The 144,179-nt window shown below is 45.7% G+C and overlaps 1 protein-coding gene across 3 annotated transcripts; it reads left to right on the forward strand.

Moving 5' to 3' along the window:
• The first annotated feature begins 35,166 nt into the window (after nucleotides 1–35,166).
• Nucleotides 35,167–111,688, forward strand: LOC142311213 (uncharacterized). Of its 3 annotated transcripts, XM_075349419.1 has the most exons (12): nucleotides 35,201–35,239; nucleotides 38,197–38,257; nucleotides 45,359–45,592; nucleotides 53,749–53,862; nucleotides 54,899–55,087; nucleotides 66,544–66,667; nucleotides 74,177–74,325; nucleotides 74,417–74,608; nucleotides 79,362–79,485; nucleotides 79,609–79,685; nucleotides 80,446–80,545; nucleotides 110,324–111,688. In XM_075349419.1, the coding sequence occupies exons 4-12, from the start codon at nucleotides 53,755–53,757 to the stop codon at nucleotides 111,571–111,573; spliced, it is 2,313 nt and encodes a 770-aa protein (XP_075205534.1). In that variant the 5' UTR covers nucleotides 35,201–35,239; nucleotides 38,197–38,257; nucleotides 45,359–45,592; nucleotides 53,749–53,754; the 3' UTR covers nucleotides 111,574–111,688. The 3 variants fall into 3 exon arrangements, with proteins under 3 accessions (XP_075205533.1, XP_075205535.1, XP_075205534.1); XM_075349418.1 differs by lacking the exon at nucleotides 38,197–38,257 and having other exon boundaries at nucleotides 35,167–35,239; XM_075349420.1 differs by lacking the exon at nucleotides 38,197–38,257 and having other exon boundaries at nucleotides 35,187–35,252.
• Nucleotides 111,689–144,179: the final 32,491 nt, after the last annotated feature.

Raw genomic sequence — 144,179 nt, forward strand, 5'->3', positions numbered from 1 at the left:
ATCCTGTGACATTATTGGCCCTTTTTTTCTAGATCCAGGTCTTCAGTGCAGTGAATAATCAATGGATATAATGAGCGGGGGTCAGAAGCAGGAGACAGCAGAGCCGAAGAAAACAGCGCTGGATACAGGTGAATATAGAAAATCTTTTTATTTCACAGACCCGTGTTTTCTTCAATACGTGTCACAAAGATGTCTCATGGATCACATCAGTGTGCGATCTGTGTGACACCCGTGTTGCTAGAGAAAAAACGGACATGTCTCCGTGAATGCGTGCGGGGCCACGAAGGGTCACACGGTCTGTGTGAAAACTCTTGTGAAAAATCTTTTTATTTCAAAGACCTGTCTTTTCTCCTGTATGTGTTACACTGATGTCACACGTATGCAAACACAGATGTCACATGTGTGACTCATGTATGACATGCGTATGACCATAACGATGCGTGTGGCTTGTACCTGATTAAACACGGACATCTGAAAGGGGTCTAAGGGCTCGTGCGCATGTTACGTAATTACATGCATTTACGCTGCGTATAGCACTGCAGTGTAAATGCATGCGTCCTGTGTCCCCTGTACAATCTATGTAGATTGTGCATGATACGTGTGCACGATGCTTTTTTAACGCAGCGATTTGGATGCCAAAATTTTGACCCAAATCCGTGCGTACAAAAAAACAGCATGTCCATTCATTTGTGTGCTTTGGATGCAGCTCCCACTCTGTCTATGGGAGAGGCAGCATCCCGAGCGCATGAAATCGGCATTTATTCTGCTGAAACACTGCATCCATTACGCAGTGTTTCTGCAGCGATTTGAAGCGCACATGTGCTGTCAAATCACTGCAGAAATTTCAGCAGGTCCGTGCGAACATAGCCTTACTGTGTATCATTTGACATGCAATCATCTGTTGTACACTCTCCTGCCCTTTTACCGATGCATTTGTGTCCATTTCGTGCTGCCACACGTTTTGTGCCTTCACCATTGAATCAATATTATTTTTATTATTAGTTTATCATTTTTGCTTATTATTTTGATTCTTCTAATAAGGGTACATGCTGTAAGGTTTTTTTTTTTACCATTTTCAATAGGCTCTTTGATTTTTATATATATATATTGTGAGATAGTGGGTCCATTGATATGTGACGGACGGTACGTATCTCCCAGAATGCGTACAGAAACATATTAGAGCCCTACATAGTGGTCAGTCCAGTAACCTCCAGGCCGGGTTATGCAGTTGGCTCATGGCCACAGTTCTCGTTTAAAAGCTCTTTGCAAAGGCCTGGGTGGGGCAGAGTTGCTTTGTAAGCTGCAGAGCAAGAAGCTGAGAGGAGTTCAGACCCGTGTGGTGTGATAACACAGGTCTGTGGACCCCCTGAGAAGCAGTACGGGGTACAGTAAGACCGTCTTCTACGGCAGCGGGTACCTGTGTGATATGGTAACCTATGGACTGTATATAGCCTGGCTGTATCCTGGAGGACGTATATCCTGTGCAGCAGCGGTAAATAAACTTATGTTGATTGGACTTTTTGGGTCACTGCCTCTTTGTCGTCCTGGGGGACCCCCACCCCGCTACATTATGGTGGAGAATGCGGGCATTGAGACTTGAGGCATACCCCACCGCTGCATGTCAATAATCAAAAAACACAAAAACCTGAGCTGAAACAATGTTCAGTAAACATGCAACATTAAGCATGTGAATTGCAGCCTTAAGACTAGAAAAAAACAAGGAGAAAAATTGTATGAAAAATACCCTGAATATAAATAAATAAATTGCAAGTGCTTAATAACAGGGTACTTAGTGTATACATTTTTACAAAAAGGTAAAAAGCTGTCTCACCTCGTCATGGTGTACCCATCTGAGACAGTCCCTAACCTACTGAAGTTAAAAACATTATCAATACCTGACTTGTGTCATGTCAAAACTCCAATATGGATGGTGGCAAGTGGTTAGCTGTGTCCCAGATAAAATACACAGCAAAGTGAGACGCAATCAGCTGTTCAGTCTCAGTACTAGGAGGGCTGCACCCCCAACTTGCAACCAAGCAAGAAAACATACAAAAAACACAAAAACCTGAGCTGAAACAATGTTCAGTAAACATGCAACATTAAGCATGTGAATTGCAGCCTTAAGACTAGAAAAAACCAAGGAGAAAAATTGTATGAAAAATACCCTGAATATAAATAAATAAATTGCAAGTGCTTAATAACAGGGTACTTAGTGTATACATTTTTGCAAAAAGGTAAAAAGCTGTCTCACCTCGTCACGGTGTACCCATCTGAGACAGTCCCTAACCTACTGAAGTTAAAAACATTATCAATACCTGACTTGTGTCATGTCAAAACTCCAATATGGATGGTGGCAAGTGGTTAGCTGTGTCCCAGATAAAATACACAGCAAAGTGAGACGCAATCAGCTGTTCAGTCTCAGTACTAGGAGGGCTGCACCCCCAACTTGCAACCAAGCAAGAAAACATACAAAAAACACAAAAACCTGAGCTGAAACAATGTTCAGTAAACATGCAACATTAAGCATGTGAATTGCAGCCTTAAGACTAGAAAAAACCAAGGAGAAAAATTGTATGAAAAATACCCTGAATATAAATAAATAAATTGCAAGTGCTTAATAACAGGGTACTTAGTGTATACATTTTTGCAAAAAGGTAAAAAGCTGTCTCACCTCGTCACGGTGTACCCATCTGAGACAGTCCCTAACCTACTGAAGTTAAAAACATTATCAATACCTGACTTGTGTCATGTCAAAACTCCAATATGGATGGTGGCAAGTGGTTAGCTGTGTCCCAGATAAAATACACAGCAAAGTGAGACGCAATCAGCTGTTCAGTCTCAGTACTAGGAGGGCTGCACCCCCAACTTGCAACCAAGCAAGAAAACATACAAAAAACACAAAAACCTGAGCTGAAACAATGTTCAGTAAACATGCAACATTAAGCATGTGAATTGCAGCCTTAAGACTAGAAAAAACCAAGGAGAAAAATTGTATGAAAAATACCCTGAATATAAATAAATAAATTGCAAGTGCTTAATAACAGGGTACTTAGTGTATACATTTTTGCAAAAAGGTAAAAAGCTGTCTCACCTCGTCACGGTGTACCCATCTGAGACAGTCCCTAACCTACTGAAGTTAAAAACTAGCTAACCACTTGCCACCATCCATATTGGAGTTTTGACATGACACAAGTCAGGTATTGATAATGTTTTTAACTTCAGTAGGTTAGGGACTGTCTCAGATGGGTACACCGTGACGAGGTGAGACAGCTTTTTACCTTTTTGCAAAAATGTATACACTAAGTACCCTGTTATTAAGCACTTGCAATTTATTTATTTATATTCAGGGTATTTTTCATACAATTTTTCTCCTTGGTTTTTATGTCAATAATCAAGCCTGCTACGCTACGGTATAAACCCGCTGACAACATGGAGGAGCTTCTGCGGCAGCTGGTACTCACTCAGCAGAAACAACGGGAGCAACTGGGTCTGTTCCAGCAGGAACACCAGGAATCCCAGCGGCAACACCAGGAATCCCAGCGGCAACACCAGGAATCCCAGCGGCAACACCAGGAATCCCAGCGGCAGCATCAGGAGACACAGCGGCAGCACCAGGAATTCCAGCGGCAGCATCCGGAAACCCAGCGACAACAACAGTAGTCGAACACATTGCTACGGCAGCAGATTGAGGCCCTGCGTGAGACACCGCCAGCAACTGCCTCCGACCGACGGGTACCCCGGGACATGGTTCGCTCTGCCCTACGGAAGCTAAGCCCGGAGGATGATGTGGAGGTCTTCCTTACGGTATTCGAGCGCACAGCGGAGCGGGAAAAACTGCCGGCAGACCAGTGGGCGGAAGTGGTGACTCCGTTCCTGATACGGGACGCCCAGAAAGCCTGCTTTGACCTCAGCCGGGAGGATGCCCTGGACTACGAGAAACTGAAAGGTGAGATCCTTGCCCGTCTGGGGGTCAATACCTACGTGAGGGCTCAGCGGGTATTTTCCTGGACCTATGGGGAGACCTGTCCTGCCAGGTCTCAGGCATATGACCTACTTCAATTGGTGAAAAAGTGGTTGCAGCCGGAGATGTTGTCTCCAGCCCAGATGGTGGAGGGTGGTGGTCGACCGGTTGGTGCGGACTCTGCCAGTCGCTATACAACGCTGGGTGGGGCAAAGGGACCCGGGTAACCTGGATCAGGTGGTGAGTCTAGTTGAGCGATATACCGCCACCCAGGACTTTATACGAGACTCTGCCCCAGGGCGTCAGGCCCGGCGGCCACAGGACCCTGGCCGAGAGACACATACGGCGCAGGTGAACAACAAAAACCAAACCCATACTGAGGGGGTAACCCGCCCTGAGAGTGGCAAAAGACTAGCCCCCCCCAAGAATGGTAACAAAAACTGGTGGGGCCACCGCTATGAAGTGCTGGAGATGTCAAGGGCCCGGCCATATTGCCGCTTATTGCCCTTTGATTACGGAGGCCATGGATTGTGGGTACACCCGCCGAATGTCTATGTATGCTAATACGGTGTGTGCTGCACACCCTATTCTTGAACCTCCTCTTTGTCACGTGTATGTAAATGGACTTCGGGCAGAGGCCCTGTTGGACTCGGGCAGTATAGTGACTATCGTACATGGGTCGCTGGTATCGGGGTTGGAGTCCACGAAGAGGGAGGTTGGGATTGTATGTATACATGGTGAGCTCCGCAAATATCCAACGACCGAGGTATGCCTCTCCACTTCGTGCGGAGACGTGACACATGTGGTAGGAGTGGTGACAACTCTACCATACGGGGTAGTGCTGGGCAGGGATTTTCCGTTGTTCTGGTGCTTGTGGGAGAGAAATGGCATGTCTTCCCAAGCAAGAATGGGTTCGGGTGCAGAGCCCGTTGATCCCGAGGCAGGAATACCTGCTGTAGGGATCACCGACCTTGGGACAGGGGGAGAACCTGACCGGGGTCCCCTAGAAGTATTGGCGGGAGACAGCAAAGAGACCGTAGCGATCCCGGAGCTGGACACGTCCCGGGAGGTCTTCGGGACGGCACAGCTGAGGGATCCTACCCTCTCCCAGGCGTGGGGTAACGTAAAAGAGGTGAATGGGGTGGCCCAACAACCAGGGGTAGAAGTTGTCTTTCCCCGTATGGCGGTTTATAATGATTTACTCTACCGAATAGACAAAATCAGGGAAGAGATAGTAGAACAATTGGTAGTGCCCCAATCCCACCATCGGGCAGTGCTTAACATGGCTCACACACACCCCCTGGGGGGGCACTTAGGGGTTACCAAGACACAAGAGCGCATTTTACAGAGGTTCTTTTGGCCGGGAGTGTACGCAGATGTACGGAAATTCTGTGAATCCTGCCCGGTCTACCAGCTGATTTCGCCCATTGCAAGTTTCCGGAGTCCATTGGTGCCTCTCCCTATTATAGAGGAACCTTTTGAACGAATTGCAATGGATCTGGTAGGACCCCTGGTAAAATCCGCACGCGGTCACCAACACATTTTGGTGGTTGTAGATTACGCCACCCGCTATCCAGAGGCCATTCCGCTGCGCCATACCTCTGCTAAGCTTATTGCCCGGGAGTTGTTTTCCATGTTTTGTCGTCTTGGATCTCCTTTGGTAGCCCTACTGACCAGGGGACCCCGTTTATGTCCAAGGTGACAAAGGAATTATGTAAATTGTTGAAAATAAAGCACCTGCGCACATCGGTGTATCATCCGCAAACCGATGGGCTGGTCGAGCGGTGTAACAAAACCCTTAAGTCCATGCTTAAAAAGGTGGTTGCCAAAGACGGGAGGGATTGGGACATGCTGTTGCCCTATCTTATGTTTGCGCTCCGAGAAGTACCGCAGGCGTCCACGGGGTTTTCACCATTCGAGTTGCTTTATGGCAGACACCCTAGGGGCTTGCTGGACGTAGCCAAGGAAACATGGGAACAGGAGCCCACCCCATATAAAAGTGTGATTGAACATGTGGCTCTAATGCAGGACCGCATCGCAGCGGTTTTGCCTATCGTAAAAGAACATTTAACAAGGGCACAAGGGGCACAAAGGCGCAATTATAACACACGAGCCACCCTCAGATCTTTTAATATAGGGGATCGGGTCTTGGTTTTGGTGCCCACGGCCGAGAGTAAACTGTTGGCCAAATGGCAGGGGCCGTATGAGGTTCGGGAAAAGGTGGGGGAGGTGAACTACCGAATATACCAGCCGGGGAGGAGGAAGCCGGAACAATTGTATCATGTTAACTTGCTTAAAGCCTGGAAAGACCATGACTGTATGGTGACGGGAGTAACACCGGTGGGGCCCTGTGGGGATCCTGTAGTGCCTCTCATCCTGGGATCCGAAGGGGGGGTACACCTAGGCGACACCCTCACTAAACCGCAGCGTCGTGAAGTTCGGAAGTTAGTACAGCAGAACTCGGATGTGTTTTCCGAGTTACCCGGCCGTACTTCGGTTATCCAACATGACATTGTCACCGAGCCTCGGGTAAAGGTGCGTATGAAACCGTACCGGGTGCCCGAGGCCCGGAGACAAGCCATTGCAGCAGAGGTGAAACAGATGCTTACCCTAGGGGTGATCGAGGAGTCAAAGAGTGACTGGGCTAGTCCCATTGTGCTGATTCCAAAACCCGACGGGTCGCTACGGTTCTGCAATGACTTCAGGAGATTGAATGAGGTTTCCAAGTTCGACCTGTACCCTATGCCCCGGGTGGACGAACTTATTGAACGGTTGGGAAAGGCTCAATATTTCACGACGCTTGACCTTACCAAAGGCTATTGGCAGGTGCCGTTGACAGTCAGCCAAGGAAAAAACGGCCTTTATTACACCAGAGGGGCTCTACCACTATGTTGTCTTGCCTTTCGGTTTACATGGAGCCCCGGCTACTTTCCAAAGACTGATGGACATAGTGTTGGAACCCCATCAGAAGTACGCATCCGCCTATCTAGATGACATTATCATCTTAAGTACCAATTGGCAGACCCACTTGTCCCAGGTCCAAGCCTTCGTTAACTCCCTGCGGGCGGCAGGATTGACCGCAAACCCAAAAAAATGTGCAATCGGTCAGGAGGAAGCCCGCTATTTGGGGTACGTGATTGGCCGCGGGGTTATCAAACCTCAAGTAAATAAAATAGAGGCCATCCAAAAGTGGCCCAGACCAGTGTCCACTAAACAGGTGAGAGCGTTCCTCGGCATTGTCGGGTATTACCGGCGGTTTATACCGGACTTTGCCGGGAGAACAGCGGCTTTGACCGATTTGTCGAAGGGTAAGAAGGCGGCTATGGTACGCTGGACCCCTCAGGCTGAGGAAGCGTTTCAGTCCATGAAGACTGCCTTGTGCGGTCAACCGGTCCTCATTAGCCCTGATTTCGGTAACACCTTCCTGGTGCAAACAGATGCCTCCGAGGTGGGTCTGGGTGCCGTACTCTCGCAAGAGGTGAACGGAACTGAGCATCCGGTTACCTATTTGAGCCGGAAACTTACCCCGGCGGAAAAGAATTATAGCGTAGTGGAGAAGGAGTGCTTGGCTATTAAATGGGCCTTTGAGTCCCTGCGCTATTATTTGCTCGGGTGACAGTTTCGGTTGGTGACTGACCACGCGCCCCTCGTCTGGATGAGAAATGCGAAGGAACGGAATGCCCGGGTCACCCGCTGGTTCCTGTCCCTTCAGAATTTCAGTTTTACGGTGGAACATCGGGCCGGTTCGTCCCAGGGCAATGCCGATGCCCTGTCTCGGGCGGCCTGTTTGGGAGCGTCCGTTCATCCCCTCGGGTTTGAACGGAGGAGGGGGGGGGGGTGTATGTGAGATAGTGGGTCCATTGACATGTGACGGACGGTACGTATCTCCCAGAATGCGTACAGAAACATATTAGAGCCCTACATAGTGGTCAGTCCAGTAACCTCCAGGCCGGGTTATGCAGGTGGCTCATGGCCACAGTTCTCGTTTAAAGGCTCTTTGCAAAGGCCTGGGTGGGGCAGAGTTGCTTTGTAAGCTGCAGAGCAAGAAGCTGAGAGGAGTTCAGACCCGTGTGGTGTGATAACACAGGTCTGTGGACCCCCTGAGAAGCAGTACGGGAGATATATATATAAAAAGAAAAAAATGGAGTTGATAACCCCAGAAAAAGCATGTGTGTGTGTGTGTATGTGTATATATATATATATATATATATATATATATATATATATATATATATATATATATATACATACACACACACACATGCTTTTTCTGGGGTTATCAACTCCATTTTTTTCTCACAATGTAAATACAGAGCTTGTTGTGGGAAGGAGCAGCTCCTTCAGCTCCGCTGCATTGCTAAAGAGGAACTGTGATTGTGTCAAAACCGCTGCACTCATTAATCTAGGTGATACATCTTTGGATTCAGGGCCTCTTTGCCTACATTATGCTGCTCCCAGTGAGGTAGCAAAAACCTGATGACAGATTCCTTTTAGATCCGCAACACACATCCGTTTTTTTTGTACGTGTGCGGTATGTATCTGCACGTACCGGAGACACATACACACGGAGACCCATGTTATTCAATGGTAGATGGCACACACACGTAAAATCACACGGAACGTGTGACCGTGTGGTAAGTACGTGTGTGCGCTTTTCTGCACGGACGACATGTCCGTTTTTGGCCGGCAGCATGCAGGCACGGACCCGCTGAAGTCTATGGGTCCGTGCCTGCATGGACCGCACACGGAGTATGTCCGTGTTCAGCACGTTTCGTGCGTGTGCGTTTTTACACTAGCGATCTTATTTTTATTTTTTTTTAAATTAAATTCAGTATACTTACCTTTTTTTCTGCTGTTCTCAGTCATACTTACATTGGCGCTCGTTTTTTTTCTTCCCCCGACTCATACCGCTCCCCGATCACCAGCGCGGCGAGGAACAGCTGTGCAGAGAATACGCGGCAACAATTACTTTGAATATGCCGGCCGCTCATTAATCAATCTCGTATTCCCTGCTTTCCCCACCCACAGACGCCTGTGATTGGTTGCAGTCAGACACGCCCCCCACGCTGAGTGACAGCTGTCTCACTGCACCCAATCACAGCAGCCGGTGGGCATGTCTATTCTGTGCAGTAAAATAAATAAATTAAATAAATAATTAAAAAAAACGGCGTGCGGTCCCCCCTAATTTTAATACCAGCCAGATAAAGCCATACGGCTGAAGGCTGGTATTCTCAGGATGGGTAGCCCCACGTTATGGGTAGCCCCCCAGCCTAACAATATCAGCCAGCAGCCGCCCAGAATTGCCGCATACATTATATGCGACAGTTCTGGGACTGTACCCGGCTCTTACCGATTTGCCCTGGTGCATTGGCATTCGGGGTAATAAGGAGTTTTTGGCAGCCCATAGCTGCCAATAGTCCTAGATTAATCATGTCAGGCGTCTCCCCGAGATACCTTCCATGATTAATCTGTAAATTACAGTAAATAAACACACACACCCGAACAATCCTTTATTAGAAAAAAAAACACTAACAAATTGCCTTGTTCACCAATTTTATAAGCCCGAAAAAGCACTCCATGTCCGGCGTAATCCAGGATGATCCAGCGTCGCATCCAGCTGTGCTGCATGAAGGTGGAGACGCCTGACATGATTAATCTAGGACTTATTGGCAGCTATGGGCTGCCAAAAACTCCTTATTACCCCGAATGCCAATGCACCAGGGCAAATCGGGAAGAGCCGGGTACAGTCCCAGAACTATCGCATATAATGTATGCGGCAATTCTGGGCGGCTGCTGACTGATATTGTTAGGCTGGGGGGCTCCCCATAACGTGGGGCTCCCCATCCTGAGAATACCAGCCTTCAGCCGTATGGCTTTATCTGGCTGGTATTAAAATGGGGGGGGGGACCGCACGCCGTTTTTTTTAATTATTTATTTATTTTACTGCACAGTATAGACACGCCCACTGGCTGCTGTGATTGGGTGCAGTGAGACACCTGTCACTCAGCGTGGGGGGCGTGTCTGACTGCAACCAATCATAGGCGCCGGTGGGTGGGGAAAGCAGGGAATACGAGATTGATTAATGAGCGGCCGGTATATTCAAAGTAATTGTTGCCGCGTATTCTCTGCACAGCTGTTCCTCGCCGCGCTGGTGATCGGGGAGCGGTAAGTATGAGAGAGGGCTGCTCACTTCAGTCACTCGGGGGATTAGCGGTCACTGGTGAATCCTTCACAGGTGACCGCTAATCAGTACACGGCACACAGACAGAGCCGCGGCATGACAATGAAGTCGGGTGAAGTTCACCCGAGGTCATTCTCATGACGCAACTCTGTCTGCTGTCAGCCGACATGTATCAACGACATTGTGCAACACACAAACAGACATTCCACACGGACATTCCACGTACACATACATGGGCATTTTACACACAAACACGGACATTTTACACGTACACATGGCTCGCATACGCCATCACACGGATGCCATACGTACCGGAGAAACGCCCCATAAAAACGGAACACGGACCCGAAAAACGGACCGTGTCACACGGACGTTTTTTATGCGGAAGTGTGTTTTAGGCCTTAACTGCAGCAGAAAGAGAAGCAAATGTAGCAACCAAATGCAGCTTTCAGCAGGGACTACCATTGCTGCACTCTGGGATGTAGGTTCTAAAGGGATCTTATCAGCACAGAATGACTGTTCAAATCAAGTACAAACTCTTGTGCATTAGTGATGGGCATCCGGTTCTTTTTGTTTTATTCGGTACCTATGGCTCCCTTCACCAAAAAGAGCCGGATCTTTCAGCTCGTTCTCGGCTCCTTATTAAATACGTGTTCACCCTAGGTGAACACATTTAAGATTGTAGTGACGCCGCTGAAACCACGCCCACCCGCAGCTAAGCCCCGTCCACTTACAAGCGGCCACTTAGATTGCAGAGTAGGCGGAGTTTAGCCGCGTGTGGGCGGGGTTTTGACGGCGAAAAGAGCAGTTTAGAGATTTGAGTGGCTCACACTGGTGATCCGGCTCCTGTCGTTCACAGCAGGGAGCCGGATCTTTGTGTCGGATCGTTCGCGACCGACACATCACTATTGTGCATTATGGTGAGGCTAATAATTTAAAGGGAACCTGTCAGGTGCAATATGCACCCAGAACCACTAGCAGTACTGGGTGCATATCTCTAATCCCTGTCTACAAGTCTGTGGCGCGCGCCGTGGCAAATTTTGACCACGCCCCTAGCCACAGCCGTTTGGCAGTAAGAGTCATTCAGCAGATGCCCTGGACTGTTCATTCATATTCATAGCAGCCAGAATTTTCTTCTATTTCTATGTATCACTATATGACATTGCTTATTTGTGCCTATAAAGCCGTGCTCACACGTTGCATAAATTCTGTTTCTATTTGTTTCTGCTGCTGTCTGCACCAAACTACACAATAACTATCTTCTCTGTTTATTCCATTTTTGCTGCATTTTTTATGCATTTTTTCCATTATTTAATGCATTTTTGGTTCTGATGTGAATCTGCGTTTTTAAGTGTTTTTATTGTACAGAGAAGCTTTTTCCTGCATTATTTTAAGCTCCACATAGAAACCTCTAGAGAAAAAAAGCACCAAAACCGCAGAGTTCAGCGGCGTCTTCTCATGGAATCACATCCACTTTACTTTGACAATTAAACACAGCAGAATAAATGTGCAAAAAAACACCAGAAAAAAAAATGCAGCATTTACACTACATGTGAACACGGACTAATTGTCCAAGTGGATGAGACATCTTGAAATCTCCGTCCTCGGTGTGTCTAAAGACGCCGCTGAATTGTGCGGTTTTAGGGTTTACTTCTTTATAAGTTTCAGGACTCACATCTACACCAAACATGTATCAAATAAGGGAACAATGCATAAAAAATACCGCAGACACGCAGTAATCAGAGAAGAATGTTATTGTGCTCGTGGTGCGGACACCTGCAGAAAAAACGCAGCATTTACTCTACGTGTGAACACGGCCTCAACAATGCATGTTTATTACATTTTTAATGAATAAAAATAATAAATTACGCCTTTTTTTTTTTTTACACCATTTACGTATCCCCATAAATAATCTGATCGCTGTGTTGTTCAGGTCGTTACAATTACAGGGAGACAAATATGTCCATGTTATTTGCTGATTTGTGATGTTAATTATTTTATAAAAAAGTGTAATAAAATTACATTATTCTATTTTTTTTATTTTTAGTAATTTTATTAGAAGAAAAAAAACCTTTTCCTCTCCCTCTAGAACACAGAGATGCTGCTCTGTACAATGGAGCTCTATGTCCTGTGTAATCAGAGGCTGCATTGAAGGTTCATCTATAGAAAATCCTCCCTATGACATCATCATTTCTAGTCGCTCAACAGCTAGAACAGCTACAAAAGCTAGGAGGGCTGCTGGACGCATGTTTGAAAGTTGCTGGTTTGAATCCAAAGTGGTGAAAATAAAGAAAACATTTTTATATTTATTTGTATTTTTTTCCTCATTTTTTATAGTTTTGTGGAAGCAAATTAATCTGTCTCTTTCCTTCACCTACAAAGAGATGCAGTATTTATCTTTATATCTATCTATCTATCATGTATCTATTATATATCTGTCTATCATGTATCTATTATATATCTGTCTGTCATCCATCCATCGCAATACAGAGGTCATGATTTCCAAATCTTCTCATGCTTTTCCATATAGAGCTGCTGCCTATGGACAATGAGTTCCCGAGTCCCGGCCGTCCCGTAAAGCCAGCGCAGACGAGAATTTAATTTATTCACTGCACTGAGGGGAGGAGCCGGGACAACAGCTGTGAGTCGCGAGACTACGGGAGACAGCCGTCAAATCGGGACAGTCCAGCAGAATCCGGGACGGTTGGGAGTTATGCCGTTCCTCGTGTTTGCATATTACAGTACTTTGTTCTGCCCTCAGCAGGGAAGATCAAAGTGTGCTTGTGCAGGAGTGCAAGGGCGGCCTGTGTGTGAATGACGCAGGACACAACGCACATCGGGCTGGGCAGGAGGATGATGATCGCACAAGATGGAGGAGGCGTCGGATTGAGAGCAGTGACACTCATTGGACCGGACCGCCCCCCTAGGTGAGTATAATAAAGGTGTTTTTTTTACTTTCTACAGAGCGGTCTGGGCACTAATATAGATATAACAATATCGCCATGATACTTATAACTCCATGGAGGCCACAAGTGGGGACCCCCTAGGGCAAGAGCCTACTCCATATAGCATACAAGATAGGAGGACAAAGGAGATCGGGCAACGACGTGCACATAAAAAAATTCAATTTTATTAGATAAGATCATGTAAAGACAACTAGTACAAAAGACATATAAAAAAGACAAGTCATACCAGGATGAGGAACAATTGGAAAAAGTGGTAAAAATAAGTGGGCAGATCAATGCCACACAGCCTGCCCATATGTTGTACAGGGGTAGATATATAAGAGGGCGTCACACTCCACAGTTATATGGCGTGGTGATAAAGTAATAAAGTGACGGGCACATGGAGAGAAAACAATAGCAGGCAAACAGTGGCGAGCTATATGTTAGAGTCTTGATTGTAAAAGACTAATGTTGAGATATATTATCTCCATATAGGCACATCCAAACAGTAATGGCACCACGTCGCAGGGGCACTCAGGCTAGGACATGAGGGAATAAGTATCCCAGCATAAGTGTGCGTAGAAGGATATGTCCCAGCATGGGTGACCCAGCTATCAGAGCAACACAGGGAGCGTGACCAATACCTGAAGTGTAGCAGGGCAGGTTGTGGGGATGAAAAGCCTCCTTGACAGCTGTTTCGCCTATGGCTTTATCGAAAGGAGGTGTGGATACTACGTATTGCACCATTTTATTTAGGAACCACAGGTGTATGTGATCAAACTGACTGTGATGTACATACTGCGCGTGCGCCGGCGCCGGAGTACGGAGGGCGGCAGGGAACAAGAAGCCCGCTGTGTAGGGCGCATGCGCGGGACCACAGGACGCGTCGCTATGGTACCCGGGCATGCGCACCAGCCAGGCTCGCTCCCCACCGTCGCCCGCAGTCAGCGCGCCGGGGGACGCGCAACACCACAACAGGTGATCACAGAAGGCGTGCACTAGCGGTCAGACACTATGTAGATATACAATACATTAAATAGAACCAGAATTGCATATATTATATTAAGACCACCGGTGACGCAATGGAAACAATATCTAATAGCAAGGTAATCTTGTCCAAAAAGGAGAAGCATGAAAGGGACCTAAAAAAGAAAAACAGACATAATACGGAAAGATTAAATAACAGATAAAAACAACACGTTAAAATAAAGGAGCCCACATTACACCACTCATTCAATATAACTAGTGCCACACACATACTGTGAGGCATAATGACCCGAAAGTATATCCTAAGACAGTGGAGTATAAAAACTCCACTTCACAGTCAATCAATTAAGATAAACAGAGATGGAAGTAAGGAAAAGGGGAAGCTTCACAAAAATGGAGCATAGCTGACCACTTCATTTAAACCAAAGGGCACGAGGGTGTTCAGGGAGACAATCCACCTCGACTCCCGCTGGGCGAGAATCTTGCGTAGATTGCCGCCCCGAACACCCCCATGAATGACATCAATGCCCCTGATCTGTAGAGATTTCGGGCTGCAATTATGAACAGCTCTGAAGTGGCGGGGCAGTGTTTTCAGGAGAGTGATGTCCTCCACTGAGGCTGCCGCAAGGATATCTCTCACGTGCTCCCTAACCCTAATGCGGAGCTCACGGGAGGTGAGTCCGACATAGATTAGGGAGCACGAGCATGTTGCATAATAAACCACATGTGTGGTGCTACATGTAATATAATCCTTGATGGAAAACACCTTTTTACCATCCGAAGAGGAGAATGTGGGTGCCCTGATGATGTTACCACATGCGGCACAATGGCCGCATGGAAAGCAGCCACGGAGAGGACCCCTGGACCCAAAAGGATTTTGTCTAGGAGGGACATAATGGCTCCTGACGAGAAGATCCCCCAGGTTCTTCGCCCGTCTAGCTGTCATGAGGGGTCTCCTGGGAAGCACATTGGCCAAAGTAGGCTCAGTAAACAGCACCGGCCAGTGCCTCTCAAGGATTCCCCTCATCGTGTCCCATTCATGATTAAATGTCCCAATAAACCGGATCTCCCTGTCCATGGTTGGCCGACGTTGTTTGTATTGGAGAAGGTGTTCCCTGGGGGTATTTTTTGCACGCAAATAGCCTTTTTTAATACATCTATTGCTATACCCCCTCGCTCTAAACCTGCACCGGAGATCGGACGACTGGGTTTCAAAGGTGGAAGAGGTGGAGCAAATCCGCTTCATCCTCAAGAACTGTCCGGTCGGGATGGCGCGTATGGTTGACATGGTATGACCCGAGGATGCGTGCAGGAGGGCATTCACCGACGTGTCCTTACGGAAGACGTCGGTTTGAATGCCCCCCAACGCATCCACATAGATATTGATATCCAAAAAGTCCAGCTGTGTTTTGCTGGATCTATATGTCAATTTGATGTTAAGAGAATTGGAATTGAGGTCATCCATGAACTGGCTGAGCTGCTCGACAGTGCCCTGCCAAATAATAAAAATATCATCAATGTAGCGGAGCCAGCACTGCACATGGGAGCCCCCCACAGCGCCACCATCCCCAAACACCAACCTCTCCCAGAAACCCAGAAAAAGGTTGGCGAAGGCGGGCGCGCAGGAAGCCCCCATCGCAGTGCCGCGCCGCTGCAGATAAAAAAGATCTTTAAAAACAAAAAAATTATGTGTCAGGGCAAAGTCGAGCAGCTCTAGAACCAGAGCAGCCATGGCGCCATCGAGACCGGAGGTTGAGAGGTAGAAGCGGACCGCCTCCAGACCGTCCGCATGTCCGATGCAGGTATAGAGCGACTCCACGTCGGCACAAACCATGAGCATATCCGAATCCATAAAGATGCCATCAAGGCGCCTCAGGACGTCCGTGGTGTCCTTGACATAGGAGGGTAAGTTTTCAACTAAAGGTTTTAAATAAAAATCAACAAATTTACAAATTGGTTCACATAACCCTCCTATGCCGGACACAATCGGACGCCCCGGGGGGTTGAGGGCATCTTTATGGATTTTGGGTAACAGATAAAATGTAGGGACACGTGGACAGCTAGTGAGCAAACCCTGGAGCATCTTCTCGTCAATGGTGCCTTTTTGGTGAGCCTGTGTCAAAATTTTCCTTAAAAGGAGGGAAAAAGAAGTAGTGGGATTATAGCTCAAACGTTCATAAGTTGTCCTATCCCTCAATTGCCTATATGCCTCTCTTTCGTATTTATCAACTGGCCAGACCACTATGTTCCCCCCCTTGTCTGCACCCTTGATAACAATATCATCATAACTCTGCAGAGAGGTGACCGCCGCCCTCTGCCGATGAGTCAAATTATCATACCTACGTTTTGTAGAAACTTTTTTGAGGTCCGCGGTCACCAATCTGAGGAATATGTCTATGGCTGGGCAAAGAGACATGGGGGGGAAGCGCGTGGATCTGGGCCGTAAAAAATCAGGAGACCCACCTGAATTGGAGCTTTGTTCGTCGAGTAGATCCTGTAGATCCTGAAGGGCGCCCCTCTCGGTCTCGTCCAAATCATCCTGTGGTTGTCCCCGTGAATATAACTTCTTAAGAAGTAATTTCCGGGCGAATAAATTCGTGTCCTTTAACGCTAAAAAAAGGTCAAAAGAATTGGTAGGACAAAAATTAAGCCCCCTGGAGAGCACATCAAGCTCATCATGAGACAGGACATGTGTTGATAAATTAATTACCTGCAATATACCCTTGTTGTTGTTTCCCCCGAGTGGTTTGGAAGGAGCGTCAGATGTCTTTTGGCGACTTCGGGTCCTGGCACCAATGGGATTTGCAAGGTTACGTGTCCTGTCAGATGAGCCCGATGGTGCCTCCTCCAGGGATGACTCTGAAAAAAGTGAAGTTGAACGAGAACGAGAGGGGGGCCCTTGTCTTGAGAATCTTCGACCTCGGTTAAACCGATGGCTCCACCTATAAGCTGTCCCCGAGGAATAGTCCTGGGCGTCACGTTGAAACTTTTTTGATTCTAGATCACAAACTTCTTTTTCCCACCTTTGGGCATCACCAGCAATTTCTTGGTTAAATTTATCAAAGGCATCAGCTAAGCACAAACTCTGAATGGTCCTTTCCAGAGCCTCCAATTCAGATTCAAGAGCCTCCAATGCCGTGCTATTGTGTTTGGACAGGAGGTCCATGCATTTAAGGGAGCATGATTGCAAATTAGTCTCCCACTCATTCTTGAATGTATCCTCAACCATGGGGAAGGAAGGGAATACCTGCATCCGGAGTCCCCGGGGTACCCAGGAATTCTCTGTATATTTTGTTAAAAAAGCACGATTCCACCATAGGCGGATCCTCTTCCTATACAACTCCCTGTATCTCTGCATGGAAAGTTGCAAGGATTGATTTTGTGTATTAATCGGGTCACTAGTAACATTAAAACTTGTGGTCCCACATTCCTGGAAGACTTTGTCCACTTGAGTGCGCCACGCATGGTCGCGTGAGCGGAAATTCATTTTGATTGGCTTAAAGGCTGTGAAAAACACAGAGAGACAAATTAGATATAACAATATCGCCATGATACTTATAACTCCATGGAGGCCACAAGTGGGGACCCCCTAGGGCAAGAGCCTACTCCATATAGCATACAAGATAGGAGGACAAAGGAGATCGGGCAACGACGTGCACATAAAAAAATTCAATTTTATTAGATAAGATCATGTAAAGACAACTAGTACAAAAGACATATAAAAAAGACAAGTCATACCAGGATGAGGAACAATTGGAAAAAGTGGTAAAAATAAGTGGGCAGATCAATGCCACACAGCCTGCCCATATGTTGTACAGGGGTAGATATATAAGAGGGCGTCACACTCCACAGTTATATGGCGTGGTGATAAAGTAATAAAGTGACGGGCACATGGAGAGAAAACAATAGCAGGCAAACAGTGGCGAGCTATATGTTAGAGTCTTGATTGTAAAAGACTAATGTTGAGATATATTATCTCCATATAGGCACATCCAAACAGTAATGGCACCACGTCGCAGGGGCACTCAGGCTAGGACATGAGGGAATAAGTATCCCAGCATAAGTGTGCGTAGAAGGATATGTCCCAGCATGGGTGACCCAGCTATCAGAGCAACACAGGGAGCGTGACCAATACCTGAAGTGTAGCAGGGCAGGTTGTGGGGATGAAAAGCCTCCTTGACAGCTGTTTCGCCTATGGCTTTATCGAAAGGAGGTGTGGATACTACGTATTGCACCATTTTATTTAGGAACCACAGGTGTATGTGATCAAACTGACTGTGATGTACATACTGCGCGTGCGCCGGCGCCGGAGTACGGAGGGCGGCAGGGAACAAGAAGCCCGCTGTGTAGGGCGCATGCGCGGGACCACAGGACGCGTCGCTATGGTACCCGGGCATGCGCACCAGCCAGGCTCGCTCCCCACCGTCGCCCGCAGTCAGCGCGCCGGGGGACGCGCAACACCACAACAGGTGATCACAGAAGGCGTGCACTAGCGGTCAGACACTATGTAGATATACAATACATTAAATAGAACCAGAATTGCATATATTATATTAAGACCACCGGTGACGCAATGGAAACAATATCTAATAGCAAGGTAATCTTGTCCAAAAAGGAGAAGCATGAAAGGGACCTAAAAGAGAAAGAGATAATATATCTCAACATTAGTCTTTTACAATCAAGACTCTAACATATAGCTCGCCACTGTTTGCCTGCTATTGTTTTCTCTCCATGTGCCCGTCACTTTATTACTTTATCACCACGCCATATAACTGTGGAGTGTGACGCCCTCTTATATATCTACCCCTGTACAACATATGGGCAGGCTGTGTGGCATTGATCTGCCCACTTATTTTTACCACTTTTTCCAATTGTTCCTCATCCTGGTATGACTTGTCTTTTTTATATGTCTTTTGTACTAGTTGTCTTTACATGATCTTATCTAATAAAATTGAATTTTTTTATGTGCACGTCGTTGCCCGATCTCCTTTGTCCTCCTATCTTGTGGGCACTAATATAGTATTCTAGAATACTGTATATAAGGGTTCACTGGTGCAGCCGACAACTCATAAGGGAGAAGTCTAGCAACAGGTTCCCTTAAAGTTCTGTGTCCCCAGCGTCGGACTGGCTACCAGAGGAATCTCCAGTAATGCCAGGCCTGGATTCAGTTACATGCATTGCACTCCGGAGCTCTCACTTGCAGCCTGGACTGATCTCAGAGTTTGCAGGACTGAACCGCGAGCACCGACTGATTGATTCCCCGGCAATTGCGGTTCAGTTGATGACAGCTGTGGACAGGCCGAGCTGCAATTCGGAGCTCAGGTGAGAGCACCGGAGATCAGCCCGGCCTGTCTGCAGCTGTCATGAACTCAACAGCAATCGCCGGGGAATCAATCACTCGGCGCTCGCGGTTCAGTCTAGGCTGCACTCCGGAGCACAGGTGAGAGCTCCAGAGTGCAATGCAGGTAACAAGCAAAACAACCGTGTGCTCATTTTTAACGTAGATTTATTCATTATCGAGTTATTGACACATTTGTAACATGGGACAGTAACCCACTAAAGGATGTGCTTGAAGTGCTGGCCATTGTGTTGAATTGTCAACGCGATTCTCTTCTCCCACTCTTGACACACCGAGAACAATACCGCAGATCCAAGATCCATGATGTGGGGCACCTGAAACAACGGATACAGGAGGCCTGTGGTAGCATTTTTTCTGCGGTATAGCTCTTCGTGTGTCAAGAGTGGGAGAAGAGAATCGCGTTGACAATTCAACACAATGGCCAGCACTTCAAGCACATCCTTTAGTGGGTTACTGTCCCAGGTTACAAATGTGTCAATAACTCGATAATGAATAAAGCTACGTTAAAAATGAGCACACCGTTGTTTTTATTGTGCAATTCTGTGTTTGATGTCTCATATGACCCCTCTTCCCATTGAAAAAATGAAAGTTAAATTTAAAATGGCGGCTTTGCAGATGGCCGCCATGAGCGTCACCCGGCCTCAAATGTTTGGCCTGTCCCATGCAGGGGTGGGATTCAAATTTTTAACAGGTTCTCTGTAAACCCCGCCCATTTGAAAACTACACCCATTCTGTAACCACACCCATTTTGTTTAACACACCCATTTTCACGCACTTTCCACAACCAAAAATACAAGTAATTTAAAGTATAATCTCTTTCCCCTTCTTACCCTCCTCTACCGTCACTCTCCTGTCCAGCAACAGTAGTTCCAGTCACTGGCAGTCATAATGTATTAAACTGTTTTTCTACAATTTTTAAAAATTATTACTAAAGGAGCCCTGCTAAAATTGGAACAGACGACCTTTCCCATACAGATCTCATCCCATGTGGCTGCTTTTCCAGTACAGATCTCATCCCATGTGGTCTCTTTCCCCCTACAGATTCCATTCCATGTGGCTCCTTTCCCCCTACAAATCCCATCCCATGTGGTCTTTTTCCCCTGCAGATCCCATCCCATTATGGCCCCTTTCCCCGCCTGAAACAGACAAAACCGGCTGAATCCCACCCCTGCTCCCATGTACTAATATGCCACAAACAGTAAGGCAACCACTTCCCTTTTATCAAGGTGTAATCATACTTATGGCCCACCCTGTACACTCTGCATTTTTTCAAATGTATTAAACAAGAAAAACTGAAATATCACATGGATCTTAACTATTCAGACCCTTTGCTCAGTACTGAATAGAAGCATCCTTTTGAGCTAGTACAGCCATGAGTCTTCTTGGGAATGATGCAACAAGTTTTTCACACCTGGATTTGGGGATCCTATGCCATTCTTCCTTGCAGATCCTCTCCAGTTCAGGTTGGATGGTAAACATTGGTGGACAACCATTTTCAGGTCTCCCCAGAGATGCTCAATTGGGTTTAGGTCAGGGCTTTGGCTGGGCCAGTCAACAATGGTCACAGAGTTGTTCTCAAACCACTCCTTTGTTATTTTAGCTGTGTGCTTAGGGTCATTGTCTTGTTGGAAGGTGAACCTTCGGCCAAGTCTGAGGTCTAGAGCACTCTGGAAGAGGTTTTCTTCCAGGATCTCTCTGTACTTAACCGCTTTCATCTTTCCTTCAATTGCAACCATGAAGTAAGGTGATTCCCTGCAGGGTATATAATAAAAAACAAACATGCGGCGCCAATCTCAGCGCGTTATCAAAGCGGCTCTCTGATGCCCTTTTTCTACTGAAGTTTTATGCACTCACCTTTTGCCACAAAACTTCAGGCATATGACTTTTCCAAAGTCTCCTTATCCGGGTCTGCTGCTAACCTTGAATTGATCCTGTGTTTGGTCCTGCCTCGGATTCCCACAGGTGAAAAAGTTAAATATGAAGTAAACCAATTCTGTAGTGGCCGCGCTCCCCGTAGTAATGATTTTAAAAACTCTTGTCCTCAAATGGAATTTATTACTCAAACATTCGGAAATAAAAAACGGATACAATGCGTTTCTCAAACATACCCGCCGAAACGCGTTGTATCCGGTTTTTTATTTCCGTATGTTTGAGTAATAAATTCCATTTGAGGACAAGAGTTTTTAAAATCATTACTACGGGGAGCGCGGCCACTACAGAATTGGTTTACTTCATTTTTAACTTCAATTGCAACCAGTCGCTCTGTCCCTGCAGCTGAAAAAGACATGATGCATGTGATAGCATGATGCTGCCACCACTATGTTTCACTGTATGAATTGTATTGGGCAGGTGATGAACAAGGCCTGGTTTTCTCCACACATACAGCTTAGAATCATCACCAAAAGTTGTATCTTTGTCTCATCAGACCAGAGAATCTTATTTTTCATAGTCTGGGAGTCCTTCATGTGATTTTTTTGCAAACTCTATGCGGGCTTTCTGGTGGTCCCAAACTTCTTCATTTAAGGATTATGGAGGCCACTGTGCTCTTAGGAGCCTTGAGTACTGCAGAAATTCTTTTGTAACCTTGGTCAGATCTGTGCCTTGCCACAATTCTGTCTCTGAGCTCATTGGGCTGTTCCTTTGACCTCATGATTCTCATTTGGTCTGACATGCACTGTGAGCTGTGAGGTCTTATGAGTGTCTCAGCAAAGGGCCTGAATACTTATGACCATGTGATATTTCAGTTTTTCTTGTTTAAAAAAATTGCAAAAATTTCTACATTTCAGTTTTTTCTGTCAAGATGGGGTGCAGAGTGTACATTAATGAGAAAAAAATGAACTTTTTTTAATTTACCAAATGGCTGCAATGAAACAAAGAGTGAAAAATTGAAAGGGGTCTGAATACTTTCCGTACCAACTGTAAGTGAATGTATCCCAACATACAGTGGTCAATCTTATCATTATCACATAATGATTGGTTACACCCTTGTTTGTCATATATACTGATTGGGTCATCTGGAATGTCACATAAATCAGAGACCACCTGATCCAAATGGATGCTAAGATAATATTCTTGGCATGCTGCATGTTCCAAGATGGTCTTTATCTTGTTCTTACATAGACATATGGCCTTCACACAAATCTGAATATTATTAAGGGCTCATTCACATGACCGTTCCGTCTGTCCTGGTCAGTTCCTGTTTTTTTTGTGGACCCACGGACAGGACTATCTTTTCAATATCTTTTGTGTAGGATCGGATGGCGCACGGTAGCACTTCTGTGTGCATCCGATCCTACAAAAAAGCACATCGGATGCCGTATGTCCGTGCCGTTATTATGGAACCTGTCCTATTCTGTTCCGTAATAACGGACCGTGACTCAATACAAGTGAATGGGCCCACAAAATCCCAGGAAGCCGCACGGAAGCACTTCCGTGTGACCTCCGCTGGGTGCCCCTGCAGTCTGTATCTCGCTCCCCCGCCAGCCCTGCAGCTGCTCACACTGCAGTGTGATAGCATATACCCGCTACCCGCACTGCAGTGTCGAGATGTAATGAGAAGTGATATCCAGGCGACACTGCAGTGTCAGCATATGCCCGCACTGCAGTGTGTCAGCATATGCCCGCACTGCAGTGTGAGCAGCCGCGGGGATGATGAGCGTTGCCGTCAGGAGGTTAGTAAAGTTCATTACCTGCGGTGATGAACTCCTGCTCTCCTGACGTCAGCGCTTGTCACTGACAGCTGCATTCTCACATCACCTCTTGCGGCCGGCTCAAGACTGTGACTAGCGGTGACATCACAGGCCTCTCCCGAGAGGTTATCTGAGAACGCGGCGGGCATAGAACTCGGTGACAAGCACTGATGTCAGGAGTGCAGCGGCTTCCATCACCACAGTCACCTCTCTAACCTCCTGATGGCAGCGCTCGTCATGCCCTGCAGTGACCTGGGCTGACCTAATGATGTTAGTTCAGGTCACTGCACAGCTCTACCAGCCAATGGGGAACATTCTGTTCTTCATTGCCTGGGACAGTGACTATGGTATGGATCGTTGTGGGATCCCCTTATTGGATTACGGCGGACCCGGATTTGTTTTTTCTTTTCAATAAATTGGTAAAAGATGGAATGTGTTGGGGAGTTTTTTTTCAAATAAAAATTAGTTTGTTGTCTATTTTTTTTTTATTACTGACTGGGTTATGATGTCGGGTATTTGATAGACGCCGTGACATCAGTAACCCCAGGACTTGATGTCAGGTGACATTACACAGCTGGTATGAACCCCATATATTAACCCATTTGCCACCGCACCAGGGCATCGTGATGAGCTGGGGAAAGCACCAGGATTGGCACATCTAATGGATGCGCCACTTCTGGGGCGGCTGCGGCCTCCTATTCTTAGGCTGGGGAGGGTCCAAGAACCGCGGACCTCCCTAGTCTGAGAATACCAGACCACAGCTGTCGGCTTTACCTTGGCTGGTGATCCAATTTGGGGGGGCCCCACGTTTTTTGTTTTAAATTTATTTATTTAATTTAAAATAACAGTGTGGGATGCCCTCTGTTATGGATTACAAGCCAAGATGAAGCTGCCAGCTGTGGTCTACAGGCTGCAGCCGTCTGCTTTACTCTAGCTGGCTACAAACAATAGGGGGACCCCACATCATTTTTTGTTAATTATTTTTTTTTTTTGTCTAAATACAAGGCTCATGAAAGGCACTAAAGGGTGCAAGAAGATAGGGGAGAGTCCAGCTCACCAAGGACTGACCTGCTGGCTGCAATCAGGGATCCTGCGCAGGGAATGAGGCTCGGCAGCCATCCAATTGAAAAGAGAAAAAGAGGTTTCCAGCGCCAGGAATAGATTAAAAATCCTTTTTTATTGAAAATACATGAAATAATATGGTATAATACAAGTGTGCACAGATACAAAAAATATATACACAAACATATATACACATAGAATAACAAACATGTTAAAAACAATTGTATAGACCGATTTCCCTTGTTGTTTAATATAACTATAAATATAGTATATAATGATCCAACAAGACACTCTGCATATAGCAATATAGATATAATTAAATACCTCAAGAGATATATGTCATTCTATCAGAGATCATATATCTCTTGAGGTATTTAATTATATCTATATTGCTATATGCAGAGTGTCTTGTTGGATCATTATATACTATATTTATAGTTATATTAAACAACAAGGGAAATCGGTCTATACAATTGTTTTTAACATGTTTGTTATTCTATGTGTATATATGTTTGTGTATATATTTTTTTTTTTTTTTCCCAATTTAAAGTTTTATTGGTTTTCAAAGGAAAGAGTACAACAACATTGCAAACCATTGAATACAAATTTGATAAACAAGGAGCCATCACGGTGGCTAAAGGCCACAGGCTCAGTAATCTTCACAACTGTCGTTGAGGAAATAATCAAACAACATGACTTACTAATAGAAAACAAGAAACCAAAGTAAAGGTAAAGAAGGAAGAACAAGGAAAAGAGTAGATCAGAAGTGGGTGGGGGAGACAAGAGGGGGAGAACCGTAGGGGGAAAGATGTGGATAGGAATATGTTGGCCGAGACTGGCGTCCCGTCTGTTGGGCGTGAACCTGAAAAGAATGAAAATGACTATGGAAGGTGTGGCTAGCTGAGGGTCTTGTTTACTGAGGGTCAACGAGGGCAAGAAACCTTGGGTCAGAGAGAAAAGATTCCCACTGATACCATTTAGAGGAGGCTTAAACTAGCTGGCGTCGCGATTGAGCCATTACCATCTCCATGCGGTGTATTACATTTACTTCTGTCACCCATTCCTCTATGGACGGGGGAGTAGGGTCTTTCCAATGTCGTGGGATTACTGTCTTGGCGGCCTGGAGCAAATGTCCGGTAAGAGATTTTTTATACACCTTTTCCGGTATTTTAAACATAAACAATAGGGCTGCCTCGGGGCGACTGGGGACTAAGATCCCTGTGACCTCCTGGATGCCCACCAGCACCTTGCTCCAGAAGGCCGCCAAGCTCGGACAATACCACCAGATATGGGCCATGGTACCTCCCTGTGCTCCGCACCGCCAGCATGTGTCAGGGATTTCGGGGCACCACTTATGAAGAGATGACGGGACCTTGTACCACCTGGAGAGAATTTTGTAGCAAGTCTCTTGCATTCTCGTTGCAACCGCTGACTTGTGGGTCAGGCGGAAGCATCGTTCCCATTGACCCCTGGAGAATGTCTGGCCGAGCTCTGCTTCCCAAGCAGCACAGAAGCGAGGAAGTGGTGTTTCTGCTGCTGCTGTCAAGATCCCATAAATCCTTGATATTGCATGTCTAGTATCGGGAGTCCCTGTACAGAGAAGTTCAAAAGGGGTTGGGGATGAGGGACAAGTTAGGTCTAGCCCCTGCGTGGTTATGAAATGTTTAAGTTGGGCATATTCAAAGTAGAACCGCATTTTGAAGTTTCTCTGCCCCACAATGTCCGGAAGTGGGAGAAGAACCCCTTCTGGTGCCACCTGTCCCAGTCTCAGGGGGTTCTGTTTTGAGCTTCCCAAGAAGTTATTAGACGATGCCCCTGGTAAAAAGTCAGGGTTATCCGTCAGTGGCATGAGGGGTCCCTGAGTCTGGAGCAGGCGCTTAATCCGTGGCATTGAGTGTACTGATTGTAATGTTTGTTTAGTGGTGTAGGACATTCCTATCTTATGTTTGGTAAGAAGTGGCCAGTTCCATGGCATGGATAGAATAGATAAGGGGCACAGGTCGTGTGCCAGGCGGACCCAGAGCTTCGATCCAGAGTTATGTAAGAGGTCTAAGACCCTTGCATGGGCAGCAGCCAGATAATAACGCCGACAGTCAGGCAGCCCCACCCCTCCCGCCCCCTTGGTCCTAGTTAGGACATTCCTCCCGAGTCGGGACCGTCCCTTGGACCACACAAATTGATTAAACAGGCGCTGTAACTTTACCCAGTACGACGCCGGGACATATACCGGGACCGTCTGGAGTAAGTAGAGCAGTCTGGGCAGGGCTGTCATCCTGAGGGCACTGATCCTACCGAACCATGAGAGGGTGCCTCTATGCCATACAGTCAGGTCCCTCTCGAGTTTGGAGAGAAAGTTTTGAAAATTAAGCTGGAAAAGTCTGGTTACATCAGATGGGATAGTGATACCTAGGTAGCCGATACTGCCGTGTGGTGGCCATTTGAAGGGGAAGTTTGGTTTTATAGCATCTACTGTTGCTTGGGAAAGTGATATGTTTAGGGCTTCAGATTTATCAAGGTTGATTTTAAAATTGGACCATTTGCTAAAACGATTGAGTTCACGCATTAAGGATGGAAGGGAAGTGAGTGGGTTTTGCACATAAATAAGTAGGTCATCCGCGAAGGCGGCGCATTTATATTCTTGAGTGGCAACTTTAATCCCCCGTATGTCGGGGTTAAGCCGGATGGCCGACAACAGATGCTCCATGACTAAGATATAAAGCAATGGGGATAGGGGGCATCCCTGTCGAGTCCCGTTATGGATATCAAAGGGACTCGACAGGGTGCCATTAATCTTTAGACGCGCGGTCGGGGAACAGTATAAGGCCAAAATTTTAGATGAGAAGGTTGGACCAAAACCAACATGGGACAAAGTCTGAGAGATAGAATGCCAGGAAATTCTATCGAATGCCTTTTCGGCGTCTAACGATAACATCATCATGGGGATTTTTTTGGGTGTGAGCATGTTGGACCAGGTCTAGGGTTTTTAGGGTGTTGTCCCTTGCTTCCCTACCAGGAACGAATCCTACCTGGTCCAAGTGCACCAGATCTGGCAAAAGGGGATTGAGTCTGTTTGCAAGAAGCTTAGCGTAGATCTTCAAATCCACATTGAGCAACGATATTTGTCTGAAGCTGCTCCATGCGGTTAGGTCTTTACCAGGTTTTCGGAGCAAAGCCACATGAGCTGTCGTGGAGTGGGGAGGGAATGGGGTCTCATCTGATATCGCGTTAAAAGAAAGGAGCATTAGGGGTGCTAACTGTTCTGCAAACGTCTTATAAAATTTGGCTGGGAATCCATCCGGGCCGGGACTTTTGTTACCGGGTGTGTCACGGATTACTGACAGAATGTCCTCAAGAAGAAATGGCTTCTCGAGGTCCTCAATTGTGGACTTATTAAGAGGTTGAAAGGGAGAGGGCATTGTAGGGGGCTCGTGGTCTATCTCAGGAACCCGAGGGGTCAGATTGTATAATTTGGAATAGTACGCATGGAAGGCAGAAGAGATATCAGGAGTAGCATAGAGCATCTCGTCTCTTGTATTTTTAATGCAGGGAATTAGAGTGTGGGCTTTCCCTTCCTTCAGTGCATTTGCCAATAGTCTGCCCGGCTTATCCCCGAATTCATAAAATTTCCCCCTTCCCACTTGCAACAGGCGCTGGTATGACGCATCCAACAATTTCTTGACCTGTAATCTGGCCTGCAAGAGGGCCTGTAAGGTGGTGGCTGATAGGGCCCGCTTATGAGCAAGCTCTAACCCCGAGACCTTGCGGAGGGCCTCTAATAGATTCTGGGCTTTTTCTTTTTTAATACGGGCTCCATGTTTGATGAAAGTGCCCCTCAAGACGCACTTCAGTGCCTCCCACTTAAACGTGGGGGCTGTGTCGTCTGCCAAATGATCCTCTGAAAATTGAGTGATCGTGGTCAGCACATCAGAAACACAGAGCTCATCCATGAGCAAAGATTCATTAAGCCGCCATGTTCCTCGCAGGGGCTGGGAGGGAAGGAACCTCTACCTCACAGTATACTGGGGCGTGGTCTGACCACAATATGCTGCCTATTCCAGTCTGTCGGACCCAAGGGAGAGCATTGTGCTGTATGAAGATGTAGTCTATACGACTGTAGGAGTCTTGTGAGTGCGAGTAGAAACTATAATCTCTATCTGACGGATGTGTTATTCTCCAAGTGTCAAACAGCTGGATACTTAATAGAACCCTTTTGATACGTTTGATGGTGGTGTATGAAATGCTGGACTTCCCCTTGGAGTTATCTAATGTAGGGTCCAGAGTAGCATTAAGGTCAATACAGAGAATTGCTGTACCTCTAATTAGGGGCATCGCAGTGTCGGCAAGGCTAGCCAGAAAGTCATCTTGTCTCTGGTTTGGGGCGTAAGCATTTATGATTGTGAATGTTTGGTCTCCAGCTATTAGTGAGAGGATAATATACCGTCCCGTACCGTCTGATGTGCAGTTTATAATTTGATGTGGAAGAGACTTGTGAATGGCAATCGCCACTCCCTTTGAGCGGGATTCTGGGTTATCTGAAAATAACCAGGTTTGGTAGTACTTGTTCTTTAAGATAGGGGCGTGTCCCTGTTTGAAATGCGTTTCTTGAAAACATACTATTTTCACCTTGTGCTTGTGGAAGTGGTAGAGGACCTGTGCTCTCTTCTCCGGCACGTTAAGACCCTTAGCATTGAAGGAGGCGATTGTCAGGTTGGCCATCTGTAAAAGATTGAAGTGTTATAGGTACATGAGATATAAGGACGGACTAGCCCGTCTCGGCCACCATTTGGGGAGGGAGAAGGAAGTGTGAACTGTGGAAGGCAGATGAAGAGTAAAAAGAATAGAAGTTGAAGCAGAGAAAACAGCAGGGGTATAGCTCCCGCACAATACACTAGCTGAGAACAAACGTTCCGGGGGAGCTTGTCCGCCGCACCCGGGCAAGACAGAGGGTCCCGACCTACTTGGGGGAGAAAAAGATCAGACATAACCGTTGATAGCTCCGTAGTATACTGTTAACATTAGAGATTACCATAAACACTGGCGCATATAATCAAAAGTTTGAGTAATAAGGGCCTTGGGCACTCGGCAGGTTAGAAAGTAAAGTCTATGTACTTAGCTAGTTAAAGTTTACGATACATTGGGTAGTCCCCGATATCTTGACCTTTATCTCGGACGGCCCAATCTCCGGCCCCGAATCTCTCTCGGGGGGAGTCCCCTTGCATGAACGGGGGATGGATTTGCTTGGGGAGGGGCTGGGCGTTCCCTTGGGACCCACGGTTGGAGCAAGGTGGTGGGCCATTGAGAGATGGAGATTGGGGGTAGACCCAGGTTTGAGGTAAAGGATGGGAGGTCTTCTGGTGACCGCATTACCCACCATCTTGAATTTTTTTGTACCGACAGAGAAAAGGGAAAACCCCAACGAAACGGGAGACCCCTTTCTCTAATGACATCCAACAAGGGTTTGAGAACCGCCCTCTGAGCTAGGGTGTGTCTCGAAAGATCCGGCATGATGCGTATTGTAGATCCATTGTACGTTAGGGACTGTTTCTTTCGAGCTGCTTGAAGAATAGCTTCCTTTGCTGCAAAATAGTGCACCCTGCATACAATGTCTCTCGGGCGGGGGTCCCCTGGGTCCGGGGGGCGTAATGCCCTGTGGGCCCTGTCAAGTTCCAGGGGGGCCCCGGGTGGTCTTTTTAGTAAATTATTAAAGATTGAGATAAGGACTGAAGGTATGTCAGGAGGGGCAATTGACTCCGGCAGACCCCTGATACGCAGGTTATTTCTTCGATTTCTATTCTCTAAGTCGTCCACGTGCTGTTGGAGAGAGAATAGCTGCTTGGACTGAACCTGCAGTGTGGATTGGACAGATTGGATGTCAGCTTGAGATGTTGTTTGTTGGTCTGTAAGGACATCCACCCTTTGGGTGAGTGAAGAAAGGTCCATCCGTAGCTGGGCAAATTCTTGCTTACATTCTGCCACTACCTGGTTGGCCAGAGCAGCTATATCATTTTTAGTGGGCATTGCTTGGAAAAGGGACCGTAGGTCTGCCAAGGACGCTGGACGCTCTTCATTTATCACATTAGTGGAGAAAGATGTTGTGGAAAAAGAGCCGATAGAGTCCTGCAAAGCTGGGTCATATAGTATTTGTGAACTTCTAGAGGTGCTTATATGTCCTCCCAAGTGTGCTACTGTGGTAATCTGTTGTGGAGGGGTCCCTGGTGCCCTGGGCCCATCATTCCACTGATCTTTAGTGGTTGCCACCATGCTACCTCCTGGGCCCGTCGGGCTATTTTCCCTTGAGGAGCCCGTGGACCACCTCGCAGGGGGAGTATAATGAGGGGGCCCTTGGAGGTTCCCCCCAGTCTGGTCCTGGGGCCCTTGGATGCTGTAGGAACCCCTCTGCTCCACATGAGTGCCCGTATATGGCGATGTTATAGGGGGGGCCGTCAGGTAAATAATTGTGCCTTTTGCAAATGATGGGGGGCTGCCGTCGCCAGCCATTACTGTGCCCCTTCCCCCCTCCCCCAGTCCAGTTAACGCCTGCGGGCTGGAGATTTTGGTATGCGGTGGGGCCAGGGTGCCCGGGCTTTGTGTCCTACCTCCATCGGTGGTGCTGTTGACAACGCGGGAGACTGGTGACCGCGGGGCCCCCTCACTCTGGGAGCGCTGCTGTAATGGATGTTTCCCGAACGCCGCTCCAGAGCCTGTCTGCGTGTGTGCTGCAGGCTGAAGAGGCATTAGGCATCTGGAAGCGACCGGAGGTAAGTCGATGTTCTGCCGGCCACCGGGAAGTTCCATTCCCATCGCGGGCTGCGATGAAGGGGTAGCGGGCGGTGATGCTGCCGCTGAGGGGTCATCTTGCTGACGCTGCAGGGCCTGGTCTGGAAGCGTGCGGCGGCCATTTTGGAGTGGGGCCTCTGATTCATGTTGTCGGCCGCTCCTCCGCACATCCCCCCGCCCGTGACCGCCACTGCCGTCGGTGGTCACCGCGGCTCCCCCGGGACCCCGCGACTCCACTGTTGACCCCCGCCTCTCCACCGACGTCCTGAGGTCAGTTATCGGGTCAGCAGGCCGCGATTCTTGCTGCCTTTCCAGCTCGGGCTGCGATAGAGCGCTGGAGCCCCGTGGATTAGACAGATATGCCCCGATTTTGCCTTGAGCCATGGGGGCCTTCTTTGGGGTTCGTGCTGTGGCCTTTTTGCCCGTTAATTTGCCCATTTTGGAGTCTTGGGCCAGTGCTATGGAGTTCTGCGGAGAGGAGCTCAGAGAAGCTGCTTCCTCACTCGGCCATGTCCGGCTCCGCCCCGTGTATATATTTTTTGTATCTGTGCACACTTGTATTATACCATATTATTTCATGTATACTCATATATGTGAATTTGTTACTGTGTATCTCCATTGTTTCGGATCCCTCGTAGTTACTAGTTGAGGAGTTGCCTCTAGTGAAACCACACATGTGAAATTAATTAGTGGACCAGGGATCTGATTTAAGGGAGATGGTTACACTCTAAGGCTACTTTCACACATCCGGTTTGAGCCCTGCGGCTCAATCCGGCTGTGAAAACTATGCAACGGATGCGGTGAAAACACCGCATCCTTTGCATCAGTTTTTACATGCGGCCGGTCCGGTTTTTTCCGGTTGCGGCATGCTACTGAGCATGCGCAGTGGAAAATACCGCATGCGGCGACCGGATGCGGTTTTTTCCGCATCGCGCCGCATCCGGCCTCCATAGGGATGCATTGAAAAATGCGCCGCAGCGGCCGGATGCGGCGCGATGCGGTGTTTTTTGCCGGAGCAAAAAACGTTGCAGGGTACGTTCGATCCGGCCGCCGCATCGGCTAAATCTGCCGCATGCGGCAAAAACCGGACCGAACGCAAGCCCCTACGGCACAATGCGGCACTAATGTAAGTCAATGCAAAAAAACCCGCAATCGGCGTTACAAAAGCCGGTTGCGGTTTTTCTGCAGAACGCCGTATTGTGCCGCAGAGCAAAAATCCGGATGTGTGAAAGTACCCTAAGTCAGAACATGACTAAGACCTGAAGCGTCGAAACACGTTGTTCTGCCATCTTTCTGACATGTATTACAGTATCTGCTGGATTTTTATTACCTTATTTTCAATAAAAAAAGGATTTTTAATCTATTCCTGGCGCTGGAAACCTCTTTTTCTCTTTTTAAAGGGTGCAAGATTACAAAATGCTGGGGAGTGGGACATTATGTCTTTCTCATCTATTATTTATCCCTCTATTCATTCATTCATCTCCGTCTCTCTATCTATCCCTCTATCTATATCTAGCTATCCATCTATTTATCGATCTAGCTGATTCTGTGTTTTGCGGTCTGCAAAAAAAAACGGAAGGCCCACGGATGACACAGAGCACGTATACGGAACAGAATGGATGTCACACGGATGCCACATGGATGCATCCGTGAAAAAAAACGGACCGTGTTTTGCTGACCACAAAAACGGAACGGTCATGGGAATGAGCCCTTAGACTTAAGTTAGGCCCCTTTCCCACATCAGTCTTTTTCCATCAGTCACAATCCATTTTTTGAGTGATGTGACGGATATGTCGTAGATTGTGGTAAAAGTGATGCGACAGATCCAGTAAAAAAAAAACCGGATCCGTCGTATGACTTTTTTCAGGCCAAAGGTTATTTGCCGTTGCAAAACCTATATCACCCCATCATAGAGAGAGAGGAAGCTAACATCTTCTCCGTCCGACGGATCCAGCGCTGGATCCATTTTTTGCTATATTCAACGGATTGTGACTGATGGCAAAAAAAACTGATGTGTGAAAGGGGCCTTAGGTGTAGCAAATTCAAACAATAAGAATAGCAACAATGTGATCTTATGAAATCAGGTTATTTCCTTAACGTACCCTTAATGAGAAAAATAGTTTTACGTTCAAAACAGGACTCACTCCTCAACTTTCAGTACTTCAGACTGTCTCCTAAATTACATCCATCCCTCCATCAGATCCCCCAACATCTGCCTCTTCACTGATCAGCCACACCCAAACACAAGTAACACCCCCCCATATGCAGCCCAACGCAAGCGACATCAGACACTTTTTCTGCACAGTGCCATGTAACATCACCCCCTTTCCTGTGCAGCACCACAAAATCTGCCCCCCTATGAGTAACCACCCCCTCCTTCTGCATGCACCCCCCCAGGACGCAGCACCACGCACGTAACATTACCCACTCCCCCATGCAGACTTATGAGAGGAACATAAGGCCATTTCTCCATGCACCCCCCAGCACGCAGACACCCACGCATAACATCACCGTTCCCCACACATAAAGCACCAGCCACCCAGCCTAAGCACATAACATCACATTTCCACTGTTCTACATGTGTAACAATTTCCAGTACAGCCACCGACATACAAATTGACTCTTACCCCATACAGTGAGTAACATCGCCTCACTCAAGCCCCCCAACATGCAACATTGCTCCCCCCGAACTGTGCAAGCCCCCCCTCAACATGCAACATCGCCCCCCCCGAACTGTGCAAGCCCCCCCTCAACATGCAACATCGCCCCCCCTGAACTGTGCAAGCCCCCCTCAACATGCAACATTGCCCCCCCTGAACTGTGCAAGCCCCCCTCAACATGCAACATTGCCCCCCCTGAACTGTGCAAGCCCCCCTCAACATGCAACATTGCCCCCCCATCATGTGCAACATCACTCCCCTCCACTGTGCAAGCCCCCCTCAACATGCAACATTGCCCCCCCGAACTGTGCAAGCCCCCCTCAACATGCAACATTGCCCCCCCGAACTGTGCAAGCCCCCCTCAACATGCAACATTGCCCCCCCGAACTGTGCAAGCCCCCCTCAACATGCAACATTGCCCCCCCGAACTGTGCAAGCCCCCCTCAACATGCAACATTGCTCCCCCCGAACTGTGCAAGTCCCCCCTCAACATGCAACATTGCTCCCCCCGAACTGTGCAAGTCCCCCCTCAACATGCAACATTGCTCCCCCCGAACTGTGTAAGTCCCCCTCAACATGCAACATTGCTCCCCCCGAACTGTTTAAGCCCCCCCTCAACATGCAACATTGCTCCCCCCGAACTGTGCAAGCCCCCACATCATGTGCAACATCGCTCCCCCCGAACTGTGCAAGTCCCCCTCAACATGCAACATTGCTCCCCCCGAACTGTTTAAGCCCCCCCTCAACATGCAACATTGCTCCCCCCGAACTGTGCAAGTCCCCCCTCAACATGCAACATTGCTCCCCCCGAACTGTGTAAGTCCCCCTCAACATGCAACATTGCTCCCCCCGAACTGTTTAAGCCCCCCCTCAACATGCAACATTGCTCCCCCCGAACTGTGCAAGTCCCCCCTCAACATGCAACATTGCTCCCCCCGAACTGTGCAAGTCCCCCCTCAACATGCAACATTGCTCCCCCCGAACTGTGTAAGTCCCCCCTCAACATGCAACATTGCTCCCCCCGAACTGTTTAAGCCCCCCCTCAACATGCAACATTGCTCCCCCCGAACTGTGCAAGCCCCCACATCATGTGCAACATCGCTCCGCTCCAATGTGCAAATCCCCCTCAACATGCAACATTGCCCCCCCCCCCCCGAACTGTGCAAGCCCCACATCATGCGCTACATGGCTCCCCTCCACTGTGCAAGCCCCCCTCAACATGCAACATTGCCCCCCCCCCTCCCGAACTGTGCAAGCCACAATATGCAACATCGTTCCCTTCCACTGTGCAAGACCCCCTAAAATCACCCCTTACTTAGTGCCGTGCTTGCAGCTTCAGTACATTCCCTGTGATATATTAGCGACCTGCACCCCCAGTAGTGACGGGAGCCATTTTTTGTGTGCCCCCCAAACTACAGTATTGGGCCATAGTTCTACAACTAATAAACAAAGCTGAATTGTTATTTCCCATCAGGAGCAGCCCGCTCTGCTGCCAGGACAACACTGCACACTGCGGCTTCCTGGTAACAGCGCTGCACTCACTGGACTGAGGCCCCGCCCCTTCCGGTGACGTCATCCCCTCAAGACATCAACTCCAATCTACTGACGCTACCGTTCAGTGAGTGCTCAGTGTATGTATTGTCCCGAGTGTGCTGACATCCAGCTGTGTCCTCCATTCCATCCTGTCTGTGGGTACATTGCACTGTGTCCGGCGGCACCTCCTCCTGCTGCTGCTGTCTACTCCTCCGCAGGGAGCTCCTGTGTCATTGTCTCAGCCTGTGCTGTCTGCTGGAGGTCTCCTGTACATGTACACTGCTATGTGTGTATATAGTGTACACAGGAGCCTGCCACCATGTATTATATATGCAGACCGTCCCATATACATGTACACTGCACTGCTATGTGTGTATATAGTGTACACAGGAGCCTGCCCCATGTATTATATATGCAGAACGTCCCATATACATGTACACTGCACTGCTATGTGTGTATATAGTGTACACAGGAGCCTGCCACCATGTATTATATATGCAGAACGTCCCATATACATGTACACTGCTATGTGTGTATATAGTGTACACAGGAGCCTGCCACCATGTATTATATATGCAGACCGTCCCATATACATGTACACTGCACTGCTATGTGTGTATATAGTGTACACAGGAGCCTGCCACCATGTATTATATATGCAGGACGTGCCATATACATGTACACTGCACTGCTATGTGTGTATATAGTGTACACAGGAGCCTGCCACCATGTATTATATATGCAGACCGTCACATATACATGTACACTGCACTGCTATGTGTGTATATAGTGTACACAGGAGCCTGCCACCATGTATTATATATGCAGAACGTCCCATATACATGTACACTGCACTGCTATGTGTGTATATAGTGTACACAGGAGCCTGCCACCATGTATTATATATGCAGACCGTCCCATATACATGTACACTGCACTGCTATGTGTGTGTATATAGTGTACACAGGAGCCTGCCCCCATGTATTATATATGCAGAACATCCCATATACATGTACACTGCACTGCTATGTGTGTATATAGTGTACACAGGAGCCTGCCCCCATGTATTATATACGCAGAACATCCCATATACATGTACACTGCACTGCTATGTGTGTATATAGTGTACACAGGAGCCTGCCCCATGTATTATATATGCAGAACGTCCCATATACATGTACACTGCACTGCTATGTGTGTATATAGTGTACACAGGAGCCTGCCACCATGTATTATATATGCAGAACGTCCCATATACATGTACACTGCACTGCTATGTGTGTATATAGTGTACACAGGAGCCTGCCACCATGTATTATATATGCAGACCGTCCCATATACATGTACACTGCACTGCTATGTGTGTATATAGTGTACACAGGAGCCTGCCACCATGTATTATATATGCAGACCGTCCCATATACATGTACACTGCACTGCTATGTGTGTATATAGTGTACACAGGAGCCTGCCACCATGTATTATATATGCAGACCGTCCCATATACATGTACACTGCACTGCTATGTGTGTATATAGTGTACACAGGAGCCTGCCACCATGTATTATATATGCAGAACGTCCCATATACATGTACACTGCACTGCTATGTGTGTATATAGTGTACACAGGAGCCTGCCACCATGTATTATATATGCAGAACGTCCCATATACATGTACACTGCTATGTGTGTATGTAGTGTACACAGGAGCCTGCCACCATGTATTATATATGCAGAACGTACCATATACATGTACACTGCACTGCTATGTGTGTATATAGTGTACACAGGAGCCTGCCACCATGTATTATATATGCAGGACGTCCCATATACATGTACACTGCACTGCTATGTGTGTATATAGTGTACACAGGAGCCTGCCACCATGTATTATATATGCAGAACGTCCCATATACATGTACACTGCTATGTGTGTATATAGTGTACACAGGAGCCTGCCACCATGTATTATATATGCAGGACGTGCCATATACATGTACACTGCACTGCTATGTGTGTATATAGTGTACACAGGAGCCTGCCACCATGTATTATATATGCAGAACGTCCCATATACATGTACACTGCACTGCTATGTGTGTATATAGTGTACACAGGAGCCTGCCACCATGTATTATATATGCAGAACGTACCATATACATGTACACTGCACTGCTATGTGTGTATATAGTGTACACAGGAGCCTGCCACCATGTATTATATATGCAGAACGTCCCATATACATGTACACTGCACTGCTATGTGTGTATATAGTGTACACAGGAGCCTGCCACCATGTACTATATATGCAGAACGTCCCATATACATGTACACTGCACTGCTATGTGTGTATATAGTGTACACAGGAGCTTGCCACCATGTATTATATATGCAGAATGTACCATATACATGTACACTGCACTGCTATGTGTGTATATAGTGTACACAGGAGCCTGCCACCATGTACTATATATGCAGAACGTCCCATATACATGTACACTGCACTGCTATGTGTGTATATAGTGTACACAGGAGCTTGCCACCATGTATTATATATGCAGAATGTACCATATACATGTACAGTCATGGCCAAAAGTTCTGAGAATGCTACAAATATTAATTTTTACCAAGTCTACTGCTTAAGTTTTTCTAATGGCAATTTGCATATACTCCAGAATGTCATAAAGAGTGATCAGCTTAACAGCAAATACTTGCAAAGTCAATATTTTCTAAGAAAATGAACTTTAACCCCCAAAACACATTTCAACATCATTGCATTCCTGCCTTAAAAGGAGCAGCTAACATTGTTTTAGTGATTGTTCCATTAACACAGGTGTGGTTGTCCCTTCACCCTTCCTTCCCCATTCCCCTTACCTGATTAACATTGCAATACAGATTTCATGATGTCTTTATTTCGTTTAAAGTACATTTTTTTTCCCATGTTTTTCCATGCGTTTTTTTCGGGACCTGTATTAGAATTGTTACCTTTATGTCTATTAACCCTGCTTTTGGATTTGAACCTTGATTGCATTCCGTTACAGCTGGATAAGGAGCACCCTTCTCCTGCAGCACGGATGTATTCCCTTTCTGGCCGCTCTGCAGGTAGCTTATGACTAAGGACACTTTTTGGTTTTACATTATTAGCCTGTCCGAAACGCGTAAAGTTTTTCCTGCTCTTCATTGTGTACAACGTGTTCCCAGACTATGTTTTAACCGGATTCCAATAAAAAGGGTTTTTTTATATATATTTTTATATCAGTGCTGAGCCCACTTTTTTCTATTCACTCTTTGCCACCAATATTTAACAAGACCCTGGCATAACCCTAGCCAGCTAAAGAAGTGATAAAATGCCAAATGGTTTTTGAATACATTTTTTTTAAACACATACTTTGTTGAAATGTTTTCATCTGCACAAAAACACTATTAAAAATACAGGAAAATAACCACCTTAGGCTACTTTCACACTTGCGTTGAACGGTATCCGTTGCATTGCGTTGTGTAACGGATGCAACGGATGTGTTGCATATAGTGACACAACGGATGCAACGGATGCTGCAAAACAACGCAATTCGTTTTGATTTTTTTTTTTTTTTTTCCCGGTTTTACCAGCGGCAGACTATAGTGAACGATCAGCTGATCGTTCCCTGCAGCCGGCCGCTGGGTGATCAGCTGATTGCTCCCAGTAGCCGGCCGCCGGGTGATCAGCTGATCGCTCCCGCCCGCCGGGTGATCAGCTGATCGCTCCCGGCTGCCGGGTGATCAGCTGATCGCTCCCTGCAGCCGGCTGCCGGGTGATCAGCTGATCGCTCCCGGCCGCCGGGTGATCAGCTGATCGCTCCCTGCAGCCGGCCGCCGGGTGATCAGCTGATCGCTGTCACTTGCCGGCGCCCGGGCATGCCGGCGGGCGGGCGCTCAGCTGAGCGCTGTGACTTGCCGGCGGCCGGGCATGCCGGCGGGCGGGCGCTCAGCTGAGCGCTGTGACTTGCCGGCGGCCGGGCATGCTGGTGGCCGGTCATTCAGCTGAGCGCTGTCGCTTGCCGACGGCCGGGCGCTCAGCTGAACGTTCGGCCACCGCGAGCCAAAATAAAGTTTGATTTAAAAAAAAAAAAAAAAAAAAGAGCATGCGCAGTGAAATCCAGAGGATTCCGCTGCTCAAAATAACGTTACATGCTGCGTTCCTCCCGCTGGGCGGAAGCAACGGAGCGTCGCCCAGCGGAAGCAACGCAGCTCCTTTTGGTACAATCCGTCAACCATACAAGTCTATGGGAAACAGCGGAATCCGTTAACGGATTCCGCTGTTTCCCAAAAGGGCGGATTGTAACGGAAGGAGATAAACGCAAGTGTGAAAGTACCCTTAGAGGGACACAAATCAATACCAGGTGAATATCACTCAACAGAATAACACTGTATACTAGAATTTTTTTTTGTTTTTTTTGGAGTTACATGGCTAGTAGTAAATATTGTGGGCAAAAAAGTGTCAAGTGCAATAAATAGTTCTTACAAAAATAGAAAAATATGAAAGTAGAAAAAACACCAATACCACAGGTATATGTAATGAATATTGTGAATGCTACAAATTGTTTTTTATCTCTAACAGTAGGGCAACACATTACAAAAAAACACTACAAGTGTATCAATATATAGTGCCTAATAAGTGGATAACAGACAGCGACCAAGGCACACCATGTATAGAAGATGCCATAAAGTGACGAATATAACAAGTAGCCTCCCCAATAAATATACAAAGTAATAATGCATGTATGAACCACTAATGTCACCCAAGTCAATGTCTGTCATCCACCACTAATTAGATTTTATTACAAATTATTATAAGGCACACACCGTGCCAGTTGATGATGTTGAGATGATTAGTACAAACTAAAGCACGTTAAAATCACAGCCTGTACCCTAAACACAAGGTCACATTAGCATTAATTTAAAGCATATTGATCACCATGCCCATAGTTGTCAAAACGCCATCATTTAGACCGCTAGTCACTGCCAACAGATAAGAAAGTAAGAAAAAATTGAGATACCACTATTTTTTTACATCCATTGTTTTCATGCTTTTAGCAATAAAGAGTGGTTTGTCTAGATTAATGGGGGTCATGCCTTCTGACCATGCACCCCTCCCCCACTAGCCACAGGTGATTTTATCCTATATAGCAGGTTCCTATTTGCCCATGCACAGGAGGTTTTTAAACCCAGAGAGATGCTTCAGTATAGAGTAGGTACCCAGTATACCAGATATGCTGTGACGTGGCTACTGGGCAGATATAAAAACAGCCATTTTTTTATGCTAAATATCTCAATTTTTTCCTTTAGCAGTAATGCATATCTATATTCTTACATTCATGGTTTTCATGCTTTAGCATTTCAGAGTGCAGCTGTATCTTTTTTAGAATTTTTTTTCTTATATAGAGCATTCTAGAATACTGTATACAAGAGCCTAGGCCACTCTATAGCATGTAAAATACACTTTTTATTATACTCACCTAGGGGGGCGGTTTGGTCCAATGGGTGTCGCTGCTCTTCGTCCGGCATCGCCTATCTTCCTTCCATTGCTGTCCTACATCTTCTCAGCTCAGTGTGGATGGCGCGTCCTACGTTATCCACACAGGCTGGCATTGCGGTCCAACGCAGGCGCACTTTAATCGTCATTGCTCTCAGCAGGGCAGATCAAAGTGTGCCTGCGCAGGACCGCAATGCCGGCCTAAGTGGATAACGTAGGACGCGTCAGCCACACTGAGCTGAGAAGACGTGGGATGGCAAACCCAGCAAAGAGGAGGCGCGGGACCCGTGAGTAGCGACATAGACCAGACCGCCCCCTAGGTATTTATAATAAAGGTGTTTTTTACATTTTACAGAGTGGCCTGAGCTCTTATACACAGTATTCTGGAATGCTGTATATAAGATCACTGGTGCTGGCCGCAGCTCCAAAGGGAAAATCCTGGTGACAGGTTCCCTATTAATGGTGGGAAAAACTCTAGAATGATTATTTTTATCATATTTTAAATATATGTAGTAACAGCAATTCCAAATCAGATAAATGTATTCAATATAGCATCATAAAAAGTCTTTAAAGGGGTCTGTTGCTTTTCCGTCTTGGTGTCTGTCACCTTACCCTTATTTCAGGGTTGTTCATATTTACGGGGAAACATGAGAACTAGATAGGAAACATTGCAGGATCCTGTGGATATAAAAAATCTACACACCCCTGTTAAAATACCAGATTATTGTATATTTAAAATATATTCAATATAGCATCATAAAATAACCTTTATTAGTATAAGGGTATGTGCGCACGTTGCTTTTTACCTGCTTTTTACCTGCTTTTTTGCTGCTTTTTCTTCTGCGCTGTTTAATGCCAAAATGGATGTGTTCTTCTATTCAAGCAAAGTCTATGGGAATTTGGGTTTCTTGTTCACACTATGTTGTTCAAAATGCTGCCTTTTTGCGGCAGAACTTTGGTCAAAAACTCAGCTTTGCAGTGCAAAACCCAAATGGCAAAAACAATTGAATGTTGCTTCTTTGAAAAGCTGAGTTTTTGACCAAAGTTCTGCCACAAAAAGGCAGCATTTTGAACAACATAGTGTGAACAAGAAACCCAAATTCCCATAGACTTTGCTTGAATAGAAGAACACATCCATTTTGGCATTAAACAGCGCAGAAGAAAAAGCAGCAAAAAAGCAGGTAAAAAGCAGGTAAAAAGCAACGTGCGCACATACCCTCAGTATTAAAATGAAGCGAGTAAATCCTTCCTCTCTTGGACTGACAATAACCCAATAAGCTGTCAGGGCTCCTACCCAGTTCGTTATACAAAAGTATAACAAATGTGTCCTACAGATCACTCATGACACTGTGCTGTCCCATAACTGGGGGCTCTGTAGCAGCCACTAATAGTCATACAAAAAAACACAGAAAACAATATGATTACAATTGCTATCAAGCACTGGACAGTGGTCCTAGGTAGAAAAAAACAGCAAAAACAACAAAATAGACCTAATTGAATGGATATACTCCCCATAGAATGCTGACAGCAGTCAGACACGTGGGAGAGTATATAGTACAATAACGGATAACCTGTAATGGAATCCACATCAGGTGAGATCAAACTGGCATGATTGGACTAGATGTGAAGTTAACATTTATAAAAGACCCCATTTGAGATACGTCGAGCTCTCTAATACTATGGTACTATGGACAGATGATGATAGCTGGGTTTAAGGGTCTCTTCTACAAAAAGCATTATGTCCCCTGATCAGTCGTTTAGGCTGCTTTCACACTTCCAATTTTAGCAGAGCCGGCCAATCCGGCTCTAAAACCTATGCAGCGGATGCGGCTACAAAACCGCATCCTTTGCATAAGTTTTTTACATGCGGCCCATCCGGTTTTTGCCGCTTGCGGCATGCTACTGAGCATGCGCAGTGGAAAAAAACGCATGTGGCGGTCGGATGCGGTTTTTGCCGCAGGGCGCCGCATGCATTGCAAATCGCGCCGCATTGGCCGGATGCGGCGCAATGCGTTTTTTTTTTTGCCGGACAAAAAAACGTGCCAGGCAACGTTCCATCCGGCCGCCGCATCGGCTAAATCTGCCGCATGCGGCAAAAAACGGACAGAATGCAAGGCCATTCGGCACAATACGGCACTAATGTAAGTCTATGCAAAAAAACCCGCAACCGGCGGCAAAAAAAACCGGTTGCGTTTTTTCTGCAAAGTGCCGGATTGTGCCGCACGGGAAAAACCGGATGTGTGAAAGCAGCCTTAGACGAAACGCGTCAGGACGCAGATAGGGTCAATATAGGGGTCCAGCATTATACATCTAGCTGTGGAACGTCCTTGTTAGGACGGGAGCCTGGGGGTATTTAGACAGATTTTTTATTTTGAACAGGAGGTTTTAGGGTCAGATGAACTTGGAGGAAGTCTCTGGACCCAGTATCTTGGTGGAAGAATCTGTATACCCAGACCTGAGAGGACGCGGTGAGATCTTTCCTAGTCCTTTTATTGTACTATATACTCTCCCAAGTGTCTGACCGCTGTCAGCATTCTATCGGGAGTATATTTATTCAATTAGGTCTATTTTGTTGTTTTTGCTGTTTTTTTCTACCTAGGACCACTGTCCAGTGCTTGATAGCAATTGTAATCATATTGTTTTCTGTGTTTTTTTGTATGACTATTAGTGGCTGCTACAGAGCCCCCAGTTATGGGACAGCACAGTGTCATGAGTGATCTGTAGGACACATTTGTTATACTTTTGTATAACGAACTGGGTAGGAGCCCTGACAGCTTATTGGGTTATTGTCAGTCCAAGAGAGGAAGGATTTACTCGCTTCATTTTAATACTTATACTAATAAAGGTTATTTTATGATGCTATATTGAATATATTTTAAATATACAATAATCTGGTATTTTAACAGGGGTGTGTAGATTTTATATCCACAGGATCCTGCAATGTTTCCTATCTAGTTCTCATGTTTCCCCGAAAATAAGACCGACCCTGAAATAAGGGTAAGGCTGCTTTCACATTACGTTTTTTAAACATGCGTCCCAAACGTGTTTTTAACGCAAAAATGGATCCAGTGCAAATGCGTTTTCATTTCAATGCATTTGCAATGGACTCGCGTCAACATGCGTTCACATGCGTTTACGTGCGTTATAGTGAGGATCCGGCGACTTGCAGTTTTTTAACATTTTTCAAAAACGCTACTTGTAGCGTTTTTGAGCTGCGTCCAAATACTGCAAATTGCTGGATCCTGACTATACTGCATGCAAACGCATGTGAACGCTGGCATGCTGATAGACAGGATCCTGCTTGCTCTACTGAGCATGCCCAGAAACCAGCCTCGCGTGATCAGTCCCTCTCTCCCCCTCCCTCTCTCCCCCTCCCTCTCTCCCCCTCCCTCTCTCCCCCTCCCTCTCTCCCCCTCCCTCTCTCCCCCTCCCTCTCTCCCCCTCCCTCTCTCCCCCTCCCTCTCTCCCCCTCCCTCTCTCCCCCTCCCTCTCTCCCCCTCCCTCTCTCCCCCTCCCTCTCTCCCCCTCCCTCTTTCCCCCTCCCTCTCTCCCCCTCCCTCTCTCCTCCTCCCTCTCTGTCTCTCTCCCCCTCCCTCCCTCCCCCGTCCCTCTCTGTCTCTCTCCCCCTCCCTCCCCCTCTCCTCTCTCTCTCCCCCGCCTGAGAGCTGCGGACACTCATAACCAAGATAAATATCGGGTAACCAAGCAAAGCGCTTCTCTTAGTTACCCGATGTTTACGTTGGTTACGTGTGCAGGGAGCAGGCAGCCCGGCTCCTAGCAGCTGCGGATGCTCGTAACCAAGGTAAATATCGGGTATCCAAGCAAGTTACCCGATGTTTACCTTGGTTACGAGCCTCCGCAGCTGTCAGATGCCGGCTCCCAGTCTGTAGCAAAGAGAGGAGACGTTGCACATAAAAGGAGCACAGCCCAAATTACAGAAATAGAAAAACCTTTATTTGAACAATGATTAAAAACAATTAAAAAGCCAGGCTGCACAGACAGTGACCAAGAATACAGTCTGTCACGTTCAGTTCCACTGACTCCTGATCACATGACTCCAATGCCCTCCCATAAACTTAAAGTGACAGGATCCTGCAAAATAACATGCGTTTCCATGCGTTTTTTTTGCTGTAAAAGCAGGATCCGCTTTTACAGCAAAAAAACGTTCATGACGCGTGTTAAAAAAACGTAGTGTGAAAGCAGCCTAAGGTGACAGACACCAAGATGGAAAAGCAACAGACCCCTTAAAGTCCATGGGGTCTATCAAGCCCTTGGTCACAGCACTGCCATCATTTTAATTTTCAGTTTACATACTGGAAATGTGTAAATAACTAGTGCAAAAGTGAATGAATCCTTACAGATGACATTGGCAGCCCCCACCCCTACAAACCGGACACCTCAGCTGCTCTTAGGCACATCTACATAGGCACCTAAGTATGTCTATCCAGATTATAATAGCGGGTTATTGCTCTCCTGTAGGGTTCTGTCTTGAGCAACGCGTCTCTTGTCCATGGTCTGTCTCTCGTATTGTAAGCCCTTGTAGGAAATAGAGCTCAGGTGCAGACCCAGACCTAGACAAAATCCATGGACCAAGAGGTGCAGTTTCTAGAAGAAAGAATTTTTATTAATTTTTTTTTTTTCTTACAATTACTTTCACGTAAAACATGTTTTACATCTTGCCTCATTTGCAGTTTCATGACCTGATCTGACACATTATGGGATGTTCTTTAATACTGGCACTTTGACCGAATGACGCTGTCAAAGCACTGTGCGATTTATTCATTATGTGCCTCCTGGATGAATGGAAAACCTGCACAACGTGGTGGACCAGCTCCTATTTTGAAGTAATTACGGTAACTGAAAAAGAATGGAATGAAAAATGAGTGCGCCATTGTCTGGAGCTTAGCAACGTTGATCGGTTGAAGGTAATTGTCACTTTTGTTATAATGAAGGCATGCACAATTGTCATTACAGTACGAAACACAGAGACTTGTACTAAAAAGCTACTGTATGTATGATAAAAATAAATGAAGGGGTCCCTTTTGAGGTTAGACCCCCTGTGCAACAATGGTGGCCTATTCTATGGATGGGTCATAATTAATGACTTGAAAACCCCTTTAACGTGGTACAAAAATTATGTTTTTCCTGTATTGGGGGCAAGTTAATTGTATCAGAGTTTCATATGCCGGACGACTTATAAAGTAGCTTTCACCAAGTTTTTCATGTTAAACAAGACACGCCTTGTGAAAGTGGCTGAAGAGCTGAATATTTTTCTTCATCGTTCCTTATGGGAGACCCAAACCATGGGTGTATAGCTTCTGCCTCCGGAGGACACACAAAGTACTACACTCAAACGTGTAGCTCCTCCCTCCGGGCTATATACACCCCCTGGATGACAATCTAACCAGTTCAATGCTTTGTGTTCAGGAGGTCACACGCACACATGCATTTTCTGATTTTTTCATTTTTATTTTGATTTTAAAGATATGGAAGAAAAGCGGGTCCAGTCTGGACTCCCGGCATGTCCCTTCTCACCCCACTGTGTCGGCGGTGCTGTTAAGGTTGACTTTACAAGGCTGGAGCCTTCACATGCCGCGCTCCTTCAACATCCTCTGAGAGGCTCTGGTTTGAAGTGGGAGCCATCACGGTTCTCTCTGCTTGCAGGAGACCGGTCTACATCCGCAGCCCTGTCTGGTTCCTGCTGGAAGGAGCGTTTAACCCCCCCTCAGGGACTGGCCCTGCGTCTCAAAAGCTAAGTATTGAGACGTTTTTCAGGGGTCCCGGGTACTTTTATTAGGGGGAAAGTATGTCTTTTGTCTTTACTGTAAATTCCGGCCGGTTCTGGGGGTTTCCCCTGAGAACCGCGCCGAAGGTGCCTGCTCGTCGGCCGCATGTTAAAATCTAGGCCCCGGCTTCTGTTTGGGCCTAGTTTCGGTTTCATCTTCCCCTGCATGTCATTCATGCAGGGGAATAGAGTGGCGCCGCCCACCGGCCATCCAGCAGAGGGGAGGACACTCCTCTCTGAGGAGATGTTTACCTACCCTGCATCTCTCCTTAGCCCTCCGATTTCCCGCTCTTGGGCTAATCTCCGCCCCCCCTCCTCCTCCCAGCGCCATTTTCTCAGCGTTTATCACACTGATCGGCGCTGGCTGCTGAACCTGCTGCTTTCTAGGAAGGCTGGCGCTTTACTGGGGGTCAGAGCTGTGGAATCCGGAGGGCACACAGAGAGCGGTCTGGTAAGCCACAACCTCTGGTTGTGGGCTTTATTATACACTCTCAGGACATTCTATAGGAGTGTATTCTTACTGCAGAGCTTCCACCTCAGCAGCATGTCTGTCACCCGGAGCAAGGCTGCAAAGCTGTACGCTATATGCACTGCATGTAAGCTCATTCTGCCAGAGCCAAGCACATACCCACATTGTGATGCCTGTGCTAACATGGTTGTGTCTCAGCCTGGAGCCTCCTCAGGGGTTCCTCCGGCCGCTCCAGCCCCAGTGGCTGATCCCCCGGCTTGGGTAGCATCCTTTTCCAAAGCTATTTTCCAGTCTTTTGCCGACTCCATGGGGCAGCTGTCCCGGACTCTGCTGACCATGCATCAGCCCTCTTCTCAGGGTGCGTCTGCTGCTCCGAGCTCTGCAGAGCTCTCAGAACATGTCCTAGGACCCCGTCCCCCTAAGCGGAGATGCAGGGACCCTTCTCCTTCCTCGTCCCACGGCTCTGATTCACGAGCCGAGGTGCAGGGCGAGGAGGATTCGTTTACTGTGGGCTCAGACGCTACCTCTATGTACCCCATTGACTTGTCTGAGTGTGATGCGGATGTTAGTGACTTGATTGCGTCCATTAACTCCGTACTGAACCTCAACCCACCAGAGTCAGAGGAACAAGCCTCTCTGGTAGAGATACACCAGTTTGCCTCACCTAAGAAAGCTAGGAGTACGTTTTTTAACCACTCCGCTTTTCAGGCCACTGTCACCAAGCCCAGGGCCTGTCCTGACAAACGTTTTCCGAAGCGTAGTTCTGATGACCGTTTTCCTTTTCCACCAGAGGTGGTTAAGGAATGGGCCCAGTCTCCAAAGGTAGACCCTCCGGTGTCCAGAATCTCAGCCCGCACAGTCGTAGCTGTGGCTGATGGCACTTCTCTTAAGGACCCCACTGACCACCAGGTTGACCTTCTGGCCAAGTCTGTATATGAGGCGGCAGGAGCCTCGTTCTCCCCGTCTTTTGCGGCAGTGTGGGCTCTTAAGGCAGTCTCTGCCTCTCTGGCGGAGATACATTCCCTCACCAGGGACCCTATACCTGAGATGGATGCCTTAACTTCTCAAGCTTCGGCTTTTTCATCCTACGCCATGTCTGCCATTCTGGAGGCTTCTCACCGCACGGCGGTGGCCTCCGCTAACTCCCTCGCGATCCGCAGGATCTTGTGGCTTCGAGAGTGGAAATCATACGCTTCCTCTAAGAAGTACCTTGCGAGTCTCCCTTTTGCTGGGTCCCGGCTGTTTGGTGAACAACTGGATGAAATAATTAAGGAAGCTACTGGCGGGAAGAGTACTTCCTTGCCACAAACTAAAACCAGGAAACCTGTCCAGGGCAGGAACCAATCGAGGTTTCGTTCCTTTCGTTCCTCTAACTGGTCATCCTCTAAGCCCTCAACCTCGTCCACTACCGCAGCCAAGGATCGTAAACCCAACTGGCGCGCGAAGCCGCGTCCTCAAAAGACCGGAGGAGCCGCTGCCACTAAGGCAGCCCCCTCTTGACTATCTGGCTGCGCCAGCAACGTCCTTGGTCGGTGGCAGGCTCTCCCACTTTGGCGACGTGTGGTTTCAACACGTCTCCGATCAGTGGGTGCGGGATATCATCTCCCACGGCTACAGGATAGAATTTTCTTCCAGCCCGCCAAACAGATTTTTTCTGTCCACCCCCCCTGCTCCAAAGCCGCCGCCTTCTCTCAGGCCGTGGCATCCCTGCAGGCCAACGGTGTAATTGTTCCGGTTCCCGCCCGGGAACGGTTCAGCGGTTTCTACTCAAACCTCTTTCTAGTCCCCAAGAACGACGGTTCCTTCCGGCCCATCCTGGATCTCAAGCTTCTCAACAAGCATGTTCAGGTGCGGCGCTTTCGCATGGAATCTCTGAGATCGATCATTGCCTCAATGACCCAAGGAGATTTTCTGGCATCCATCGACATCAGAGATGCCTATCTGCATGTGCCTATTGCGGTTTCACACCAGCGTTGGCTACGCTTTGCAATCGGAGAGGAACATTTCCAATTCGTGGCTCTCCCCTTCGGGTTAGCCACGGCCCCTCGAGTATTCACCAAGGTCATGGCAGCAGTGGTTGCGGTTCTGCACCTCCAGGGGTTGGCAGTGATTCCTTACCTGGACGACCTTCTAGTCAAGGCCTCATCCAGTGCAGACTGCCAGCGGAGTGTGTCACTCACTCTCGCCACGCTCGTTCAGTTCGGGTGGCTTCTCAACCTGCCCAAGTCCACTCTGACCCCGACCCAGGTACTTATGTACCTAGGGATGCAATTCGAGACTCTGCCGGCACTTGTCAAGTTGCCCTTAGTCAAACAGCAGTCCCTTCGTCTGGCGGTGCGCTCTCTGCTGCGGCACCGCCGTCATTCCATCAGGCACCTCATGCAGGTGCTGGGTCAGATGGTGGCGTCAATGGAAGCGGTTCCCTTTGCCCAGTTCCATCTGCGTCCCCTGCAGCTGGACATTCTCCGCTGTTGGGACAAGCGGATCTCTTCCTTGCACAGGCTGGTGGCTCTGTCGTCACAGACCAGGAGCTCCCTTCAGTGGTGGCTTCGGCCCCTCTCTCTGTCACAGGGACGCTCCTTCCTGACTCCGTCCTGGGTGATCCTCACCACGGATGCCAGCCTCTCCGGTTGGGGAGCAGTATTTCTCCATCACCGAGCACAGGGCACTTGGACTCCGTCCGAATCGGCCCTCTCGATCAATGTGCTGGAAATCAGAGCTGTGTTTTGTTTCTAGCTCTCCTAGCCTTTCACCACCTGTTGGCGGGCAGGCACATTCGAGTTCAGTCGGACAACGCGACAGCGGTTGTCTACATCAATCACCAGGGCGGGACTCGCAGCCATCTGGCGATGTTAGAGGTTCAACGAATCCTCCAGTGGACGGAGGACTCCAAGTCCACCATATCTGCAGTCCACATCCCAGGCGTAGAAAACTGGGAGGCCGATTATCTCAGCCGTCAAACCGTGGACAGCGGCGAGTGGGCCCTGCATCCGGCAGTGTTCCGATCAATCTGCCGCAAGTGGGGCACTCCGGAAGTGGATCTAATGGCATCCCGGCACAACAACAAGGTTCCGGTTTACGTGGCTCGCTCCCACGATCCTCAAGCCTTCGCAGCGGACGCACTGGTTCAAGATTGGTCTCAGTTCCGTCTGGCCTATGTGTTCCCCCCTCTAGCTCTCTTGCCCAGGGTTCTGCGCAAGATCAGAATGGAGGGCCGTCGAGTCATAATCATTGCTCCGGACTGGCCCAGGCGAGCTTGGTACCCAGACCTGCTCCGTCTGTCCGTAGGGGTGCCGTGGCATCTCCCGGACCGCCCAGACCTTCTCTCTCAAGGTCCGTTCTTCCGCCAGAATTCTGCGGCTCTCAGATTGACGGCGTGGCTCTTGAGTCCTGGATCCTGACGGCTTCAGGCATTCCCTCTGAGGTCATCTCCACTATGACTCCGGCTCGGAAGTCTTCTTCGGCCAAGATTTACCACAGGACTTGGAGGATTTTCCTGTCCTGGTGTCGCTCTTCCGACCATGCTCCTTGGCCGTTCTCCTTGCCGACCATCCTGTCTTTTCTACAGTCCGGTCTACAGCTAGGACTGTCCCTCAATTCCCTCAAGGGACAGGTGTCGGCTCTGTCGGTATTGTTCCAGCGGCGTATCGCCCGACTGGCTCAGGTGCGCACCTTCATGCAGGGCGCATCTCACATCATTCCTCCTTACCGGCGGCCCTTGGATCCCTGGGACCTTAATCTGGTCCTCACGGCCTTACAGAAACCCCCCTTTGAGCCTCTCAGGGAGGTTCCTTTGTTTAGACTTTCATAGAAAGTTGTTTTTCTAGTAGCCATAACTTCTCTCAGGAGAGTTTCTGATTTGGCTGCGCTCTCTTCGGAATCCCCCTTTTTGGTGTTTCACCAAGACAAGGTGGTTCTTCGTCCGACTCCGGACTTTCTCCCTAAGGTGGTGTCTTCTTTCCACCTTAACCAGGACATTTCATTGCCTTCTCTTTGTCCGGCCCCTGTGCATCGCTTTGAGAAGGCGTTGCATTCCTTAGATTTGGTGCGAGCGCTCCGAATCTATGTGTCACGCACCGCCGTTTTTAGGCGGTGCACCTCACTTTTTGTGCTAACCACTGGTCAGCGCAAGGGTCTCGCTGCTTCTAAACCGACCCTAGCTCGTTGGATCAGGTCGGCTATCACCGACGCCTACCAGTGTTCTCAGGTTCCTCCTCCGCCAGGGATTAAGGCGCACTCGACCAGAGCTGTCGGTGCCTCCTGGGCTTTCAGGCACCAGGCTATGGCTCAGCAGGTTTGTCAGGCTGCCACTTGGTCCAGTCTGCACACTTTTTCGAAGCACTACCAAGTGCATGCTCATGCTTCGGCAGATGCGAGCTTGGGCAGACGCATTCTTCAGGCGGCTGTCGCCAATTTGTGAAGTTAGGTTTTGCCTACTTCTCAGTTTGGTTTATTTCCCACCCATGGACTGCTTTGAAACGTCCCATGGTTTGGGTCTCCCATAAGGAACGATGAAGAAAAAGAGAATTTTGTTTACTTACCGTAAATTCTTTTTCTTATAGTTCCGACATGGGAGACCCAGCACCCTCCCTGTTGCCTGTTGGCAGTTTTTTGTTCCGTGTGTTTTCACCGGCTGTTGTTAGTAGACAGAGTTCCGGTCTTTCCGAGTTTTACTCTATCTCTACTTATGGGTGGATGTCCTCCTTCAGCTTTTGCACTGAACTGGTTAGATTGTCATCCAGGGGGTGTATATAGCCCGGAGGGAGGAGCTACACGTTTGAGTGTAGTACTTTGTGTGTCCTCCGGAGGCAGAAGCTATACACCCATGGTTTGGGTCTCCCATGTCGGAACTATAAGAAAAAGAATTTACGGTAAGTAAACAAAATTCTCTTTTTTTTTTTATTTCACCTCTTCATTGCAGAGATATTACCAATCAAAGTATTTGGCACCTAATAAGTTAATTTTGTGAAGCCTTAAGGGGGCTTTACACGCTGTTGAAAGCACCCGCCCCTGTCGGTTGTGCGTCACGGGCAAATCGCTGCCCGTGGCGCACAACATCGCTCGGACCCGTCACACAGACTTACCTGCCTAGCGACGTCGCTGTGGCCGGAGAACCACCTCCTTTCTAAGGGGGAGGTTCGTTCGGCGTCACAGCGGCGTCACTAAGCGACCACCCAATAGAAGCGGAGGGGAGGAGATGAGCGGGCGGAATATCCCACCCACCTCCTTCCTTCCTCATTGTGGGCAGCCGCAGGTACGGTGTTGTTCCTCATTCCTGCAGTGTCACACATAGCGATGTGTGCTGCTGCAGGAACGACGAACAACCTGCGTCCTCAAAAACCAACGATTTTTTGAAAATGAACGACATGTCAACGATGGGCGATTTGGTGAGTATTTTCCATCGTTAACGGCCGCTCGTTGGTGTCACACGCAACGACGACGCTAACGATGCCGGATGTGCGTCACGGAATCCGTGACCCCGGTGATATATCGTCAGATACCTCGTTGTGTGTAACTGGGCCTTTAAGTGGGCGTTATCAGATAGTTTTCACTTCCTTCTGCATGACATTGCCCAATCAGAATCAGTCAGAAACACACATCAGAAGAAGAACACACCTCCACAGTAGCTTAGAGCAGTTTTCTCCGTGTGTGAGATGTAATCACACTTATGTCTGTTTGTGCTTTGGGCAATTTGTAATCACTCTGCAGTGAAATAAGACGGTCTGTTATTACATCTCACACATAAGTTTTCCAGAACAAGCTCCTCCTGTGATAGACATAAAAAGAGACCCTAATAATGCAGGAGGTTAGACCAGGAGTTCAGGGCTGTCCGACATTATACATCTCACACACTGAGGTACCTATTCTAAGCTAGGATGGGACCGTGCTCTACATTCCTACATTCCCGAGTGTGCCGTCTGTTTATAATTGGGCAGGGAGAAGTACACCCTTCAGTGAAAACTGTCTGATAACACCCACTTGCAATTAAGAAGAAATTAATTCATTAGGTACAACATACTTTGATCACTAATGTCACCAGACTGGAGAGACAACAAAAAAAAGTTGTATTCCGCTCTACAGCCACTAATACATCGGGTACCCAGTTCAACATGAAAGATTTGGTGAAAGATCCTGGCCTGCTATACTAAAATGTGACAAAACAAATAAATCAAGACAAGGCCTCTTAATTGTGGCATATTTTGCCTCTCCATGTGCCAAACATGAAGTGCTTATATAATTTAGCCCACGTTCTGGTATAAATTCTAGAAAATTTGTCCCGATTTTCTTCATAAAGACTTTTTAGAAAAGTTGTGTAACAGATAAAAAAGTGGACAAAGTTGTAAATTTTTTTTGCGCAAAACAGAATGAAAAATATGTGACTATTCCTCCCAGGAGCCGCCGGCTTTCAGTCTTTTTGGGGGTGTGTACAGAGCAGTCATAATCACTGCTCACTCTATTGTGAGCGGTGACTGTAATTTCTCCCCGGCATTTTGATTGACATCTTGCTCTGCGCATAAGTGCTACCCAGTTTAGTGAGCAATGACTGTAACCGCTCCGCACACTCCCCATGTGGACTGAAAGCGAGAATGAAATGTAATTTCCTCCTGGTAGTTTACTAAGGTGACCAGGCAACTTAGATTAACCCTACATCTGCAGATAGAATTTTTGCACATGACACTTACTTTTGCATAGTTCGTCTAAATTACATCTGGTGCATCTAAAACAGAACTTATCAAAAAAGTGTAAAATCGTACATAAATATATAACGGTATCTCACTTTCATCTTCCAGCTGTGCAGGATATTTAGTTTCTGTATTTTCTCATAGCGTTTTATGGTTCCCTCCCTGCCTGGTCCACCAACCATGGACAAGAATAGGAGCAAGATGACAGAGCGCATACTTCACATCAGCCTAGATATTATCTGCTTGCTAACCGGAGAGGTGAGGATTCTGGCACATGACATCAATGACATGGCATGACTATTAATAAGACCCCTTGCAGACGCCCGTGTTTCAGGTACATGTGACATCCGTTTTTAACACGGATGCCACACGTACCCATGTTATTCTATGCCGTTACTCACACAGCCGTGTTTTCACACGGACTATGTGACTCCTCGTGGTCCTGCATGCACACATGGGGACATGTCCGTTTTTTTCTCTGGCAGCACAGGTGTCACACGGATCGCATATTGATGTGATCCGTGTAACATCAGTGTGACACGTACCGGAGAAAACACACGTCTCTGAAATAAAAAGATTTTCTATATTCACCTATATCCAGCGCTGTTTTCTGCTTCTGACCCCTGCTCATTATACTCATAGAATATTCACTGCACTGAGGAGCTGGAAGCCGGAGCATCGCGGGGACCGTGCTCGGTACAGCATTGCCAAGGACAGCATCGCCGGGGACAGGTGAGTATTCACAAAGCAGTGTGTGTGCAGTGACGTTCAGGAGGTCATCGGATTTCCCAATGAACTCTAATGAACCATGAAGTCACCGTCCTGACACCAACTGTAGCACGGTGGTGTCATGATGATGTCATCAGAGTTTATTGGAAACTCCAATGATCTCCTGGACATCACTGCACACACTGCTTGCTGGATACTCGCCTATCCCCGCAATGCTGTCTCCGGCGATGCTGTACCCAGCGCTGTCCCCAGCGATGCTCCAGGTTTCAGCTCCTCAGTGCAGTGAATAATCAATGAATATAATAAGCGGCGGTCAGAAGCAGGAGACAGCAGAGCTGAAGAAAACAGCGCTGGATACAGGTGAAAATAGAAAATCTTTTTATTTCAAAGACCCGTGTTTTCTCTGGTATGTGTCACACATGTACAAACAAATGACACACGTATGACCATACCGATGCACATGGCTTGTACCTGACTAAACACGGACGTCTGAAAGGGACCTAAAGAAGAGTTTTATGACTCTGTAGATGTATATACTGATGTCTGTGCTTCTTTCCCTACTTAGGATTACACTGTAGTGAAGAAATCTGGAGAATGTATGATCCCCAGCAGCCACCCCTGGGTATCAGCAGGATGGGATAGCACTCCAAGCCTCAGCCTGGCGTCTGCAACTCAGATACTGATATATGAGAGGAACATTGATCATAAGATCCTGGGTCTCACCAACAAGATCATTGAGCTACTGACAGGAGAGGTGAGCGCTGCTGGAAATGTACAGTGTTGCACAAGTGATCATCTAGACCATTAAACAACTCCCAACTATCTATTTACAAGTTGATAGGAGGTCATCTACTGGCCTGTTTAGATAAGCCGACAAATGTTCTATACTCACTAAACGATCGTTAACACAATTGTTTTGTGCCAGTAGAATATCATGTTGCCAGTTGCATATGTCTTGTTTACCTGGGGCAAAGACTGCAGAGCACAAAGGGACTTTTGGGGTTCAGCTGCGGTAATTTTATCTTAACCTCTTCACGACACATGACGCACTGGGTACGTCATTGATCGTGTGAGGTAAATCCCCGCCTCCTGCTGTGGGCAGTCCACGGCGATCCGTGGACATATCAGCTGATTTCAACAGCTGACATATGTGTGCCTGCCAGATGTGAGTGAAATCGCGTTCTACCCGCGCCTATTAACCCCTTACATCTCGCTGTCAAAACCTGACAGGGAGATGTAACAGCGCGCCGCCGTAAGCATAACTTACCCAGCCCCATCGTAAAGCATAACTTACCCAACCCCATCGGAAGTCACCTGACATGAACACGTGTCTTCCAGTGGTTGCCATGGTAGCACAGGGTCATGTGATGACTCCTGTAGCTATCATGAGTCACTTTTTCTCACTGCCGGCAGACTGCTGTGTGTGAGAGTTAAACGCCCTGTGGGCACAAGGCCTTAGGCCTTGTGCCCACAGGCCGTTTTTACAGCGTTTTTTCTAGCGTTTTTCATTGCTTTTTTTAATCAATAAAAGCAAGGAAAAAGCATCCCAGCAAAGTCTATGAGAATCAGGACTTGCTGTGCCCACGTTGCTTCATTTTCAGTTGCTTTTTTTCTTGCTGAAAAAAGAAGCAACATGTCAATTGTTTTAGCGTTTTTTCCTGCTTTTTTCCCCAATTGACTTCAATGGAGTCAGGGAAAAAAGCAAGAAAAAACGCATGTGTAATGCCCACGTTGCTTTATATTTTATGCGTTTGGGCGTTTTTAGGGAGAAAAGAAAGCTATGGCTATGTAGATTCCTTCATAGAAGAAAGCCACATAGCCAGCGTCAGGAGCTGTTATCTTATTAGCATTGTTTAGCAATTAGCATTAGCATTGTTTACCGCGACACCTCTGCAGGGACCCCCGCTGACGTCACAAGGTAAAGAGTTCATCACAGCGGGGGATCTTCAGGAAATCCCACAGTAATCCCCCTGTATGAATTGTATTCACCTTGTGACATCCCGGAACTTATACAGCGAGGTGTCGCGGTAAACAATGCAGGGACCGCCGCTGATGTCACAATGTAAAGAGTTCATCCCAGCGGGGATCTCCATGAATGCGGGGGGCATTGCTCGGTAATCCCCCTGCATGAATTGTATTCACATTGTGACATCCCGAACTTCTCTGCAGTGACGTGTGGCATTAAACAATGCAGGGACCCCCGCTGACGTCACAAGGTGAATAGTTCATCCCAGCGGGGGATCTCCAGGAAAGCCCCGGTAATTCTCCAGCATGAATTGTATTCACCTCCTGACATCCCCGGACTTCCCTGCAAAGAGATGTCGCGGTAAAACACCGCAAGAATACCGAATGCCTGGTGCACAGCCTATGCCACATAAATGCAGGCAACCCCCGCTGACGTCAAGGTGAACCCCGAAAAACCCCGGTGATCCTCCTGCATGAACTGTGTTCACCTTTTGCCATGCACCAGACATTCAGCATTCTTGCAGTGTTTTACCGACACCACTCTACAGGGAGGTCCGGGGATGTCACAAGTTGAATACAGTTCATGTAGGAGATCCGCCGCTGGAATGAACTCTTTACCTTACTCACCTCTCTGCAGTCTCCTGGGTCACGTCCGATGGGCTCCAGGACCTGCCGGTAAGCAGCTGATTGTTTACGTCCAGCGGTGAAAAGCCTGCCGGCTTTTTAACTACCAGATGATGAATCAGCTGATCTTCCCTGGACGTAAACGATGGGATGATGCTATTAGGTGATAGCATCAGCTGCTTACCAGCGGGTCCTGGAGCCCATGAGACTTTTAGACAATCAGCTGATGTGTAATCTGTTTCAGGTCCTTGAACCTGTGTCAGGTTCAAAGACCTGAATACAATATCATCTGATCAGAAGGCAAACCGATCAGATGATGTGTCATCATCTGATCAGTTTGCCTTTCAATCAGATGATATTGGATCCGGATTGGACATCGCGGGACCCTCGACCCAGGACTACGGTGGAGGGGGGTTCTTTAGTTCAATAAAGATGGAGTCACTAATTGTGTTGTGTTTTATTTCTAATAAAAATATTTTTCTCTGTGTTGTGTTTTTTTTTTCTTTACTTGAAATTCATGGCGGCTATGTCTAATATTGGCGTGACACCATGAATTTCAGGCTTAGGGCCAGCTGATAATACAAAGCTGTCCCTAACCCCATTATTACCCAGTGAGCCACCCGATACCAGGGCTGCTGGAAGAGTTGGATACAGCACCAGAAGATGGCGCTTCCTATGAATGCGCCATTTTCTGGGGCAGCTGCAGACTGCAATTCGCAGTGGGGGGGCCCAGAAAGCTTGGGCCACCCTGTACTGCGGACTCCAGTCCCCAGCTGCCTAGTTGTACCTGGCTGGACACATAAATTGGGCGAAGCCCATGTCGTTTTTTTTTTTTTTAATTATTTTATGAAATTCATGAAATAATTAAAAAAAGGGCTTCCCTATATTTTTGGTTCCCAGCTGGGTACAAATAGGCAGCTGGGGGTTGGAGGCCACCCATACCTGCCTGCTGTACCTGGCTGGCATACAAAAATATGGCGAAGCCCATGTCGATTTTTTTTTAATTCATTAAAAAAAAAACAAACACATAACCCAAAAGGGTTAGGGGTAAAAAAAAATGCTTAGGCTCTCGCTGCATTTTCTATTGCTAGGGTAACTTAAACAGCTACTGGCTGCTAACCCCTCCTGCTTGGTGTTACCTTCACTGGCAATGAAAAATCCAGGGAAGCCCTTTTTCCTTGAGTTTTTTTGCCAAAAATCTAAAAAAAAATGACGTGGGCTTCGCCCAATTTTTGTGTCCAGCCAGGTACAACCAGACAGCTAGGGACTGGAATTTGCAGCGCAGAGTGGCCCAAGCTTTCTGGGCCCCCTGCTGCGTATTGCAGTCTGCAGCTGCCCCAGAAAATGGTGCTTTCATAGAAGTGCCATCTTTTGGCGCTGTGTCCAACTCTCCCAGCGGACCTGGTGTCGGGTCGCACGCTGGGTAATAAGGGGTTAATACCAGCTTTGTTTTACCAGCTGGTATTAAGTCCGAGATTCTTATTGTCAGGCCAAGTTTGACCCGGCCATTTAGAATCTCCAATGAAGGGTTACACCACACAGAAAAAAATACTTTATTAGAAATAAATACACAGACACAGTTAGAGACTCCATCTTTATTACTCCCTCTCACCCCTCCTCGATCCTGGTCTTCTGTCACCGATCTAGCTCTGCTACATCAGGAAGCACGGGGGAGCAAGAACGCTTCTGCTCCTCATGCTGTCTAATCACTCAATGAGTGAGCAGAGACTGCGGGTTGGTAAGCGGTGACATCACCGCTGCCACCGTTGCCATAGTAACCTAATGAGCGAGTTACTATAGCAACAGTGATCTCTGAGTACCTGATTCCCGGCGCCGCTATTCACCTGCATGAGCTGGTGAATACCGGCGCTGGTAAACGATCTAATGGATCATCATTTTCCTGTCACTTTTATTCCAAAATGGAGATTGAAGAAAATGGGTTGAAGAAGGAAATGATATCAGAACACCTTTATTTTCATATCCAACTTTAATGAGCTGAAACAAGCATTCAATAGTAACAAAAAAAGCATGAAAAGAAGCATGAAAAAAAGCAGGAAAAAAAGCATGAAAGCATGAAAAAAAGCAGGAAAAAAAGCATGAAAAGAAGCATGAAAAGAAGCATGAAAAGAAGCATGAAAAAAGCAAGAAAAAAAGCATGAAAAGAAGCAAGAAAATAAGCATGAAAGCATGAAAAGAAGCATGAAAAAAGCATGAAAGCATGAAAAGAAGCACAGAAAAAAGCAGCTTTTTTTGTGCTGAAAAAAAAGCACTGTGGGCACATAGCCTAAGGCTATGTGCCCACGGTGCTTTTTTTTCAGCACAAAAAAGCAGCTTTTTTCTGTGCTTCTTTTCATGCTTTCATGCTTTTTTTCATGCTTCTTTTCATGCTTTCATGCTTTTTTTCTTGCTTCTTCTCATGCTTTTTTTCTTGCTTTTTTTCTTGCTTTTTTTATGCTTCTTTTCATGCTTCTTTTCATGCTTTTTTTCCTGCTTTTTTTCATGCTTTCATGCTTTTTTTTCTGCTTTTTTTCATGCTTCTTTTCATGCTTTTTTGTTACTATTGAATGCTTGTTTCAGCTTATTAAAGTTGGATGTGAAAAAAAGGTGTTCTGATATCATTTCCTTGTTCAGCCCATTTTTTTCAATCTCCATTTTGGAATAAAAGTGACAGGAAAATGATGATCTATTAGATCGTTTACCAGCACTGCTATTTACCGTCTCATGCAGGTGAATAGCGGTGCCGGGAATCAGGTGCTCAGAGATCACCGTTGCTATAGCAACCTGCTCATTAGGTTACTATGGCAACGGTGGTAGCGGTGATGTCACCGCTTACCAACCTGCAGTCTCTGCTAACTCATTGAGTGATTAGACAGCACGGGGATTTGAAGCGTTCTTCCTCCCCCGTGCTTTCTGATATAGCAGAGCTAGATCGGTGACAGAAGACCAGGATTGAGGAGGGGTGAGAGGGAGTAATAAAGATGGAGTCCCTAAGTGTGTCTGTGTATTTATTTTTAATAAAGTATTTTTTGTGTGGTGTTTTTTTTTAACCCTTTATTGGAGATTCTTAATATCCAAGTCAAACTTGGCTTCACATTAAGAATCTCGGGCTTAATACCAGCTGGTAAAACAAAGCTGGTATTAACCCCTTATTACCCAGCGTGCCACTTGGCACCATGTCCACTGGAAGAGTTGGATACAGCGCCAAAAGATGGCGCTTCTATGAAAGCACCATTTTCTGGGGCAGCTGCGGACTGCAATACACAGCGGGTGGCCCAGAAAGCTTGGGCCACTCAGCATTGCGGTTTCCAGTCCCCAGCTGTCTGGTTGTACCTGGCTGGACACAAAAATTGGGCTAAGCCCATGGAATTTTTTTTTTAATTTTTTGGCAAAAAAACTCAAGAAAAAAGGGCTTAACTGGATTTTTCATTGCCAGTGAAGGTAACATCAAGCAGGAGGGGTTAGCAGCCAGTAGCTGTTTAAGTTACCCTAGCAATAGAAAATGCAGCGAGAGCCTAAGCATTTTTTTTTTACCCCTAACCCTTTTGGGTTATGTGTTTGTTTTTTTTGTTCTTTTTTTAATGAATTAAAAAAAAAATCGACATGGGCTTCGCCATATTTTTGTATGCCAGCCAGGTACAGCAGGCAGGTACGGGTGGCCTCCAACCCCCAGCTGCCTATTTGTACCCAGCTGGGAACCAAAAATATAGGGAAGCCCTTTTTTTAATTATTTCATGAATTTCATAAAATAATAATAAAAAAAAACAACATGGGCTTCGCCCAATTTATGTGTCCAGCCAGGTACAACTAGGCAGCTGGGGACTGGAATCCGCAGTACAGGGTGGCCCAAGCTTTCTGGGCCCCCCCCCACTGCGAATTGCAGTCCGCAGCTGCCCCAGAAAATGGCGCATTCATAGGAAGCGCCATCTTCTGGTGCTGTATCCAACTCTTCCAGCGGCCCTGGTATCGGGTGGCTCACTGGGTAATAATGGGGTTAGGGCCAGCTTTGTATTATCAGCTGGCCCTAAGCCTGAAATTCATGGTGTCACGCCAATATTAGACATAGCCACTATGAATTTCTAGTAAAGATAAAAAAACACAACACAGAGAAAAATATTTTTTATTAGAAATAAAACACAACACAATTAGTGACTCCATCTTTATTGAACTAAAGAACCCCCCTCCGCCGTAGTCCTGGGTCGAGGGTCCCGTGATGTCCAATCCGGATCCAATATCATCTGATTGAAAGGCAAACTGATCAGATGATGACACATCATCTGATCGGTTTGCCTTCTGATCAGATGATATTGGATTCAGGTCTTTGAACCTGACACAGGTTCAAGGACCTGAAACAGATTACACATCAGCTGATTGTCTAAAAGTCCCATGGGCTCCAGGACCCGCTGGTAAGCAGCTGATGCTATCACCTGATAGCATCACCCGATCGTTTACGTCCAGGGAAGATCAGCTGATTCATCATCTGCTTGTGAAAAAGCCGGCATCCTTTTCACCGCTGGGCGTAAACAATCAGCTGCTTACCGGCGGGTCCTGGAGCCCATCGGACGTGACGCGGGAGTCTGCAGAGAGGTGAGTAAGGTGCAGAGTTCATCCCAGCGGCAGATCTCCAGGAAACCCCGGTGTTCCTCCTACATGAACTGTATTCACCTTGTGACATGCCCGGACCTCCCTGTAGAGTGGTGTCGGTAAAACACTGCAAGAATACTGAATGCCTGGTGCACGGCACAAGGTGAACACAGCTCATGCAGGAGGATCACCGAGGTTTTTCGGGGTTCACCTTGACGTCAGCGGGGGTTCCCTGCATTTATGTGGCATAGGCTGTACACCAGGCATTCAGCATTCTTGCGGTGTTTTACCGTGACATCTCTTTGCAGGGAAGTCCGGGGATGTCAGGAGGTGAATACAATTCATGCTAGAGAATTACCGGGGGCTTTCCTGGAGATCCCCCGCTGGGATGAACTATTCACCTTGTGACGTCAGCGGGGGTCCCTGCATTGTTTACTGCGACACATGGCTTCGGGGATGTCACAAGGTGAATACAGTTCATGCAGGGGGATTACCGAGCAATGCCCCCCGCATTCCTGGAGATCCCCGCTGGGATGACTCTTTACCTTGTGACATCAGCGGCGGTCCCTGCATTGTTTACCGCGACACCTCGCTGTATAAGTTCGGGGATGTCAGGAGGTGAATACAATTCATACAGGAGGATTACTGTGGGATTTCCTGGAGATCCCCCGCTGGGATGAACTCTTTAGGCTATGTGCGCACAGTGCGTTTTTCGCGGCGTTTTTGCGCGTTTTTCGGGTGCGTTTTTGGCCTCAAAACTGCAGGACTTTGCTTCCCCAGCAAAGTCTATGAGTTTTCATTTTTGCTGTCCGCACACATCTGTTTTTTTTACCTGCGTTTTTGAGTTAAAAAAAAAAATGGACATGTCAGTTCTTTCCTGCGTTTTTCTGCGTTTTCCGCCCATGCAATGCATTTAAAAAACGCAGCAAAACGCAGAGATCAAAAACGCAGCAAAACGCAGGCAAAAAACGCACCAAATCGCGGCAAAAACGCATGCGTTTTTTATGCGTTTTTTCGACGCAGGTGCGTTTTTGTGCGTTTTTAGCGGCCAAAAACGCACAAAAACGCAGCGTCAAAAAGACGCAGTGTGCGAACCTAGCCTTACCTTGTGACGTCAGCGGGGGTCCCTGCAGAGGTGTTGCTGTAAACAATGGGAGATAAGGAAATAGCTGCTGATGCTGGCTATGTGGCATTCTTCTATGAAGGAATCTACATAGCCATAGCTTTCTTTTCTCCCTAAAAACGCCCAAACGCATATAATATAAAGCAACGTGGGCATTACACATGCGTTTTTTCTTGCTTTTTTCCCCAACTCCATTGAAGTCAATTGGGGAAAAAAGCAGGAAAAACGCTAAAACAATTGACATGTTGCTTCTTTTTTTAGCAAGAAAAAAAGCTACTGAAAAAGAAGCAACGTGGGCACAGCAAGTCCCGATTTTCATAGACTTTGCTGGGATGCTTTTTCCTTGCTTTTATTGATCAGTAAATGATCAGTAAACGGCGTTGCGGCAAAAAAATTCCAAACGCCAAAATTATTTTTTTTGTCGCCGCAAATTTTGCGCAAAATGCAATACCAGGCAATTAAAACGTAGCATCTGCACAAAAATGGTAGCATTAAAAACGTCAGCTCAAGACGCAACAAATAAGCCATAACTAAGCCATAGATCCCAAAAAATGAGAACGCTACAGGTTTCGAAAAATTTTGCAAAAAGTGCGCCACTTTATTTGGACAATCTTGTGAATTTTTTTAACCCCTTAGATAAAAGTATCCCTATATATGTGTGGTGTCTACAAACGCATACCGACCTCAGGCATCACAATGACACATCAGTTTTATCATGTATTGAACATGGTGAATAAAATATCCCAAAAACTATTGTGCGATCACACTTTTTTTTTGCGTTTTTTCCGCACTTGAAATTTTTTTGATATTTTCCAGTACATTATATGGTAAAACTTATGGTTTTATGTAAACGTACAGCTCGTCCCGCAAAAAACAAGCCCTCATATGGCAAGATTGAGGGAAAAATAAAAAAGTTATGGCTCTCGGAAGAAGGTGAGCAAAAAAACAAAACGGAAAATCGCCCGGGGGTGAAGGGGTTAAATATGTGTTCACCATGGGTGAACACATATAGAATAGTTCTTTTGTTTGAGATCTAAAAGAGCAGGCTCTTTTTGATGATGGTAGCCAAGTAATTCAGATCACCAAAAAGAGCTGGACTGTCCAGCACTACTTTTCAGAGAGGAAGATTTGACCTATAGCGCCACCTATTTATTGTAGTAATCTTAAAAGTCAATAGAAACCTTTTACAAGCCTTGCAACATGACTTAAGGTACCGTCACACTAAGCAACTTACCAGCGATCCCAACAACGATAGGGATCGCTGGTAAGTTGCTAGGAGGTTGCTGGTGAGCTGTCACACTGCGACGCTCCAGCGATCCCACCAGCAACCTGACCTGGCAGGGATCGCTGGAGCGTGGCTACACGAGTTGCTGGTGAGCTCACCAGCAACCAGTGTCCAGCCACACGTGCAGAGAGCAGGGAGCAGCGCACACTGAGCGCTGGCTCCCTGCTCTCCTACTTACAGCACACAACGGGTTAATTACCTGATGTGTGCTGCAGCTAAATGTGCACAGAGCAGGGAGCAGTGCACAATGCTTAGTGCTGGCTCCCTGCTCTCCTACTTACAGCACACATCAGGTTAATTAACCCGATGTGTCCTGCAGCTAGCTACATGTCCACAGAGCAGGAGCCGGCAGCACAGGCAGTGAGAGAGGCTGGTATCGAAGGTAAATATCGGGTAACCAAGGACAGGGCTTCTTGGTTACCCGATGTTTACATTGGTTACCAGCCCCTGCAGAAGCCGGCTCCTGCTGCCTGCACATTTAGTTGTTGCTGTCTCGCTGTCACACACAGCGATCTGTGCTTCACAGCGGGACAGCAACAACTAAAAAATGGCCCAGGACATTCAGCAACAACCAACGACCTCACAGCAGGGGCCAGGTTGTTGCTGGATGTCACACACAGCAACATCGCTAGCAACGTCACAAAAGTTGTTCGTTAGCAGCGATGTTGCTAGCGATGTTGCTTAGTGTGACGGGGCCTTTAGAATAGGAAACCTAATGGACACTCCATGTGCAGACATATTTTGGTGTGTTTGCCCTTCAGTGCAAAGCAGGAGAAGGGGGAATGTTTCTCCTTGTAGAAAGTGTAAGGAGACTTATAGGTTATATAATGCTCGCCTGGTAAATTAAATAGGCAAATATCTTCTTCGGAGAGAAAGAGGTCTAAGGCTATGTGCGCACGTTGCGTACAGTCACTGCAGAAATTTCTGCAGCGATCTGAACAGCACACGTGCGCTTCAAATTGCTGCAGAAAATGTCCGTAGTGAAAAAAAAAACAAGCCGATTCCATGCGCTCTGCCTGCAGCTCCTGCCATAGACAGAGCGGGGGGTGCAGGCAAAGCGCACGGAAGAAGTGACATGTCACTTCTTAGAACGCGCGCTTCGGGCTGCAGCCGAAGCGCTGCGCTCTAAGACGCCACGTGCGCACGGCTCCTGCATAATCTTCATAGATTATGCAGGGGACGCAGGACGCATGCAGTTACGCTGCGCTACAAAGCGCAGCGTAACTGCATCTAATTACGCAACGTGCGCACATAGCCTAAAACTCTAGCGTCACCTATTGGATATAGCTACCTAGAAGTTAATGTTCTATATATTGCACCAATGAAACTAATAGTATACCAAAAAGGTGTCCTTAATAAGTACAGGACTGAATCCAATACTAAAATGAAGTGAACTCAAAGGAATATGTACATAAAATTGATATATCTTTATTTGCTATAATGGTTATAAAAACAGTTAAAAAGATACCTCAAATGTTCACACATAAGTAACCAGATTGCACCAATATATAGATAATCGTAATGCAAATGGATGGGAGTAGAGTGTCTATCGCATCGACAGCGGCAAGGAATATACTCCCCCACTAAATGAATATTTTGCTAGGTATTTGCTCATAAGAGTAGACAAAAACAATACAATCATGAATCATTTCGAAGAGAAATAGCTTACCCAGATAACGTACAATTATATGGCATGGTGTCTGGCAATGTGTCCCTCCACCCTGGCACACGTTTCACCCTGCTTCTTCTGAAGGACGTGTCGGGGTGGAGGGCAGGTGCCACCTTAAAGATGAGGGTCAACCAGTGAAGAGAGACCATGTCATAGACACATAGTGCATCCACAAAACCTCACATAAAAACGTATAGTAATGGGGGTATTCTGTGCCCACCCCTATGCTAATCTCTTTTTGGGTTCATGGGAGAGGGACATTTTTCAAAATGAAATGATTCCCCATACAGACAAAATTCACCACTGGATGAGATATATTAATGATGTGTTCGTTATCTGAGAAAGCTCATTTTCGGAATTGGAGCAAATGATGAAGAAACTTAAGGACAATATGCGGAACTTTAGTCTTGCGTTTAAATATGGCTGATACCTTGACTTTTTGGATCTGCCAACAAATACTTTACCTTACCGAATGGGGAGCTTTCTACCAATATACTGTATAAAAGAAGTCCACTCCCACCAACTCTCTTGTTTGTGCATACTCTTTTCATCCCCCCCCCCCACCATTCGAGGTATACCAATTGGGCAGTTTCAGAGGCTTAAAAGCATATGCTCCCAACAAAGATTGTTTCAAACGCAATTATCTGAACTTGCCAAGAGGATACAGCCATAGAACTATACGACAAGGAGACAATAGTGACCACAGTCTCTTGCAATTTTTTGACTCTTTATGAGCAGACATACATTTGGGTTGCAAATCTGTGCCTTTGTTTGCCTTTGATAAAAAGTATGAAGTGTATTTACATGACACCAACATGTTTGTTTCTTTTTTTTTTTTTTGCATTGAGAAACATATTTCACAAATTTGGCACAATTTTAGATGTTAAACCTCAAACCTCTGAAATGTTTACTATTAAATGTGGCCCATTGTGTCCTACTGATGACCATATAATTGGGTTTCAGGTTTCTATAGGGTGTCAGGATGTCACTGTCCATTTTTCTATGGAAGAGTGGGAATACATAGAACGAAGCAAGAATATCTATAAGGACATCATGATGGAGAACCATACACTTTCCTCTGTACCAGGTAAGACATGTGACACTCAACTTGGAATGCACTATAAGCAAAAGTCTATATACAAATGTATCTACATACACAAATCTCTTGATGATTTCTTTTAATTCTCAGCTTTTTTTTAGGAGCTTTCATATAGCTGATCTGTGAGAGTACTTGGCTTGATCCCAATGACTGTTCCTAATCTACCACTTAATGTATGGGTTAAAGAACAAAGGAAAAAATATGTCCTGTCTTTTTGGATGGTTCACTTCCATTGAGGGTATTCTGTACACAAAGGAGTTTTTCCATAAATAATTTGCATGAGAGGCTATCTACCGTGTTTCCCCGAAAATAAGACCTCCCCCGAAAATATGACCTAGCAGGAGTTTTCAGGGAGGCTTAAATATAAGACATTTCATGAAAATAAGACCTAGTTGCAGTCAATAATGAAGTGTCCATGCAGCGTTAAGAAAGTTAAAGATACTGCAGGACACTTCATTATTAACAGCGGGCACCCCAAAGGACAGAAGAAAGAATATGATAGAAGACCCTGCAGTCATACTCACCAGACGCCGACCGGGAGCAGGGGAGCGCATCAAGGTCCTGCGACGGAACACACACACACACACACACACACACACACACACACACACCAGATCACATACACACACACATGAGAACAAACACACCCAATAACACTACAGATCGCATACACACACTCACCACATCCAGCGATATCACTTGCTTTTTGGCGGCGTAAGGACCTGCGACGTTGTGCACTGTGCGTTGAGCTTCCAGCACCTGCAGGATGATTACATAGATGGAAGCACGTGGTATCACTGGATGAGGTGACAGTGTGTGCATGCGATTGTCCCGGTATGTGCGATTTCATGTGTGTTCTGATGTGTGAGTGTGTGTTCTGATGTGTGACTGTGTCTTCTGATGTGTGAGTGTCGGCCAGACACAGGGGAGCACAGCTGCTGGGAGATCACAGGGAGGACTGATGTGGAATCTGATGTGTCTGTGTGTGAGTGTGTGTGAGTGATCTGATGTATGTGAGTGTCGGCCAGATGCAGGAAAGGACAGCGTGCAGCATTCCTGCTGGGAGATCACAGGGAGGAATGATGTGGAATCTGATGTGCATGTGTCTATATGAGTATGAGTGTTTGTGTGAGAGCGATCTGATCTATGCCAGATGTAGGGGAGGACGGCGTGCAACACACCTGCTGGGAGATCACAGGGAGGTCTGGCAGCCACACAGACGCGCGGGGCTGGTATTTGTGGGGGGGGTAAGCTTACCCCCAACCATGTCTCTTCGAGAATAAGACATCCCCTAAAAATAAGACCTTGTGCTTTTTTCAGGGCAAAAAAAATATAAGACAGTGTCTTATTTTCGAGGAAACTGGGTATATCTGTAGGATTTACTTTTGAACTGGAGTGAAAACCATGTGTATGAGATTTCTACCTCTCTAATCATGGGATTCCTTAGGATTTACTAGGCTGAAAAGGCCCCCAAAAATATTAAGGGATACAAATTTGGTGAAGTATATTTGGGTGAGGTCTCGGAGATCTAACCAAAATGAATGCATAGTTCCACAGGACCACAGTGATGTCCGCTTGTAGTGTTCTACAGTGGAAGCAGGCGTCTGTGGACACCATTTGTAATTTACATCTCCTAGAATGTGAATTGTAGGATTTAGAAAAAGTGGAAGATCAAATATCCTGTACTGAAGATGAGGCTTTTAGTGAATATTCCATGAAATTTAAAAGGTCAGAGACGTCAAAGTCTGGTAAGGCGGAAAGCCCATTCCAGTACCAGACATGGAAGATTGTCCATGGTTGTCCGTTGTGGAAGAAGGGTAGTTTAGAAGGATGTAGCGTGGTCTACGGAATTGATATGACCACTAGCCTGGTATGAGCAGAGAATTACTTGGGGAGTTACAAAGCTGGTATCAGTATGTTCCCTTATTTTCAAATTAGCGTGGGTGTATTGTGTAAATTCAGACCCCTGCATGGTGTTGTTTGCTTTACTAAGTACAATTTTTATCAAAGAGAAGAGAAATTGGGCAATCTTGACATGTTTCTCTGCAGGGTCTACAGGAGCAGTGTAACATTTGGAATGATGGAAGTGGCCTGCTTACCTGTCCTAATACAGTGGGTACGGAAAAATATTCCAGCACGTCTTCTAATGACTTATGAATAAGCCCAGTACATGCATGAAACGCGCAAAGACTTGTTAACATGCTCATGGGAGTAGCTATCCCATTTTGATTTTTCTTGCTATGGATTTTAAAGAGAATTAAATAAAGAAAAATATTTTAATTACATGGAAGACATGCTGGAATATTTTTCCGTTTGGTTCACATGCTTGCTTCAGCATCTTCCTTGCTCCTTCCCTGATGACTGCACCTGCTTAATGAATTTCTACAAGAGTGAGCTGAGTAATTTATTTTTTGAATGGGTACGAAAAGTATTCTGACCCCTTTAAATTTTTCACTCTGTCTCATTGCAGCCATTTTGTAAATTCAAAAAAGTTCATTTTTTTCTCATTAATGTACACTCTGCACCCCATCTTGATAGAAAAAAACAAAAATGTAGAAATGTTTGCAAATTTATTAAACAAGAAAACTAAAATGTCACATGGTCATAAGTATTCAGACCCTTTGCTCAGACATTGATATTTAAGTCACATGCTGTTATTTCCGTGTGATCCTGCTTGAGATGGTTCTACTCCTTCATTGGAGTCCTGCTGTGTTTAACTAAACCGATAGGACTTGATTTGGAAAGGCACACACCTGTCTATATAAGACCTCACAGCTCACAGCGCATGTCAGACCAAGTGAGAATCATGAAGTCAAAGGAACTGTCCAAGGAGCGCAGAGACAGAATTGTGGCAAGGCACAGATCTGGCCAAGGTTACAAAAGAATTTCTGCAGTATTCAAGGTTCCTAAGAGCACAGTGGCCTCCATAATCCTTAAATGGAAGAAGTTTGGGACAACTAGATCTCTTCCTAGACCTGGCCGTCCAGCCAAATTGAGCAATCATGAGAGAAGAGCCTTGGTGAGAGAGGTAAAGAAGAACCCCAAGATCACTGTGGCTGAGCTCCAGAGATGCAGTAGGGAGATGGGAGAAAGTTCTACAAAGTCAGCTATCACTGCAGACCTCCATCAGTCGGGCCTTTATGGCAGAGTGGCCCAACTGAAGCCTCTCCTCAGTGCAAGACATAATGAAAGCCCACAGAGAGTTTGCAAAAAAACACATGAAGGACTCACAGACTATGAAAAATAAGATTTTAGTTTCATCTGACCAGAGCGTCTTCTTCCACATGTTTGGTGTGTCTCCCAGGTGGCTTGTGGCAAACCTTAAACAACACTTTTTATGGATATCTTTGAGAAATGGCTTTCTTTTTGCCACTCTTCCATAAAGGCCAGATTTGTGCAGTGTACGACTGATTGTTGTCCTATGGACAGACTCTCCCTCCTCAGCTGTAGATTTCTGCAGTTCATCCAGAGTAATCATGGGCCTCTTGGCTGCATCTCTGATCAGTCTTCTCCTTGTTTGACATGAAAATTTGGAGGGACGGCAGGATCTTGGTAGACTTGCAGTGATATGATACTCCTTCCATTTCAATATGATCGCTTGCACAGTGCTTCTTGGGATGCTTAAAGTTTTGGAAATCTTTTTGCAACCAAATCAAGCTTTAAACGTTTCCACAACAGTATCACGCACCTGCCTGTTGTGTTCCTTGGTCTTCATGATGCTCTCTGTGCTTTAAACAGAACACTGAGACTATCACAGAGCAGGTGCATTTATACAGAGACTTGATTACACACAGGTGGCTTATATTTATCATCATCAGTCATTTAGGACAACATTGGATCATTCAGAGATCCTCAATTCTTCACCATAAAATTTAAATTTTTTATCTTTATGTTTGAAGCCTGAAATGTGGGAAAACGTTGTAAAATTCAAGGGGGCCAAATACTTTTGCAATGCACTATATGTGTGTGTCTGTTCGGTGCATACATGCTTGTCTGTTGTGTGTGTATGTATACTTATGTGTGTGTGTAGCATGGAGTGTTTGTGTCGCAGACATACTTTCCATCAGTAATCCCGCTGCCTTGGGGTTATATTTGACTCAGACATATCCATCACTGACTACATCTGATCACTTGCTCGTTCGTGTCCAGAGATGGGCGAACCCGCAGATGTTCAGATTTACCAGGTCCAGCTGGACTTAAAAAGTCTCAAACGCATCAAGTTTCGTGCTTTTTTTCTGGCAAGAAATGCAGATGTGGTGCTGAAATTTCTGCAACCAAATACTCAACATGTGCACATAGCCTAATTAATCTTGGCATTGAGTTCACCTGAGGTCACAGCTGGGATACAGTGGGAAGCAACAGCTGTGACCTCAGGTGAACTCACCGTAGGTGGACTTTTTGAATTCAATCATGCATTACCGGAATACGTGCGTATGCCGGTTAATTAGGTAATCCAGCACCATTAAAATAAATAATCCAGTAATTCAGGACCATTGAACTCAATGCTGGATTAGTTCAATGAGCTCACCTTAGGTGAGTTCACCTTATATCACAGCTGTGGTACCGTAGGAACAGTCAGCTGTGACCTCAGGTAAACTCAACAACGTCACCGCTCCCACAGTTACGGCTCGGTCAGTGTGTCCCACAGGCTGCAGTGATAGGTCACGTGTTCTAATGTCACCACGCACTGCGACCTCCGGATGTAACAAAGCCAGCATTGTAGTAGTGTAGATTACGTCAGACCTCTAGGGGTATTTTGGGGTTAATAAATTAGAGAAAAAAGGTGGGGTTTTTTTTTCCCTTTTTTTGCTTTTAAATACAGGATTTATCTCTATTTTGTTTTTTATTTCTTTTTACTTACATGATTACTAATGTGGGGGGTCTTATAGATCGCTCTCCAATTACTAATCCAGGGCATTGTGGCAGCTATGATTTTTTTTACAAATCACACGTGTCATTAACCGCTTATATTACCTCGATTGCCATTGCTCCAGGGCAATAACGATGAGCCAGTTAAATACCAGGATTGCGCCACTTCTGAAGCAGCTATGGGTTGCTATTTTTAGGCTGGGGAAGACCATTTACCATGGGCCTGCCCAACCTGAGAATACCAGCCCCCAGCTGTCTGCTTTATCTTGGCTTGGTATCAAAATTGGAGGGACCCCACACCTTTTTTTTAATATTAATTATTTAAATAAATTTAAAAAATCCGCGTGTTGTTGTTCATATTTTGATAAAGCAGACAGCTGGAGGCTGTGTATCTGCCTGGGTATCAAAATACGGGGACAACACGTAATTTTTTTTCCCAATTATTTATTTATTTTTACACTCCACTTCGGGGACTTGGACAGCTAGTGTGAGGGCAACCAATCACAAACGCCGGTACAGAGTGTGGGGGCGCAGTTTGGCTGCAACCAATCACTGACACTGTCACATAGGGTGGGAGGGGGAAGCAGTGAACATTCATAAAATTTAATGAGCATATCCAGGAGCAGTGTGACAGCTGTGCCAAAACTTGGTAAGTATAATTGTCCTGCTATAATTCCCATTTTGCTTCCTTTTTCAGCCCCCTAGCCCTTTTTCTGGGCTGCTGAACCCAAGTAGTATCACGGACCTCCCTAAGAAGTCAGTTGTGATGGTGGGATATGGTCGGTTGTGTATGTTCAGATGTTGGGAGTGTTGCCTTTTGTGTACATTGTCCTGTCTGCAGGTTAATCAACCCCTGCAGTGCTTCTGTCCCTAGGTCTGGGGTTGGGGGGCCTGGAATCCATACAGCCTCTCTGCTTACCTGGGGGTTTATTCAGTCTGGCTAAGGAGGACAAGAGACGAAGAGGAAGATTTATCCTCTGTGAGTGAAGCTGGGCTACGGTCCGCAGTCCAGGCTACTTGGACATTTATCCCATTACTGGGCTACTTTACTCTCTGTGTGGTGGAGTATTTTATGGACCTTCTGTATTGCATGGAATAAAGGTTCTTTGGATTGTTCACCCATCTCCTGCTCTGTTGATTTTGTGATATCGGAGAAGGACCTCGTGACATCAGTGTTCTGGACATTAGATGTCCGGTACGTACACTAAACTTTACAGTCCATCACTACTCATGTAACCTACACCTCCAAAACCTCTCTAGAATTCAACCTTTTCTTACCTTCTTTGACTCTGGAAAAACTCTTAGGGTTACTCTTTATTCATTTTTATCTGGACTACTTCAACTCTCTGCTAATCTATCTTGCCTTACTAAACTCTCCCCTCTCCAATACATGCAGCAACCAGTGTCATATTCCTCTCCATGCGCTACATCAATGCTTCTACTCCGTGCCAGTCATTGCACTGGTTACCCATCTGCCATAGAGTACAATATAAAATTAGCACTCTCACCCACAAGGCACATTACAGTTCTGCTCAGTCCTACATCTCCTCCCTCATCTATCACCTTACTTGTGACTTAATGACTTAAGATTGACATCTTCTATAACCCGCACCTCCCACTCTCATCTGCAAGACTTCTCAAGAGCTGCGCCTATTCAGATGGATTAGAAATAGGATCTGTGAATGTGAAACTTTGCGATATAATAGAGGGATAAATGTGCAGGTGAGTGTGCACTTTACCTGGGCATTTATCCCTTTATCACCTAGGATCCTGTGTGGAAGAGCGCTATCTGCAATTATCTGAAGAAGGACTTGCTGAACGAAACATCATTAATTTTTATTTTGTTTATGCATTGCAATTTCTATTTAAAACTTAAACTACTTGTATCTTCAAAGAGTACCGGATTCTTTACTTTTATGACAAATTGCTGGAAGCAGGCTATCTACCTGTACATCATGCCGCTCTCAGATACTCTGTAAAAACTCTTACGGTTACTCTTTATTCATTTTTATCTGGACTACTTAAACTCTCTACTAATCTATCTTGCCTTACTAAACTCTCCCCTCTCCAATACATGCAGCAACTAGTATATTCCTCTCCATGCGCTACATCAATGCTTCTACCCAGTGCCAGTCATTGCACTGGTTACCCAAAACCTGCTGCCAGATTGCCTTTAAGACTTGGCAATGTTGCATGTCCCTGCCTCTGGAGATTCCAGTGTTCTTTACTGTTAGGCTATGTGTGCACAGTGCGTTTTTCGCGGCGTTTTTGAGCGTTTTTCGGGTGTGTTTTTGGCCTCAAAACTGCAGGACTTTGCTTCCCCAGCAAAGTCTATGAGTTTTCATTTTTGCTGTCCGCACACATCTGTTTTTTTTACCTGCGTTTTTGAGTTAAAAAAAAAAATGGACATGTCAATTCTATCCTGCGTTTTTCTGTGTTTTCCCCCCCATGCAATGCATTGGAAAAACGCAGCCAAAAACGCTCCAAATCGCGGCAAAACCGCATGCGTTTTTTTATGCGTTTTTTCGACGCAGGTGCGTTTTTGTGCGTTTTTAGCAGCCAAAAACGCAGCGTCAAAAAGACGCAGTGTGCGAACCTAGCCTTATTTTACTCCTATTTTCTGTTTAGATTCTGAATACTTGGCATTAAACTCTCCTTACAATCTCCTATATGAGTCAATGATCCTTTCCCTGATTGACCCCCTGTGGATAAACAAGGAGATGACAAAGCAGATACTAAGCATCACTTTGAAGATAATCTACCTGTTGAGTGGAGAGGTGAGAGGCTTTGTCATTCTTATCTCAGTGAGACACTGAAAAAGTGAGGGACACTGAATGAATGTAATAACATTATTCTGACATTACATAGGATTGCACGTTAGTGAAGAAGACATCTTCTGAATGTATAACCCTCAGCAGCCATTCCCATGTGTCAGGAGGATGGAACGTGATGCAGGGTCCCATCACAAAGCCTGCACCGCACTCACTGATATACGAGAGGAAACATGAGGAGATGATCCTGGACCTCACCAACAAGATCATTGAGCTGCTGACTGGAGAGGTGAGCGCTGCCCAGAAATGTGACAAATTATGATATAACACCATGAAATTATAGTGGGCCAATTTAGAAAAAAAAAATTGGGGGTATAAAAAAAAGTTACTTTTATTGTTTATTTTACATATTATAATAATAATAAAACTTAAACTTGAGGGAGGGGAAAGGATTAGTGATGGTAAGAGTAGGTTAAGGTGGGGAAAATACAAAAGGGATCATCATAAACCGTGAGTTAAAGTACAGTACAATAGTTTTTTACCTATCCTGTCAGGGAAAAAAATGCTATTAACCTGCAGATATGGGCTTAGTCTACAGGTTCATAGCGTTCTGAAGCTGCACGGTGCTCGCACTGAGAGCCCCACTGCCTAGAGGAAATTAACTTTATTCCTCCCGGCAGCATCAGGCTTTCATTCTAAAAATGAGAAAACTGATGGCAATTTCTAACAGACAAATGTGATCAGGTGCAAAGTGAACATGAGATATATTCTAACAAATATTAGGTTGCACTCTGAAATGCTAAGGTATGCAAACATTGAATACTGCTAAGGAAATAAATGTAAAAATTGAGACACTTAGTGCATAAATAAGGCCAGTTTTATATTAGCCCAGCAGCCAGCGCCAAGGCGTATCTCTTTTGCTGGGTCTCTACCAAATTACTCTACCCAAGCTCAAAAGCCCAAAATTTTATTGACAGGCAGGAATCTGCTAATAGAAAACTTAAAAATCTCCTTAAGCTGGTGGGAAGAAGTGCTCAGAAGGCATGGCCCTATAATCTGTGATAAATAATGGCACTTCCTGATACACAAATGTGAACAGTTGCAAACTCAACATGAAATACACTTTAAATAATATAACAAATATACATCTGCACACTGAGATGCTAAGGTATGCAAACATTGAATATAGGAATTTTGACATGCATTATTGCTAAGGAAATAAATGTAAGAATTCAGACACTTAAAGCATAAAAAGGTCAGTTTTATTTGAGCCCAACAGCCAGGTTATTGCCTGCCTATAAAATTGTAGGCTTTTCAGCCCTGGTAGAGGCATTTAGGTAGGACAAAAGAGATACGCCTATGTGCTGGCTTCTGGGCTTAATAGAACTGGCCTTTTATATGCACTAAGTTTCTCAATTTTTACATTTGTTTCCTTAGCAGTAATGCATGTCCAAATTCCTATATTCAATGTTTGCATACCTTATCTTCCCAGAGTGCAGCTGTATATTTGTTAAAGCATCAGGCTTTCGGTCATGGTGGTGTCGTGGTTTCAGTTACCACTCTGTGCATAGTGAGCAATGACTGACAGCCACTCTGCATTAGAGCTGGGCAGCTTCAAAACGATATTAACTAGCAGATTTACCCCATATCTGCAGGCTAGTAGTGTTTTTTTAACTGACAGGTTCTCTTTGAGTGATATTGATTTTTTTTTTATTAATTTTACTATATATTATCTATTGTTATTGTTTACAATATATACATTTTTTATTTAACTAGTTAATTTTTTATATGTTTGTTTATAGTTTGTTCTGGTGTATTTAATAATTGAATGAGATTCAATGAGAGTTTTTACCACCTGTATAGAATTCTTTATAACATAAATACCATGTATATGCATATGAAGTAAAAAAATAAATACAAAATTGGTCCAATTTAGACCTCATTCAGAATTATCTTTCCACGTATGCTAAAGGGAAGGTGTCGTAAAAAAAAAAAAAATCAATAACTGAAAAAATATAAAGTATTAATGTTATGTTTAAATAATATTATTTGTTTTTAATTGAGAAAGATATAAAAAAAATAAAAAGTTTTATATTTTCTACTCTTAAACACTAGGGGCAGCAGCTGCTGAAATCCTGCTGTAGAGCCACTGTAGAAGTAGCTCACATTACAACTGCAGTAAAAGTGGGTGGCATCTGCTCTCCTGTGTGTGATGTCACATCCCCCTCCTGTTTTGGTTGTTTCCAAAAGGATAAGGGAAGATAGTTTAGGATCACAGTGCGGAGTCATTTTGTTGGTGGCCACAAAGTGATCCTGATATGTCTAAAAGTGTCACAAAGGCCAGCTGCAAAGTGCTTCACTGTAACCTGCTCCGCTGACTGTATCCCAACGCCCCGCTGACTGTAATCCTACGCCCCGCTGACTGTATCCCAACGTCCCCCTGACTGACTGTATCCCAATGCCTCACTGTATCCCGCGTCTGCCTACCGGCATCGATACTCATCCCATCCATCCCGGTGGGGGAAAGTGGAGCACACAGCATACACTGTGAGCTCCATAAAGATGGCACTGTCCCCCCCCATCCTGTGCTGTGATCTGGACAGCCCAGGGGACGCGTCCAGATGACAGCAGACGCTGTTTCTGAGTTAAGTATAGGGGTTGCAGTCCAACAACGGTCTTCTATGCACAGAAGGCTGCCATAAACGCGGTGAGTAACTATCGTTACTCACAGAAAATCCAAGATGGCAGCCCCCAGTGCTTCAGTAAAACTAGGATTAAATAAAAAGGAAATAAACAGTGAATTTAATTTTGTATTAAAAATACTTGATTTCATAATCACTATCATTAATACAAAAATAAAAAAATGCGAGACCCTACCTTTAAAAATGATACCAGTGTCATCAGTATTTTTCACAAAAGGATAAATAAGTAAATAAATTACAAAGCTTCTCCTATAATTTGTAATGTTAAACACAGGCAGCACGTGGATGGCAAGGCGTATACTGTCCGTTTGCTATACGTGTTTTTCATGGACCCATAGACCTGGCACTTTTCATCCTTGATGCTGGAAAAAAACAGACCTGGCTATGTGAGTTTTACACAGACAAATGATCCATGAAAAACGCAGACATGTGACCATAGATAATAATGGGACTGTACTGTATCTCTGAAAAATACAGATAGAACACATACATGGAATATGGACGTCTGGATTTTGATTAATTCCTCGAGGGCACAGCTTTGTTTTTCCTTGCCTTTCCAATCCTTTGTGGGGTATATGTGAAAAAAAACAAAATCAATGTTTCTAGGTTTTGTTTTACATTTTTTTTTTTGTTTGTTTGTTTTTTTCCCGCAAAAAAATGACCTGTTCTCTTTCCTCTTGGTCAGTATATTTTTGTGATACTAAATTTATGCGGCATTTTCTGTTGTAATATGAAAAAAATTAATTGCTTGGTGTCATATTCTGAGAACCATAACATTTTTCAATTTTTGAGTTGTAATAGGGCATTTTTTTATGTTTTTGCAGGGCAGCTGTAGTTTATACTGATAGATACACCCTTTTGATTTATTTTTTCTTGTTAGTTTTTTTGAGGCATGATTCTCGCTTTTTGTATTTTGTTTCCTGTCTTTTACTACACAAGATAAGTATTGATATTTTTATGACTTCTAAAGCCTGCTTTACATGTTACGATTCTGCATACGATCTCGTATGCGATCGTAACCGCCCCCATCGTATGTGTGGCACGTTCAATTTTGTTGAATGTGCCGCACAAACGATTAACCCCCATCACACGTACTTACCCTTCCATACGACCTCGATGTGGACGGCGAACGTCCACTTCCTGGAGTGGGAGGGACCTTCGACGTCACATCGACGTCACGCAGCAGCCGACCAATAGAAGCGGAGGGGCGGAGATGAGCGGGACGTAAACATCCCGCCCACCTCCTTCCTTCCGCATTGCTGGCCGGGAGCCGCAGGACGCAGGTAAGATTTGTTCATCGTTCCCGGGGTGTCACACACTGCGATGTGTGCTACCCCGGGTACGATGAACAACCTGACGTTCAATTCATGAGGAATGAACGACGTGCGTGCGATAAACGTTTTACCAATCATTCGCAATCGCACGTAGATGTTACACACTACAATGTACCTTATGATGCCGGATGTGCATTACTTACGACGTGACCCCGCTGACACATCGTAAGATATATTGTGTGTAAAGCGGGCTTTAGTGATACTGCATATGTCTTGTTTTTATATTTCTTTTATATACATAATTGGAAAAGGAGGTGATAAGAGTAAAGGCCGCTTTACACGCTGCGATATCGGTACCGATATCGCTAGCGTGGGTACCCGCCCCCATCTGTTGTGCGACACGGGCAAATCGCTGCCCGTGCCGCACAACATTGCCCAGACCCGTCACACTACTTACCTGCCCGGCAACGTCGCTGTGACCGGCGAACCGCTTCCTTTCTAAGGGGGCGGTTCGTTCAGCGTCACAGCTGCGTCACTGAACCGCCGCCCAATAGAAGCGGAGGGGCGGAGATGAGAGGGACGTAACATCCCGCCCACCTCCTTCCTTCCACATAGCGGCCGGGAGGCAGGTAAGGAGAGGTTCCTCGTTCCTGTGGTGTCACACGGAGTGATGTGTGCTGCCGCAGGAACGAGGAACAACTTCGTTACTGCTGCAGTAACGATTTTTGAGAATGGACCCCCATGTCACCGATGAGCGATTTTGCACGTTTTTGCGACGATGCAAAATCGCTCGTAGGTGTCACACGCAATGGCATCGCTAATGCGGCCGGATGTGCGTCACCAATTCCGTGACCCCAACGAGTTTGCATTAGCAATGTCGTAGCGTGTAAAGCCCCCTTAACTCTACCTTTTTTGAGTTTTTAATTTTCTTTGAACGTATTGTGCAATACTTCTGTCTTTTAGGAACCACTTTTGCAGGGCGTTATGGGAGTACTATGACTGACACGGGGGTATGGTGTCTGCTCCTATGAAGTCTCGATGATGACTTTATCATTGTGTGTGATAGGTTTCTTTAAGGTGTCAAGATGTCACTGTCTATTTCTCCATGGAGGAGTGGGAGCATATAGAAGAACACAGGGATCAATACAAAGATGTCATGACAGAGAACCAACTTCCACTTACATCACCAGGTATGAGAATACTTCCACTGACTGCCAAAGAGGAATTGGAAAGCTTTCCTGGTCACTTGGAAACACTAGTAGTGTTCATCATATACTGACAATATGTTCACTCACTGACTGTATTTTCTACAGCTGCATCCAGTACGAAAAATTCACCAGAGAGATGTTCGAGTCCCATTTATTCCAAGAATTGTGCTGAGATTCATCAGGTAAGCTGAGCTTTGGTTTCTTTATGACAGTTGGAGGAGCTTTGGTTTCTTTACGACCGTTGGAGGAGCTTCGGTTTCTTTACGACCGGTGGAGGAGCTTCGGTTTCTTTACGACCGGTGGAGGAGCTTCGGTTTCTTTGCAACTGGTGGAGGAGCTTTGGTTTCTTTACGACCGGTGGAGGAGCTTCGGTTTCTTTACGACCGGTGGAGGAGCTTTGGTTTCTTTACGACCGTTGGAGGAGCTTCGGTTTCTCTACGACTGGTGGAGGAGCTTTGGTTTCTTTACAACCGGTGGAGGAGCTACATGCGTCGTAAACTGATTTGACTATATTAGGAAGTGTGATGATTATAAGACCTTGTGTTAGTTGCTTCCAACTTGGATGTCATGGTTCTTGCTGGTTGCTAATCTGTATTCCATGTAATTTTCAATGGGAGAGTAGTTGAAGTAACCCAGATTGACCTCTTACTGTGTACGGTACTGCTCTACTTTTTCAACCTTTTACATGGTGTACATTTAGCTGCAGTGTGAGCAACTAACATCTGATCTGTAGGGTGTCTGAGTCCTTGAAAACTGATTAAATAGGGATCAGTGTTGGAACGTCACTGTATTTTGTGGATAGAGCAAGTTTTCTACACCACTTCATGGACTGACATAATTTACGTTTGTTCCTTAACCTTCTCAACATGTTGTGCAGGACTTCTGAAACTATATTGTAGTTCAAGTGTATCTAACTATAAATTTGTCTGCATTTTGAATCAGGCAGAAGATCTCATTGATATTAAAGTTGAAATTATCGAAAGTGAAGAAGAAACATACGTGATATGTAAGGAGGAGGAGATTCATACAGATATCAGCACTGGTGAGTAATATGCACTAGGCATGGGACAACTAGGGTTTCATATAAATCAAAATGTAGATCATTAGTTTCTCCTCATTTTTTGGGAGAACCAGGGTGTTTTAAAAGGGTTTTTCAAGCTAAAATAAAAGTACAATGTACAAGTACCCAAAAATCTTATGTTGATACATTCAGCAAATGTATTGCGTTTTAACCAATGTAAGGGACTACTTGTTAACACAATCCCTCTCACATATAGTACTGGGCATTTATTATAGCGTTTAGACTACTTTCTGGCATTAAAAAAAAGTTTCTAATTATGGAGCACATAGTTTTTAATTTTGGCCATGCTTATGCCACTTTCCTAAAAATTTGATGGAGCTTTCATGATGCAGGCTGGATCATGCATGGCCCAAAACATTTTCTATAATTAGTGATGGGCGGACTCGCAAATAACCGGGACCAGCGGGTCTTACGGGGTTTGGAAAGACTGGCAAGTGTGGATAAACTCACCATTGAATACGATCCCTGTTTAATTGACATGTCCAAGCTAATTGCATCAATCTCGAGTAATTTTTTTTGTTTAATTATCGTGTTATCATACATACTGACTGACGTGTTATTGTACAAACGGTAAGCAATATGTTTTCAAGATGTATTTTGAATGCATTCATGATGTTTCCATGAAAATTAATAAAAAAATAAGTGGTTAAAAGACTAAGTCTATGGGTACTAGAATCCGACGATTAAAAATCGTGGTAGAAGAGATAAGGGGGATAAGAGCAAGCGCTTCATACTTACCGGGGCTACGGCGCAGCTGTAACTGCTTCCAGGCCACTCATTCACTTCCACTCATTTACTTTCATTGCATATGCACTGTTTTCCACGCCCACCAGCGTCTGTGATTGGTTGCAGTCAGACGCGCCCAACCCTGAGTGGCAGAATGTCTGACGCTTCCAATCACAGATGCTATGTGCATCTATCGTGGTATAAAAATAAATACATAAATTGGTGTAGGGTCCCTCCATATTATGATACCCTGCACAGATAAAGCATACGGCTACAGACTGCAGCCCCCAGCCCTGCGCTTATTTTGCAAGACAAAACAATCACTGATCTCAGGTAGACCAGCCAGAGAAAACACTGCTGGCAGCAAGCGAAGGCACTCAACACAGTGAAATCCTAGGTGCATTGCCCCCTGGGAAATATGCAAATCAAAAAGGTCCGTGGAGCCTCTGTTAGGAGTCTCAACATGGAAAATAGCCAGATATCCATCTGGGAAGGACCTAGCCAAGGAGTGGCTCTTTTTAGGAGACCACCATAACCACCATATTAAGTGGCCCTTTTAGTCAATATCCAGCTCTTGATGAGTTTAAAGATATGACATGTGAAATACCAAGGCCAGGTATACATCCACAGACAGCTGTTTCGGGGTATTGCCCCTCATCAGTGTGGAGTAGGATTCTGGCTAGATGGGAGCAATGCCTAGTAGACCAGCAAGACAAAACAATCACTGATCTCAGGGAGACCAGCCAGAGAAAATACTGCCGGCCGGCAGTGAAGAGGCACTCAACACAGTGAAATCCTAGGTGCACTGCCCCCTGGGAAGTATGCAAATCAAAAAGGTCTGTGGAGCCTCTGTTAGGAGTCTCAACACGGAAAATAGCCAGATATCCCTCCGGGAAGGACCTAGCAAAGGAGTGGCTCTTTTTAGGAGACCACCATAACCACCATATTAAGTGACCCTTTTAGTCAACATCCAGCTCTTGACGAGTTTAAAGATGTGACAAGGGAAATACGAAGGCCAGGTATCCATCCACAGACAGCTGTTTACCCAGCTTTTCCCGATTGCCCAAGTGTGGAGGCAGTCACTGTAATAAGGGCCACTAAGCCCTAGATTAGTAACTGGAGGCGTCTGAGACCCCCCCATTACCAATCTGGGCCTCCCCAGCCTGAAAATACCAGCCCCCAGCTGTCGCCTTTATCATGGCTGTATGCTTTATCTGTGCTAAGTATCATAATATGGGAGGACCCTATTCCAATATTGTTGTTTATTTTCACACCAATATAGGCACACAGACAGCGGCTCTGATTGAAAGTAGTCAGACACGCTGTCACACAGAGTATGGGCGCATCTGACTGCAACTAATCAGAAACATGGGGACTGCCAGTGGGTGGAGGAAGCAGTGCATATACATGAGGGATAATGAACGGCCCTGGAAGTAGCGTTACAGTCACGCGGAGTCTGGTAAATATAAAGCTCTTGCTCCAATCCCCCTATCCTTTCTACCATTTTTAAAAGCCTGATTCGGGTCCCCATAGACTTATATGGGCACCGGCGTCTGGCCAGATATCCATATACCTGGGATTAATTCCAGGCCCAAACTATTTTTTTTTTTTAAACCTGCTTGGACCTGCTGATCTTGGGTATCGGCAAGTCCGCCCTTCACTACTTATGATGTGTCTGAATTTATTTGGGATGCTTTCCAGGCCGATGGACCACAATATTAACTTGGGGGTGAGCGGAATGTTTAGATTAGTGCTTCTTGAGATGAGGTCTTGTGTGTCTGCTCAGAGACTATCAAGGGATATGCAACTCCAAAATATGCGAGCCAAGCTGCCTGTCTTCCCGCAATTACCGCAAACTGTGACGAGGTGTTGGGGCTCTGTTGTATTGATCAATTCAATAGCTACATTTTTCTTTATCCTTAAAGTTCATGGCAGTAATGCAGATACCATTGTCATATTTTCATTCTTACATATAGCTATTGGATTTTTCATGCCAGTATTCACACAGCAGTTTCTGCTTTACATTTATTCCCCTTGCATTTTTGCTGGTGTACATACCTTCTCTTTATAAAGAGAAGGGTTTTTTTAGGGTTTTTGCACCCAGTTCAGACTTAGCATGGTGTTCCAAACGTTATTTCGTAATTAGATCAGTGACTGGCACACAGACAGGAGAAGTGTCTTATCCTATTTCCAGCAGGACTTCATACGCCTCCGTACCTGGGTGACCCTCCGGCCATTATTTGGCCAGGGATGACCATTGAGACCATAGGAGCAGAGAGGGAGCCCTCTCCCTCCTACAAGCAGATTGATACCGATGTCGCTATTGACAGCGGTATCAGAGGGGTTAGACGCTCGCTATCGGTGTTCGTTGGCATTACAGCAGGGTGCCGCCTATGATATATAGCTGACATTCACTGATGATTTCGCCGATGCCGCACGTGAGCCGGAGCGATTGTATCAGTTTGGTGGGAACACATCTCCCACGGCGCCGTCCATGTATGGCAGATGTCGTGAAGAGGTTAATGGACATTTTGAACACGATACACAGTAATGCGGGCGTCACGCGGTACGATATATCTGGCGATATGTCGTCGGGGTCACGTCGGTAGTGACGCACATCCGGCATCGTCAGAGATATCGTAGCGTGTGACACCTCTGAACGACTGTGAACGAGCAAAAATACTCATCTTATCGTTGCTCGTTGACACGTCATTCATTTTCATAATCTCGTTCCTCCTTCTGTTCGTCGCTCCCGTGGCAGCACACATCGCTCCGTGTGACACCCCGGGAGCGACGAACACAGCTTACCTGCATCCCGCCGGCAATGCGGAATGAAGGAGGTGGGCGGGATGTTTACGTCCCGCTCATCTCCGCCCCTCCGCGTATATTGGCCGGCGGCTGTGTGACGTCGCTGTGACGCCGAACGTCCCTCCCCCTTCAGGAAGTGGATGTTCGCAGCCCACAGCGAGGTCGTCCGGCAGGTAAGTACGTGTGACAGGGGGTTAACGACTTTGTGCGCCACGGGCAACTAATTGCCCGTGACGCACAAACGACGGGGGCGGGTGCGATCGCACGATTTATCGTCCCGTGTGAGGCCCGCATTAGGCTATGTGCCCATGTGTGTGCGCTCTGCAGCGCAGCGTAAAGTCACTGCATGTGCGCTTCAGAGCGCAGCTGAAAAGCTGCGTTCTGAAACTTTGGTGACTGCAGAATTCGTGCGCTCTGGATGCTGCCTCTCCCTATAGACAGAATGGAGACAGCATGCAGAGCGCATGAAAGAAGTGACATGTTGCTTTTTAGAACGCAACGATTTGGCAGCAGCTGAAGCGCTGCGTTCTAATACGCAACGTGGGCATGGATTATGCACAATCTTCATAGATTGTGCTGGGGACGCAGGACGCATGCAGTTACGCTGCAGTGCTATACGCAGCGTAACTGCATACAAATACGCAACATGGGCACAGAGCCTAATTGTGCTTTCCAGTCCGCACAAGACAATGTGACAACTGAGAAACATTAAATCCTTCCAGAAAATGAGTCGAAACGTAAGCACATAATCTCATTTCAAATAGAAAATGAATAACACTTTGCATGACTAAGGCTATGTGCGCACTGGGAAATGGAATTTTCTTGAGAAAATTCCGCATGCTCTCAAAGATTACCGCACCCGCGGTAAAAAACCGTGGCAAACCGCACCCGAAAACCGCATGCGGTTTGCTGCGGTTTGACCGCGGTGTTGTTTGCGGCATTGCCGCGGTTTTGCCGCGTGCGGGTTGGGATGTGCTTTATTGCATTCAATGCAATAAAGCACATTGAAGAAAAAAAAAAAAAAAAATCATTTAATTCTGAGATAGTAGATAGACAGAAAAATACATAGAGGGATAGATAGATAGATAGACAGACAGATAGAGGGATAGATAGAGGACAGATCGCTGCATTTCCCACGGTCGGCAGTGAGTTCACATTACCGGCCGTGGGAAATGATTGGTAATTACCTCTGCTGTCTGCTGCATTCATTCAGCGCTGTGTCTGTGACAGTCGCGGCTGGATGTAAGCAGCGCAGGACGTCGGAGCTGTGGATTACGCCGGAGCTTTGGTGCGGGAGGGGTTAATAAAATGGTGAACGAGGCTTGTTTGTTTTATTTAAAATAAAGGATTTTTCTGTGTGTTTTTTCACTTTACTTACGGGTTGATCATGTCAGCTGTCACATAGACGCTGCCATGATCAAGCCTGGAGTTAATGGCGGTGGTCCCCCACCATCATTAACCCCTTGTATTACCCTGCTGCCACTGCTACACGGCGGCAGGAAGAGGCGAGGACACGCCGGTGCTGCCGCATAATGCATGCGACAGTCCCGGGGCAGCTGCGGCTGATATTCTCGGCTGCGGGAGGGGGAGTGAGGCGGGGGACATTAACCCTGCCCCTCTCCCTCCCCAGCCTGAGAATACCGGGCAGTCGCTGTGTGCTTACCTCGGCTGGACGGTAAATATGCAGCGGAGCCCACGTTCTTTGTTTTCTATATTTCCGTTTTTTTTCTATGTGTGTTCTATGTGTCTGTGATCTATGTCTGTGATGTCTGTGTGTGAGTGTGATCTGTGTGTGTTTACTCTGCTCCGCTTCCTCTTCCTGTAATGACATCACTTCCCTGCAAAACCGCAGACAAGCGATGTACATTACCGGAGGTAAACCGCGAAATACCGCAGGGAATAACGCAGGAAAACGCAGTGAACCGCACAGAATTTGCTGCCTGCGTTATTCCCTGCGGGATTTCACGATTAACATTGGAGTCAATGGAGTGAAATCCCGCAGCGACGTGCGGAAAGAATTGACATGCAATTGTTTTTGCTGCGGGAATCCCGCAGCAAAACATGCAGCTGTCAAATTCCGCCTAGTGCGCACAGGATTTTTTTTGCCCATAGGTTTTGCTGGTGATTCACTGCAGAGATGTTATGAACATTTTCTGCAGCGAAACATGCAGCAAAACCGCAAAAAATCCGCTGCAAAATCCGGTAAGTGCGCACATAGCCTAATAGTGCAGGACAATATGCATTAGAATCACTAGCTATATTTTATTATCTGCAAGGAGTGTGTATGTTCTCCCTATGTTTGCGTGGGTTTCCTCCGGGTACTCCGGTTTCCTCCCACACTCCAAAGACATACAGATAGGGAATTTAGATTGTAAGCCACAATGGGGACAGCGTTCCTGATGTATGTGAAGCGCTGTGGAATATGTTAGCGCTATATAAAAATAAAGATTTATTTTTTATTTATTTATTATGGAGCTAATAAATACAGGCAGGTAATTGCTAAGTTGCTGGTCCCCTATGGCTTAACCTTTGTTTTTCTCTGAAATGCCACAGCATTTGAGACTTAACCCCTTCACCCCCAGCTACTAAAACACCCTAATGACCGGGCCATTTTTTGCAATTCTGACCAGTGTCTCTTTATGAGGTTATAACTCTAGAACGCTTCAATGGATCCTGGCGATTCTGACATTGTTTTTTCGTGACATATTGTACTTCATGTCAGTGGTAAATTTAGGCCGATACTTATTGCATTTATTTGTGAAAATTTTCGAAGTTTGGCGAAAATTTTTAAAATTTAGCAATTTTTAAACTTTGAAATTTTATGCCTATAAATCTGAGAGATATGTCACACAAAATAGTTACTAAATAAAATTTCCTATGTGTCCACTTTAATCAGCGTAATTTTCGAAACAAATTTTTTTTCCGTTAGGAAGTTAGAAGGGGTCAAAGTTCATCAGCAATTTCTCATTTTTCCAACAAAATTTACAAGCCCATTTTTTTTAGGGACCACATCACATTTGAAGTGACTTTGAGAGGCCTAAGGGACAGAAAATACCCAAAAGTGACCCCATTCTAAAAACTGCACCCTTCACACTGCTCAAAACCACATCCAAGAAGTTTATTAACCCTTTAGGAAAAAATGAAAATTTTACTTTTTTACACAAAAACGTTACTTTAGCCATAAAACTTTCTCTTTTTTTCCCTTGTGAAAATGTAGAGTGCACCATACAATTTATGGTGCAATTTCTCCTGAGTATGCTGATACCCCATATGTGGTAAAAATCAATTGTTTGGGCGTACGGCAGGGCTCGGAAGGTAAGGAGCGCCATTCGAATTTTTGAACGCAAAATTAGCTGGACTCATTAGCAGACGCCATGTCCGGTTTGGAGACCCCTTGAGGTGCCTAAACAATGGAGCTCCCCCACAAGTGACTCCATTTTGGAAACTAAACCCCTCAAGAAATTTATCTAGATGTTTGGTGAGCCTTTTGAACCCCCGGGGGCTTCAAAGAAGTTGATAATGTTGAGCCGTGAAAATATATATACCGTATCTTTTCTCTTTATAAGACGCACTTTTGTTCAACCAAATTTTGGGGGAAAGTAGGGGGGTGCGTCTTATAAACCGAATATATGGATTATATACTGCAGGGTCCAGGGAAGGTGGGGGCCGCTCTGGAGCGGTGCTGGGGGCTGCTGGGGGGCTGATGGAGCTGCGGGAGGGAGCCTTTGATCTCTTGCTCCCGCTCATATAATATACACAGCCGCTGTCCATCACTGTGGTGCTGAAAACACACTGCGTCGATGGGCTGGGGGAGCTGCGCATATTATATCTGCCTGTGCTCCCTTTGATCGCACATGCACCCCTGTGTTAGATATGGCCGCCATGCTGCTGCCCATAGTAAAATTAAAAAAAACTCTTTACTTACCCCCTCCAGCGTGTCTCCCCGGTCTCCCTCCTGGTGCTGTGATCATGCACGCAGAGATGTCACTCTGCTGTGCCGATGACATGACTGGGACCGTGAACCAGGAAATGCAGGCAGGAGGCCGGAGCTCAACCCCAAGGAGGGGGACACGAGGGAGCACAGTGCTGGAGAAGGTAAGGAAAGAGTTTTATTTTACTAAAAGCAACAGCATGGGGGTGATATATAACACAGGGTGTGTGCCAGCCACAGGGGGCCGTGTGTGCCAACCACAGGGGGCCGTGTGTGCCAGCCACAGGGGGCCGTGTGTGCCAGCCAGAGGGGGCCGTGTGTGCCAGCCACAGGGGGCCGTGTGTGCCAGCCACAGGGGGCCGTGTGTGCCAGCCACAGGGGGCCGTGTGTGCCAGCCATAGGGGCCGTGTGCCAGCCATAGGGGGCGGTGTGCCAGCAATAGGGGACATGTTGCATCACTGGGGGACGTGTGCCAGCACAAGGGGGCTATATTCAATATAAGGTGGCCATATCCAGATTAAAGGGGCTAATTTTAGGATGGGGGGGCTATGAGGGACATATACTCTATATGATTTGTTAGATGGACACTGGCATTATAAGATGGACCCCATTTATAAAAAAAAGATTCTCTATTCCTTCACCAAATTTGGGGGTGCGTCTTATAATCCGGTGCGTCTTATAAAGCGAAAAATATGGTATATATTTTGTTTACCACAAAACTGTTACTTGAACAAGGTAGCTTTTTTTTCACAAGGGTATCAGGAAAAAATGCACCATAAACCGTATTGTGCAATTTCTCCTGAGTACGCAGATACCTATTATGTGGTGGAAAGTAATTGTTTGGGCGCATGGCGGGGCTCAGAAGGGAAGGAGCGCCATTTGACAGCAAAATTGGTTGGAATCACTAGCGGATGTTATGTTGCATTTGGAGACCCCCAGAGGTGCCTAAACAGTGAAGCGCCCCCACAAGTGACCCCATTTTGGAACTACACTGTGTTCCAAATTATTATGCAAAAAGAGTTTAGGAGTGATAAGGTTAGACAATTTTTGTTTGTCATTTAAATTCATTGCTGGTGATGGTGTCAGGGCTCTTTATATCACTGAAAGCAATTGCAGATACCTGTGCAAATTAGTTTGGAAGGTGTGTCCAAATAAAGGCAAGACTACTGAAGAAGGCTGTTCCACATTATTAAGCAGCCTACATTTTTTGCCAAAATGGGAAAGAAAAAGGATGTGTCGGCTGCTGAGAAGCAACAAATTGTGGAGTACTTAGGTCAAGGCATGACTACAATCAACATTGCCAAGACACTTCATCGTGATCATTGCACAATCAAGAAGTATGTAGCTGATTCCCAGCACACACGTGTGCGTGCTGATAAGGAAAAACGGAGGACTCTTTCCAACAGGCAATTGCGTCAGGTTAAAAGAGCAGCTGCTACATGCCTTGTCATAGCAGCAGACAAGTTTTTGAAGCTGCTGGCACCTCCAACTTCCCCCAAACAACAAGATGCAGGGTCCTTCAGAGGTTTGCAGCTGTGCGTAAGCCATCCTGTCGACCACCTCTATCCACTCACACAAGCAGAAACGGCTCCAGTGGGCCAAACGATACATGAAGACTGACTTCCAAACTGTTTTGTTCACCGATGAGTGCCGTGCAACGCTTGATGGTCCAGATGGATTAAGTGGAGGATGGCTGGTTGATGGACACCCCATGAAAACACGACTAAGGCGCCAATAAGGAGGAGGTGGAGTAATGTTTTGGGCTGGAATCATGGGGAGAGAGATTGTCGGCCCCTTTAGGATCCCTGAAGGGGTAAAGATGAACTCCATAATCGATGTGGAGTTTCTAAAACAGCACTTCCTGCCATGGTTCAGAAGGAAGAACCGTGCATTCCGCAGCTAGATCATTTTTATGCATGATAATGCACCGTCTCATGCTGCAAATAACACATCTGCATCTCTGGCTGCTATGGGCATAAAAGAGGACAAACTTATGGTGTGGCCACCATCTTCCCCTGACCCCCTTTGCAGCTCTGGGAGGGTATTCTGTCCGCATGCAAAACAATTGAAGCACAAACCATCCAAAAACTGACAAATTCAATGGACGAGAGAGTTCAGAAGCTTCTTTCAAACAAGGGGTCCTATGTGCAAATATAAGATCACCTAGAATTAAGTTTTGACTTGAAAACTGTTTGATTTTATTTTGTAATAAGCTGATAATGCTTATAATGTCACAATTGACCATTTTGTTTTTAAAAATAAAAATAAAAAGGTTGAAAACTCTGCTGTGCATAATAATTTGGAATATGCATTTTAAGTGCATTTTGAGTGTTTATTATTTTTAAAAATATACTGTTTTCATAGGCAGTTTGATCAAAAACATTTCAATTATACTCGAATAGTAGATGACTGGAAAATAACAATGACTGCAATTCATAAAGTTAATTTAGGAAAATATGAAAAAATATCTTTTGCATAATAATTTGGAACACAGTGTAGACCCCTCAAGGAATTTATCTAGATATTTAGTGAGCCCCTTGTACCCCCAGAGGCTCCACAGAAGTTTATAACATTGAGCCATAATTTTTTTTTTTTTTTACCGCTAAATTTTTGCTTCAACCAAGTAGCTTTTTTTTTTACATGGGTATCAGGAGAAAATGCACCATAAAATTTATTGTGCAATTTTTCCTGAGTACGCAGATACCTCATATGTGGTGGAAATCAATTCTTTGGACACACAGCAAAGCTTGGAAGAGAAGGAGCGCCATTTGACTTTTCAAACGCACAGACGCCGTGCATCACTGATCGGCCGCTGCAGTATGCCCGGATGGATGAGATACAAAAAGCGACAGGACTCGGGAAAAAAAAGTCACACCGAAAACTGAGCACTGATGCAGATACGTTATGTGCATCACTGATCAGCGCTCAGCCGCTGCAGGACGCACACACGGATGAGGTGCAAAACGACGCAAGATACGGACAAAAAAAAATGTCCCGCTGAAAATTGAGCACGGATGCAGATACGTTATGTGCATCACTGATCAGCGCTCGGCGGACGGATGAGGTGTAAAAAAAGGGACAGGGGATACAGGAAAAAAAAAATTATACTCACAGGACCCAGAGGATTAGCAGGAGGAGCAGCAGGCAGGAAGTTGGACAGCTTATGTCTGAAGACCCAGGAAGAACCCAGCAATGGTGGCAAATGTGATCGGACCAATGAAGATCTTGGACGACTCGGTTTACAGCAGGTAGGGGACGTCGGAGACGGACAGCAGATGGGGAGGGGGAGACTGGAGAAGCAGAGGCAGAAGAATGGGAGCAGAATAGAGAGAGATCAGACAGCACCACTGCATGCTGATTGGAGCGATTGTGCGTCATAGCACGATCGCTCCAATCAGTGCTGCAGGGGCTGGGGGGCGCCATGCTTGATCTCCTGCTATGATCTGCTGCAGCACCTCATAACAGGATCGCACTGATTCAGGCATTGTTTTGGCAGAAACCAGTGCGATCGATGTGGTTGGCGGTTCAGATTTCAACAGCCAATCACAATGATCGTCGATGGGGGGTGGCAACGCCACCGCCCCTGGGGTCAAGCAAAGGTCCCCTGCTATAAGAAACAGCAAGGGACATCATTTAAAAGTCGTTGCACTTCCGGTTCCGGCACTGTGATGTGAGGACGCGGGAGACAGAGCTCCGCACGTTTCTCAGCCCCACACACCGACTACAAGAGCCCCACGGCCGCGGGAGGAGGCGGAGAATGGGAGGCAAGGAGCAGGAGGTGACCGTGCATTGAGCGGTACCTCCTCCGGAGCAGCGGCAGACAGCTGAGGCAGGGTGCTGCAGAGAAAGCAGAGCACATGGAGCACAAAATGGTGGCCGTGGGCCGCGGCGATATGCAGGGAGGTGAGCGGGGACAGATAGAGGAGGAGGAGGGGGAGCAGCTGAGAGAGCAGCAGACAGCCCAGCAGCACGAGCAGCAGACAGCCCAGCAGCACGAGCAGCAGACAGCCCAGCAGCACAAGCAGCAGACAGCCCTGCAGCACGAGCAGCAGACAGCCCTGCAGCACGAGCAGCAGACAGCCCTGCAGCACAAGCAGCAGACAGCCCAGCAGCACAAGCAGCAGACAGCCCAGCAGCACAAGCAGCAGACAGCCGAGCAGCAGACAGCCCAGCAGCACAACCAGTTCCCAGGCCTGCAAATTGATTATGACCGTCTGGCTGGAGCAGTGGCAGTGCACCTGGCAGACAAGATCAAAGACTCTCTAGAGGCCATGGTGGGTGCAGCGCTAGCACCCTTGAAGGAACAGATCACACAGCAGGGAGCCAGGATGTCAGAGATGGAGCAAAGAATCTCTGACACAGAAGACGAGGTGACAGCATTAAAGGGGCGGCTGCAGGAGATGGTGGAGGGATCCCAGGCCATGAGAGACAAACTAGAGGATCTGGAAAACCGCTCCAGAAGAAGCAATTTAAGGCTGGTGGGACTGCCGGAATCCATAAGCATGCAATTGGACAACATATGTGAAGCAGTGCTCCCCAAGGCGCTAGGTCTGACGCACAAATGCAGGGTGGAAAGAGCGCACAGAGTGGGCCCTGTAAGAGAGCGTCCAGGCACAGGAGGAACAAGTGGGAAGGAAGACAGCACGGGAGTGACGGGACCAGTCAGGCCGCGCCAAGTGATAATAAAAACTTGGAATACAAAGACAAAGAAGAGATACTGCGAGCGTTTAGAGGAAGGAGGACCCCACTGTCTTTACAAGGGCATAAAGTGCTGATCTTCGGGGACTACTCGGCGGAGGTTACACGCAAAAGGAAAGCCTTTAGTAAGATTTGTACCATGCTGTATCGTAAAGGCATAAAATTCCAACTGCTCTATCCTGCAATACTGAGAGTAACAAGACGTGATGGATCCCTTTATGCGACGAAAGACGTGAGTGAGGCGGAGAGATGGATGGAGGAGATGGAGAACAGAAACCAGACGGAGGACTTCCCGGAGAGGCAACATGATCGGCAAGGAAGAGAGGAGGAGAGCCGGGCATCGGGCCGGAACGACTGGATGGAGGGGAAGGAGATACATGCAGGAAGCCCAAAGGCAAGGAGGTCGCCGTCGCATAGGCCTGGAAACCAGAAGAAGGGAGCGCCATGAGAGAGGCTGCAAGGAGAAGAATTGATATTTTGAACTGAACTGAGGGGCCCAAGAGAGAGGGGACTGACGGAATGCAGGGGATGAGTAACATCTACTGTTTATTATTGTATTTTTACTTTCTGCTTCCACTTCCTCTTCCACTTCCTACTTCCTCTTCCACCTCCGCTTCCTGCTTCCCCTTTCACTACCTCTTTCACTTCCTACTCCACTTCCTCTGCCAATTCTTACTTCTTCCACTTCTTACTTCCTCTTCCACTTCCTACTTTCTCTTCCTCTTCCACTTCATACTGCTTCTTCCACTTCCTCTTCCACCCCATCTACCTCTTCCTACTTCCTTTTACACTTCCTCTTCCTACTTCCACTTCCTACTTCCTCTTTCACTCCCTCTTCTACTTCCTCTTCCTTTTCCACTTCCTACTTCTTTTTCCATTTCCTCTTTCTACTTCCTCTTCCACTTCCATTTCCTACTTCCTCTCCCACTTCCCTTTATATTTCCCACTTCCTTTTCCATTTTCATTTCCCATCTCCCTTGTGCTTTCTTTTTCTTTTCCTCCTTTTTTCTCTCTTCTTGTAGACTTTTCCTTTCTTTTCTCTTTCTCTTCAGTTCCCCTCGCCTCTTCAATTTATATTGACCAAGGTGCCCTGCCCCCTCGGGGGCATAGGGGGGTCCTAACATCTATGAGGGACCGGGTTTCTCTCTCTTTAATATCTACCGATAAATTGCTCCTCTGGTAGCCAGGTCACTTATGCTGATGGGAGGTGGAGTGAAATTGAGGCTATATGTAAATGTTAATCAGTTGGCTGAGAGGGGATTGCGGAGCCAGGAGCATCACAGAAAAAATGGAAGTGACGAGACGATTGATTGTAAAGGGGGGGACAGTTGAGGGGTTGTTAGTTGATAATAGATCTAGGTTGAATAGTTGGGTTCCGGGAAAGCAATGCTATAAGCACACCGAAAGACAACTGAGAGCAGTTGGGGGGGTAGCCAACAGGTTTATAGTTAATGCCAAGAAGGGGACACAAGGTTGCACCCAGGCAATACTTATTTGTAAGCACACAGCGGAGTTAGAGGAAATGCAAAGCCACGCACACGGGGGGACACATAGCGACGCAAAAAACATGGGCAACGGAGACTTTGGTTAAAATAGTGACATGGAACGTGAAAGGTCTGAAATCACCTCACAAGCGCATGATGGTTCTGAGACATCTTAAAAGATTGAAGGTAGATATCGCACTGCTGCAGGAAACGCATTTACCACGGGAAGATTTTTTTCGAATGCAGAAATTATGGGTAGGAAAAGTAGTTGGGTCGGGCTCCCCGGGAAGGAAAGCAGGGGTCATGATTCTATTAAACAAACATTTCAACCATACAATAACTTCCCAAGATAGCGACGAGTAAGGTAGATATGTCCATATAAAATTAAATAGCCCGCAGGGAGAGTTTAGCATACACCACATATATGCCCCCAACAAGGAGCAGAATGCGTTTTTCAAACTTATCACAAGTAAAGTGGGAATGGACACAGAACGGAACAAAATAGTGGGAGGAGATTTCAATGCGGTGGTCCTAGGGGAAGAGGATAGGCGACATAACAGGGGTCAAGGTGGGCAGACAAGAACGACAGAAGGCTTGATGGCTAGGCTGCTGGAAGACACAAATCTGAAAGACAGTTGGAGGCTACAGCACCCATATGACCGTGAATTCACTCACTACTCACATCCGCATGACGCATGGTCAAAAACTGATTATATTCTGGTTGACCAATCATTTTTGAGTAGGGTCAGGAATGTGGATATTGAGAACATGGTGATATCGGACCACAGCCCGGTGACCTTAGAAATAAATGACACAGTTCAGAGGGGATCGGATTATTTGTGGAGGTTCCCGTCCTTTCTACTTAGAGATACAGATTTTGTCAAAATTCTGAAAGGCTGGTGGGAAGAGTATAGCAACACCAACAGCGAACATGAGACAGATGTAATGTTATTTTGGGAAGCAGCAAAAGCAGTGCTGAGAGGGAGGCTAATGGGGTATGTTGCTACAATCAGGAGACATACACATACACAATACCAAAAAGCTAGTGATCCGCTTAGAGAAAAATATATGAAATATTTGGGAACTATGTCCCAAAAAGCAAAAGAGGAATGGAAGGGGGCGAAACAAGAGTTCGAGCTTTGGGCAGGAAAAAGGGAAGAGCTAGTACGGTCACAAATGGAGGTTGACCTGCACAGATATGGCAATAAAGCAGGGAAATTACTGGCCAATTTGGCTAAGGGAAGGCGACCAATGACTTCAATAACCAGTATGACTGGACAGGAGGGGAACAAAACCACAGGCAATTAACCAGATCCTGGGGGATTACTATGAGAAACTGTATAGTAAGGGGAATGAGGGGGGTGAAGGAGGGGCAGAATGCCTGAAACAAATAAACCTCACCCGACTCAGCACAGAGGAGCTGACTAGTCTGAATGCAGAAGTCACAATAGAAGAAGTCCAAAAGGTGATAGGAGAGTTAAACTTACATAAAGCTCCGGGACCCGATGGGTTCAATGGGGAATTCTATAAAGTGATGAAGGAGCAGATCTCACCGATATTGACACGTGTGTTTAACAAAATACTGGGAGGCACGGAAATATCGAGTTACCTCAACACGGCATATATAAAACTTATACCTAAGGGAGAGAAAAACCTAGATAATCCAGCAAACTATAGACCGATCTCTTTGATCAACCAGGACCTAAAATTACTGACCAAACTGATGGCCAACAGACTGGCGGAGATATTGCCGAACGTAATCTCTTCGGCCCAATCAGGGTTTGTAAAGGGGAGATCGGCGGTGACCAATATAAGAAAAACCATGCTAGTAATGGATTCCAATAGGCACGGACAACCACAGAAGGGGGCATTTCCAGCCATGATCACACTAGATGCCGAAAAGGCATTTGACAATGTAAGGTGGTCATGGCTGGAAACAGTAATGGATGAGGTAGGCATTCAGGGAGCATTTAGAACATTCATTAGAGTATTATATGCGAATCCTAAAGCCAGGCTGGCGACCCCAGGATTTCTGTCAAGACCTTTCCCATTGACTAAAGGGACTAGACAGGGGTGCCCACTGACCCCCCTCCTGTTCAACCTGGCGATCGAGCCCCTATCAAGAATGTTGAATGAGGGAAATTGCTTTGAAGGTATCAGCATTGGAGGGGAGGTGCTACGGTCAGCCCTGTTTGCGGACGACATTATATTGTTTATGAATAAACCCCAGAAGGAACTCCCAAGGACACAACAGATAGAGGAATTTGGAAACTTGGCAGGTTTTAAATTAAATAAGGCAAAATGTGAAATACTGTTTCTACACCAACAGAGCACAGCGGTGTTGGCAGCTAGGGGAATGGGAGACAATGTTCATGGGATACCAATAGCGAGAACCCACGTTAAATATCTGGGAATCCAAGTGGGACGCCAACCTACATCGATATATGAGTTAAATTTTAAACCACTGATAACGAAAATAGAACGGGAATTGAAGATGTGGGAGGGGCTTCCATTATCACTACTGGGTAGGAACCATCTTCTAAAAATGATGAGTTTCTCAAAAATATTGTACCCAATGCAGACTTTCCCTATATTATTAAACCACACAGACGTAAACAGGCTGAACAAGGCGTTTTCGACCTTCTTGTGGAGGGGAAAAAGGCCGAGAATAAAGGCTGAGAAACTAATGCAGACACTGGAGAAGGGGGGTATTAAAATGCCAAACATTAGAGGGTACAATCTGGCGTGCCTCATGAGACATGTAATAGACTGGTTAAGGAAGACAAACGGTTACTCGGACGTGAGATTGGAAGGCGAGTTCTGTAAACCCTGGGATTTGGGGGCAATATTGCATACGTCACTTGCTAACATACCATGGCTCATTAAAAACTCACTAATATGCAGAGATACAGTGATGGCGTGGAAGGCGGTGAGGAAAAAATTCAACTTACCCTGAACAATTTCTAAATACTTAAACATATGGAGTTTCCCGGAATTCCCAGCGGGCAGGGAAAACAAATTATTTATAGAATGGAGGAGAAAAGGTATAAAAGGGGTGACAGATCTACTTCATGAGACGGAAAATAGATGGTTGTCCTATCAAGAAATTGTGCCAAAATATGGGCTATCTCCATTCCAAGTTATACAATATAAACAGATAGAGAAAGGTATAATGCAGCTACTGAGAGATGTCGGGAAGGAACAAGAGATTAATGACATGAACCAACTTATTATGCAGGACCAGCGGGAGATTAACATAACTTCACTATACAAAGCTTTTACGAGAGGTGGGAACATGGGCGAGACAATTGGGAGACGAGACAGTAGGGGACAAGATACTAAGAGGATGGATGAGAATGAGAAATGAGGTGGTTAATGAGAGCTGGAGGGACACACATTTTAGACTGATGCACAGGGCGAGCTATGGCTTCAACATACCAAACAAACAGAAGGTGAATAAGATAGTACATTATCCCAAATGTAAGACGTTAAACACAGATCTGTTACATGGGATTTGGCAATGCCCAGAGAGTCAAAAATTCTGGAAAAAAATGCAGGCGCTAATAACTAGTATATGGGGGGTAGAGGTGGCGATGGACCCATTGATATGGATTTTTCATGATGACCATGTTGAACAAATGGCAAGAGTGAGTGAAAAAAGAGAATACCAAACCTGTTCCATAGTATAGCCATAATAGGAAAAAGGGCTTTGCTGGGCATATGGCTCGAAGGGAACGTTCCGTCAGAAGACGAGGTAATGAGAGGTAGATTAAAATGCTACTTAGAATTGAACAGAGGACAGCAGAAAAAAACAAAGACGGCTTGACCGACACATTCTTTAAAAAATGGAGAAAATTCATTGGAAAACAATGTGAAGCTACAGAAATACAAACAATAGTTACCCCCTTCACGTACACAGAGTGGTATCTACTGGAAGACATTAAGGGAACATTAGGGAAATTAAAACAGCCATAATGTGAAGGAGTGATAAGAAGGCAAATGATTCATCTAGAGGCATGGGGTGGAAAAAAAAATGACAAAATGTGGCGTGGCTGGGTATTCTTCGTGTGGGCTAGACAGGAGGAAAAAAGTGTGCGAAGTTGTTGGGGGGGAGTTATTTTAGACTAGAAGGGGGGGGGGGAAACAAGGGAAACAGGAGGAATAGTTAATTGCCAATAACCTGTTAATGGAAATGGTGAAGCCATACTTGATATATTGTTTAACAAGATGTAATGCATATGAAAATTTGTAATAAAATTTGGTGTTTAAAAAAAAAGTCGTTGCTATGGCCACGGCAATCAAATGAACTTTAGGCGGTAAAGTTATGTCCCTGGTCGTTAAATCACGTAAAAATAGGATGTAACTATACTGCCCGCGGTCGTGAAGGGGTTAAAGTGATCCTGTCAGGTGCAATATGCACCCAGAACTACAAGCAGTTCTGGGTACATATTGATAATCCCTGCCTAACGGTCCCTGTATACACTAGCATAGATAAAGAGATCTTTAGAAATCTTTAGTATTTCTAAAGAGCCTTTATAATATGCTAATGAGGCTAGCGACTAGCCGCAAGGGTGTTACTCCCCCTGACCAGTCGCCCTCTTAGCATGTTAGCACACCGACAAGGACGTACTAACATGCTGTTCAATGCAGCGTCACGAGCGGTGAGTCGCATACCTGTTTCCGCTGTGAACACTGATCTGAATGCCCCGCACTTCCGGTCATGCGCAGTAGACCTCTCTGAAGTCGGGAGACGCATACACATATTATACTGCATAACTGGAAGTGTGGGGCATTCAGATCAGCGTGCACAACGGACGCAGGTACACGCTTCACCGCTCTTTCATGTTTTTGACTCTTTGTTACTAAAGGCTAATTGTCAGAAATGACACTTCTGTTTCTTTGTGTTTTTCCCAGTAAAGATATCCTGTTGTTCATTTAGGATTTTTGATTTTTTCTTTCATTAGTTTTTTGACTGTTTGTTACTAAAGACTTTTCCAATCTGGGCATTATATCAGACTTTGCCTGAGCAGTTCTTGTCATTCTCTACAATACCTAGACATTTTATGTAATGCCTAGGAAAAGTATAGAACAATGCAAATATTTCATACCTGGCCTGAAAACTACAGGGATTGTATACATTGCCTAGGTATTCTATAGAATGCCGGGTTTTCATACATTGCCTGTAAGGCTGTAACATATACAGTACATCACATAGTAGACAAGACTTCTGTCTATATTACATGGGATACACCGAGATTCTGCTGTATTTAGCCCCCATAGGAGACACGAAGACTGCTGTTTATATCACATTAGATATACTGAGACTGCATTATACTGCACTTAAAATACACTGACACTGCTCTGTACATCACAGAGTAGAGAATCAGACTTTGCTGTACATACATTACATAAGAGACACCGAGACGTCTGTATACATCATATAGGAGACACTAACTGCTATATATACGTCAGGTAGGATAAACTGAGACTGCTGTATATACATGACATACGAGAAACTGGAACTGCTATGTACATCACTGTCATGGCTCAACTCCAAGGCTCTATTTGGTGATCTCTGGTTATGTGTTTGCTTTCCCTCTCCGTTAGAAAACAGCATGTTTTGTATTGGTCTAACTGCTGTCCCAGCTCCTCAGTTTAGGGTAATCTTGCTGAGCTATCACTTTTGCTTTTCTTTGCAGTTTGTTTGTTTCCCTTCCAAGCATTCACCCATTCTGCTTCATTTGGAATTTGGAGGAGTTCCATTTAATCCGCAAGTCTTTTTGTTTTTCTGTAACCGTGTGGACACGTCTCAAACTCTGCCTGTGTTCACTTCTTTTATGTTGGTGTTTTGTTTTACACTCGGTTTATAGTTTAGGGCGCAGTTAAGGACACTCAGGGTAAGCCAATGTTGAGTGGGGGTGCCATTGCATAACTTTAGGGAGCCAACCTCCACAGTCAGGCAGTGGCAAAACAAGGTTAGGTTTAACACTAGAAGTCCCAGAAATTTCGAGCTCCCCCCTGAAGTCCCGAAAGAGGGTCAAATGACCCTTAGTCCAAATTGAATAGAACTAACTAGAAACTAAATGGCTAAACTCGATGGAAAACAACAACCTCCTGTGGTGCGACAGTAATGGCCTTAATTACAGAACAAAAGATGGTGATTATAGGATGTTAGCTAAAATCCTTCTGGTCATTCAACCGTCTCTGGGTTCCAAAGTTAGAAATGTTAAAAGACCCCTCTCTGGGCCTTCTAGTGTTAAGGTACTCTACAGGCCCTGTCACACACAGAGATAAATCTGCGGCAGATCTGTGGTTGCAGTGAAATTGTGGACAATCAGTGCCAGATTTGTGGCTGTGTACAAATGGAACAATATGTCCGTGATTTCACTGCAACCACAGATCTGCCAAAGATTTATCTCTGTGTGTGACGGGGCCTTAAGTCTATATAGGGACCTGTGGTTAACATTTCCCCTGGATTGTTCATACCTACGTGAGTGAAGGGCTCAATAGTAACAATCACATAAGAGACTCAGAGTCTACTGTATACTTTACATATGAGACAGCAAGACTGCTATATATTCAGCAGCTGAAATTATTATTGAACATGTCACCAATTTTCTAAGTAAATATATTTCTAAAGGTGCCATTGACATGAATTTCTCACTAGGTGTCAGTAACAACCCATCCAATCCACACAGGCAAAGAAATCAAATAGTAGCGGTGTATAGTTTAAGTTTTGTGTAATAATGAGAAATTAAACAAGGAAAAAGTATTGAACATGCTTACTGAGATGCATTTAATACTTCATACAAAAGGCTTTGTTGGTGCGAACAGCTTCAAGACGCCTACTTGTGGAGAAACTAGTCACATGCATTGCTTAGATGTGATTTTTGCCCATTTTTCCACACCAACACTCTACAAATCCTGAAGGTTCAGTGGGCACTTTTTCTGAACATTGAGCTTTAGTTCCTTCCATAAATTTTCTAGTAGATTCAGATCAGGTGATTGGCTTGGCCATAGCAGCTTTATTTTCTTTTTCTAAAATCAATTAAGAGTTCTTTTTGGCTGTGTGTTTGGAATAGTTGTATTGCTGAAATGTACACCCTCATTTCATCTTTATCACTCTGGCAGATGGAAGCAGATTTTTATCCATTCCATTCATCCTTCCTTCAACTATCTGATGTTTGTCCGTACCATATGATGAAAAAAAGCCCTATATCATGATGTTCCCACTTCCAAACTTCACTGTTTGTATCTTTTTTGGGGGGTGATATGCAATGCCTTTTGGCCTCCAAACCTAGTGTGTAGTATGGTATCCAAAAAGTTTAATTTTGGTCTTGTCTTACCAGACTATCTCTCCCAGTATTTGACAGGCTTGTGCAAATGTTATTGAGCAAACTTTAAAGCGCTACGATAGTGTTTTTATATTGCACCGCTGTAATGGTCCTTTAACTCTAAGTCCCCTGAGCCCTGTCTTTATACTCGCCTTCCGCTGCCTTCATCCTTTTCCAGCGGCGCTTCGGTCAGTCTGCACTGAAAAGTGACTAGCCGGCAGCGCCAATGTTTCAAGGAGCTTAGCGGAGGTCACTTTTCAATGCATCTCTATGGGAGCATCGTTTTGGTTCACATAGGGACGCATTGAGTGCTTGTGATGTAACATCTGACTTATGGCCATAAGTGAGCATAGTGTTGTCAGTTAAGTATGAAAACGCCAGAAGGTGAGTTTAAGACAGGGGGGTCTTACATTTAAAGCACCACAACAGCAGTGAAGAAGAAGAAAAATGCTGTAGTGGTGCTTTAAACGCTCTTGAACATGTTTTTTTTGCAATGGAGTCTTGGGTGGTGAGCGTGCATACAGGCCATGGAGGTTGAGTGCATTATTTATTGTTTCTTTGAAATAATTATACCTGCTAATTCCAGGTTTTTCTGTAGCTCTTCACAGGTGGCTCTTGGCTCTTAGACAACTCTTCTGATAATTTTTTTCTCTCATCTGTCTGAAATATTGTGGGGAGCACCTGGTCATGGCCGATTTATAGTGAAATAATGTTCTTTCCTCTTCCGGATTATGGCCTCAACAGGTCTCACTGGAACTTTCATTAGCTTAGAAATTGTTCTGTAACCAATGCCATCAGTATATTTTGCAACAATAAGTTTGCGAAGATCTTAGCAGCTCACTGGTTTTACCCATCATGAGATGTTTTTTGTGTTGCACCTTGGTAATGACATATCTTTTTATAGGCCATCAGTTGAACCAGCTGATATTATGTTTTACTTATAATTAATTACTGGTAGATTACTGATAGATTTCAGCTGGTGTCATAACTTTCCATGACTTTTTGCACTTTCTTCATGTGTTCAATATTTTTTTCTTGTGTAATTTCTCATTATTACATATAACTTAATTTATAGACATCTATGGTTTGATTTCTTTGCCTGTGTGGATTGTATGGGTTGTTATTGAAATCTGGTGAGCGGTTCATGTCAATAGCACCTTTGGAATTATATTTACTTAGAAAATTGGTCATGTGTTCAATACTTATTTTTTATTTCACCTGCTGTACATCACATAAGACACACGGAGACTGCTTTATATACATCACGTAGCATAAACTGAGACTATGTATACACGACATAGCAAGCAGTGAGACAGAGGCGGCTGCTTTATACATTACATAGTAGACACTGAGACTGATGTATACATCATAGAAGACTACGGTATGAAAACATGTAGGGTACACTGAAACTTTGCTGTATACATCATATTGGGTACACAGACTGCTGTGTGTATATATATCAAATAGAAGACTGAGCATGCTGTATATACATCACATTGGAGTCATTGACACTGCTGTATATACATCACAAAGAATACACTGGAACTGCTGAATATACATTACATAGGAGAAACTGAGACTGCTGTGTTTACATCACATGGGAGACACAGACTGCAGTATACAGCATAGTATACACTGAGACAGATGTATACAGCACATAGGACATATGTCGTATATATAAAACATAAGAGACACTAAGGTTGCTGGATACATCACAGACAATACATTGAGATTGACCAATATACATCATTTTGGAGATAGAAGCTGATATACATACATCACATACAGTTAGGTCCAGAAATATTAGTGATTTGGGTTCTGCATTCCGCTGTTTTTTATTTAAAATGAAACTGAGATGCAATTGAAGTGTAGACTTTCAAGTTTAATTTAAGGGGTTGAATAAAAATATCTTGTCAAATGCTGGCTATCTGAAGTCTGGAAGCCTGGAAGCCATGGACTTTACCAAACAATAAGTTTTCTGCTTTGTAATTTTTTTGCCAGGCCTTTACTGCAACTGACTTCAGTTCTTCTTTTTTAAATTCTTTATTTAACCATAAACATGAAATCATTCCAAACTGAATCAATTACAATACATTTCACATCCATTGTATGACATTTTTATAACAGACTAACTGTGACACATGAAAATTTCAACACTTTGACCCCTCCATGTTTACCAGAAAATTTTTTGTAATACGGGATTACCAGGGTAAATTGAGAATAAGAGAAAAAAGAAATGAGTAAGACAAGAAAGATTTAACAAGCAACGAATAGGGGGGGGAAGACACAAAAGGAAAAGGGGGAGGGAAGAGGGAGACACTGGGACACGAACGGACACAAAGCAGGGATCCACCACCTCAGAACACTTCCGTCCCACGACATCAGTAGGCCCCCCCTCAATCAGGGGGTATCCATGTACCGTAGTCATTAGAGTATTTAAACTCGATCCAGGAGAACCATGTCTTGTGAAAGGCCTCATATCTGTCGTGGAGAGATGCCGTCAGGTCCTCCATGTACAACAGTTCGTTCACCCTGTTTACCCACATTGATAACGTCGGCGGGGAAGAGGATCTCCACTTCAGAGGGATACACGTCCTGGCGGCCATCACCAGAAAGCTTAACAGAGACCCTTTATATGCACGAACAGAAGACTCAGATAATTGGAGCAGGAAGAGTTCCGGGCCCAGGGTCTGCGTGTATCCAGTCACATGCCTGATCACTCCTCGTACCCCCTCCCAAAACTGCTGTAACACTGGGCACTCCCAAAATATATGTAAGAAATCTCCCTCCCCTGCCCCACATCTCCAACAACCAGAGTCTACTGCTGGGAACATCCTGTGGCATTTTGTTGTGACCCTATACCACCGGGAAATGCATTGGTAGTTGGCTTCTTGAATTTTCGAACTAATAGATGCTTTGTGAGCAAGTGACAGCACCTTGTTTCTCTGCATGGCCGAAAGAGCGAGGCCCAGGTCCGACTCCCACTGCAAGAGGAATCTAGGAGGAGGCAAATCCGTGGAGTTATTTAGCATGGTATGTGAGATGGCCAATGAGTGTCTGAGGATCCCCCCCTCCATGCATAACTTCTCGAATTCGGTGAGGGGTCTGTCAAACTGACTATAGTCTGGTAAAGAACAGAGAAAATGTCAAACCTGCATAGAACACCACAAGCCCAGAGGTCCAGGGACCCGGTAATTCCGAAGTTCCTCCAGTCGTTGGCCAATGCCCCCAACTCCAATTTGGTCGGCTCAAAATCTATTTCGAGAAATCCACAAGCGAAACACCGGGTCAGAGAGACCCGGGGAGAAATCTGGGGAGCCAACTATCGAGGAAAGGGGAAAGGGTAAAAGAATTAGGGATCTCCGGACCACCTCATGAGAACAACAAGATAGCATGGCGCTAATGTGGGATGGCACCTGAGTTCTGTGCCCATTGGGGAAATCGCCCATGGGAGCGCCGCCAGTGGAATATCCGTGAAGCTCTGCTCCACCAACACCCAGTGTTTGGCAAGCTGGTGCAGGCACTCTAATAAGTGAGTGGTTACGTAGTATGCCTTGAGATCCGGGAGACCCAGCCCACCCCGGGTTCTAGGTCTACACAACAGCGACCGCGCCATTCTCGCCGGCTTGTTTGCCCACAAGAACCTCGTTTGCATGGAAGAAACTTCTTTAAAGAAGGGCTTGGGGATCCCAATGGGCAAGGTCTGGAGGAGGTACAACAGTCTTGGGAAGATATTCATCTTAAGGATCGTGGACCGTCCAAACCACGTAAACGTGTCTTTTGACCAGGTTTTACAATCTTCTTTAATTTTTTGGAGAAGGGGAGTAAAGTTCAAGTTGAATAAGGAGCTCACATCGGCTGACAATTTGAGTCCCAGGTATCGCAGGTACTGCGGGGCCCATTGGAGATCAAAGGCTCCCCGCAGCTGCGAGACTACCCCCAAGGGGAGGTTTACGCTTAGTACCTCCGACTTAGACAAGTTGATCTTAAAATTAGAGAGTAAGGAGTAACGTTTGAATTCTTGCATTAGCGCTGGGAGCGAAGTGATTGGGTCTGAGATGAAAAATAATAGATTGTCCGCAAAGGCCGCTATCTTGTGGGTCGTGCTACCTATCTTAGGCCCTCTGATGCTCAAGTTCTTCCGAATGTGTCACAGCAGGGGCTTTAATGTAAGTATAAAAATTAGTGGGGAAAGAGGACAGCCCTGCCGCGTGCCATTGGCGATAGGGAATCTCTCCGACAACACCCCATTAACCCATTGCATTCTGACGGTGAGCTAGAGAGAGATCCTATCCATCTGAGCATGTTTCCCCCCCAGCACCAGAGAGGCAAGAACCCCGTCCAGAAACATCCAACTGACTCGGTCGAACGCCTTGTCGGCGTCCGTTGACAACAACATAAGAGATCCACTATCTGTCCTAGCCCTGTGAATCAGGTTAATTGCCCTCGTGGTGTTATCCCTAGCCTCCCTGCCCAACATGAAACCAGCCTGATCAGAATGAACTATGCCCCCTAGTGGCGTCTTTCTAAATTAAGTTTTCTTTTCAGCATGGTAAATGCATGTTCAATGGGGTTGAGATTTGGTGATTTATTCTGTCATTCCAGAATATTCCACTTCTTTGCCTTAAAACTCCTAGGTTGTTTTCGCGGTATGTTTTGGGGTACTGTCTATCTGTACTGTGAAGCACCGTCCAATCATCCTTACATCCTTTCATTTGGTTGAATCTGAGCAGAAAGAATAGTTCTGTCCACTTCAGAATTTGTCTGGATGCTTCTGTCTTCAGTCACATCATCAATAAACACTAATGACACACTGCCCTTGGAAGCAATGCTTGCCTGTATCATCCTGCGTCCACCATAGGCTTTTGGGGTTTTTTCGGGGTTTTTTCAGAGAATGTGGTGTGCTTTCAAACAGGAGCCATACCAATCATTGTGGTTCTTAGTTTCTTACATGGTTCTTAGTTACAGCTTTCCAAAGAATGCTTTTCCAGAACTGGACTGGCCTCTTTAGATTTTTTTTTTGCAACGTCTAACCTGGCTTTCGTTTTTAACGTTGATTAATAGGTTGCACCTTGTGGTGAACCCTCTGTATTTGCTCTCATTTAGTGTTTTTTTTTTATGGTAGACTTAGATACTGAAACACCCACTTCCTGTAGTGTTCTTAATTTGGGTGGATGTTGGGGAGAGGTTTTTTCTTCACCATGGAAAGGATTCTGTGCTCATCCACCACTATAGTCTTCCGTGGATGTCCAGGTCTTTTTGAGTTCCCAAGCTCACTAGTGAGTTTTGTTTTTTTTTGCTGAATGTTCCAAACTTAGGATTGGCCAAATCAAAACATTTCTGTTTTATCTTTGATGCATTTTTTATGATGGTCTGTTTCTTTTCCATTGAGAGCTCCTTTGACCGCATGTTTTGGGCTCATAGCAATGGCTTCCGAATGCCATACCTGGAATCAGCTCCAGACCTTTTACCTGTTTAATTGATAGACTAATGAGGAAATAGCCCATGCAGCTCATTTTGAGATGACTGTCCAATTACTTTTAATCCCTTCACGACCGTCCGATTTTTCGTTTTTCGTTTGTTTTTTTCGCCATTCTTCTTCCGAGGCATGTAACTTTTTTATTTTTCAGTCAATATGGTCATGCGAGGGCTCATTTTTTGAGTAGCAAGCTGTACTGTTAAATTAAACCATGAGTTTTACCATATAGTGTACTGGAAAAAGGCACACAAATTCCAACTGCGGAAAAATTGCAAAAAAAAGTGCGATAGCACTATTGTTTTTAATATTTTTTATTCACTGTGTTCACTATATGGTAAAACTGATGTGTTTGTGTGATGTCTGAGGTCGGTGTGAGTTCGTAGACACCAAACATGTATAGGTTTACTTTTATCTAAGGGGTTAAAAAAAAAATCAATGTTGTCCAAAAAAAGTGGCGCACGTTTTACGCCATATTCCGTGACCTGTAGCGCTCTCATTTTTTGGGATTTATGGTTCAGTGACAGCTTATATTTTGCATCTCAGGCTGATGTTTTTAATGATACCATTTTTGCGCATATGCTACGTTTTGATCGCCTGTTATTGCATTTGCACAAAGCTTGCGGTGACTAAAAAACATAATTTTAGTGTTTGGAATTTTTTTGCCGCTACGCCGTTTTTTGATCAGATTAATTGATTTTATATCTTGTTAGATTTGGTATTTCTGAACGCAGCGATAATAAATGTGTTTGGTTTTTTTTTCCATTTTTTAACCCTTTAATTTTCAATGGGGTGAAAGGGGGGTGATTTGAACTTTTTAGGTTTTTTATTTTTTTAAAACTTTTTACTTTTTTTTTTATTTTTTTTATTTTACTAGTCCCCATAGGGGACTATATGCATCAGCAATCTGATCGCTCTGCCATATCTGCTGATCACAGCTGCTCAGCTGTGAAGAACAGATATACTTATTTCATGTCTCACCCAGCTCTCGGCCGGGTGAAACTGAAAGTGATTCATGTGAGCTACAGGAGTCATCACATGACCCTGTGCTACCATGACAACCACTGGAAGTCATGTGATCTTGTCACGTGGCTTCCAGTATCGGCCGGTAAGTAAATGTTTACCACCGATGCCGTTATAATGGCGCTGTCACATGTTAACAGCGCCATTTAAGGAGTTAAACGGCATGGGCAGATAACGGTTCTGCTCGTGCCTAGTAGGCACATATCTCAGCTGTAAAAATCAGCTGAGATGTGCGCCGATCATTGTATGCTGCCGGAAGCAGACCATGGGCAGAAATACTATGACCGCTAGGACATAATATTACTACCCGCGGTCACTAAGGGGTTAAAAAAGAGGCAACTACATATTAAAAAGCTTTAATTCCTAAACCCTTGCTCCACTTAGGATGTGAATACCCTTAAGTTAAAGCTGAGAGTTTCCACTTTAACCCCCTACTGAATATATAACTGTATCTTTAATATGTTTTTGTAAACAGCTAAAATGCCAAAACTTGTGTCACTGTCCAAATATTTCTGAATCTAAAGGCCCATTTACACACAACAATATCGCTAACAAGATATCGTCGGGGTCACAGTTTTGTTGACGCACATCTAGCCTCGTTAGCGATGTCGTTGTGTGTGACACCTTTTTGCGATCAGTAACGATCGCAAAAAGGTGTCAAATCGTTCGTGTACACGTCATTTAAAAAAAATCGTTCCTCGCTTGGAACTCAGGTTGTTTGTCGTTCCTGCGGCAGCACACATCGCTATGTGTGATACTGCAGGAACGAGGAACAACATCGTACCTGCAGCCATCGGCACTGAGGAATGAAGGAGGTGGGCGAGATGTTCCGGCCGCTCATCTCCGCCCCTCCGCTTCGATTGGGCGGCCGCTTAGGCTACTTTCACACTTGCATTGAACGGTATCCGTTGCATTGCGTTGTGTGATGGATGCAACGGATGTGTTGCATATAGTGGCACAACGGATGCTGCAAAACAACGCAATCCGTTTTGGGTATTTTACAGTTTTACCGTCGGCAGACTATTGTGAACGATCAGCTGATCGCTAACAGTAGTCGGCCGCCGGGTGATCAGCTGATCACTCACAGTAGCCGGCCGCCGGGTGATCAGCTGATTGTTCGGTCGCCGACAATGTATGCGGGAGGCAGGAGTGGGGGGCGGAGTGCGAAGTCAATGGAGCCGAGCGGGGCCATGGCTGACGACATCAGTGCCGCGGGGACTGCTTCGCTGGAGGACAGGTGAGTGTGATTGTGTGTGTGTGTGTGTGTGTGCGCAATTGTGTGTGTATACATACGGAGTGCGGGAGGGGGCGGAGCCGAGCGGGGAAGTGTCGGGCTCCCGGCACACGTAACCAGCGTTCCTTGGTTACCCGATGTGTACCCTGGTTACGGGTGCAGGGAGCCAGAGAGAGCATGCGCAGTGAAATCCAAAGGATTCCGCGGCTCAAAAAAAGTTACATGCTGCGTTCCTTCCGCCCGACGCAGCGTCAAAATAACGACGCTGCGTCGTCCGGCGGATGCAACGCTGACACTTGCGTTACAGTGCGTCATCCATGCAAGTCTATGGAGAATAGCGCAGTGCGTTAACGGACTGCGCTATTTTCCATAGTGACGGACTCCACTGAACGCAAGTGTGAAAGTACCCTTAGTGACGCCGTTGTGACGTCGAACGAACCTCTCCCTTAAAGGAGAGATTGTTCAGCGGCCACAGCAACGTCAGTGATCAGGTAATTGCGTGTGACGCTGCCGTAGCGATATTGTTCGCTACAGCAGCGATCACCCCGTGACGCGCCACCGACGAGGGCGGGGGCTATCGCTCGGGATATCGCTAGCGATGTCGCAGCGTGTAAAGCCCGCTTTACTGTAGGAGACAAAGGTGTATATACATCACATAGAATACACTGGTGCTGCTGCAGATAAATCACATAGGAGACATTGCAACTGCTGCTTTCATCATAAGAGCGGGACGGGAGCTCAAAAAGAACATCCAGACGCTGGCACTGGCCTGCATCAGGACTTGATCTAGCATTGCACGCACTTCATTAATCAGTAGTGAATGCTGCATACATGTGCTCGCAGTCTAAGGAAGAATTAAATGGCTGGCAAAATGGGGTTGGCGGCCCAAGTACTGTGGTCCCAAGGAATCCTGGCAGGCAGGCAAAAAATTGCCCACTGGCTGGAGGGTCCCTACCCAGATAAACAGCAAGAAAATGTATGGTAAATCTGAAGTAGGCTGTAATAAGTGTGTCTTTTCCCAACAGATGACAACACCAAGAGCTCAACAGGATTATCACAGGACAGTATGGCAGAGGATAATAACATCCGAGAAGATTCTCTTGGAGGTAACTCCACCACGCCAATACCTCCAAGACCACTAAGCACAAACCTTTCAACTAATGCTTGTAATCGAGAACCAACTACTGGTAAATCAAATGGTGCTACACAAAGAACAGGAATGCAGTTTATATGTTCTGAATGTGGAAAATGTTTTACGCGTTCAAATCTTTTTAAATATGAGTCAGCACACACAGGACAAATTCATTTCTTATGTACTATCTGTGACAACACTGTGACTCAAAAATCTCATGTAGGAGAACAGGTTATTCGGACAGTTGGAAAACCATTTTCTTGTGCTACATGTGGAAAGTGTTTTGCACTAAAGGCAATTCTTTTTAGACATCAGAAAATTCACTCTTCTGAAAGACCTCTTGCATGTGAAGAATGTGGCAAATCTTTTCCTTATAAATCTAGTCTTCTAGAACATCAAAGATTTCACACGGGTCAGAAGCCTTATTCCTGTGCAAAATGTGGAAAGTCGTTTACTAGAAAACGAGTTCTTGTTGAACACCAGCTGATTCACACAGGGGAAAAGCCATTTCCATGTTTAGAGTGTGGAAAATTTTATGCACGTAAGAGTCAGCTTGAGATACATCAAAGAAGTCACACTGGGGAGAGGCCATTTACATGTCAGGAATGTGGAAAATGTTTTACTCAAAGGTCACATCTTGTTAAACATCAAAGAATTCATAAAGGGGAGAAGCCGTTTTTATGTTTGGAATGTGGGAAATGGTTTACGAAGAAATCAAATCTTGTAGAACATCAAAAAATTCACTCAGGCCAGAATCTATTTTCTTGTCCAGAATGTGGTAAGTGTTTTACTAGGAAATCGGTTCTTTCTGATCATCAGAGAATTCATTCAGGAGAGAAACCATTTACTTGTTTAGATTGTAAGAAATGTTTTAACCAGAAATCAGCCCTTGTTAGACATCAGAAAATTCACACAAAAGAGAAGTCATATTCTTGTTTAGAATGCGAGCAATGCTTCACCAGCAAAGTTCAGCTTAAAATACACCATCGAATACACAGAGGAGAGAAGGTCTTTTCATGCCTGGAGTGTGAGAGATGTTTTATCAATCAATCAGATCTGTCTAGACATGAGAGAACACACACTGGAGAGAAGATGTCTTCATATCGAGAAAACGCTGGAGAAGAAGATTTTGATATGGAATAAAGCAGCAACAAAGATGAGGCACAATTTTCGTGTTAAGAATAGTAAATAAGTATTACCTACAGGTAACATATATCTTTGTACCGTGTTAGCCAGTAGAAATAAAACATTGTTTAAAAGAACTGAAGTCCTCAGTGGTTGATACCTTTTAATGGCTAACTGAAAAGATGGTAATAATAGCAAGCTTTCAAGACTACTCAGGTCTCTTCTTCAGGCTCAGTATAACACAAAATATGAAGAGTCACATATTTATACACAACAGGACATAGAATGGGGCAGTAAATAAAACACGTTATGTGAAGCAGAACTATCACTATGACAGGGGGACAAACTGTTGTGGCCATAAATATTGCTGCAGTTCAGTGTGAAAGTTTTATTGTCCTCTGATTGAGGTCTGGTCCAGGGCTGTAATGTCCCCGGATGGTCTGAGGAGCACATCTCTAAATTGATGTAAAAAGACATGAATCCATGAGACACATTCATTCCTGCTCTGAATGTGTCAAAGGTCATCATAAGTTTGTACTCCCATAGTCTCCTATCTCTCTGGGACTTGAAGTTACCTTTCAATACCAGCAATTTCATGTCCATGATGCTGTGGTCTGGGTTACAAAAATGTTTGGCCACAGGTAGATCTATTCTTTTTTCCTTAATTGTGTGGCGGTGAGAATTCATTCTTGTCCTGAGCTATTGTCCTGTCTCCCCTACATACAGACCCCCTCTTGGACATTTGGTACATATAATTAAGTACACCACATTGGTTGTGGTGCAGCTGAAGGTACCTGGGATCTTGTAGTCCTGATGTGATTTGGGAATCTTTATCTTGTCCGTTGTCAATATAAATGGACAGGTCTTACATTTTTTCTGGTTGCAGGCAAGTGTTCCTATTGTTGTTGGAGAGGACAGGGAGCTTCTAACAATGATGCTTCTTAGATTTGGGGGCTGTTTACAACACAGAAGTGGGGGGTCTGGAAAAATAGATTTTAACCAGGCATCTTTTTGCAGTAATGATTGTAGTTTCCATATAGCTCCTCTTAACACCTCCAGATGTGGATTGTAGGTGATTACAAGAGGGACCCGATTGTTTTCTTTTTTAGTTTTATAATGTAGGAGATTGTTTCTTGATATTCTGGTGGCTCTTGTAATCTGGTTTTCAATTGTTCTTGGGTGGTAGCCTTGATTCAGAAAGGATCTTTCTGAGGCCCTCAAGGTGATTGTCTCTATGTGTACTGTTGGAACATATCCGATTGTACCTGATAAACTCTATTGTATACAGCCAGGCTATCTGTTTTGGATGAAAACTGTACCATTTCAGGTATGTTGGACGGTCAATTGGCTTCTTGTACAGGGATGTCTCTATTTCATTGTTCCATAGTTTAATGATGGTGTCAAAGAAGTTGATTTCAGTGCAGGAGTAGTTGAGTGTTAGGTTGATGGTGGAATGAAACTGATTAAAGTGTTCATGGAAGGTCTTCAGCTGCTCCTCAGACTCTGTCCAGATGATTAAAATATCGTCAATGTAACGGTAGTAGGCCAGAGGCCTGATAGGACAAGAGGATATAAAGTCACTCTCAAGCTTGGCCATGAAAAGATTTGCATATTGTGGTGCCATTTTGCTTCTCATTGCAGTCCCAGTCTCTTGTAGATATACGTTATTGTCAAATGCAAAGTAATTATGGGTGATAATGAATTTTGTAAGCTTCACTACAGAATTGGCATCAGTTCCTGTATTTTCCAGGAAGACTTTGCAGGCATTCAATCCATCCTGGTGTGGAATATTAGAGTACAAGGATTCCACATCCATGGTGGCAAGGATGGTTCCCTCTGGTAGAGGACCTAACCTCTACCAATCCAGAGACTTGTTCAGTGAGGGTGCCCACACATGAAATGATGGGTCTTCCTGGGTTTCCAGATTTGTGAATTTTTGGGAATCATGTAGAATGTGCCTATTCTTGGACTTCTCGGTATCAGTTCATCAGCTGTTGAGGATATGTCAGGCAGACAAGAGACCAACTTGTTAAGTTCCTTGTAATAGTCCTGTGTAGGGTCAGACTCCAATTTTTTATACTAGCGTGTCTCCATCAGTTGTCTGTGTGCTTCCTTCATGTAGTCTGATTTGTTCATCATGACTATTGCACCCCCCTTGTCTGCAGGTTTAATGATGATTTCTTTGTTGGTTTTCAAAGATTTTATGGCCCTTCTCTTCTGGGCACTGATGTTGAATTTACTATGGGAGTACAAACTTATGATGACCTTTGACACAGTCACAGCAGGAATGAATGTGTCTCATGGATTCATGTCTTTTTACATCAATTAAGAGATGTGCTGCTCAGACCATCCGGGGGCATCACATCCCTGGACCAGACCTCAATCAGAGGTCAATAAAACTTTCACACTGAACTGCAGCAATATTTATGGCCACAACAATTTGTCCTCTTGCCATAGTGATAGTTCTGCTTCACATAACTTGTTTTATTTACTGCTCCATTCTATGTCTTGTGTATAAATATGTGACTCTTCAGATTTTGTGTTATATTGAGCCTGATGAAGAGACCTGAGTAGTCTCGAAAGCTTGCTATTATTACCATCTTTTCAGTTAGCCATTAAAAAGGTATCAACCACTGAGGACTTCAGTTCTTTTAAACAATTTTTTAAGTATTACCTAAAAATCACAGCTAATGAAACCTTAGACATTTCACACAACTGAGATTCTAGTCTCCTGTTCAGAATATGAAAAAATGTCTACATTTATTGTAACTCCCATTCCTAGATTCACTAGAGAACTCACACAGCAGAGAAATCATTTAAATGTCAAGTATGTAGTAAATGTCTAAGCCAAAAATTATTAGAAGAATTACAACTATACAAAAGTCCTTAATTTTCAATTCCAAGTCTGATTACCAATGATAGTCAACATCCCAAAGCTATTTACATTTCATGGTGAGATAAGTTGTCACCTTAGGCCTAACTTCTTGTCAATATATTTCTTAGGGGTGCTTCACACATAGCGAGATCGCTACCGAAATCGCTGCTACGTCACGGTTTTTTGTGACGCAGCAGTGACGTCATTAGCGATCTCGCTGTGTGTGACACTGAGCAGCGATCTGGCCCCTGCTGTGAGATCGCTGCTCGTTACACACAGCCCTGGTTTGTTTTTTTTATTGTTGCTCTCCCGCTGTGACGCACAGATCGCTGTGTGTGACAGCGAGAGAGTGACGAAATGAAACGAGCAGAGAGCAGGAGCCGGCATCTGGGGTAAGCTGTAACCAGGGTAAACATCGGGTAACCAAGGTGGTTTCCCGATATTTACCTTCGTTACCAGCCTCCGCCGCTCTCACGCTGCCAGTGCCGGCACCTGCTCTCTGCACATGTAGCTGCAGTACACATCGGGTTAATTAATCCGATGTGTACTGTAGCTAGGAGAGCAGGGAGCCAGCGCTAACCAGTGTGCGCTGCTCTCTGTACATGTAGCTGCAGAACACATCGGGTTAATTAACCCGATGTGTACTGTAGCTAGGAGAGCAGGGAGCCAGCGCTAAGCAGTGTGCGCGGCTCCCTGCTCTCTGCACATGTAGCGACGTTATGATCGCTGCTGTGTTTGACAGCTAAGCAGCGATCATAACAGCGACATACAAGGTCGCTGCTACGTCACAGAATATGGTGACGTAACTGCGACGTCGCTATGTGTGAACCCACCCTTAGAATTAAGTCACAAGGAGTGTAAGACAGGTTTGAGTCTGGTGAGACCTTTTGAGCTAACAATCCATTACATCCGTTTTACTTTGAACTTTTTTCTTCTTCACAGTGTTTTTAAAATGGTTACTATCAGTTCAATGAACTTAAGTGGTCAATGCAGGGAATGAATTGCAACTTATTCTCAAATAATGGTTTTTAGCCTCCAAAAAAGCACTTTAAGACACCGGCTCCTAGGTGCTTCCTTTCTTTTTTAACTTGTTGTCCACTGTGTTTTTAAATGTAATCTTTCCCAAACTGCAGAAACTCCTGAGATTGAAGTGTGGACGGGTCTTTGTCTCTGCTCCTGCCACACTGTCAAACTGCTTACAGGCATAATGGAGAGACCATCAAGCAAGTCTTTGGATAGTGGTAAGCGCAATGAATACTGAAAAAAAAAAAAAGGACGTTCCAGCACCTAAAGTTTAAGTAACGAGCAACTACCGCTCAAAAAGATTGGATGGCAAATTACAAAATGAGGAGCAGGACTGTTCCTGAACATTTTAATTAGTATGTTTATGAAAACAGTTTTAACTTATGTAAATGAGGGCAGCAACATCATGCATTGACTCTGATTTTAAATGAAATGACAGGTACTCGGTAATTGATAACTTAAGTGGATACGCATACGGATTTCTCTTGGCAGGTTGACATTTCTGATGTTGCTTTTGAAGCATCACTACACTAACAAGATTGCTGGGCACCATAAAAAACTCCCTTAAAGGGTGTAACGTTTTTCAAAATTGATGTAACCTTTTGCAGGTAATCACATCATCCTAAATGAAAGCAAAGGTTGTGATTAATGTTTACATTCTGTTCTAAGAACAGGTGTCTCTAGATGGAAAATATGTTTGAGCTTTAAGTTGATCTGTTACTTTCCTGAGGTGCCCTCCAATGTTATATCCTTTTTTAATTCTTTTTGATGTAAAAATGTTATTTTGATATGTTTACATCTGCTTTATATTTATTGTATAAGTGTTAATAACAGCTGTGAATATCTTCAGAGATTTGTGGTAACCCTAGAAATATTGGAAAAATAAAGATAATAATAATAATAATTTCATTTATATAGCGCTATTAATTCCATAGCGCTTTACTTACATTGGCAACACCGTCCCCATTGGGGCTCACAATCTAAATTCCCTATCTGTATGTCTTTGGAGTGTGGGAGGAAACCAGAGTACCTGGAGGAAACCCACGCAAACACGGGGAGAACATAAACTCCTTGCAGATGGTGTCCTTGGTGGGAATTGAACCCAGGACCTCAGCGCTGCAAGACTGCAGTGCTAACTACTGAGCCACCATGCCGCCCAAGATAAAAGTCTTTGAATGTTTTCACCTTATATTTCTATTGGTAAAGGTTAGTCTTGTCTTTTTTGAACTATAAGATGTGCCTACCTTTTAGAGGAGGAAAATAGGAGTAAAAATTTAAGCAAAAAAATGTGGTTATGGGGAGGAGCTGCTAACACTTATTAGGGTAATGTTCCCCGATTCTGCATCAGTGTCCCCCCTACTGGGCCCCTTCCAGGTATATATGTCCCTCATCCTGGTGTACATGTCCTCTGTCCTGGTATATATGTTCCCCAGCCTTGTCCCATTCTGGTATATAAAATGTCATGCAAAGGGTTTGGCACCCCTGGTCAAAATTACTGTTATTTGAACAATTAAGCAAGTTGAAGATGAAATGATCTCTAAAAGGCATAAAGTTAAAGATGACACATTTCCTTTGTATTTTAGGCAATATCTAATATACAAAGCTGTGTGTGTGTGTGTGTGTGTGTGTGTGTGTGTGCGTGTGTGTGTGTGTGTCCGCTAAAGGAATTCGCACCATCGCATTTACAATCATAAAATTTTCCACAAATGCCTCATGTGAGCCAGGGAGCGTCGTAGACTATGTTTTGACAGAAAAATTTAACCCCGTGCTTTACAGTTAGTCTCTAAAATCCTGCCGCCATTAAACTGAATGGAGGTGAGAGCTATAGGTTATTAAAAGCAACTGTCAGTCGTTGCTATAGGAACAAAATAAACTGTTAGTTGAAGCTTATGCATGAGGTTATATGATGCCGGTGGAGAGATGGATAGAGAGACAGAAAGAGACAGACGGGCAAAGAGACAGCCCTGGAAAGAGACAGCCGGGGCAAAGAGACAGACCTGGAAAGAGACAGACTGGGAAAGGGACAGACTTAGGGGTACTTTGCACACTACGATATCGCAGGTGTGATGTCGGTGGGGTCAAATTGAAAGTGACGCACATCCGGCATCGTAGGCGACATTGTAGTGTGTAAAGCCTAGATGATACGATTAACGAGCGCAAAAGCGTCGTAATCGTATCATCGGTGTAGCGTAGGCGTAATCCATAATTACGCTGACGTGATGGTCCGATGTTGTTCCTCGCTCCAGAAGCAGCACACATCGCTGTGTGTGAAGCCGCAGGAGCGAGGAACATCTCCTACCGGCGTCACCGCGGCTCCCGTAGGATATGCGGAAGGGAGAAGGTGGGCGGGATGTTTACATCCCGCTCATCTCCGCCCCTCCGCTCCTATTGGCTGCCTGCCATGTGACGTCGCAGTGACGCCGTACGACCCGCCTTCTTAGTAAGGAGGCGGGTCGCCGGCCAGAGCGACGTCCCAGGACAGGTGAGTCCATGTGAAGCTGCCGCAGCGATAATGTTCGCTACGGCAGCTATCACAAGGATATCGCAGCTGGGGCGGGGACTATCGTGCTCGGCATCACAGCATCGGCTTGCGATGTCGCAGCGTGCAAAGTGCCCCTTAGAGACAGACGGAAAAGAGACAGACGGGGAAAGAGACAGACAGTCACAGAGATGGAGACTGATACAAATACAGACAGATAGAAACAGTCAGAGACTTAGACACAGACAGACAAGGAAAGAGACAGACAGAGAAACAGACAGATAGCGACACACAGACAGAGACTGGGAGAGAGACAGTTACTATCCCGGGCAACGCCCGGGTACTACAGGCAGTGTATATATATATATATGATAAGGCCGTAATTTAGGTTGATGCAATCTAATCATGCATCCCTCTTAAACTGTCTGCAGTCCAAATTATGAGTCACTCGTGGTAGCATGCATTACCCTCTCTTTCGCTCACACCAGAGAGACGTACTCAGATATGAATAGAAAGTAAGACTGATTTATTTCCGGAAGTGTTACAAATATATATAACCTTATTGGCTAGGTGCCAAGAATACGTAACACGTCTCCTATTGGATAAACTAGATACAGCTTATTCTGTGATATACAATTTACTGTAATGTGCTTGGTTCCTCATTTATATTAAGCAATGTCAGCATGATTTACTGGTCACAAGAATAGCCCAGACTGTCTGTCTGAGTCTTATGCCAAGAGATATGTGGGGTACAGTTCAAACAACATCTTAAATCTTGTTCTTTATGGATATCTCCATGTAACTCCTATATACTCATAATAATGATAATCACATCCCTAACAGTCCCCCCTTTGGAGATAGCCAAAAAGTCTTTCCTTACGTTTCCAGGTCTATTGATCTGTCCTAATGCTGATGGTTACCTCACTCACATATGAGTGGATGAATCTCCCCTCACTCACATATGAGTGGATGAATCTCCCCACCCAACAGACTATGCATAGGAAGCCAGATCCTGACCGTGTTCTCTAGACTGTCCTCATGGCTATGTTCCCCTGGCCCACGTTATTCAAGAAGGGGGAACGTGGCACTAGTCCTTTAATTGGCTAATATTTATCAGGGTTGGGTTCACTCAGAGTCTCATGCTCCTCAGTCCTCAGGCGGTAATGGTGGGACATCAAAGGTGGGATGTAGAGTCGTCTTCCAGTCCACATGTTAGGGATGTGATTATCATTATTATGAGTATATAGGAGTTACATGGAGATATCCATAAAGAACAAGATTTAAGATGTTGTTTGAACTGTACCCCACATATCTCTTGGCATAAGACTCAGACAGACAGTCTGGGCTATTCTTGTGACCAGTAAATCATGCTGACATTGCTTAATATAAATGAGGAACCAAGCACATTACAGTAAATTGTATATCACAGAATAAGCTGTATCTAGTTTATCCAATAGGAGACGTGTTACGTATTCTTGGCACCTAGCCAATAAGGTTATATATATTTGTAACACTTCCGGAAATAAATCAGTCTTACTTTCTATTCATATCTGAGTACGTCTCTCTGGTGTGAGCGAAAGAGAGGGTAATGCATGCTACCACGAGTGACTCATAATTTGGACTGCAGACAGTTTAAGAGGGATGCATGATTAGATTGCATCAACCTAAATTACGGCCTTATCATATATATATATATATATATATATATATATATATGTGTGTGTTAGAATATATTTTCATCTTTTACATTTTTAAAGATTAAGAACAGGAAAATGGCCACTGTTAGAGATTTATGTGCTCACATGACTTTCACCAATGTTTCAGACCTTAATTAAATTAGAAAAAGAATACCTAGGTCCATAGTAATCAAAAGATTTTAATCAAAGTCACCAAAATACTGAGAGGCTACGTACAATTGACTCTGTATCCAATACTAATATCAATCATGTCTTAATAGACCATAAATTATATTCAATATATATAATTTTATTAAAGACAGCAAAAAGTGAACTACACAGACAAGAATTATTAAAAACAAGGAGGAAAAGACAGGGCAATGTTATACATGCAAGGGTCAGACAATAAATATTCACAAAATATATTAATTCCAGCATCATTGCATCAGAAAAATGTATGAAAAGTGCAGAATATTACAGAGGGAGTCCCTGGAAACATTGCTTTAATCCATTCTTCCCTCTACTCGTGAAATGTCCCCTGTGCCATTGGCTGCAATACAACCCCAAAGCATCATTGATCCACCCCCATGCTTAATCGTTGTCGATATGTTCTTTTCCTGAAATTGTGTCCTTTTTTCCCCCCACACATACCTTTGATCATTGTGGCCAAATAGATCCACAGGACTTGTTTCCAAAATGCATCAGGCTTGTTTAGATGGTCATTTGCATTCTTCTGATGCTGAATTTTATGATGATGATGCAGGAGAGGTTTTCTTCTGATGACCATTCCATGTAGGCCATATTTGTGCAGTGCTCTCTGAACAGTATAACAATGTACCCCAACTCCAGAGTCTGCTAAATCTTCCTGAAGGTTTTTTGCAGTCAAGAGGGGATTCCGATTTGCCTCTCTAGCAATCCTATGAGCAGCTCTCACAGAAAATTAGTTTGGTCTTCCAGACATTATCTAAACTTCCACTGTTTCTGTTCACTGCCATTTCTTAATTACATTTCGAACTGTTGAAAGGGCAACTCGAAAATACTTTGCTACCTTCACATAGCCTTCTCCTGATTTGTGGGCCTTCACCATTTTCAGACTGCTAGGCAGCTGCTTAGAAGAGCCCATGGCTTTCCGAAACCTGCAAGTTAATGGTGTTTATCTTTCACCTGGTGCTAATTTCCTTAATTATCTTACAAACCCAAAATTAACTGGCAGCCTAACTTTCCAGTTTGTACTGACTTTACAAAAATGGTGTGCAGTTCCAAAGTGACCGACACCCTCTGGCAGCAGGCTGTCCAGATGAAGGCCAAAGGGGTGACCCTATCAGCCATAGCAAGAGAAGTTGGTCCTTGGTCAAGTGTGTGATTTCAAGAATATTGCATCTTAAAAACATCACAAACTCGTTGAAGTGCCCCAAGAAGGCTGGTTGCCTTCGAAAGACAAATGCAAGACAGAACAGCATAATGCGGAGAGCCTCCATGGGTAATCGTTTCAACACTGCAGCTGGGCTCCAGTTTAGCACTGAACAGGGTAAGGATCTGTCTCGTCATACAGTGTCATGATGTTTAAGACGTTTAAGAGCATTTGGACTGAAAGCCCACTCTGCAGTGACCAAACCTCTCAATAGCAGAAAGAATCAAAAGGCTAGACTCATCTGTCCACACAACATGTTCCTCAACAAAGAAGTGGTTCACAGTTCATTTCAGTGATGAAAGCAAGTTTAATTTATTTGGGTCTGATGGGAAACATTATGTTCTTCGAGAATCTGGGTAAAGACTGAAATCAAAGTGTGTTAAGAAGTCAGTGAAAGGTGATGGAGGAAGTGTCATGGTTTGTGGACTATTTTCTGCAGCAAGAGTTGGACCTCTCATACAACTACATGGCAGAGTCAATACAAGTGTGTATCAGAACCTTCTTCAACAACATGTGGTTCCTTGCTTGCATTCATCACTCAGTCAGCCAGCAATTTTCATCCAGGACAATGCCCCCTGTCACACAGCAAATCAGGTAAAATAGTTCCTTGAAGCAGAAAACATTGAAACAATGAAATGGCCAGCCAGAGTCCTGATCTGAACCCAATGGAAAACCTCTGGAAAATCGTTGGTGACAGAGAGTTATGGCCAAGAAACGCACACAAGTCAAAGAACAGTGAAAGAGACTGAAAGAAGAGTGGACCAACATCACGCCAGAGCAGTGTGAGAGACTAGGGATGTCCTGTGGCGACAGATGTGCTGAAGTCATTCAAAGCAAAGGCCTGTACACTTCCTACTGATTGATGACTGTTGTTACCTTCGGAAAATTTACTTAGAATCTTTCTCTGTGCTACAGTCATTGTTGTTCTTTAGTTATGATCATCACTTTTGGGCAAGATAAAGGTTTTATGTTGATAAACTTTGGATCTTTTGTAAAACACTGTTCTAGTGGCATGGTGTATCTTTTGTAAAAAAAAAAACTTCAAATGTTAATCAATGTAGATTACATTATTTCTGAAAAAAGCAAGTGATCATTCTCTAATTTTGATCTCCAGATTTTGTATCAACCACAAAGAAAAATGAATGATCAAGAATCAAAGCAACCAAGCAGACAATAAATAATATCCAGTACCTCCTGTTGTGACACCACAACGCCGATGCACGTTTCATCTATGTGCTTTCCTCAGTGAGGGGAAGCCTTATACAGTTGTGCTCAAAAAGTTTACGTCTCCCGGTAGATTTTTTGCTTTCTTGGCCTTCTTTCAGAGAATATGAATGATAACACAAAATCTTTTTTTTTCCCAGTCATGGTTAGTGGTTGCATGAAGCCATTTATTGTCAGTCTACTGTGTTTTCTCTTTTTAAATCATAATGACAACCAAAAACATCCAAATGACCCTGATCAAAAGTTCACATACCCCAGTTCTTAATACCGTGTATTGCCCCCCTCTAACATCAATGAGAGTTTGAAGTCTTTTGTGGTAGTTGTGGATGAGTCTCTTTATTTTCTCAGATGGTAAAGCTGCCCATTCTTCTTGGCAGAAAGCCTCCAGTTCCTGTCAATTCCTGGGCTTTATTGCGTGAACTGAGTTCTCCCCAGAGTGGCTCAATGATATTGAGGTCAGGAGACTGAGATGGCCACTCCAGATTCTTCTCTTTCTTCTGCTGTAGCCAATGACAGGTCGACTTGGCCTTGTGTTTTGGATCGTTGTCATGTTGGAACCTCCAAGTACGTCTCACGTGCAGCTTCTGGGCTGATGAGTGTAAAGTTGCCTCCAGTATTTGCTCATAACATGCTGCAGTCATCTTTCCTTCAACTTTGACCAAGTTTCCTGTGCATTTTGTAGCTCACACATCATCAGCGATTCACCTCCGTGCTTTACAGTAGGAATGGTGCTCCTTTCATCATGGGCCTTGGTGACACCTCTCCAAATGTAACGTTTATGGTTGTTGCCAAAAAGTTTGATTTTGGTCTCCTCACTCCAAATTACCTTGTTCCAGAAGTTTGGAGGCTTGTCTCTGTGCTGTTTAGCGTATTGTAGGAGTAATACATTGTGGTATTTGTGCGGTAATGGATTTCTTCTGGTCACTCGACCATGCAGCCCATTTTTCTTCAAGTACCTCCTTATTGTGCATCTTGAAACAGCCACTCCGCTAGTTTTCAGTGAGTCCTGTATTTCAGCTGATGTTATTTGTGGGTTTTTCTTTGCATCACAAACAATTTTCAAGGCAGTTGTGGCCAAAATTTTTGTTGGTATACCTGATTGTGGTTTGGTTTTTACAGAACCCCTGATTTTCCACATGTTAATCACAGTTTGAACACGGCTGACTGGCATTATCAATTCCTTGAATATCTTTTTGTATCCCTTTTCTGTCTTATAGAGTTCAACTATCTTTTCCCGTAGATCCGTTGACCATTCTTTTGCTTTACCCATGACTAACAATCCAGAAACATCAGTGGCTGGATGAAAGATGCAAGAGTCTGTCTGGATTCCAGAAAACCACCCAGCTTTTATGCACACACACTGATTACAAGCAAACAGGTCACCAGTGAGGATGTTCCCTTTATTAGCCATTCAAACCCATTTGTGTCAACTTCTGTGCATGTTATCAGGCCAAAATCACCAGAGAATGTGACCTTTTGATTAGTGTCATTGGGATGTTTTTGGTTGTCATTATAATTTAAAAAGGGAAACACAGTAATTTCACAATAAGTGGTTTCACCCAACCACTAACCATAAGTGGAAAAAAAGGTGATGTTATCATTCATTTTCTTTGAAAAAAGGCTAAGAAAGCAAAAAAAATCTGTTGGGGTATGTAAACTGTGGAGCACAACTGTAAATTTAAGAGCCGGCCGATGAGAACAAGCAGCACAGCGTGCACAATGCAATGCCGATATTGATAGGTGCATGTTACACTGACATTGGTCAAGATGAGCCACAGCGTCAAGCGTGCCACTGTGATGCCGAACTCACAGTACCTGAAACTCTGCCTACATGGAAATACATGAGTAAAAGCTGAGTCATGCTGCCAGGGCGTCAAAGGCGAGATGACATGGTGAATGCTAAAGTGCAGGAGGGAAAGTGAACAGGCACAGGGGAATTCACAATTTAGACCTTTACAAATGAGAAAAAAAGGAACATAGATGGATCATGATATACAATAAATTATGTAAACTGTGGAGCACAACTGTAAATTTAAGAGCCGGCCGATGAGAACAAGCAGCACAGCGTGCACAATGCAATGCCGATATTGATAGGTGCATGTTACACTGACATTGGTCAAGATGAGCCACAGCGTCAAGCGTGCCACTGTGATGCCGAACTCACAGTACCTGAAACGCTGCCTACATGGAAATACATGAGTAAAAGCTGAGTCATGCTGCCAGGGCGTCAAAGGCGAGATGACATGGTGAATGCTAAAGTGCAGGAGGGAAAGTGAACAGGCACAGGGGAATTCACAATTTAGACCTTTGCAAATGAGAAAAAAAGGAACATAGATGGATCATGATATACAATAAATAAAAAAAATATATATAGAAATGTGACCATATTGGTGTAGCATATTGTCCCTCATATAGACAAAATTAAGCATATAATTTAAATATATCCATATATAACAAATACAGTGCAAATATGTGCCTGTGCAGTCGCCGTTTCAGCTGTGCAGGGTTTTGCGTGACTCACGAGAGCCCCACGTCCAAACAGCACTGGCTTCTGTCTCCCCTCCTTCGGACATAAGTTAATCAACAGGAAGTGAGAGCAGCGGCTGCCGCTCACGTCCTGTTGATTGCTCCTGTTTGTCCAAACGTGGCGAGAAAGAACCTTGCGTTGATTGTACACATGGCTCACGTGATGTCACAACGTCGCGTGAGCCCCGAAATGGCTGAAACGGCGACTGTATGGCAGGGGAGTATAGGCTTTTTCATTTTACCTGGGTGAAATGTGGAATCAGAAGGGGTTGTCCACTAATTGAAGTGTAAAATTTCAAATATATATGTAACTCATATGTAACAAATGTATAGGGCAAATATGAAGATATAAAAACCTTAAGGTGTAAAATGGAGAACCTAGTGGGATGAGATATACAGCAGGTGAAATAAGTATTGAACATGTCACCAATTTTTTAAGTAAATATATTTATAAAGGTGCTGTTGGCATGAATTTCTCACCAGATGTTGGTAAAAACCAATGCACACAGGCAAAGAAATTGAACTATAGATGTCCATAACTTTGATGATGTGTAAAAATGTGAAATAACACAGGGAAAAAAATAATTGAACACACTTTTTGAAATGTATTTAAACATTTGTATAAAAGTCTTTGCTGGTGATGACAGCTTCAAGATGCCTCCTGTATAGAGCAAATAGTCGCATGTATTGCTCAGGTGTGATTTTGACCATTCTTTCACATAAACATAGCCTAATACTGAACATGTGCACGAGGCCTTACAAATACTGAGGTAAAAACTCACCAATACTGACCGTGTGCACGACGCCTTACAGATACTAAGATAAAAAAACTCACCAATACTGAACATGTGCTCATGACCTTAGCCTATGTTCACACAGGGTGTTTTCTTTATGCAGCAAAAGCTACAGCTTGTTATTAGCATGTATTTACATTAAACCAATGGGGAAAAAACTGCGAAACTGCCCTATGTGAACACAGCTTAACAAATACGGTAAGAAAAACTCTAAGGCTATGTGCGCACGTTGCGTTCTCTGCAGTGCGAAAAAGAACGCACCCTCTGGCAGACTGGACAGATGTAAACACTGCGTTTTTAAAATAAAATGCATCCACAACGCATGCTTTTTGGATGCTTTTTCCATGCATTTTACATGCGTTTTGGACGCATTTTTGTCAGTGCGTTCCCCTGGCAATTCAGCTCTGCTACATGCCAGGTCGGACGATGAGAATGAACTCGGGTGAACTTCATTGTCATACCGCAGCTCTGTCTGTGCCGTGGCCTGATTATCATCTTCCCCGCACACATCCCGACATTACTGTCTACATTCCCGACATTACCGCCGACATCCCGACATTACTGCCTACATCCCCGCACACATCCCGACATTACTGCAGACATCCCCGCACACATCCCGACATTACTGCAGACATCCCCGCACACATCCCGACATTACTGCCTACATCCCCGCACACATCCCGACATTACTGCAGACATCCCCGCACACATCCCGACATTACTGCAGACATCCCCGCACACATCCCGACATTACTGCAGACATCCCCGCACACATCCCGACATTACTGCCTACATCCCCGCACACATCCCGACATTACTGCCTACATCCCCGCACACATCCCGACATTACTGCCGACATCCCCGCACACATCCCGACATTACTGCCGACATCCCCGCACACATCCCGACATTACTGCCGACATCCCCGCACACATCCCGACATTACTGCCGACATCCCCGCACACATCCCGACATTACTGCCTACATCCCCGCACACATCCCGACATTACTGCCGACATCCCCGCACACATCCCGACATTACTGCCGGCTGACAGCCGACACAGACAGAGTCACACGATGAGAATGAACTTGGCTGAACTTCACCCAACTTCATTGTTATCTCACGGCTCTGTCTGTGTGTGGCAGCCTGATTAGCGGTCACCCATGAAGAACTCACCGGTCACCGCTAATCCCCTGAGTGACTGAAGTGAGCAGCGCGATTATAGCTGCCGTCACTCAGGTTACCCGCGACTAGCTGGATTCCTCCACCCGAGACCGCAACTCACCTGTGACTTCATCGCTGACAGCGAGGCTCACTTCAGTCACTTGGGTGACTTGCTGTCACAGTTGGAGGATCCAGCGGTGGCCACGAGTAACCTGAGTGACGTCATCGCTGATCGCGCGGTCACCTCAGTTGCTGCATGGATCTGTCAAGAGCGGTGGTGTTCTACTGCCGCTCTTGTCAGCTTCATGTACCAGAGCTGGATGCGTCGCGGGACCTCCGTGGATTACGTCGGACCTAGAGGGGTATTTGAGAATTTTAATAAAGTGGTGAAAGAGGGTGGGTTTTTTTGTCTTTTATTCCAAATAAAGGATTTTTTGGATGTGTGTGTTTATTTTCTTTAACTTACAGGTTAATCATGGAAGGTATCTCAGGGAGACGCCTGCCATAATTAACCCCTTATTACCCCGATTGCCACCGCACCAGGGCAATTCGGGCTGAGCATCTCCGCCTTCTTCATCAGGACAAGGAAACGAAAGAACAGCCTAACACATGCTGTTACCAGAGGATACATATATACCACTGAAAAAAAGTAGCCACGTATACAGGGATGACGTCAGCTGTCCAGTGACTAAGCTCCACGTGGAGCAAACAGGAAGAAGTGAAAAAAATTGTTGAAAAAAAAAAAAAGAGACGAAAAGAAAAAAAGTGGAGAGAGAAAGGGAAGAAAAAATAAGAGAGAAAAGTAGAACGGTGTGTGCGCTGGGTTAATATTATTAATAAAATCTTGGAGAAATATAGACCCTTAAAGTTAAGACCCTATGTGCGCTTTTTTCCACAGTTTCTCTGATATAAGACGCTTATGTGTGAGGTAGTATGATTTCTGTGGAGAGACAGATAGAGACTGTCACAGAGACAAAGAGAGAGAGAGACACAGAGAAAGAGACAGCCAGCCAGGGAGAAAAAGAGACAGCCAGCCAGAGAGAGAAAGAGACAGCCAGCCAAGGAGAGAAAGAGACAGCCAGCCAGAGAGAGAAAGAGAGAGAAAGAGACAGCCAGCCAGAGAGAGAAAGAGACAGCCAGCCAAGGAGAGAAAGACAGCCAGCCAGGGAGAGAAAGAGACAGCCAGCCAGGGAGAGAAAGAGACAGCCAGAGAGAGAGAGAAAGAGACAGCCAACAAGGGAGAGGAGACAGCCAGCCAGGGAGAGAAAGAGACAGCCAGCCAGAGAGAGAGAGAGAAAGAGACAGCCAACAAGGGAGAGGAGACAGCCAGCCAGGGAGAGAAAGAGCCAGCCAGAGAGAGAAAGAGACAGCCAGCCAGAGAGAGAAAGAGACAGCCAACAAGGGAGAGAAGGAGCCAGCCAGAGAGAGAAAGAGACAGCCAACAAGGGAGAGAAGGAGCCAGCCAGCCAGAGAGAGAAAGAGACAGCCAACCAGGGAGAGAAAGGGACAGCCAGCCAAGGAGAGAAAGAGAGACAGCCAGCCAGGAAGAGAAAGAGACAGCCAGCCAGGGAGAGAAAGAGACAGCCAGACTACCTGCACATATACACACACAGCTCTACAACAGGCACATGTGCTTACACACTATACATTACCTCATCTTGCAGCTCTTCATCGGTGCAGGCAGGGGAGAAGACACTAGGAGCTGCATGGAGGCTGCAGCAGCTGAATAACAGGACCTGCCACCTCACCGGTCATGTGATCAGGCTAGGTCCTTCACCTTCTCAGCATCCGTTCTGCTCCAGTGCATTTCCTCTGCCCCGATCACATAGATGAGAGCAGAAAGAGAAGACAGCTCTCTATGAGCCCCCGGCCCCCCTCATTACCCTGATGGCGGCCCCTGTCCTGCCGATGTGCTGCAGGGCGGACGGACAACTCAGCATCTTTTAAATTTTTTATACGGATTATAAATGGGGGCAATTTACTTTTTGTAGCATGGGCCCCCTGGAGCCTCGGGCCCCGGGCGGTAGCCCAGATTGCCCTCATTATAATCCGCCTATGGGTGCACCGTGTACTATACACTTCACATGTACAATGCAGCCACCAGGTGGTGCACCGTGTATTGTACACTTCACATGTACAGGGCAGTCACCAGGAGGGTGCACCATGGATTATACACTTCACATGTACAGGGCAGTCACCAGGGGGTGCACCGTGCATTATACACTTCACATGTACAGGGCAGTCACCAGGGGGTGCACCGTGTATTGTACACTCCACATGTACAGGGCAGCCACCAGGGGGTGCACCGTGTATTATTCTTTTCACATGTACAAGGCAGCCACCAGGGGGTGCACCTAGGGGCGGATTAAGGCTAGCCAGGGCCCCGGGCTGTTCAGGATCTATGGCCCCCCCATCCCTACACACGGGTCATGTGACGGGTCCATCATCATACACCTGAAACTGACAATTTCTGAAAAATAGTTGCCGAATATATATATATATATATATATATATATATATATATATTATATATATATATATATATAAAAAAACAATAAGGCAAAGTATTGAACAGTCCAACTTTAAACAAGAATATTGCCCAAAGAAATAAATAAAAATTAAAAAAAACTGGAGGAAAAACATCGTGTGGGAACATAGTTTAACAAATACTGAAGTAAAATACTCACTAAATACTCGTGTGCACGAGGCATTACAAGTACTGAGGTAAAAACTCACCAATACTGACAGTGTGCACGAGGCCTTACAGATACTGAGGTAAAAACTCACCAATACTGAACATGTGCACGAGGCCTTAGGCTATGTGCCCACGGGGACAGTGTCCTGCGGATATATCTGCAGGACATTCCACAGGAGCTTCCAGGAAACCGCACCACAACTTCTGTCTGTTTCCATGCTGCGGAATGTCCTGCGGATATGGTGTGATCATTCTGCATTGAGGATACAGTACCATGGCTTCGGCACTGCATCCTCAATGCAGAACAAGTGCTGCAGTGATTGGGTGTTCATACTTACCTCCATCATGCAGCACCTCACTTTCCGGCGGCCGTGTCACTCTGTCAGCGTCTGCAGGAGAAGGTGGGCGGGCCTGAACTAGCTCCGGCTGTCACATGACCGCAGCTCGTGCAGGCCCCGCCCACCTCTTCCTTCCTGTACCTGGATTCACCGCGTTCCTGTACACCGGACGGAGAAAGTGACTCCGGTGAGGCAGGTAAGTATATGGGACCCTGCGGAGAAATCCGCAGGAATAATTGACATGCAGCTGATTTTTCCACAGGTAAATCCGCATTATTTTCGCTGCGGAAAAATCCGCAGCGTGGGCACAGCAGTTCCCACATGCTATAGAAATGGCTGGGGAGTAGATGTGCTGCAGATTTTTGAAAAATCCGTGGAATTTCCGCGCATTTTCCGCAGCGTGGGCACATAGCCTTACAGATACTGAGGTAAAAACTCACCAATATTGAACATGTGCACGAGGCCTTACAAATTGAGAAGCACCTTTTCCATGCCAAATGGCCTGCGTTTTGCGTTTCCATGATATTCTATGGATAAATGTGATTTCCAGACCCCACTTTGCGTTTTAAAACGCTGCGTTTAATTTGCATATTTTGTGGCAAAAACCATGCGTTCAAAGAAGCACCATGTCAGTTGTGTTTGCTATTTCTGCAGCGTTTTGCTAACATTGAAGTCAATGAGAAATGGCAAAAACCAAGATTCCTTCAAATTCCTGCGTTTTGCCTGCTTTTTCAGTGCAGAAAACATGCGTTTTGGACTTACAAAACACATGCTTTTTGCACATCAAAATAATGATTTCATATGTCCCTTTACACACATAATCCGACAATTAAAATTTAGAAAAATATAATTTTATTGCTATTTTACCAATAAAATGTATATTACCGCTATAATTTCATGAAATATATCCATTTTAATAATTTTTTCCTTTACTATAGGTCTGATCCTTTTTTGTCTCTTTTTTCAGTCTGTTTGACAGTTTCAACTTTATCAGTGTCTTGATGTTCAAAACGCATCAGTCAGAACGCAGGTGAAAAAGCATGCAAAAAGCGCTGAAAACGTGTCGAAAACGCGGTAAATACGCATGCGTTTTCAGCGCTAAATTTCTGAAAAAAGCAACTTTGTTCAAATCAATTAAGCCCTAAACGTGCCTTCTAAACTGCAAGTAGGTGAACGCAAAGTGGGTCCTAGCCTTCCAAATACTGAGGGAAAAACTCACTAATACTGAACATGTGCACGAGGCCTTCCAAATACTGAGGGAAAAACTCACCAATACTGAACATGTGCACGAGGCCTTACACATACTGAGGTAAAAACTCACCAATACTGACCGTGTGCATGAGGCCTTACACATACTGAGGTAAAAACTCACCAATACTGACCGTGTGCATGAGGCCTTACACATACTGAGGTAAAAACTCACCAATACTGACCGTGTGCATGAGGCCTTACACATACTGAGGTAAAAACTCACCAATACTGACCGTGTGCATGAGGCCTTACAGATACTGAGGTAAAAACTCACCAATCCTGAACATGTGCACGAGGCCTTACAGATACTGAGGTAAAAAACTCACCAATACTGACCGTGTGCTCATGACTTTAGCCTATGTTCACACAGGGTGGGTTTTTGTTTCTGCAGCAAAATCTGAGCAAAAGTTACAGCTTGTTATTAGCATGTATTTCCATTAAACCAATGGAAAAAAAAACCTGCGAAACTGCCCTATTTGAACACAGCTTAACAAATACGGTAACAAACACTCTAATACTGAACATGTGTGTGACGCCCTAGACTAGCCAGGTAGTCACAGATAGACCCGCATTACACCTGTCCCCCAATAAGGTAACACCAGCCATCCATAAAAACCTAGTCACCTCCCTCAGAGCTTAATGGACACACCAGGGTGCGGAGTCAGGCGGTTGGCTACGCCCACCGAGGAGTTCAGAGGGCCTGAGGCAGGATTCACAAGCAGATCAGTGGAAGTGTTGAGGAGTGGAGGAGGTCAGGCCTGTAGGACAGGACAGTGACAGGTGCCGGGGTTGGAGCCCAGGCATCTTTAGCTAGGAGGCAGATGGTGGCCTTAGCCTGCAGGAGCCGGGAAGACGGCTCGGTGGAACCGTGGTGGAACGGGACAGGCTAGTGGCCCGCCAGTACCGACCCGGGGAACCGACTCGAAAACCGGAGCACACAGGGGGGTACTCAGTCCAGTGGGTTCTGGACCTCGTTTCAGGGTCTGAGTTAATTAACTGATTGCGGTCTGGACTATAGGTCCTTTCCCACCCAAGTCCCGACTGAAGACAACAGCCCACCGAGGGGGATAGAAAGCCACCGCACAGGCAGAGAGATCCCATGGGCTAGCGTCTGTAGGTAAAAGAGCTCTCCCGACATTCACACAGCCGGGGAGCGGACGCCCGGCGCTGAAGCGCAGGCAGCCCAAATACACTACACGGCGCAGGAGAAAGGCCAAGATCACTGAACCGGGTGGGGGACCAGACGCAGCCGGCTGCGGGCACCAACCACCATCAACTTGGTTTACCAGAGACTTGTGTGTGTCAATAACAGTGAGTACAACAGTGCCATCCGGCCGCGCACCGCCCTGCACCGCCCAGCTACTTCCCCAACGGGTTCCGGGGCCATCATCCCTGCCCACGGAGAGGTTAACATCTTAATAATAAAAAGTTTATTTATATAGCGCCAACATTCCGCAGCACTTTACAATCCGGTGGCGGGATGTAAGCTTGTCTGAAGAGAAGTGTTTTTAATGTACGCTTAAAACCTTGGGGGCTGGATATTAGTCGCATTCTTTGAGGTAGTGCATTCCAGAAAACTGGCGCGGCTCGAGAAAAGTCTTGGAGACGGAGGTGTGAGGTTCGTATTATGGAGGTTAGTCTAAGATCATTTGCGGAACGAAGGAGGTGGGTAGCATGATAGACAGAGATGAGGGATGAGATATATGGTGGTGCAGAGCTGTGGAGAGCTTTGTGGGTGAGGGACATGAGTTTGTATTGTATTCTGTAGCTGATAGGTAGCCAGTGTAGTGACTGGCACAAGATAGAGGCATCGGTGAAGCATAACCATCTCCCCCGGGTGCCCCGTAACTGCAGCGGTGGTGTCTACCTTCACCACATCCCGTGGGTGGCGTCACGAACTTAAGCGCGGCTGTCGCGGGCGGAGAGGGGTTTTTGGGGAACGCCGCTCGCCTGGGAAATCTTTGGCACTTGGGTCCGGTGCTTCTGCTCCTCAGTGGCTCGAGCACGGTGCCGGACCCAGGGGCTTGAGCAGCGCCTCCTCGCCCACGAGTGAAAAGGGGGAGGTTTGGTGGTGGGATGTCGGTTGTGACGCCACCCACTGGGTTGTGGTGATGGTGGGCACCACCGCTGCTGGTGACGGGGGTTCCCGGGAGCCATGGCGGGGAGCAGCTGAGGTGTTGGCCCCTCCGTGGGTAGGGGCTGTTGGTCCCGGGGCCCCGGTTGGGGGTTAGGTTTGGTTGGCTGGATGTTGGTGGGTAGGGGCTAGGTGCAGGTGCCGATGCGGGGAGGCAGCGCGGGTGCGGGGGCAGCTGTGCAGCGCTGTGCCGGATGGCACTGGTGTACTCACTCAGGTAGTCAATGACAGAGTCTCTGGTAAGCCAAACGGCTGGATGGACGGGGCCCGCAGTCGGCTGCGGTTTCTTCACTTTCCCCAGACGGGTTGATGGTGGCTGTCTTTCCCTGCACCTGTGTGTAAGTATTTGACCACTATGGATTCCCACGGGTGGACCGCTCCCCGGCTTGTACGTGTCGGGAGAGCCCGTTTTGCCCGCAGGCGCTGGCCTTTGGATCAGAGAATTTGACCGTTACGACGGCTTCCGAGCCTAGTCGGGGTCTGAGTACCCTGCCGTTGTGCTTAGCTTCCCTCTGCTCCCCGGTTCGGTACCGGTCCTACGGTTCTGCAGATGTCCACTAACTCCTGCAGACGGCCACCACCGTCTGCCGACCTTGCTGACTGTGTGTGTCTGGGTTGGAGCCCAAGCACAGTCTCTCCACTTCAACCTCAACTTGACTCCTTCACTCAACTCCTTCACTCAACTAATTGACTTTTTACCGCCTCCAGGCCTGTGAACTCCTCGGTGGGTGGGGCCAACCGCCTGGCTCCGCCCCACCTAGTGTGGACATCAGACCCTGGAGGAGGCAACAAGGGTTTTGTTTGACGGATGTTCCCTACCAGGGGAAGGGGTGTGTATGTGTGTGATGTTCTTCTGTGACCCCTAGGGTCCAGGGCGTCACACGGCTCCGGCCCTGCACCTACCTAACACCCCCCACCAAAAAGAACCAGCATCCTCTTTCAGAGCGAAGTGACCCCGGCTCCAGAGGCGCTCGAGCCACCCACCAACGAGCCCGGATCTGAGCGGCTCGGCTGCAGCCGTGCGCGAGGCGGTACATGTGCATGAGGCCTTGGGACCATGTGCACACATTGAGTATTTGGTGAGTTCATTACCTCATTATTTGTAATGCATTGTCTGCACGTTCAGCATTTAGTGACTTTTCTACCTCCGTATTTGTAAAAAAATACTGAGGTAAAAAAAACCCTCAACAAATACTTACTGTGTGCACACGGTCTTATTGTAGTAGTGAAAACATATATGGGGTATGGGATTGGTGTGGGTAGTTGTCCCCGGCCTGCACTCTGTGTGTGCCGCTCCATTAATATCCAAGATGGAGGGCGGGCCAGTGGGGCACAGTGTGCTGGGGTGTGTCACCCATGCAGTTTCAATCCTCCATTCCCAATCTATACATACACAGTGGATGTATTGGGAATGGAGACTTGAAACTACATAGATCAGATGCCCCAGAACACTTTGATAGAAGACACCCTCGTCCCCCCTCCTTTCACATAGTGTGCTGTCATTGCCCCCCCTTTCACATAGTGTGCCGCCATTGCCCCCCCTTTCACATAGTGTGCCACCATTGCCCCCCCTTTCACATAGTGAGCTGCCATTGCTCCCCTTTCACATAGTGAGCTGCCGTTGCCTGCTGCTATTGAACAGGTCGTCAGGCACCTCCACAGAACAGGTCACCGGTCCGTCTCCATTCTTCAGGCTGCTGGACTCCAGCGTGGCCTGCAACAATGCAATATGCCGTCACCATTACAGAGGACGCTCCTCTTTAGCAGACAGGTGGCTGTGACTCCCTCAACCGCGCCGCACCCTGTATGTTGCTAGTACGTCCTGCTCAGGGCTGCCACCAGGAATTTTAGAGCCCCATACTGCCAACATTTTTGGGGCCCCTTCAGACTCCGCCTCCACCACAGCTCCGCCTCCACCCCCCGAAACTTCAGCAATAGAAAAAAGTTGTTTCCAGCATCACGTCCAAGAAATAAGGTTAAAAAACAAATTTTATTCCATAAGGGTAAAACCAGCACTAGGCTGGATGGACGTCCACGAAGTATAAAACAATGACTGACGCGTTTCACACCTAAAAGAGGTTCTTAGACTTAGACATATCCTGCTGGATTTGCACAAGTAAGTTATGGAATAAAATTGGTTTTTACCCTTATTTCTTGGACGTGATGTTGGAAACAACTTTTTCTATTGCCAGACTTTGCCTCTCTGAACATGGAGCTGCCGTCCTCGCACCGTTCCCCAGAGAAAGGACCCAGGTGATGCACAGGTGATGCATTTACAGGGTGACCTCAGATCCTCCTCTGCATACTTATCTCCAACCTTCCACAGTCCCTCCATCACTCTTGGAAAATCTCCAACTCTGCAAACAGTCCTCATCAATCAAAACATTAACCGCTAGTCGTCATTCTGACACCCCAAAAAAGCTGCATGCGCTGTTTTCCAGGACATCGAAATGACAAGCCCAAGACAGAATCGTCAGCCATGTGCGTATATCTAATATATAAAGCTCTGTGTATACGTGTGTGTGTGTGTGTGTCTGTGTGTGTGTCTGTGTGTGTGTGTGTCTGTGTGTGTGTGTGTGTGTCTGTGTGTGTGTGTGTGTGTGTGTCTGTGTGTGTGTGTCTGTGTGTGTGTGTGTGTGTCTGTGTGTGTGTGTGTGTGTCTGTGTCTGTGTGTGTGTGTGTGTGTCTGTGTGTGTGTGTGTGTGTGTGTCTGTGTCTGTGTGTGTGTGTGTCTGTGTCTGTGTGTGTTCGCATGCGTACGTGCGTGTCCCCTAAAGGAATCTGCACCATCACATTTACAATCACGATATTTTGCACAGATGCCCCATTTGACTCAGGGAATGTCATAGACTACGTTTTGAGGGGAAATTTAACCTCGTGCTTTACAGTTATTTGCCAAAAAAATCTGCTTACATTAAAGTCAATGGAACTGTGATTGGTTGCTATAGGCAACGAAAGACATTCTTAGTATAAGAAGCTTATGTGTGAGGTAGTGTGATTTCTGTGGAGAGACAGAGACTGTCAGAAAGACAAAGAGAGAGAGAAACACAGAGAAAGAGACAGCCAAGAGAGAAAGAGACAGCCAACCAGGGAGAGAAAGAGACAGCCAGCCAGCCAAGGAGAGAAAGAGACAGCCAGCCAAGGAGAGAAAGAGACAGCCAGACTACCTGCACATATACACACACAGCTCTACAACAGGCACATGTGCTTACACACTATACATTACCTCATCTTGCAGCTCTTCATCGGTGCAGGCAGGGGAGAAGACACTAGGAGCTGCACGGAGGCTGCAGCAGCTGAATAACAGGACCTGCCACTTCACCGGTCATGTGATCAGGCTAGGTCCTTCACCTTCTCTGCATCCGTTCTGCTCCAGTACATTTCCTCTGCCCCGATCACATAGATGAGAGCAGAAAGAGAAGACAGCTCTGTATGAGCCCCCGGCCCCCCTCATTACCCTGATGGCGGCCCCTGTCCTGCCGATGTGCTGCAGGGCGGGCGGACGACTCAGCATCTTTTAAATGTTTCATGCGGATTATAATGGGGGCAATTTACTTTTTGTAGCATGGGCCACCTGGAGCCTCGGGCGGTAGCCCAGATTGCCCTCATTATAATCCGCCTATGGGTGCACCATGTATTATACACTTCACATGTACAGGGCAGCCACCAGGGGGTGCACCGTGTACTATACACTTTACATGTACAGGGCAGCCACCAGGGGGTGCACCATGTATTATACACTTCACATGTACAGGGCAGCCACCAGGGGGTGCACCATGTATTTTACACTGCACATGTACAGGGCAGCCTCCAGGAGGTGCACCGTGTACTATACACTTCACATGTACAGGGCAGCCACCAGGGGGTGCACCATGTATAATATACTTCACATGTACAGGGCAGCCACCAGGGGGTGCACCATGTATTATACACTTCACATGTACAGGGCAGCCACCAAAGGTGCACCGTGTATTACACTCTTCACATAAACGTGGCAGCCACAAGGGGGTGTACCATGTATTATACACTCCAGGTGTTTAAGGCAGCCACCAGGGGTGCACCGTGTATTATATACTTCACATGTACAGGGCATCCACCAGGGGTGCACCGTGTATTATAGACTTCACATGTACAGGGCATCGCCAGGGGGTGTACCGTGTATTATACACTTACCCTGCTGACTGCCCTGTACATGTGATGCACCGTGTATTATACATATCACATGTACAGGGCAGCCACCAGGGGGTGCACCGTGCACTATACACTCCACATGTACAGGGTAGCCACCAGGGGGTGCACCGTGTATTATACCCTTCCCCTGCTGACTGCCCAGTACATGTGATGCACCGTTTATTATACACTCCACATGTACAGGGCAGCCGCCAGGGGGTGCACCGTGTATTATACACTTCACATGTACAGGGCATCCACCAGGGGTGCACCGTTTATTATACACTCCACATGTACAGGGCAGCCGCCAGGGGGTGCACCGTGTATTATATACTTCACATGTACCGAGCTTCCACCAGGGGTGCACCATGTATTATACACTCCACATGTACAGGGCAGTCACCAGGGGGTGCACTGTGTATTATACACTTTACATGTACATGGCAATCAGCAGGGGATGCTCTGTATATTATACACTTCACATGTACAGGGCATCCACCAGGGGGTGCACCATGTATTATACACTCCACATGTACAGGGCAGCCACCAGGGGTTGCACCATGTATTATACACTTCACATGTACAGGGCAGCCACCAGGAGTTGCACCATGTATTATACACTTCACATGTACAGGTAGCCACCAGGGGGTGCACCGTGTATCATACACTTCACATGTACAGGGCAGCCACAAGGGGGTGCACCGTGTATTATATACTTCACATGTACAGAGCATCCACCAGGGGTGCACCGTGTATTATACACTCCACATGTACAGGGCAGCCACCAAAGGTGCACCGTGTATTACACTCTTCACATGTACGTGGCAGCCACAAGGGGGTGTACCATGTATTATACACTCCAGGTGTACAAGGCAGCCACCAGGGGTGCACCGTGTATTATATACTTCACATGTACAGGGCATCCACCAGGGGTGCACCGTGTATTATAGACTTCACATGTACAGGGCATCGCCAGGGGGTGTACCGTGTATTATACACTTACCCTGCTGACTGCCCTGTACATGTGATGCACCGTGTATTATACATATCACATGTACAGGGCAGCCACCAGGGGGTGCACCGTGCACTATACACTCCACATGTACAGGGTAGCCACCAGGGGGTGCACCGTGTATTATACCCTTCCCCTGCTGACTGCCCAGTACATGTGATGCACCGTTTATTATACACTCCACATGTACAGGGCAGCCGCCAGGGGGGGCACCGTGTATTATACACTTCACATGTACAGGGCAGCCACCAGGGGTGCACCGTGTATTATATACTTCACATGTACAGAGCATCCACCAGGGGTGCACCGTGTATTATACACTCCACATGTACAGGGCAGCCATCAGGGGGTGCACCGTGTATTATACACTTCACATGTACAGGGCATCCACCAGGGGATGCACCATGTATTATACACTTCACATGTACAGGGCAACCACCAGGGGATGCACCATGTATTATACACTTCACATGTACAGGGCAGCCACCAGGGGTGCACCGTGTATTATATACTTCACATGTACAGAGCATCCACCAGGGGTGCACCGTGTATTATACACTCCACATGTACAGGGCAGCCACCAGGGTGTGCACAGTGTATTATACACTTCACATGTACATGGCAATCAGCAGGGGATGCTCCGTATATTATACACTTCACATGTACAGGGCAACCACCAGGGGATGCACCATGTATTATACACTTCACATGTACAGGGCAGTCACCAGGATTCATAGAGCAAATTAAAAATTTCATATCCCTTCTTTACTCCAAACCCTCAGCTCAAATTTACGTTAATAATTATATTTCGAGAAAATTTCCTATTACTAATGGTACAAGACAGGGCTGCCCACTATCACCACTTCTATTCGCCTTACTTATGGAGCCTCTAGCAGAGTATGTTAGAATGGAAAATAGAATTAAGGGAATTAATACTAATTGGAAACAGTATAAACTGACCCTTTATGCGGATGATATTATTTTATCAATCACAGATCCGTTAGAATCTCTAAGAAATATTGACAAGGCCTTACAGGAATTTAATAATATCTCCTACTACAAAATTAATAAACTTAAGTCACAAATTCTTAGTTTCAATTTAGATGACAGCCTAAAAGATGCTATCTATAAAGAATTTAACTATTCCTGGGGGGAAGGTAATGTACCTTATTTAGGTATATTGCTTTCTAATAAATTAAATAAAATTATACCCTCTAACATGAAACACCTTCTTGCTGCTCTGGACAATGTCCTGAAAGCTTTAAAAATAGAAAAGACCTCATGGTTTGGGAAAATATCATCATACAAAAGTATTATTTTGCTAAAAATTCTATATACCTTTAGATGTTTACCCCTTAATATCCCCAATAAGTGGTTAGGAAAAATTCAATCTCAATTACAAAAGTTTGTCTGGCAAAGCAAAAAGCCTAGAACCTCTAAAACCATACTATTTAAACACAAACTGAAAGGTGGCCTGGGTGTGCCTAAAGCTGGGTTTACACACTGCAACATCGCAAAGGACATCGCTGTAACGTCACCGGTTTTGTGACGTAACAGCGACCTCCCTAAGTCTCTGTTGAGTCGCTGGTGAGCTGTCAAACAGGCAGACCTGGCCAACAACGCAACAGCGATCCGGACCTGCAGAGCGACCTAGCTGGTTGTTGGGGACGTTGATAAGCAGCCTTTTGAAAGGGAAGTTGCTAACAAAGTCTCTGCAAAGTCTTTCACACACTGAAACTTTCCAGCGATGCATGCTGCACAGCGGGAAACAAAAGGACCTAGGAATGGTCCTGAACGATTTGTAACGATTACAACTTCACAGCAGGGGCCGGGTCGCTGATAGGTTTCACACACTGCAACATCGCAAACAACATCGCTATTGCGTCACAAAACCGGTGACGTTACAGCGATGTCATTTGAGATGTGTAAACCCAGCTTTATATACAATCCTATTACCTAAGCAACCTAGTAAAACAAACTCAGTTTACACTATTAGAGAACCTTGATAACAGTTGGATGTCTCTTGAAAAATTCACCACCTGGAATAAAAATAAAAAAGACTTACTCTTAGCTTATCTGCTTAGAACAAATAAAAAATTGCCAAGAAACCCAACTAATAATGCAGAGATAAAAGCTTGGAGAACTCTGCTAAACTGTTTATTAGCACAAAAGGTCTCGATGACAAGTTTAAAAAACATCTCGATAGATACTGTGGAACTGATGATACCAAGAATTAAATTATTAAATTGGAAAAGATGTGGTATACATTTCCTTGACGATATTGTAAGTAATAAAGATATTATTCCTTTTGACATATTACCGTATTTTTCGCTTTATAAGACGCACCTGATTATAAGACGCACCCCCAAATTTGGTGAAGGAATAGAGAATTTTTTAATAAATGGGGTCCGTCTTATAATGCCAGTGTCCGTCTGACAAATCATATAGGGTATATGTCCCTCATAGCCCCCCCCATCCTAAAATTAGCCCTCTGAATCTGGATATGGCCCAGTGATGCCACATGTCCCCTATGCCTGGCACACATCCTCTATGGCTGGCACACAGCCCACTGTGGCTGGCACACGGCCCACTGTGGCTGGCACACGGCCCACTGTGGCTGGCACACGGCCCACTGTGGCGGCACACGGCCCACTGTGGCGGCACACGGCCCACTGTGGCGGCACACGGCCCACTGTGGCGGCACACGGCCCACTGTGGCGGCACACGGCCCCATGTGGCTGCACACGGCCCCATGTGGCTGCACACGGCCCCATGTGGCTGCACACGGCCCCATGTGGCTGCACACGGCCCCATGTGGCTGCACACGGCCCACTATTGCTGGCACATGGCCCCATGTGGCGGCACATGGCCCACTATTGCTGGCACATGGCCTCATGTGGCTGCACACGGCCCACTATTGCTGGCACATGGCCCCATGTGGCTGCACACGGCCCCATGTGGCTGCACACAGCCCACTATTGCTGGCACATGGCCTCATGTGGCTGCACACGGCCCACTATTGCTGGCACATGGCCCCATGTGGCTGCACACGGCCCCATGTGGCTGCACACAGCCCACTATTGCTGGCACATGGCCCCATGTGGCGGCACACGGCCCCATGTGGCTGCACACAGCCCACTATTGCTGGCACATGGCCCCATGTGGCGGCACCCGGCCCCATGTGGCGGCACACGGCCCCATGTGGCGGCACACGGCCCCATGTGGCTGCACACGGCCCCATGTGGCTGCACACAGCCCACTATTGCTGGCACATGGCCCCATGTGGCGGCACAGGGCCCCATGTGGTGGCACACGGCCCCATGTGGCTGCACACGGCCCCATGTGGCTGCACACGGCCCCATGTGGCGGCACATGGCCCCATGTGGCTGCACACAGCCCACTATTGCTGGCACATGGCCCCATGTGGCGGCACCCGGCCCCATGTGGCGGCACACGGCCCCATGTGGCGGCACACGGCCCCATGTGGCTGCACACGGCCCCATGTGGCTGCACACAGCCCACTATTGCTGGTACATGGCCCCATGTGGCGGCACATGGCCCCATGTGGTGGCACACGGCCCCATGTGGCTGCACACAGCCCACTATTGCTGGCACATGGCCCCATGTGGCGGCACATGGCCCCATGTGGCGGCACATGGCCCCATGTGGCTGCACACAGCCCACTATTGCTGGCACATGGCCCCATGTGGCGGCACCCGGCCCCATGTGGCGGCACACTGCCCCATGTGGCGGCACACGGCCCCATGTGGCGGCACACGGCCCCATGTGGCTGCACACGGCCCACTATTGCTGGCACATGGCCCCATGTGGCGGCACACGGCCCACTATTGCTGGCACATGGCCCCATGTAGCGGCACATGGCCCACTATTGCTGGCACACAGCTCCCTGTGTTATATATCGCCCCATGCTGCTGCTTTTAGGAAAATAAACTTTCCTCACCTTCTCCAGCATTGTCCTGTCTGTGTCCCCTCCTCGGGGTTGAACTCCGGCCGGGCCTCCTGCATTTCCTGGTTCTCGGCCGGTCATGTGATCGGCACGGCAGAGTGAAATCTCTTGTGCCTTATCATAGCAGCAGGAGGGAGGCCGGGCAGACACGCTGGAGGAGGTGAGTAAAAAGTTTATTATTTTACTGTTTGCAGCAGCATAGGGGACATAGCTAACACGGGGGAGGGGGCATGTGCAATCAAAGAAGGGGCAGGCAGATATAATATACACTGCTGCCCCAGCCTATCGCCGCGGTGCACTTTCAGCACCATGGTGGTGGACAGCAGCTGTGCATATTATATGAGCGGGTGCAGGAGATTAAAGTCTGCTGCTCCCAGCTTTCATAAGTCCCCCAGCAGAGCTCCAGAGCTGCCCGCACCTCCCCTGGACTCTGTAGTGTGTGTATATATATATATACACCCCCCCCCCCCCCCGTATATTCGGATTATAAGACGCACCCCCTACTTTCCCCCAAAATTTGGGGGAACAAAAGTGCGTCTTATAAAGCGAAAAATACGGTACTTATAAAATACAATCTACCAATATCAGAGAAATATAAATGGACTCATATATGGGAGTTTCTGCAAGAAACATCTTCTATCAAAAAAAAAAATTACCCACCTTCATCATAGACTTACTAAACAACCCATTAAACATAGGATTATGGAATACCAGAAACATATATTCAATTTTTAATGATGACTATACATTTAAGAAATTGAAATATATGGAATCTTGGGAAAAACAATTGAATACGACATTTCAATCTAACAAATGGAAATCTGCATTAACCTATACATACTCGATGTCTACCTGTATATCCATACAAGAATCTTATTATAAGATTCTGGTTGAGTGGTATTATACCCCACAAAAACTACATAGATTCTCTTCTCAAAATTCTGATTTATGTTGGAGAGAATGTGGAGAGAGAGGTACTACCAGTCATATTTTTTGGAGTTGTCCAAAACTAAAGGAATTGTGGAGAGATACAGAAATTCTCCTCCATAATGTAACCTCATCTGAAATTAGTCTCTCTGCGGAATTAGTTCTGCTATCAATTGGGATAGATGAACTTAACTTAAATTATAGACATATTACTTGTCATATCATACAAGTGATTAAAAATCTCCTCGCTGCCAACTGGAGAAATACTAATATTCCATCTATACATGAAGTAATAGAAAGAATTTCCTCTCACAATCTTTACGAATTTAAGTTTGCTTTGAAAGATAGATTATATGATAAGTACTCGGTGAGATGGAATCTTTGGTCAAAGAAGTTCAATCCCAATCTTATTATATTAAATCCTTGAGTTAGTGGAGCTACTAGCTGTAAAAATGATTTAATTATATTCTCCGTCTTTTTTATTCTAATAGTTACGTTTAGCAATTTATGTGTTAAGAGATTCAGTTTAAATTTTCAGCCAAAACTCTACTATAACTCTAGTTTACCTTTTTTCTTTAATCATATAACCTTTCCCTCTCCCCCCCCTTCTTTGTTTTTTTTTTTTTTTGGTTTTCCCCCTTTCCCGTGCTCCACTTTTTCTATTTTAAAAATTGAATGTTAATTTAACTTTAGATTGTAATTTGACTAATTGTTGTTAAGTTTTACTGTGTGAACAATTTGTTTTGTTTGAACCAAAATTTTAAAATAAAAAATATGTAAACAGGGCAGCCACCATGGGGTGCACCGTGTATTATACACTTACCCTTCTGACTGCCCTGTACATGTGATGCACCATATATTATGCACTTCACATGTACAGGGCATCCACCAGGGGATGCACCATGTATTATACACTTCACATGTACAGGGCAGCCACCAGGGGGTCCACCGTGTATT

This window comes from Anomaloglossus baeobatrachus, chromosome 5 (assembly GCF_048569485.1).
Source record: "Anomaloglossus baeobatrachus isolate aAnoBae1 chromosome 5, aAnoBae1.hap1, whole genome shotgun sequence".
Classification (NCBI taxonomy): Eukaryota; Metazoa; Chordata; class Amphibia; order Anura; family Aromobatidae; genus Anomaloglossus; species Anomaloglossus baeobatrachus.

Coding starts and splice junctions, on each gene's coding strand:
- LOC142311213 (XM_075349418.1), top strand. CDS start 53,755: ATGGTTCCCTCCCTGCCTGGTCCACCAACCATGGACAAGAATAGGAGC. Junction 53,863..54,898: donor TCTGCTTGCTAACCGGAGAG/GTGAGGATTCTG, acceptor TTCCCTACTTAG/GATTACACTGTAGTGAAGAA. Junction 55,088..66,543: donor TTGAGCTACTGACAGGAGAG/GTGAGCGCTGCT, acceptor ATTGGGTTTCAG/GTTTCTATAGGGTGTCAGGA.